This window comes from Pecten maximus, chromosome 18 (genome assembly GCF_902652985.1).
Source record: "Pecten maximus chromosome 18, xPecMax1.1, whole genome shotgun sequence".
NCBI lineage: Eukaryota > Metazoa > Mollusca > Bivalvia > Pectinida > Pectinidae > Pecten > Pecten maximus.
In genome coordinates this window covers 18,473,774-18,617,952 of record NC_047032.1, presented here as the reverse complement: position 1 = coordinate 18,617,952, position 144,179 = coordinate 18,473,774, and the positions used below count along the sequence as shown (strand labels likewise).

Sequence of the window (144,179 nt, the reverse complement as noted above, 5' to 3'; positions counted from 1 at the left end):
AAACCTAGAGGACAGATAAATGTATAGGACAAATAATCCTCTATGACAAATAATCATGTATTGCAGATAATCATATAGGGCAGGTAATCCTGTATGACAAATAATCCTGTATGACAGATAATCATATAGGGCAGATAATCCTGTAGGACAGATAATCCTGTATGACAGATAATCCTGTATGACAGATAATCCTATAGGGCAGATAATCCTGTATGACAGATAATCATATAGGGCAGATAATCCTGTAGGACAGATCATCCTGTAACAGATAATCCTGTATGACAGATAATCCTGTATGACAGATAATCATGTAGGACAGATCATCCTGTAACAGATAATTATATCGGACAGATAACTTTGTAGTACATATAATCCTGTCAGATAACTGGCTACATCGTATCTATATCCTCCACCATATAACAAATAAACCTCATGTTTTTCTTCGACGACACGTTTACGTGGAAGGCATTAAATACTAGATATGAGGCGAAATACAAGTTCAATAAATCACCGAAAAAATCAGCATACATAGAAACTGTCAGTAAACGTATGCATATATGTAACAAAGATGACACAGGAACACAACTTTAGGACTCGTGCCGTGATCGGGCCTCGAATCTACGGCACATATCACCTAGCCAGATATACCGATTGACCTATTTAATTTTGTTGAATAGTTCTAGAGTAACGGTTTATAGATGTGTTAAAATATCAATGGATAAGCTATTTTGATGAAGACGGCAGAGGAGAAAGAAGAAAGAACATGCTTCGTTTGGGAAATCTCATCTCATGTTCGATTCGCCACTTGATCAATATTTGATACAGGTGGTTGTCCATTGATCTTACATTGTTTAATCGTTATCAAGACATTAGTGCTACTGATATCAAAACTGGTACAAATAACAAAGTAATGATTTTGTCATGAAACCAGCTGTTGAGAGATTTATTGTCATAACGAGTTGTCCAGCTGTTTGATTTCTGAACTGATTATAGTAAGATTTGATTACATTTCTATACAGATATTGTCGAAGTTAGTTATTTGCAATCGACTCGACATTACAGCTAAATTCTTAAAATTTTTACTTATTTTATTTTGATAGTAGGTGTGTTTGTTCGTATCAGACTTTATAAAGTCAAGGTAAAATCAACAGATCCTATTCTCAAATCTAGCAAATAATTTTGCGGAAAGGGTCTGAGATAGTTAAAACATGTAGCCTAGCAACTTAGTAGCTTAGTAGAAAAATTTTAACTTTATTTATTTTACAACAATTGCTTAACAAGTAAAATAAACTTATATTAATCACTCTTGTTGGTCCTGATGGAGGCGAGTAAGGGGTCTTAATGTGGGTGGAAACAGGAGTACCCGGACAGAACTCACGTGGTCAGGCAAGGGACCAAATACATTTGTACATGTACCTTTGCGCGTCAGGTCGAGTAATCCCCGGCCACTTATAAGTGAGAGGCAAGTGTGTTACCACTGTGTCACCCGACGAACCTAGGAGATGTTCAATGTTTATTCACTTTAAGCCTTACGGCTCATAAGCATACAATCCTTAATATATACATGTAATACAAATTAACGAAAGATGGACAGCATTAATATAATTACTTTACATATACAGTAGATCTATAAAAATATATCATTTTGAAAATAAATATTATAGTAAGGTTACAGATGTTATGACATTTCTGAGCGGCAATATCGAATTGATAAGTGAGTGGAGTAAACAGTAATGTAGTCAGGGGACCGTTAAACGTTATAGAACGTTAAACAATATGGAGCCAAACTCTTCTCTGCGCATGCTTTTGTGTCTTGGTAAGGGTAATTCAGCGATTCGGTTTGGTTTGTTTTGGTATTGTTTGACGAATTTATAGTGCTACCTTACAGAAAAAAGACAGTCAAACCAGTCGTCCCTCTCGGTAAATAATAAGGTATATCGTAAAGCAGGAGTAGCAACTACACGTCGTGCGTTCCTTTATCGGGTCCGTACCAGTTGTACCGGTACGAACCTTCTGTACTCATAATGGAACGCGCTGTACCATTACAACCGACCGGTTCTCGTGGATCGATTTTCCCCCAAACGTTCCACTTATATCCAAAATGGCGGAACTGTGATTCTTTATTGATTTTACATCCGATACGTTGTAAAAAAAGAAAATAATCGGTTTTAATGTTTGAAGCAAGCTATAATAATATATAATACTTTGTTTCATTATCTGTGGACAATGACATTGCTAGCTGTTTCAAACTAGGACGCATATCCTTAGAAACCATTAACAAAGTAGCAACCCTTCACTTAAGGTAGATCTGAGAGTTTAGTAACAATTAATCAAGGTTCCTGTAGCTATTTATACTTACATATAAATTACACACACAAGTCGTTCTCCGCGTGCACCTGTGAGTAAGTGTCTTGCTGTAGCATATATTATGCAATTTGCGACTGACCTTTAAAATCTACGCGCGTAATCATATTACATCCATGGGCCGATATCTGTGTGCATAACAAACATTTTAACGGCATCTACGCAAAAACTAGTCTAAAACAGCAGGGAATACCGACATAGCAACGAAACTAGCATTTAATCAAAATCGACAAGACAAGGACAATATATATATATTATATTTGCATGGAGACACTCTAAATGTACAAGGAGAATAAGACCATGTGTTTCTGGAGAGTAAACGTTGATGACACATTAAAAATTTCAGTTTGCTAATCTGAGGTACTTTAATTGCATGTTCCAGTCGGTAACATAGCGATCAGACTTTACATCGATACATATGTATTCTGTTTTGGCTAACGCCTTATAAAATACCTGTCTTGCACTCGAATAACAACAAAGGGAAAGAAAGGCGGATTTAGAGGACTCCGGATTTTGTGTTAGTGCTCCTTAAAATAATACTTTAATGTATTGAAGCGAATCCTGATAATTTGATGTGCTTTCTTATAAAATCACCTAGTTGTTTTATGACTGTGATTTTTGTCGTTTTCTGATTGGTCGAGACCTCTCCGACATGTCTTGATAATATGCAATATTAACACGATTTAACGAATTCCTGAAAGAAATGTGATATCGCAAATTGTTAACCTCGGCTATAAATAATATCAGCGAATTTTCCGAGGCTTCAGAATTTTTTACCAATCAGATTAGAGATTGGCCGATCATCGGGTTATAATCTTTATGAACAAAACAGCAGACGAAAGTATTGCCGGGCTTGAAATGTTAATGATGCATTTCGATTAAACAATGCCATGGTCAACACTATACATAGTAAAACATCAAAACCGCCAAGAAGACACAGATAAATATAGTCCAGTACTATTTTGTGGGAAAAGGCCATGACGTTGACTTTGGAAATCAATCTGTCGTTGCCCTTTCAGTGAAGTTGAGGAAAGTGAACAACTTCCAAATGAAATTTATGGTTTGGTCATAAGAATACTAACGGTAAATGGATTTTTTCCCAAATAATCACAATAGATGGATAACTCTACAATAGTTGTTTTTTGTTTTTGTTTTTATTAGAAATTAACTGGTTTTATAGGTAAATTACTTCAAGGCCGTGATGATTTATGATTTATAATGTTTATAATTGGTATCATAGGAATCGGTTTATATAACAAAACAGTTATGGACTTAACCTTCGACAGATGATATTTCACTCGGCCACCGGCCTCGGTTTGATAAATATGTCGATACACAACTAGTTTATATTACCTTCCAGTCTTTTGATATTGATATTTTGAACTTTGACCCGAACTGCATTTTTCTTGCATAATTCGTGTCACGCGATATTGTGTTGACGTCAACAGGAATCGCATCGACGTCATACCATCTTGTCTAGGCTGTGATATGATGTTCAAACTGCTACTGAATCTAGATCTCTCGCGGTATCAGATCGTACCGTTTCCACATGCGGACCGTTGCAAAATATTCATGAACCACATAGCGATTTCTCCAACAAGGATTTTCTCGATTATTTTGTTATTGATGGCTTTATTGCATCAGAGATTACAAAAATATAATAAAATGTTGGTGAGATTCCAAAAGAATACAATTATGTTGCACGGAATGCATTTGCGTTCAATTAAGATGTCTTATCTACAGCGACACTTTTCCAATTAATATTACAAACTGTCCTGTCTCGCAGAAACGTACCAGAGACCGTCAAACTACCGTAAGTTATATTGTGAAAGTTATATTGTAAAAGTTACAAAGGCACTCACTAAAACTCGTGTATTTTGTTAATTCCAAAAGTCAACTCGAATGAAACAAATATAATACCCAGCAACCACTCGTTGTGTACCTGTAAGTAGAAGCTATGTACACATTTCCTGTGGAAATCTAATTTTATTGATGGACTTTTATCAGACAAACAGAAGCTATATTACAAACAGCGATGTCATTTCAAGACAATGAAAATGCTTGCTACAAGTAGGACTAGATTATTTGTATGTAAAGAAAACATTATCCGCGTGTTATGTTGAGTCATTTAGCATGCAGATAAAAGAATTAATGTTTAAGAAAACGAACGCGTCATCCTGCTTTGTATTCGCTACAGAAAAACGAGCCATCGTATACATATATGTATGCATCAGTGCATTGAATTAAGTTAAGGGATTCGTTTTAAACTTACGGAGGACCCGTTGGTCGTAAACATTTAATGAAGGAGAGCATCAAATATCAACCTTGCATATATGTACGATTTTAAATCTAGGTACCGTGTATACATCCTACAGTAATCAAGAAGCAAATCGTCTCGTAGGTCTCTGACTACTTGCTCTCTTTCATTGCATAAGACCCAGCATCTTTTTAGTACACAAACGGTGAAGCCGAAAGAACTATAGCTTTTCTTCTCGTACGTCCATCTGTCCGTCCGTCCGTCTATTTGTCAGTACGTCAACTCAGTTTTCCGCACTTTTCCCAGCCAAGTTTCAAGGTACATCGTGTATGTTGGTGAAAATTGGTATGTAACTTCACTATGAGTAGCTACATATCAGCTTTGAGGTTGATGGTTTTGGGTCAAGGTCACTGTAACTATTTGTAGCGGGGCCGGTAGGGGACATGTATTGCTTTAGGAAAACCATGCATGCTTGTTTATTTCGTTTATAATGTCAATATACAACTCATACAATATCTGGACAAATGATATATTTCATCAAGTTAAGATAACAATACATACAATACTGCCTTGTAAGGTTTGTTTAACTGCATTCCCCATTATTAGGTCCTGTACAGAAAATTACAGTATCAACTTCTTAGTTCCAAGTAAAGCTCTCGTTGTGGAGGTTTGCTGTGTGGGTGACTCATAGTCTAGTAAGACACATACATCATAAAGGGACAGTATATATAATTGTCAATATCACCGAAATGGATCAACAAATTTTGAGTCCTCTCTTCACCATGCCATTTACCATCCACGCAAATTTAAGCAATCGTGTTAAAGAGATAGAATTTCCGGTGCTAACCAGAGACCTAAAGAGGAGTAGTTGTTTGATGTTAGTCCCATTGTGGACCAAATATCATGATATCAAATGGTTACTTTTTGGCGTTAAAACTTTATTAATTATTAACAATTTCGAAACAAGTTATATTAAATTCTTGTTACCTCCAATAGAGGAAACCAGAGCGTGCAGACTGCACAATGCGAACATCACTTTTTAACTTACTGCACTTACATAGACACAAGTACATTAAATGTGCAATTTTATCTATTTATTTATTTTATTTATTTTTCTCAACTTACATGGTTAAGCATTGAACGCTTTCAGTTGCAAGTGATAGGCTGATCAATGCACACTGAAGAAAGGGAAATTTAATGAAGCGCGCTAGCCCATCATGCTGAATTTGCCTTTGCCCAGTTGGCATTCATCAGCCCATGACTTCCAACTGAAAGTAGTTCAATGCTTATATTTACATTTAACAACGATTTTTAAAGACTCTATCCGGGGATTTTGCTCCTTCGGTGAATGAATAAATTATTATCGTCAAAGACAGAACAGCCTTTTCATTAACCATCTTTTGTTATCGCCCATGTGACAATTACCGGTATGACGTCACAATAATAATGGCGGTAAAATAAAGGTTTAGAAGTTATGGATTCGTAGCCTTCAAGTGGGTTTGGTAAAGTTAAATGGTAGGGCTGCAGTGTAAATGTTTAATTCAACAATATGAACAAGTTCGGATTGTGACGGTCACAAAGTCCAGAAACCCAACCCTGCAGTCTAAAATTCCAAAATCTGGTCAAAATCGGACAAATGTCAGTTTCGACCAATCAGAGGCAAGAAAATGGTTGCCATTTTTTAGATTACGTCACAAGATATGCATCATGCACATCTTCAGACTTCGCTCATACTCATGTAATCTCTGATAATTATTATTCACAATATTCATAAGTATCTCACTTTAATGTCATGAAGAAAGACCCTAGGGGTAGCGTGATTTAGGGAATATACTCAGAGCGTTATTCTGATCTAACAGAGTTACTTCCCTTCTTTTCACTTTGCAGCTTTTACAGCCGATAGGAACTGAGAATACTAAAGCGTACGAATTATGGCTTTATGTACATTTACGGTTAATTTTCTAACAAGCAGAAGATTGGAGATATCACTCTTCAAAATAATTAGTTGAAGTGATACATCTTCAAAGTTGTAGTTAAGTGTAATTTATAAGCACATTTTGTAACAGGTGCGTGGTACACGACTTTCCCGTTTGAGTACCCTGTCACTGATTAAATACGCCTTGAATGGTATCATTTTACCAGATCATTAACTTTTCACAAATCAGAATGGACATTGTTCCTGGTGCATGTACCTTCGACATCGTATTTACTACAAAGTAAACGTACAACGTCATCACTTAAATTGACCGGAAATGTGTAGGAATAAGTGAGCAGTGTACTTGAAGCTATACCCACTCACAAATTGTTTACCTTCTCAATCACATCTGGTTTAATTATTGCAGTACATTATCTTGTTTTCAGTTTATCGTAAAGGCTGAAGTTTCATTTCTTTAAATAGCCGGAAGATGCGTCATTTGGAAATCTCAGCAATAGAAATTTTAAACACCAGTAAGATTGGTAGAACATTCACGTGTTTTTCTGATTGGGAATTCGTCTCTCATTTTCACAATTACTTCCTTAAAATAATGCAGTTCTGAGGTGAGTTTCTATGTCAATTGTCTATGTATCGTGCATTGTTCAACGTTGATCAGTTTCCAGATTAAATGCATTTTCTATGTAAATTTAATTAGTGTTACTGGTTAATGGAAAGATGTCAGTTGAGAAGTTATATCTAATTTTCGTTTGTTTAAAAATATTATCACATGTATTTTTCAAATTTTCCGAATATTTCTGGCTGATATATTAAATTGAAGATTTTAATGAAAATCATATTCACCTAAATGATTGATGTAAAACTGTAGAATGTGTTATCTGAGGCGCGTGTAAAGCGTTAACAAAACGTAGATCAATATGGCATCACGATTCAGTACGAAAAACTGCACCGCTTAAACGATACCGCAAAACAGAATTTAAATAAGTGTCTGTTTCACCTCTTTCAACAATCTTGATCACGAATATTATCCACTTGAAGACAAATCCTTTTCAGCTTGATTCAAAAGAAATTCCTGACGAGGTTGATAAATTAGGTAGCGATTACACAATCGAAGTAACTCTCGTATACGTTATGAGGACAGATTTAAAGACTTATTGTAACTGCGTAATTCAGAGCGATCTTCAGGTGGGGTATTTTGGCCATTTGATCAAAACAAATTTCCATAAAACAAGGCAATAATAATTGGTCGGTGTGTATTGCAGATTTAAAATACACGGAGGTTAGCGTGTCAAATATCTATTGGTATATACTGTATGTGAATTGTATGTCTCATTAGCGAGTTATTTAATGAACCATATCACAAGTAAAGAGGCCAGAGATATACTATGTAACGAAACTCTCCTCAATTACGGAGTCTTTTCAACATGTCTCAACAGACACCTGTAGATTTTTTTATCTTCTTTTGAACATTGAGTCGTGACAATTTAACTATGGAGTACGTTTTCTGATATGTTTTTCGTCATTCACCGGTGTCGATCAATTTCTTTGTGTTCATTTCCAATTAATATTTCATGTTTCTATATAACTGATTTTTAATATTGTTACATTTACATACATTTAAGTCGAAATTGGTAACGACAATATGTTTTCGCTTGTAATATTTTTATCTGAGGCCGCGAAGCTAAGTCGGTTAGAACGTCGGCCACGTAACCACAGACGAAGGTCCTTTGTGCGTGGTTCGACGGTCCCTACACATGTCGGTTTGTGTTTCTGGCTGAGAAACGACCCGGTTTGTGCTGCCATGGTTGAGTCCTTATCTTAATTGATCTTGATGGAATGTAACGGACTTCACGCATGCTGTTCAGTGAGGAAGTCACAAACTACAACAGAATCGGCTAATTGCTTTTCCCGACACTACAATTCATGTTTTTGATATAATGCCGGTCGGTTTTCCTGTCAAGGTCCCGATGTTATCATAGTCCTATTGTTGTCATGGTAACGAACGTAATAGTCCCTGTTGTTGCCATAGTAAAGCCGCCATTCTTTTATTTTGACGGGCACGTGTCGTCTGTGTTGCAAAGTATATATAAATTAGTTGCTTAGTTCAAAACTCTTTTCGGAAAACTAAAATTGATCTTCATAGTTTAAAGCTGGCCTCCTGTCTGTTGTTCAGAGAGATAGCCACCATCTCCAAAAATGATTCCGTTTCACTTGAAACGTCCCTTGTTGTTAACGGGGAGATACACACAGGGAACAAAAATCCCAACTCTAAAATCAGCCATATATAATCCATGATACTTATAATTTGTAAACGTCAATTTTTCTGATGAAAAATAAATCATGAATCATAGTTGATCAACACAGTCTATAAGGAAACTATAAAATTTCATTAAACGTAAGTCCCTAAATTGTTATTTCAATGGAAAGTTTGTTCAGCTCTTATTATGAAATAACACAGGCTAACTCGAATGTATGAAAACCTCTTTGTACAATTCAATGCTTGATCACACTAAATAAAACCAAAAGATACACTGCAATTACGGTGTATGTGTGACAAGCAACTACCTAGCGAAAGAGCTCAGTGCTGAAAATTTGGCAACTAGTCAGAGACCAAATTAGCTTCAACATCTGTTGGAATCTATTAAATTAACTTGCGCGTTGTCCAGATCTCATCATGATTCCCCAAAAATAAGCGATGATTGGTCAAGCGCTGGTGCGTTTATTAGCATCCCGATTTGTTCCTGGGACACAGCCAAACTTGGAATGTTACTTCGGGTCACGATTGAGGTCGACTTAACTGTGTCAAATGCCATTCAATTGTCATTCATAAAACATTTATGATAACTGTATTGGTTTCTTGGCTCTCGAGATTCTCCTTTGATCATAGAGTCATGAACCCCTCTACTTTCGTACAAGAGAGACCATGATAGCTCAGTTAGATCACCGGCCACGTAACCTCAGGTGAACATCCGAGGTGCGTGGCTCGACGCTTTCTACCGTGTCGGTTAGTGTTTCTCGGAAAGCTGAGAAATGGGCCGGTCTGTGCTGTCATGGTTGTGTCATTGGGCAAGATACTTTACCCTAATTGCTCTAAATGGCATGCGACGGGTCAACACTTATGTTTTTCAAAGAGACGGCCAAAAAAACAAAAACAAAAACAAAAATTGGAAAAAAGACATAAAAAAACTGACCGTTCACGGACGATAAACAAACAAACCTTCCGTGGTATATCTCATTACATTTATCTACCATTCTCACAGTACATTTATCTACCATTCTCACAGTACATTTATCTTTCATTCTCACATTACATTTATTTAATATACTCCCATTCATTCATCTGCTTATCAAACTAATATTCTCACATCATACAGTATTAAACATTCTCACATTAATCTATGACCCAAATATCATATTTGTCTATCGCTGTTGCATAGCATTAATAAACTTTTCGTTTTTTGTTACTTTATCTGAGAAACTTTGCTAAATTTGACAAATCTTTTTGGTTATCTGTTTTCAATAATTGAATAAATTTGAACATACTAGGCTTTAGAGAATAATATTTCTTTATAAGCTTATTTCTTATATCTTTATAAACATTCACAATTTATTATAAAGTGATACTCATTTTCAATATCCCTACTATTGCATGATGTACATATTCTATGGCATCGTTCAGTATTGTTGTATCGACCTACCTCAATATCAGCTTATGTGACGACATACGGACTTGTCATAGAAGGACAAAACAGCTGTATAGATCAGTTTTAATGTACACTATTCGGCTAATACTGTGTATCATACTTAATTAATATTTAAAAGTAGCCACGAACTACTACAGGGAGATCCTACCTTGAAATGACCATAGCTTTTCACGGGACAATAAACCCGACTTATTTATATAACTTGTCCATGTGAACTGCTTCTCTGACATATCAACATTTATTACCCAGTTTATTTCCCAGTGAAACATTAAACAATATTCATTCACAGCTCGTTCAAAAGATGATTAGGCTAATCACAGTTTAATAACAATTTCAAAATCGCGATAAAAATCATTTTTGGTCAAATTAACTTGACAATTGTTTACTGAACTGTAACACTCGTCAGTCTCTTCCTTTACATGTCTATTTAAGGAAAACACACTCATAGGTTTTGAAGTGAAGGAGATATGAGATCTTCACTAATCAACCGATTAAGCTAATCACCTTTTGAACAACTGGGCCCAGGTCTATAAAGTGAGCTGTATACGCGTCAGGATTTTCCCTCACTAGGTCTATTAAACACGCCATTTTGGATTGAGCGCTCGGCGCGTATTAATCTGGGTTGTTTTGACGGGACTTATATCAAATAATAATATATTGGAATATTACAACAACTTTTCTAAATGATATAAACTTCAATAGAATCTAGCTATTTAGAATAGCTTTAAACAATTTATTGCAATATTTTTTAACTAGTTTTTATATTTTTGCGGAATTGTTTGTAATTTGGAGTATATTTTGTCGCGTAGGATTGTCTAGACATGAAAGCGGTAAACGTATGTTAACCTTCGCAACAGGGCCTAATTAACATACAGGGAAGGTTTTTCGTTTTAACAAAATGTAATAAACAGAATGTGTAACAGTGTGATTAGTAATACCAACGATATTTTCAGTTGTGTGGATGATAATATCTAAATGTTATTCACACTCGGGAAATACATTTCGTATTACTGAACACACGGTTATATATCCTCTATATACTAATCACATTCTACATACACGTATATTGAAATCAATTCATCAAAGCTATAAAGTAAAAATTATTATGAGGAAAAAGTTTCGAGGTGTTAATTAAATACTCATGTATTCTTTATTTTAAGTACAGCGATAATCATAATATTTAATAAAGTTTCCTTTAAAAGCATCTATATAAAACACGATAATTATGTACATGTATATACAACATTTGAAATCATTACGTCAGTGGCATGTATATTTGCAAACGTATAACCCACTTCGTGTTCCCATAGTAACGTGTACGTAACTTAAAAAGGGAAAAGGATGGAAATGGCGATGGGCCGATACATTTATAGGCTCATCGCGATACCATGTGAAATGGTATTTTCAATGTTCGTTAATTCAATTTTCGCTAAAATTTTGAAAAACTGTTTTAACTCCGTTTCATGTTTAAATAATTAGACATATCTAACATTAACGGCGCATTACCATCACTGCGCTTCTTGCTTCTTTAAAAGTGAGTTTCTACGGAGGAATTATAATAACATTGGTCTATAGTAAACCACCTTGTGCAATTCATTTAGCATTTAATATTCACATTTGTCTGGCATTGTCACTATATAGTCTGTTTGACAGCTCTGCCATTGATGTACGTTTAAATACCATCCATCACGTGCTACACTTATCAGCGTATTAATACAACACAAACCGGAACTACAATATCCAGGATAATTAAGTTTAACGGTCCTTGGTAAATCACTTTGTGTACGATGAATTGATTTTTATTTAAAAGCTTGAAAAACTGCTGTCTTACCTTGGTTTCATGAATGATTTGACATTTCAAACATAACCCTGTTATCGTGTATATATTATGTACAAAAGTAATTAACAGTGCAATACCACCACGATACTTCCTGTTTCGTTAAAATAGAGTTTCTATTGAGGAATTTTAATCTATAATCCCTCGGCCTTTTAGTAAACCACCTAATATAATTCATTCGGCTTCTAATAGACCGCTTTTCATAATTTACTGAGCCTCTAGAAAAAAACACCCGATGTTATTCCATCGGCCCGTAGTAAAACACCTTTTGTAATGCACTCGGCCCTTATAATTAGTAAACCACGTTATCATAATTCGAACCCCCGACGGTCCCTTATAAACCACCTTATAAATGTTCCTCAGACCCTAATAAACCGTTTTGTATAATTCCCTCGGTCATGCACGAGTAATCCATCTTTTCTAATTCCCTCTGCTCCTAGTAAACAGTAGCGTACCAATCCGTCGGTCACGAATCCATCTTTTCTGATTCCCTCTGCTCCTACTAAACCGTTTTGTATAATGGCTTCGGCCAAAAACAAACCATCAAGTGTTATTTATTTGACCTATATAAATTTATCCGTGGTCCCGAATAAACCACCTTGTGTCATTCATTAGGCCTTTAGTAGACCCCTTGTATAATTCCCTCGGTCCCCCATAAACCCCCTCGTATGATTTTGTCTGATTCTTGTCAGCCGTATTGTACCAATCCCTCGGCCCCTATTAATGAAGATCGTGTAATTCCCTCGTTCCAACAAAACCTGTCTTATGCAATCGACCACTTGTTTGTGACTCCTCAGTATACAATTGTAAGAGTGCAGCGGCTGCAAGACTTTGACACGGCTGTATCAACAATCGTGCGTCAGGATAATCATCAAAAACAACTCAAAGATTTACTGATGTCAATGAGGACGTATTCAGCTATACACGAGCAGGCAATGTGGCTCTAGTAGTACCAGTGAAACAATCCAAATCCATTCATAGAGAGGTTCTACTAAAAAAAAAAACATGTTCTTCGTTGAAATAAGCACAAAATCATCAATATAATTTCAACATTTTAATCAAGATATTCTACCGTGAGGATATGAACCTTTTACAACAGAACTACAAAAATTGTTGCAAGTTTCATTGATCAATCAGGGTTTCTTTTAATCAGGTAAATACAACGTTTCGTGATGTCAAAAATACACTGAATATAATGACGTCAATCAAAATGACGTCATTTAGTAACGACGTCATGAACATTGCTCTAAATATCATAACGCCAATGGTAATTATGAGAAAATTATGATTTCATAACTTTCTATAGTGTTTGGTAAGGTTATAAAGTAATACTGCAGAGTAAATGGAAATATCTCTTGATAACCCCAAAAACCATTTCACTCCAAACATTATTTTTTTTTTTTATATATACATTTCCATATTGTTGTTTAACCATCTGTTGTTTTTGGTTCTTTTCTTTGTGGAATTTATCAGCTAGATAGAAAGAGTCGAGTTATCGATAACATCGTCGTAGTCTGATAAGTATTTCACTCACATCACAACGTCCTCCCATTGCACGTGAACTGTTATAACAGGTGTTTCCTACTGTGGGAATGCTATTGAAATGATCCACCGTAACGATCACACAGTGCGTCGACAACATTGTGTTAAGAAACGTTCAGGAAGAATTTTCACTTATTCAGAGATAAGATATTTTCCTTTTTATTTTGATAGTGGTGAATATGATGTAGATTTAACGATACAAAGCGATTTGGCAGTATCCTCATTTGATCTCCATCAGACATTTTCTTTCAAGTTTGTTTTATATATATGTAGGATGTACTTTAAAGGTTATTTAATCGTGGAAAACAAAACAAGATTGTCATGATATTACTAGTAGCTGATTGGTTGATTGTTAATTTTAATCATCAATCAGAACTTTTAGGTATTTTAGGACAATTCCTCACTAGATTAAAATGGGGCTTTAACAGGCCATCTGATCATGCATCTGCGATGGAGTCCATGTCGTAGGCGTATCTACATAAAAACTCTCTCGATTTTATTATCCTGCCAACGGAAAAGAGTGGTTGGATGGGTAAGTGGTAATACACTTGCCTTTCACCTAGGCGGCTTGAGTTCAATTCCCCGATCGGACGTGAAAAGGTATGGGGTCACCTGCCAGACCACTTGGGTTTTCTCCGAGTACTCCGGTTTCCTCCCACAGTATTTTTAGTCATTTATTCCTTTTCATTAGTCAGACCCTTGCGCGTTTTCCATCCAGACCAACATAACAGGCAGGATAAATGTTAATTGATATACATATAACTTGTTTCAGAATTGTTGTAAAGTAAATAAAGTTTACATAAGAGAATAGGCCACGTAAGATACTTTGGAGCCGGGAATATAGTGTATGTCGTAGATACGAATACATGGTATCATAATATGGTCATAGATTTTACTTAGCCAAGAACATTTGTAAGCATCGAGGCGGATATGAATAAGATGTTGATAATAAAGGGGAACCTCTGAGGTAAGAAAAAAAGTAAAAAAGACAGATATACAAACGAGATCTGTTGAAGGATTTTACTTTTAATAACACAGTCCATTATAGCCGCTCTGCAAATACACATTGCAGTATCCTTTGTGCGTTTGAATCGGACGTATGTAAGACACACACAAGTGGTAATTGTATTAACATTCAAAGCTTATCTGGCACGCTGACTTTGGTATGATGCTATGGTATAAATTGTATCGTTTGTATACCATTAAAAACATATTGATGATCATATCGGAGCCATGAACGGTAAGTTCTTATAAACAAAAGGAGGTACAAGCCGTGTTGTAGTGAACTCTGCTGGATTATATGTCGGAGATTCAGGGCCCGTATTCAAGAAACCATTCTCACGCTCAAACAACAAATTTGTGCTCAACCGAACTTTCTTTAAACTCGATTAAATCACGAAAAATCTTTCCAATCATTGAAAAAAAATTTAATTCAGATATCAGATATATCACCGATAGTATTTGAGCACGAGTATGAATCATGAATATGGGCCCGGGCCCAAGTACCATCAATGATAAAGTTTATTCAATTATTTCATAATTTAGGGAGAATTCCTTATTAATAAAGTTGTTTTCCCATGTATCTATCAATTTAATGTTTTACTTTGGAAAATTTAAAGCCAAGGAATTGCTTTTAGTTTTGGAACGAAAAGGAAACTGAGACTTCGAATATCTCAGGTAGGTATAGGTCGGAGATATGTCTGGTTCGAATGCCAGTTCAGCCATTCCATTGTTTATGATTAATCATTAATAAAAGCTTACAACTTGTTTTTCATTCCCTTTCATGCAATTCATCACTAAATACATTGTTGAACTAAAATATTGTTTCAACTAAATACATTATACACATATTCAGTGATTATTAATTTGAACTGACGGACTTAGGTTTGTCCGAATAAACCTTGCAGTCGTGCTGAAGGATGTATTAGCGTAAATAAAATAGCTAAGTACATATTATAACATTTTACTAATAGAAGGACAAAAAAAAAAGACAAAAAAAATACAATGCAATATTGTACTTGAGAGTGGACCATTGTTAATGAAGTGTAATATTGTATTTATAAAACAATATGATACACTGTACATGTATTTGGTGTGTAACAAACTTTTCAGACATTACATTTTATTGTTTTTGATGAGTAAAATATCAAAGCAAAATAATATTGCATACAATTATTTTCAAAACCTTTTTTGTGGAGTTTAATACCTACTTATGATAACATCAGTAGTAACACCTTACTTATAGTCTATAAAAATATTCGGTCCGGAAGTTCAAAAAGTCTGATAAACACAGAAAGTCTTTAAAAAACAACCATTCATGAAATTATCGCCGAATAAGTGTAAATTTTTTAATGCTGTCGACAAGGCTTTCTTTTCAGGATTATCTATACGTGAGCTGTCACTGTTATGTAATTCACTTTGCATTTAGCGGTACCAGGCAGCATGGTATAAGCTTGAACATACATGTTTTGAACGAATATGTCACATATGGAGGTTCTATGGCATGCATAGAATAGGTTTGACATAGATACAATTATAGGCCATGTACAAATAAATGATGATGTAAAAAATCGAAAAACTGTAGTGTGTTTGACTGTGTCCGGCCAGCTGTTTCGCTTCATTAATAACAATTTCCGGTGTACGGGTATGTACCGGTGCGGGTAAGATCGCAACGTGTTCAGGTACGTAATGTACTCGATTCACCGAAAGATGTATATGTATTTTGCGTTTCCCATAAAAAAAAGCCAAGGTGACAGGCTAGCAGAGGCGGAGCATGACAGAATTTCTACGGGAACCCAATTAATTATTTGTCCACTTTAAATTTGAAATATACAATTAAAAGCTAACACTTTTGGAGGGTGTTAATAGTAATAATTTACTTTAGGAATAGTATAAAAATATACATCAGACTGTTTTTGTTTTAAATCGACCATAGAATTACTCTATGTCGGCACTGTAGCATCTTTTAAGTTACAAACATGCGTCTGCAAATGTTTACGGTCCGATTAAAGAATTTGAAAATCCTGCAATTTCTTGTACATGTATTATAACCGACGCCGTCAGCTAACAAGGATTGCTCATAAAGGATCAACCTGTACCTGTTAGCTAAGTGGATGATAAGTGGATACGTATGTGTTTACAGCATTGAATACGGCCGTACAGTTGTGTAATATGTTTATCGAGTTTAACAACATGCCATGCTGCCTGCAATCCTGAATTTTAGGGCCGCGAGATAAATGGTTCGCACGAGGAAGTTATGGTTTTACGTCAATATTATCTTTTACATCGCACCAGGGCATAATCTGAAGTATCACACCAATAAAATTATCATCCTTCTGGGCATGACTGTTGGTTTTTGACAGTCTTATGTATTGTATTAGTTAAAGATACAGTAGTCTGCTAAAAGACAAAATCGGCCATTATTATCGTAACTTCAACGTGCGCGAACAATTATAAGTTTTGTAGACAATTATTAAAAAAGATTTCTTGTCAAACATTTCATAAAATGACCAGGTTCGCCTGGTATATTTCGCTGCTAATGATACATATGTAATTCCCTGTTTATTTGTAAGACATTTTGAGCTGCACTCATAAATCCAAGTGCCAGAAATATTAATAGAGCACGTGCTGAAGCATATGTCAAATTATCCAGTCGTTGCATAATTTCTCAAATGACTCGAGGAAGTGAAATAAGATTTAAAACAGACATAACTTGTTGAACGAACCTTCCAGAATCTTCCAGATTATACCAGAACTCGTCGCAGAATAACCTTAACAAGTATCTCTCTGTGTTCACGTCATACCTCAGTCACAGACAAGTGCACTACGCGCCATGTAGCGTCCACCCTCGTACAAAATATAGATAGCATTATCGGACAAACAGACGAGGAAGCACGTAATACCAGCGCCTCCTAAACTATATACACATGCTAACGCCTCTTTGCAGTAATAAACGTTCAGTTTCAATCGCAAACAAACCTCAAAGAAATCTCGGCATGTTCGGAATCGCCTGTCATGTTTATACATCACAGCATGGACAACAGGCAGCCCTGTTACTTATCATAACCGACAAACTTAAAGTCCTGTTTGACAAGTTTAGTCCATTTTACGATGTAACCTCTGGAGTATGTCTTATTTGTTTTGGTTGTATGCGTTGGCAGGTTTTATCTAATAACTTTGGTGTCTCCATTGGCCGAGATTTTACAGATTGTTTAAGGTTATCTGATATTGGCAAATGGTAATCTTAATCCATAATGATTCTCCATTTCCATAGGTTATTGTAAATTGACAGGGAAGCTTATCTGCTGACAGGTTATTGTAAATTGACAGGGAAGCTTATCTGCTGACAGGTTATTGTAAATTGACAGGGAAGCTTATCTGCTGACAGGTTATTGTAAATTGACAGGGAAGCTTATCTGCTGACAGGTTATTGTAAATTGACAGGGAAGCTTATCTGCTGACAGGTTATTGTAAACTGACAGGGAAGCTTATCTGCTGACAGGTTATTGTAAGTTGACAGGGAAGCTTATCTGCTGACAGGTTATTGTAAATTGACAGGGAAGCTTATCTGCTGACAGGTTATTGTAAATTGACAGGGAAGCTTATCTGCTGCCAGGGTTTAAGAGGGTCTATTCCTCATTGGCCAGGTTTTTTTCTCATTGACCATAGTTATTTACTATTGATAGGGTTATTCACTAATGACCAGAATGTTCATTATTGACAATGTTTTTATTGATTGTCCAGAGTTAATAACAAGTGACAAGGGTTATTCACTATTGACCAGTTATTCGTTATTGACAAGGGCCTTTTCTCGTTAACCAGGGTTATTTCTCGTTGACCAGGGTTATTTCTCGTTGACCAGGGTTATTTCTCATTAGCCAGGGTTATTTCTCGTTGACCAGGATTATTCACTGTTGACTGGGTTATTCAATATTGACTGGATTATTCACTGTTGACTGGATCATTCACTATTGACTGGATTATTCACTGTTGACTGGATTATTCACTATTGACTGGATTATTCAATATTCACTGGATTATTCACTGTTGACTGGATTATTCACTATTGACTGGATTATTCAATATTCACTGGATTATTCACTGTTGACTGGATTATTCACTATTGACTGGATTATTCAATATTGACTGGATTATTCACTGTTGACTGGATTATTCACTATTGACTGGATTATTCAATATTGACTGGATTATTCACTGTTGACTGGATTATTCACTGTTGACTTGATTATTCACTATTGACTGGATTATTCACTATTGACTGGATTATTCAGTATTGACTGGATTGTTCACTATTGACTGGATTATTCACTGTTGACTGGATTATTCAATATTGACTGGATTATTCACTGTTGACTGGATTATTCTCGATTGACCAGTTATTCTTTATTGACCAAGATTATTTCTTGATTGAGTAGGGTAATTCTTGATTGACAAGGATTACTCTTTATTGACCAGGATTATTCTTGATTGGGTAGGGTAATTCTTGATTGACAAGTATCATTTTTAATTGACCAGGATTATTCTTGATTGACCAGGATTATTCTTGATTGACCAGGATTATTCTTGATTGACAAGGATTACTCTTGATTAACCAGGATTATTCTTTATTGACCATGATTATTCTTTATTGACCAGGATTATTCTTGATTGACCAGGATTATTCTTGATTGACAAGGATTATTCTTGATTAACCAGGATTATTCTTTATTGACCATGATTATTCTTTATTGACCAGGATTATTCTTTATTGACCAGGATTATTCTTGATTGACCAGGATTATTCTTGATTGACCAGGATTATTCTTGATTAACCAGGATTATTCTTTATTAACCAGGATTATTCTTTATTGACCATGATTATTCTTTATTGACCAGGATTATTCTTTATTGACCAGGATTATTCTTGATTGACCAGGATTATTCTTGATTGACCAGGATTATTCTTGATTAACCAGGATTATTCTTTATTAACCAGGATTATTCTTTATTGACCAGGATTATTCTTTATTGACCAGGATTATTCTTGATTAACCAGGATTATTCTTTATTGACCATGATTATTCTTTATTGACCATGATTATTCTTGATTAACCAGGATTATTCTTTATTGACCATGATTATTCTTGATTGACCAGGATTATTCTTTATTGACCAGGATTATTCTTGATTGACCAGGATTATTCTTGATTGACCAGGATTATTCTTGATTGACCAGGATTATTCTTTATTAACCATGATTATTCTTTATTGACCATGATTATTCTTGATTAACCAGGATTATTCTTTATTGACCAGGATTATTCTTTATTGACCAGGATTATTCTTTATTGACCAGGATTATTCTTGATTAACCAGGATTATTCTTGATTGACCAAGATTATTCTTGATTGGGTAGGGTAATTCTTGATTAACCAGGATTATTCTTTATTGACCATGATTATTCTTTATTGACCATGATTATTCTTTATTAACCAGGATTATTCTTTATTGACCATGATTATTCTTGATTAACCAGGATTATTCTTTATTGACCATGATTATTCTTTATTGACCATGATTATTCTTTATTGACCAGGATTATTCTTGATTAACCAGGATTATTCTTTATTGACCAGGATTATTCTTTATTGACCATGATTATTCTTTATTGACCATGATTATTCTTGATTGACCAGGATTATTCTTTATTGACCAGGATTATTCTTGATTGACCAGGATTATTCTTGATTGACCATGATTATTCTTTATTGACCATGATTATTCTTGATTAACCAGGATTATTCTTTATTGACCAGGATTATTCTTGATTAACCAGGATTATTCTTTATTGACCAGGATTATTCTTGATTGACCAGGATTATTCTTGATTGACTAGGATTATTCTTGATTGACCAGGATTATTCTTTATTGACCATGATTATTCTTTATTGACAAGGATTACTCTTTATTGACCAGGATTATTCTTGATTGGGTAGGGTAATTCTTGATTGACAAGTATCATTTTTAATTGACCAGGATTATTCTTGATTGACCAGGATTATTCTTGATTGACCAGGATTATTCTTTATTGACCAGGATTATTCTTGATTGACAAGGATTATTCTTGATTGACAAGGATTACTCTTGATTAACCAGGATTATTCTTTATTGACCATGATTATTCTTTATTGACCAGGATTATTCTTGATTGACCAGGATTATTCTTGATTGACAAGGATTATTCTTGATTAACCAGGATTATTCTTTATTGACCATGATTATTCTTTATTGACCAGGATTATTCTTGATTGACCAGGATTATTCTTGATTGACCAGGATTATTCTTGATTAACCAGGATTATTCTTTATTAACCAGGATTATTCTTTATTGACCATGATTATTCTTGATTAACCAGGATTATTCTTTATTGACCATGATTATTCTTTATTGACCATGATTATTCTTGATTAACCAGGATTATTCTTTATTGACCATGATTATTCTTGATTGACCAGGATTATTCTTTATTGACCAGGATTATTCTTGATTGACCAGGATTATTCTTGATTGACCAGGATTATTCTTGATTGACCAGGATTATTCTTTATTAACCATGATTATTCTTTATTGACCATGATTATTCTTGATTAACCAGGATTATTCTTTATTGACCATGATTATTCTTTATTGACCAGGATTATTCTTTATTGACCAGGATTATTCTTGATTAACCATGATTATTCTTTATTGACCAGGATTATTCTTGATTAACCAGGATTATTCTTTATTGACCAGGATTATTCTTTATTGACCATGATTATTCTTTATTGACCATGATTATTCTTGATTGACCAGGATTATTCTTTATTGACCAGGATTATTCTTGATTGACCAGGATTATTCTTGATTGACCATGATTATTCTTTATTGACCATGATTATTCTTGATTAACCAGGATTATTCTTTATTGACCAGGATTATTCTTGATTAACCAGGATTATTCTTTATTGACCAGGATTATTCTTGATTGACCAGGATTATTCTTGATTGACTAGGATTATTCTTGATTGACCAGGATTATTCTTTATTGACCATGATTATTCTTTATTGACAAGGATTACTCTTTATTGACCAGGATTATTCTTGATTGGGTAGGGTAATTCTTGATTGACAAGTATCATTTTTAATTGACCAGGATTATTCTTGATTGACCAGGATTATTCTTGATTGACCAGGATTATTCTTTATTGACCAGGATTATTCTTGATTGACAAGGATTATTCTTGATTGACAAGGATTACTCTTGATTAACCAGGATTATTCTTTATTGACCATGATTATTCTTTATTGACCAGGATTATTCTTGATTGACCAGGATTATTCTTGATTGACAAGGATTATTCTTGATTAACCAGGATTATTCTTTATTGACCATGATTATTCTTTATTGACCAGGATTATTCTTGATTGACCAGGATTATTCTTGATTGACCAGGATTATTCTTGATTAACCAGGATTATTCTTTATTAACCAGGATTATTCTTTATTGACCATGATTATTCTTGATTAACCAGGATTATTCTTTATTGACCATGATTATTCTTTATTGACCATGATTATTCTTGATTAACCAGGATTATTCTTTATTGACCATGATTATTCTTGATTGACCAGGATTATTCTTTATTGACCAGGATTATTCTTGATTGACCAGGATTATTCTTGATTGACCAGGATTATTCTTGATTGACCAGGATTATTCTTTATTAACCATGATTATTCTTTATTGACCATGATTATTCTTGATTAACCAGGATTATTCTTTATTGACCATGATTATTCTTTATTGACCAGGATTATTCTTTATTGACCAGGATTATTCTTGATTAACCAGGATTATTCTTGATTGACCAAGATTATTCTTGATTGGGTAGGGTAATTCTTGATTAACCAGGATTATTCTTTATTGACCATGATTATTCTTTATTGACCATGATTATTCTTTATTAACCAGGATTATTCTTTATTGACCATGATTATTCTTGATTAACCAGGATTATTCTTTATTGACCATGATTATTCTTTATTGACCATGATTATTCTTTATTGACCAGGATTATTCTTGATTAACCAGGATTATTCTTTATTGACCATGATTATTCTTTATTGACCATGATTATTCTTGATTAACCAGGATTATTCTTTATTGACCATGATTATTCTTGATTAACCAGGATTATTCTTGATTGACCATGATTATTCTTTATTGACCATGATTATTCTTGATTAACCAGGATTATTCTTTATTGACCAGGATTATTCTTGATTAACCAGGATTATTCTTTATTGACCAGGATTATTCTTGATTGACCAGGATTATTCTTGATTGACTAGGATTATTCTTGATTGACCAGGATTATTCTTTATTGACCAGGATTATTCTTTATTGACCATGATTATTCTTTATTGACCAGGATTATTCTTGATTGACCATGATTATTCTTGATTGACAAGGATTACTCTTGATTAACCAGGATTATTCTTTATTGACCATGATTATTCTTTATTGACCATGATTATTCTTGATTAACCAGGATTATTCTTGATTAACCAGGATTATTCTTTATTGACCAGGATTATTCTTGATTAACCAGGATTATTCTTGATTGACCAGGATTATTCTTTATTGACCAGGATTATTCTTGATTGACCAGGATTATTCTTGATTGACTAGGATTATTCTTGATTGACCAGGATTATTCTTTATTGACAAGGATTACTCTTGATTAACCAGGATTATTCTTTATTGACCATGATTATTCTTTATTGACCATGATTATTCTTTATTGACCATGATTATTCTTTATTGACCATGATTATTCTTGATTAACCAGGATTATTCTTTATTGACCATGATTATTCTTGATTAACCAGGATTATTCTTGATTGACCATGCTTATTCTTTATTGACCAGGATTATTCTTGATTAACCAGGATTATTCTTGATTGACCAGGATTATTCTTTATTGACCAGGATTATTCTTGATTGACCAGGATTATTCTTGATTGACTAGGATTATTCTTGATTGACCAGGATTATTCTTTATTGACAAGGATTACTCTTGATTAACCAGGATTATTCTTTATTGACCATGATTATTCTTTATTGACCATGATTATTCTTTATTGACCATGATTATTCTTTATTGACCAGGATTATTCTTTATTGACCAGGATTATTCTTGATTAACCAGGATTATTCTTGATTAACCAGGATTATTCTTTATTGACCATGATTATTCTTTATTGACCAGGATTATTCTTGATTGACAAGGATTATTCTTGATTGACCAGGATTATTCTTGATTGACAAGGATTATTCTTGATTGACCAGGATTATTCTTGATTGACAAGGATTATTCTTTATTGACCAGGATTATTCTTGATTGACAAGGATTATTCTTGATTGACCAGGATTATTCTTGATTGACTAGGATTATTCTTTATTGACCAGGATTATTCTTGATTAACCAGGATTATTCTTGATTGAGTAGGGTAATTCTTGATTGGGTAGGGTAATTCTTGATTGACAAGGATTATTCTTTATTGACCAGGATTATTCTTGATTGACAAGGATTATTCTTGATTAACCAGGATTATTCTTTATTGACCAGGATTATTCTTTATTAACCAGGATTATTCTTGATTGACCAGGATTATTCTTGATTGACCAGGATTATTCTTGATTGACCAGGATTATTCTTGATTGACCAGGATTATTCTTTATTGACCAGGATTATTCTTGATTGACCAGGATTATTCGTGAATCACCAAGGTTATTTCCTTTCGATCATTTCACAAGCTATATAACTTACCGTACATCCAATTCTCGAGACGTGGATGTAGGATGCATGATTATGTGAGATAATTATTGATGATAAAAATTATATATCGATCAAATTTTCTTACACAATATTTGAACAAATTCTGAAATTTTCAGCTTATATATCAAATTATCAAAAGTAAAAAAGAAAAAAATCATCAGATATATAAAACCAATCACCAAGCACGCCAAATAAACCATTACAAAGGTGTTATCTGATAAAAGGCACACATGATTACTGTAATATGAAGTATATTGCATCCGTTGTTCTGGCCGCGACCCCGTGATGTTTTATGACGGGAATAAGTATCGCTGTTCGCACATGGATTAATAAAACTACAGGGTACTAAACAAAAAATGATTATTGTAATACCGAAATATCATTTTTACAATACCAATGTTATTAAAAACTCGATAGGACAATAGGCATCATGTGACAACCGTATACATGAAAACTCTGAGAGTTAAGGTTGACAGGACAACTTGTGGTCACCTCCTGAGCTCGTCATGGAGACCCCAATGGTACGATATTGAGAACGCCACTGGGGGCTTGTGTTAGTTCAAATTCATCAGCGAAGTCGTGTTTTTTTTCATATCAGACTGGGGATGTACGTAACGTGATAGGCATGTTGGCGTTTATATACAATCGTAATAGGTTTTCTGTGAACACAGTTAAAGTTCAATACTGTTAACAACCCACGGTATTGACAATACCTCTACGATAACCGGCGTCAGGTTTCATGTGCCAACATCAAAATGCTCAAATTATGTTCTTCTTATCACACTTAAAAAGTAGGATTTCATTGATTGTACAAAATGTGTTAATTAACTAATCGTGTAAAAAAACTGCCAATTCAGGATTTCCCATCTATGGTATGCAAGTCTTCATTGTATTGAAAAAAGTATAGGTGGCGGTATTTCTGTGTCTATAGAAAAAAAAAGAAAAAAAGAGAGATATAAAACTTGTATATTTTCATAGATATGATGGGAGATATCATGATGATACCACATGTGATGAAGAAAGAATTAACGACGGGTGATCACATGTGATGACGAAACACATTACGACGGGTGACCACATGTGGTGACGAAAGACATTATGACGGGTGACAACATGTGGTGACGAAAGACATTATGACGGGTGACAACATGTGGTGACGAAAGACATTATGACGGGTGACAACATGTGGTGACGAGAGACATTATGAATGGTGACCATATGTGGTGACGAAGACAAAACGACGGATAACAACATGTGGTGACGATAGATATCACGACGGGTGACAATGTGTGGTGACGAGACATTCTGACGGGTGACCATATGTGGTGACGAGACATTATGACGGGCGACAATATGTGGTGACAAGGCATATTTCGACGGGTGACCGTCACTAGTACCACATATGGTGACAGGAGCCATGGGTCCACATATGGTACAGAAAGGTTTATTCATACTAACATTCCTATGTCGATTTGTTTGCAGCTGAAATAATATGGCGATAATGATGATTGGTGATTTTGCCCGCTGCATCACTGAATAATCATAGATACACAGAATGGATGTACGATGCAATTTTGTGTTATACTATATTTTTGATTAATTGATTTTCGATTTAAAAAATAAAAGTTACCTTTAATTTTGAAAATTCTATAACACAATAGTTCAGCAGGTTTTTAAGTGGAAGAAATAATGCCCTCGATTTTAGTTTCCTTCACAAACGAACATTTAATATTAATTTGAGATTGAGATATTTTCTATAAGTACGCCGCAGAGTGCAGACGTTTCACATCATCGGTTACATCCGAGTTACAGTAATACACTTTATGCATCTTCGGTCCTGTCACAGACAACAAAAAGAATGCATAGATTGAAAATGGCCACCATATATGGCATATGGTGACATTTAATATCAATTCTAAACATATTACAAATTAACAATACAAAATTAACATAGCATAACACAATAATTAAAAAACGTCCAAAAATAAACATTTTATCTTAGTGTCATGAGAGCCTACCAGTTGTAAATGTTGCTTACAAGTACCACCATCGCCGCCAGCGCTTTGGCTTGTATGCAAGCAGGTAAGCCGAACTGAGAAGTTGTTTCTATTTGTATAACGTAGGCATACTTATGTTGGCGTTCTACAAATTTAGCACATGACCGAATTTAAACAGATAAACGTAATGGTAAATTGGCGCATCTACAGATTTAGCGCATGGCCGAATTTAAACAGATAAACGTAATGGTAAATTGGCGCATCTACAGATTTAGCGCATGGCCGAATTTCAGCAGATTAGCGCTTTAACTTTGAGCATCGACAAAACTTGCTGTAGAAAACAGTATACAAAGAACTGCAAGAATTGTAAGAATACTTACAGTGAAATTATGTCGGTACACGCTAAAATAAGACTCCACTAAAACATGTAAATTTACAGTATATAAGATGTTTGCTATAAGATTACCTTTCCTCCAATACAATCGATGAAACCTTAATATCAAAAGTTTAGCCTCGATGTTGTCATGCAGTATCATGTGACCAGGTTTGATGTCATTCTACCTTTTTCAAGAGTGAAATTTCAGTGTAACTACACTTTAAAAACACTCGTCAGTGATATAATCATTTATTGACATTTTATAAGGCATAGCTAGTAAGTGAATAAGGAAGTAAAATATCAATCAAACAACAAGAAAGAAAACACAAGTAACAATTAAATATGTGTATTCACTATTCAATGCTTATCTTTCACGAGGGATCGCGTGATAAACTTGACTGAACCGAAAACCTATATCTTCATTTTTTTAATTTTTTTTTATTTTTTTTTACTCTTTGGTTGTAATCATCAACTATCAATTATGGACCTTTGGCGAGGTCAATAAGATGTTATACCAACCTGGCAGAATTCAATATGGCTGCCCGAGGTCAATATTATGTTATACCGAAAGGCAGAATCAATATGGCTACCCGTGGTTAATATTTTAGATTCTTAAAAGTTGTTTTAACACCATATTGACCGAATCGAAGGTCATTTATTTTTTAATTAGATATGAAACTTGCCTCCCAAAAAAAGATGGAATTGTATTTTATTTATCTTGATAACAGAAAATTTACACTCAGGCATTCATTATGACGTCAAAATGACCATGACGTCATCATGAACGCAATATTATCTTAATGTTTCTGAAAATAGAAGCATCAAGTTAATGACACAAAAGGTTAGCCTCAACGTGACCATTTAATATCAATGATAATTCGGATCATATCTGATATACAATTGATTTTCCCTATTTATTCTCTTTTTTTTCGTAATATAAAGAAATCCATGTAATAACAACAGGCAAAACCACAAACTGACTTTCTGCAGGTGTCGTCATTTATCTATCGCTATTTTTTAGAACAGAATTAAACTGAATAATTATATAATGTAGATCCACTGAAGATAAATTGGATAAAGTTATGGCCTTTGTGAATTTCCCGTGAAAGATAAATTCTTGTCTGCTCATACTTTTGCTCAAACCGCGAAAATTTGGAATATCGAAATATCATATTTTCCTGTATATGTTTTCAATTGAATGTGTTCTAAGCTGGTAGTGCTATCATTAGAGATATAAGAAAGAGATAAGTAAACATTGAATCCTTGTCTACCATTTATCCTCCCATTGCCTGGGTCACTCACATCTCCTCGCTCCTATATCATATGAAGGGATATATTACATTAAGAAGATGGAGAAATCGCTTGCAAAATAAATCATCCTTCACGCCATTCCGTTACGTTCCATCGAACAAAGATGGCCGCAGCGAATCGGCCGAGGTGTTCCGAATGCATCATTTCACAATCATTTTAGAAACAGAAAACAGATTTTCTATTAGATATCACTATCCGTGTCTGATCTTACGCTGTAATCTGTAAACAGGTCAAAACCACTTGATCCATCAGTAGCCGACGCTGACCACACGTCTCGTTAATTATCGCTCGCGAGCTCTCGTGAGTCTCGCATGTGGCCAGTGAGGCATAAACATAGCCCCTGGCGTGTACTAAATAAGTGTTAGCTGTCCACACAAACTAAACATTTCAATATCTTCTCATTCCATGGTGTACTTCATTTTTATTAATCTTTCTTTTTCTTCATTTTTTAGGATAGATTACAAGAGCTGATATTTTTGAACGGGGATGAGTTAGCGATGTTAATGAAAAAAGTGCAATTTAAAGGGGTTTCGTTACATACAAATGTATATAAACCAAAAGGTTATTTCTACAAGACTAATTTCATGACATGATTTTGTTATACAGCTCATATTGTTTCTATAATGAAATATACATTTGCGATCAAAATATGACATTTGATAAATGGTTATGACGTCATTTGGAATTGACAAGCAGGGAACTATTTTTATTTTAATATTTCCTGCCTTGAAGACGTACAGATGTAGCTAAACAATATCTATAGTTACTGTATCGTAACACACGAAACAGGTTACACGTCAAGACGCTACGACTATAATTATCTGTAATGGAATTCTGAGATATGCACGTGCATAGTGTTGATGTCAACGCGCGTGTTGTTGATATGCACGTGCATGATCGTTAAGTCAAATAAGGTTGTATCGGTACCGAGTACAACTTCATCTAGTGAAAACCATAGCATATCGTAAAGTGTATTTATAAACTGCAGCTCTTTAAAGTCACTAAACCATAGATAAGTTACAACATCGTACATATATCTTAAAAGTAGATACTTTTTGTGGTAAATATGTATTGCTAAGATCAGGAAGCATTTAAAACTTCGTTATTGCAAACCATTAGTGTGCTCTTCTGGTTATTGAACTAGACGTTAGAAGAATTTAACAAAATATTGAAAGAAATTACATTAAAGAGACTATAACTGTATAAACCACTGTTGGAAAATGTTATCAAGCGTAATGTTTTTGAATGATATATCGTAAAAGTAAGACTTGATCTTAATTACGAAAATTAGAAATACCGCATTTCATGTCTGTAACAATGGCCTTAGCAGATCTAGAACTCTGCGCGGACTCGTCCCTCACTACCACGTGACTCCATTCGGAGTTCTCCATGCAGCATTGCTGACAAATATCAATCGAGGTAAGCAGTGCTACAAAGTTGGAGGACATATATCTATAGACTATTTCACGGTATAGACCGGTGTATAGCTACATGTACATGTATATCGTAAAATCATCGTTTGATGAGTATGAAATCTGCAGTATTAGTCGCTATGATGAGTATGAAGTTATAGTCCTTTTAATGAGTATGGAATCTGCAGTTTTATTTGCTTTAGTGAGTATGAAATCTGCAGTTATAGTCTTTCTAATGAGTATGGAATCTGCAGTTTTAATTGCTTTAATGAGTATGAAATCTGCAGTAATAGTCGCTATGTTGAGTATGAAGTTATAGTCCTTTTAATAAGTATGAAATCTGCAGTTATAGTCTTTCTAATGAGTATGGAATCTGCAGTTTTAATCGCTTTAATGAGTATGAAATCTGCAGTAATAGTCGCTATGTTGAGTATGAAGTTATAGTCCTTTTAATAAGTATGAAATCTGCAGTAATAGTCCTTTTAATGAGTATGGAATCTGCAGTTTTAATCGCTTTAATGAGTATGAAATCTGCAGTTATAGTCTTTCTAATGAGTATGGAATCTGCAGTTTTAATTGCTTTAATGAGTATGAAATCTGCAGTAATAGTCGCTATGTTGAGTATGAAGTTATAGTCCTTTTAATAAGTATGAAATCTGCAGTAATAGTCCTTTTAATGAGTATGGAATCTGAAGTTTTAATCGCTTTAATGAGTATGAAATCTGCAGTTAAAGTCGTCATATCGAGTATGAAATTTACAGTTATAGTCTCTTTAAGCTTGGTACATTTACATTTTCTATATTAAGCTTATAATGCAAACACATTGCAATCTGCACTCTCCATGATAATTTATCTACTTGGTACACTGCAATTAAGTGTTTAACCATCAGAATTGTCAGCGATAGGCAATGTTACAATTTGTTTTTGTAAAAATGTTACTGGCTGTCATATGAATCCATCATTGTCTGAATAGTTCGCACTCTCTTTCTCAATTACTAGCGTGCTCCTCCCAATACTGTTTTCATTTATCAATTCACTCTTGGAATCTTTCCTAGTCACGCGCGTGCTCACGCGGTCTGTTACGATAGAAAATGTTTACACACTGGTATGATAGTAGATGACCAATACTCTGGTCGTTATTATTGATTTATATACACGAGCGAAAGCTTTCCAGAATGGTCCACTATCAAAAGTTTAATGCGCTGCCGGAAGTTCCGGATGAGTTCAGAAAAGGAAGATGGTGCGCGATGCTGGCATACCAATGACCTGGCATAAGGATCTTTACACTTCAATGACTTTGTATGTGTTCCCCGCACGTCGTGTTTCTTATTGAAATGGAAATAACTTCAACTCATCCATGTCCTTTTGAAAGTATGGTTTAAGAACACATTGGAACTATTTTTACCCATTTTGATAAGTTCATGCTGAGAAGACTTTTAAAAGGACAGCGGCCACTTGGGTGATAATTCGCTAATGAGTAAGTATTTTAAAAGTAGTGTGTGTTTATAAAAACAACGTCATTCGCAAATCCTCGGATGAAAAAAACATGTGTGTGATAAACGTCAATTTGGTAACACCAGTCTGCGGTAATTGTTCAGATTAGTGACTCATTCTCACTCTGCCGTATCTGGCTTTCTTTATTTGACCCTGGCTGTTAATAGGACGTTAAACAAAAACAAACCAAACAAACCAATTCTTTTTTTAAATGTGCTAATATATTATGCGTCATTCGCGGAAACCGTCCAGACTGCAGGAGGTGGATTTTCGCTTATTTTTCAAAGTGTTTTCCAAACTGCTAATCAAAGTTCATTGCTTATGAAAATGGCTTAGACTACACATGTACTAAACGTTTTTCTGAAGATCTATCTAATTTTGAAAATTATAATACATTATGTGCCTGCTGCGCCTTCCCATCAAAATTTAGACATTTCTTTCTACCAATTTCAAAGTGATTCTTCGCCTTTTTTTTTATCAGCTCTTTATGCCCAAAGCATCACTGACGAGTCCTTGAAGGACGTAACAGCTGTATATGGTGCAGTTGGATTAATTTAGGCACTACCAGTATCTAAATAACAGCTTGTTTCGAAAAGTGTTCAGACATTTTTTCTCCACAACCCTTTAATAACTAATATAACTTAGCTTATTGTTGACACAATTTTCATAATTTCTTTAATGATTAATGGTAACATCTCCATGCCACTTTACACGATTATGCATTGGTTAATAAGTTTTTCCTATAATTAGTTCGCAATAATAAATTCACACCTCCTGGTAGTTGATATATACACATATTGTTCTTTCTATTATCATGTATGTGTTGTTTATCAATAAGCTGGTCCTGTAACATAGTAGATAAAAGGTGAATAAAATGCGACATATTCATGGTTTCTTTGTCAGAAAATAATACAGAACAATTAGCTGAAATCAACAATTTTTGTAAAGCACATTAAGACTTTTCTATCTGTGAAGAGTATTTGATTCTACCATATATGGGTCTTGAGAGAAGATTTTTGAAACAGTCAATTTGACACTATTCGGCCAAGTCCACATCAGCCCCTGGGGATCAGTCAAGGCTGATATGTACATACCATTAACCTGTTATCCCATACTGATAATTTTAACCAAGTTTTAATTATTCGCCGTGGTATTTCACAATAAATGCTCCAAAAATGATTTTCTAATATAAACTATGGCATATTGTATCCTCTCCTCGGGGGAAACACGAAACTCCAGGGTCATGAATTCACAATTTTGGTAAAGCACCTTCAGACTCTTTAATATATATAAAAGAAAACATTTGATTCTCTCATATCTGGATCCTGAGAACAACATTTAAAACCCTTTTTAGTCCCGTCCATCTGCCCCTTGGGGTCAGTCAGGGTCAATATGTGCATTGCTAATGATTATGTTTACGTTATTTCCAATGACAATTTGACAATTTTAGTAAAGCAGCCAAAGATCTCTCCATCAACGATGATTATATTTTATACTAGCAAATGTGAGTGCAATTTCGGCCAATCTGATCCCTTTGTCCTCTCCGATCTATAAGAGTGAGGACCGTATAACTCACAGGTTTGTCTCACCTTTGGCCAGGAAGGTTTCTACCAAAGCAATTGAAATTGATTTACGGAATTTTGAGAAGATGGAAATGAAAATTGATTAAAGACGATTGCAACAGGTCATACATAACTCCTTCTCAGGTGACCCATAATGTTTGTATGATACTCAGACGTTGCACCAGCAACAGTCATGTTGCTTTTACCAAGAAATCAAGCACATACTTCCTATTACATGTGTAGTTATACATTTTTGTGAGAGTTGCTCGGTCATAGCTACATACAAGCTGGCCTGCTGACCAGACGCCCCTTAAATCAAGAGGTTTTGTGTAGGATTATTGGAAGAGTTGCATGTTTCTTTGGAAAAATATCTTGAAATAGTTACTGTATCATGCATACATGTACATCTATACAAGATAATATCTATCTCAAAAAGTGTATACGTCACCCCACCCCGTCCCCCACCAAAAATCTCTAGAGTTGACCATTTAGTTAATAACTTGCTTTAATAAAACTATGAAGTGACCACCCATTGAAGTGAGATCGTTGCATTCGCCATTTGTAATAGGTTAAGGTAAACTGACCACGTGGCTGATACAGTATGTTTTTTTCCAGTAATTATTACATAAATATATATCGCTATGCCTTATATGTTTTCCAGAATAAACATAGAGCAGCATTTCAATTTGGCTCCTACTGGGGAAACATGATCTTTACCTGGGTTAAATCAACACCTGAATGATCTCAGCGTAGAATCATTTACGGAACGCCAACATTCCACAACTTGAAGTAAAAAAAAATTTAAACAGTAAGTAATGGATTTTCTTTCAAACTCTAAAATCCTTTCTGCCCTCTCAGGCTTCTTCAGACCCACTATATATATATATAGATATAGATATATGTCTGAAGAATTACCAGGATGTGACGAAAGTACTACAGACGTGTTGTCGAGTTTTTCTCTTTCTTTATATATATACCATGAGAAAATAATGTCCATCACTTGGAATGGGTAAATATAGGACACAAATAACAAAGTTGACCGACCAACTGATTTACAGCTTTCACGCGTTGCCGGTCGGTTCTTATATATTTAACAGGTTTTACGTCCGTTTTTGGAAAAAAGAGAAAAGTGAATATCACTGATATGGCATAAACGAACTTTTTGCTCGATATACATATATATTTACATAGAATAAAAAACAACTCTAACCGATTGAGCTGTCGTGGTCCCAAACGAGAGGACTACCCTTCAACATCACCCTTATGCTTTAATGACATTAAATCAAAGCCTAGTGCAGCCCTGTATCGCACTGAATACGTACATCTACACAGCGCTATACTATCTGGGGTCTTTTTTTTGTGTGTTATCATATTATTGTTTCAGAATGTCCAGTTCCGGAATGTTTCATTATCCTTGCCGTACTTTAGTCCGGCCGTCTAAACGATTACGTGACTTCTTTGTTTATATTCAGACGCGGAGACAAAACTTTTCAACTTTCCTTCCTCACCCCATCTTACCTCCTATGAGTTATGCTCAAAACCATGTTTAGGGCATTGGTTTACGTTTTTAAGTATTATATATACTTTAATGCGAATTTGTTTTGATATTGCTGTTGATTCATCTAATGGCATTTATAAAGGAACTTATTACTGAATCTAAAACTTACACTCGTAACACTTAGTCTTTGTTGCTTTTCCTCTAGTATCATGTCATAATTCTAATTGATGGCTAATCCTGTTATCCGGATTATTGATATTTGAAAAAAAAGCGGTTATTGTACATTTTAACTGTAACATTTACCCGCAACATGAATCCCCTTATGTTAGATGAGGAAAGCTTAAAAAAACTTTCCAAAACCATCGCACGGTTTAGACGGATGCTTCCGTCAGTTGACTATGTATCAAAAATAGATGTTTTTTTCAGATTTAAATGACGAAAGGATATCTATTTATAGACGGGTAAATCATGTTAGATTACGTATTTCTAACGGGTAACGAACAGATCTGAGTTAATAACGGTCTATAGGTTACTGAAGAGATTTGACCTATTTTTCGTCAGGATCGGAGGTCGTGTCGGTAAACTTACCGTTTTGAGGTCGGAGTTGATATCTTATCATGTAACTGTTACCTAGGAGACGACTCAAAAAGGACGAAAGAAATATCAAAATACAATGTACATATTTGAAAGTGAATTATCCCCATAATTCAATAAAGTTCCTATTTAAAAAATATGTTTATAGAAAACGTCTAGTATGTGGACCCAGGCAAAGGCAAACCCTGGGGTGTAAATTCTAACAACGGTGTCTACCACCTGCAATCTCAAAAAGTTGTACGAAAGACAATCAGGATATTAGCACATTTTTTTGTATATAGAAACGATTTCTCGTGTTTGATATATTACTGTGAAGGGGTGTCACAATTCTGGTAATGGAGTACGACAATAAAAGCTGTGAGTACAGGATCTAGCACTTAAAACAAAACAAATTTTACGTTTTAGGATTTGATTGTTTTTTTTCTTGGCTCTCTTTCAAGTAATGTAAAACAAAAAAATATTGTTAATTATGTGTAATACTTACTGTCATGGCCACTGAAGAATTTGGTTTGGGAGTGAATTGAGTTTGAATGCGTGTCTAATGTAAATAACAATATAAGTACCGATTGAATGTATTTCTAAATATGAATAAAAATTACGATATTATATTATATTATATCAATTAACATACACAATATACAATACATAACATTGACAACATAAAAAATGATAACTACATGCCAGAGACAATATACTCAGAGACCATAGCTAAATATTTACATTTTCACTTCGCTCCGCCTCAATGAACATAGTAAACTCAGATCACTTCATTTCCCGTTGAAGATTTTGGGTCGCGTGCTTCTGTTCTGAGAGACGAATCACTTTCTTGCTGGCGTGTGAATACATTCACTGAATTTACAATGGCGATCGAGTTCTGTACCGCCTCAGACTTGAATGCACTTTCACTTTGTGAATTGTGTAACATTCTTATAAACGTATATGAACACAAGTGGAATAGCCGCTTTATGTGCTAATAAAAATGCCAGTATAATGCAGACAGTTTAGAAAACAGGATCTGACAGAACACTGACACTCTCGATAGCACCGAGCCCATGACCTACGTATACGTAGCGCAGTAGGTCTAACGTTAGCTGTATCTCGAATGCCATGCTTAATACCATTTCAGTGGTCACAGAATTAAACACTATTTAACAATACAAAACAGACTGGTAGCAGAAGTATGCTATATCGAGAACAGAGAAACATTATTGTCGTAATTTGACTCAATCTAAACATATGGAGGACACACGTTTCCGGCCGTCGAATACCGCCAATTTTCAAATCAATGTTTCTTTACTTACTATTATCAGAATTTACATCCCAAAACGCCAGTGCGACAATGAAATCCAATATGCCAAGAACACTATGTACATCACCAGCTAACCTGTAAAATCCACATTGTTACACTTTTTCTCGAGCTCTGAATATCCCGGCAATTAGACTGCATCACATAATTTTTTTAACCGAGTCCCTGTGTCTCGAGTGACCAAATCACACACATACTATACTGCCAACACTGCACTTTAAATTCGTATTTATATGGGTATTGCTAAGTTTTTATTATACAATATCATAAATATTTGTTATAAATGAATATTTTACCTTGAAAATATCGTATCTATGTGTATCAACATCGTAATAATCAAAACGTGTATGGCACTATATTTTGTGTTGTCTTGGCGACGAGAATAGTTGACTGTCTGCTGTTCCACTACTGTGCACACATGTAACATAAGTATAACAATGTTACAAAGTGACGCACTTACGTCACACTGTTGCGACCGAATTTTGCAATCTGGTGGCGAAGTTTTAAATTTGGTTAACGTAAATATAAGGATTGATTGTCAATTTTGTTGCTTGCATGGACTGATGAAGGGAAGTGAACCTCGTGCAAATGGTATATGAACTGCTTCGCAGTTCACTTCATTTGCACGAGGTTCACTTCCCTTCATCAGTCAATTGTCAATTTTATTGCTTGCATGGACTGATGAAGGGAAGTGAACCTCGTGCAAATGAAGTGAACTGCTAAGCAGTTCATGTACCATTTGCACGAGGTTCACTTCCCTTCATCAGTCCATGCAAGCAACAAAATTGACAATCAATCCTTAAGTGAATGAAATGGCATTTGCCGCTTTGATTTATTTTGCTAATTTTTCTATTTTTTGTGTGTTTTGTCCGTTAAATAACATACTAGTTTTTTAAATGATAAATTCACACGCAAACACTTTATACATTTTGTATATATACACACACATACTTATGCCTGCACGATAGCTTTTATTGTATGAAACATGTGGGTACCAGTTAAATGTGAATTTATCAACTCGCGTGGAGGGTACATCACATTTCAGAACATACTGAACGCCAAGAAAAATATATATGTAGATATTTATCGATCGAATTTGTACGCGATCGCGTGTTTACTTAGCAGCAACGATACTGCCCCGTATATTTTTATTAATGAAATTGTTATATGTTTTATAAATATGAACATGACATTCAAGGATTACAGAATGACTGCGTATTTGTATAAGTGCGATTAAAACACTTGACGGCTTCTTATCAGACCTTCAAAAAGCGCAAATTTACCATATTACGTAGGTGAATCTCAATGATAACGGACTCCCGCAATGGACGATTTGCTTGTTTTATATGAAAGCTTTATTTTTTTCCAAACAGAATCTCAAGTTCGTATTAAACATGACCTATAAGAACCTATATTACAACCAATCTTATCACTGTAGCTCCATTTTTTCTGATGTCTTTCGGTTCCACAGACTTCTACATGAATTACACTTTGCTCCTGTAGTGCCTCTGCTCAGACTAATCTATAGCGTTTGTAGCTTGCTTGCAATGTGGATATACCTATTTAATACCAAGCATTAACGCTAATGTTGAAACCGGGAACTAGAACAAAAAATTCAAAATGTTAAGTAACTGTAAGTACATTGATAATACTTTTAATGACCTGTTAGGCTTAGTCTGCTGACATAGCCGCCATCTAGTTTGTGATTTCATACTGTGGGTATTTCTCAAATTCATAGATCAAACATCTGCTCATTAAGACTCCCCCATGTGTTTTGGCTAGGTAGCAAAGAAATGATTTATATATGGCGTAACCGGGGTTCGAGTACAGTAATAAAAGTCAAAGAAACCCCTAAAAGAAGAGAATGATAAACTGATTTTCATTGGTTAAAACGGTTTTGATATCGATGTCTTTGATTGGTTAAAATTGATTTTAAAACTTGTTTGAATGGTCAAAAATGTTATCAACGTAACAAAGCAGTTTGTCAAATTATGATTTGAAAAAAAATGAGGCAGAATATTTTGATATATATATTGTTTAGCTATTGTTTTTAAAAACAAATTTGTTATTAGTCAGTTTTTATTTTGAAAACATGAAGTAGATTGTCTTTGATCTGTCGGGAATTATTAACATAGAAACAGACTAATGCACGTTATCTCGAAGTCACGGTTAACTTCGAGATATCCCTAGTATTTGAGATAACCAATTATATTTTACTTCGTGTTCAGCAGGATCTGAGATATAGAACATTGTATACTCCATATATATATTGCATTGTAAACTATGAATACATATTTATCTGAACCATATTGCATATCACTGATCTTAAAAACATATGTATATGAATTATCATGATATCATTAAAAGAAATTGATAGATCTGAAGGAGCAATATCGAAAATCTTAAAACCCCTTAATTAATTCCTAGAGTACATATTTTATTGGACTCATTCAAGTAATACAAATACAACTATCGAACCATTACTATAAAGAGAGATGGTTTTAGAAGGATTTCCTTTGTTACAAAGTCCCCTGAACAAGTAACGATAAATGTCTGTTAAGGTAATAAGGTAATTAGGTACATGTAATTAGTGTTACAAGTAAGCAAAGCAGGAATGAGATCATCAGTTGTTTGAAAATATACAATGTATTAAGGTCCGGAAACACAGTGGCCAACTTTAGTTTTAGATTTGGTCTAGTGTTGTTTAACATCCTACCCACAGCTAAGGTCATTTTAGGGCGGTCTCCCCTATGTGCAGGATACATGGGTGTGCTTGTCTCCTTGTGGTAGCGCGGAACTGATGCCGACCTGTACCTTTCTGGATCATATTGCCGAAGACACCCAGCAAGACACCCCGCCCGGTAACATTATACTGACAACAGGCGAACCAGTCGCCCCACTCTTACAGTTCTGGGCGTTAAGCAGTTCAGCAGGAGTAGATACTACCATTTTTAGAGACGGGGATGTATTAGCCAGGGAACGCCCAACTAAAGGGCAAAAATTGAGGCAGTGTTGATGGAAAAATAGAAAGTTGTTTAGAAAGAGAGGAAAAGAAAATATCCTAAATTTAGTCGTCACTTATCATCATGCATCAGAATGCAGTTAGATTAACTGTTGTGGCTATATATTGATGTAGATATGTAAACTGTATTTATTTTGCAACAATTACGATACAAGTTATATACCAACTTATGCTATCATTTCTGTTGGCACGGATGGAAGCGTGGAGGGGTTTTATTGTGAGAAGTAGGTGAAAGGCACGTGTGTTACCACTATATCCTACCAAACAATCTATTGATCTTTGTGTTTATACATTGTAATTTGTTGCGGGGCAAAAGTCAAAACGTGTTAAATATTGCAAGACATGTTCAGAATGAGGGAACGTACATGTTTAAAGCCTTTTAATTCATTTTAGGCCTTACTGTATTTAACTTTTTATTTCTGTTGAAAGGCGACACACACCATCTCGTATTTCTTTTGTACAAACACAAGCACATAGAATAAACGGAAAAGTGTCTGTAATCCTTTCATTGCTGAAATTGAAATAAATCTTTTCATTCTCTTCATTCTTTATGACACGGAGTCGCGTCGCACACATATAACACACCTATATCACCCCCATAACACGTGTCGCCGTCGTTGTCAATCCAAAAGACATGTGACATTATCCATATACATTTCATCTTAATACACATAAGTCCGAGATACACAAATGCAAAATTAATGGTGTATGGTTGTTTATCGTATGAGATCGGAGTTACATGTAACTGTCAATGCCAGTTGTCTATAAGTGTTATTTTGGTAGAAAGATTCATTTCCTTGTGGTACATGATGTAGGGTGTAGTATATTACCGACAGTCCCGTGCACTGGAAACTTCCTTGTTCGTATCAACATACATTCATGATGTACTCGGTTTGAGTGAGTTATGATGGCTACATAAATATATCTGTATGCTTGATTACTCTTCCGCTTATAATACTTATCTAGACCCCCAAAACACGAGCAAAATATGCATATGAATACATATGCTTCATCTGAGAAAGCCGCAACGAGACATCACTTTGGGCAACGGTGCATGGAGAAAGTTATTGGCCAAATTGATTTAATGTATATGTAATTGGCCTATACGCTATGTACATGATTGAAACCCCAGATTGTTTGATCGGGATATTTACCCTCTAATTGCAATGGCTGCTTTTAGGATTACATGGCTTTATACATAGATGATTCTGCCTAAACTGATCGCCTCGTATGTTATATTTAAGTTGACAAGCGATCGGTAGAGTCATTATCGCAGTTAGAGCAATGTTATGATAGTGTCCCAATGTTCATATTAAGATATACCAACCAATTATATGACATGATCCACAGAAACTGGAAATTTAGACTTTCCCAATGTGTACGTGATAAGAAAGCACAAAATAAACGACCATGTCAATACCTACAATCTTCAAATATGAATTTGAAAATAGATGCAATAGTTTCTGTCTGATTAGACTTTGCATCACGTAGCTATTGTGTCTTTCTAGGAATCGTCATTGTTTCAAGCGACAATCCTATTGGTGTAACAATAGTCGTAGGAATACTAGCTAATAATTCGAATGATAAAAAAAATTCTTTTCGCGATAATCTTAATTTCTCGCGGAAAGTTTTACGTTGAATTGCGCAAAATACATCATTACCATAATAATAAAGTAAAGGACCTAATACAGAACCTTGAGGTACGCCAATATTTGAAGCTTTGACGGAAGCTTTGCTAAATCCTACGAAACCCTGCTGTTAATTTGAAGTAATTTGAAGAACAGTAGAATGTCCAGGTTTTTTTAAATGATGGCATAACTAATGCTAATTCCCAGTGTTTTGGAAATGTATCAATATCCAAAGGCTATCTAAATATTGAAGGCAATCGATATGCTATAGAGATTGGAGTTGACGAATTCCATCAGGGTCCATAGCTTTATTAATGATACAGATTTATGAATATCAGTAATGTCATTCAGTTGAAATTGCATGTCAGATATAGGGGCGACTAGATCTGTCCTTAGCTGTTTCTCTGGAGCGCTGATGTTTGTGTCAGTAGTAGATATGGGAACACAGTAATACGTTAATATATTTGCTTTATCATTATCGGTCATAACAAGGTTTTCGATTACAAGGGGAGGCATATTATTAGAAGTGACAGAAGATTTTAATAACTTGCGAACAATTTCCAAGAGTTTCGAATCAGGGAAACGATCTTAGATGTCATTTTATCCACATAGAAATTTCGTTGGAACTTTTTTAAAAATATTTACATGATAACACTGTTTCCGAAAAAAACTCAAGTTTCAAGTTGAACTATTTGATTTAAATATTTTTAACAGTCTGTCGCTTTTCCTGTCGCGGATCGTAACTGTTTAAGTTATATCCAAAATATCAAGTTACCTGTTGAAAAAAATTGACTTTAATGTTTTTAATAGTCAAGAATGTCGTTTTTCATGTTGATTACGTCAGAAAAGATGAACACGTGTACAAGATACTCGTGTCAGGGCGCAAACTTGGGTCAAGTAAGCTAGCGTTCGTGTGTGTCCTATGATTGGCGGTTTGTCAGTTTCTTCGTCATAACATGCATGTTTTCACAGTTAAGAAATCAACAATTATATCACCAACACTTGCAATATGTGAAATTTCCTGATAGAGAAAGACGCAACACCCATTCCAGGAGTATAATATTCGGAGGTCCATACAAAAAACAAAGAAGTTTTTCTTACTCATAAACTGGATCTCCGTCCAAGCAATCTCATCCGTACGAAAAGTCAGGTCTACGACGGGTTTACAAGAGACAGGATCTATAAATAGCTATCCTCACTCACGGGGTTTCTCTGCCCTTGCGGTATCAGCGTCTGCTCAATAAATATCAAGGTGAGTCTCGGCGACGCAATCAATGTCATAATCAGAAGCTAAATTTTCTAAATATGATAACTTATTTCTCAGACTACGAATATTCTATTCAAATTAAATATATGTCACCGGTACAAGTATGGGGCTAATTAAATATTTGTATATATGATTTACAAATATGTATGTGTCGTCGAGTTACTTGTATTGTGGAAAGTACCTTGTCTATTTATAGTAACGTCTGTATCTTGTCTGTAGTTCAGGTGGTCGTCTCGTGATTGTCCTTATTTAGTCTTGTTTGTGTCTTATATGTAAATTAGGGTGTGAAAGTGTGGAAAAGCGTGCAAGAGTGAGAGAACGTTAGATAAAACTCCATAACTCGCGCGAATCATCGCAGTTGCCATTTAACCGTTGGCTGAGACGTATCCTCCGGGGTCCAGCAACTACTACCTTACGATGTATTATACGACGTGACACTATTTCACCAGACTGCTGAAGTCTTGGAAGGTATATATACTATACAGAATTCGTATTTACCGTGTAATAGATATTTATTGAATATCAACATTAAGCACGTATTCGTATACACGTAGTATTAGCCGGTATATATTGATATATACCGTATATACATTGTACTTAGTCCGGCTGTTTTTATGTTTCAGGGGTTTTTATGTTTGTACGTCTGGAAATGTCTCCGGTTACTAAATAAATAAAGAACCAGCAGGAATTTGGGAGTTTGTTATTATGTCCCGCATTTTCTTCCTGTGACATATAGATAATCGTATTAAATGTGACAATGTCCTAAAGTTTGGTTGCGTAAATTCATCGTTACGCTAATCTGTTTAGGTTTGATTATGTGCTAAAACATGCACGTGTGCAGTATATTGTTATTTACATTTCAGAGATAATATTCACTTGTGTATTTTGTATTTTGCTTGATCATCTAATTAATTCATCAGTTGATAATTACATTAGTATGAATTTATCATTATTTTTTTCCGGTGAAATATAAAAACACTAGCATGGACTTATCAATTTGTTCTGATATAACGACTATATAACTGTGGCGATTATGTAGTACATATTAGACTCTCGAAAATAGATTATCCGCAGAACCTATATGTATTGATACTAATACAGTATGTACAGTTGTTATACAAAAGTCTATGTTTATGGAAACCAATTCGATATCACATATTTGCATATAGATATAATTGCTGTCTGATTATAAAATATGTAAACATTTAAACAATGTCTGAATCAATATGGTCTGCCTACCTGGTCAGACATTTACAATAAATTTATGCTTTTACATCAATTAACGATCCGTGGGTTGCTTTATCGGGTTCATACCAGTTGTATCGGTACGGATCTGTTCTACTCGTAATGGAACGCGATGTACCTGTAAAACCGAACCGGTTCTCATTGATCTTTTTTTTTTCAAACGTACCACTTGGATCAAAGATGGCGGAACAATGATTGTTCATTTGTCATGCAAATTTACATCTACCATTCATTTAAAACGAGACGTTGACTCTAATTTGCGATGATTTATAAAAATATGTATGTCAATGTTCGACGGAACTAATCAGATATTGATTTTACATCCGTTAGATTGTAAAATAAATATAGGTAGGCTACATGTATTATGTTTTATGCGAGTGACGGTCGCATTCTTGGGGACTCCCTTGGTATCCAGTTGCGTTCCATTATTGGTTACGGTACATATTTGGTACGACTGATACGACCTATAAAGGAACGCTCGTGTAATCAATGGCTTGATCAATAAATAAATCCATGTTTGCGATTCTGAGCAATAATAAGCTTTACAGTACAGTATGTGCTTCTGTTAATATTGATCAAAATATTAATTATTTATTTACAAATTGACACAGATTTTATGTCCTTTTATAGCCTTGTAATTACACCTATTCAGACCAGAAATTAACACCTGACGTCACCGCCGCTGTAGAGTTAACAGCTAATGACTTTTGTAAGCGGATCGAAAATAAATGGGGACGAAAGTTTTTAATTGGACACTAAAATCAATGTATATATCGTATCACACTATCAGTCGGCGATAAAATAAGTACAGTGCAGTGTAATAGGACCTATGGCATGTCCGCAGTTTTTAGTTTTCGTGACATTTTCGTAGATGTGCGCGATAGACGTTGATGAACAACCTGTTGGATATCATGATTGACTTAAATAAATTGTTATATTCTCGTTAGATAGTAACCACCCACAGCACACATTGTGTTATATATATATGTGAAATATATTGTTCTATGTGACCGTCCAATGTCTTACTTCCGGATAATGCCAGCCTGTTGTTGGTTCTGGTAAGTAGTTTGTCTTGTTGTTTTCCAGAATATAAAGTTTCGCGCCGGGAAGCAAGAATGATGGTGTCATGTTGTGATTTCTCTGTCTAATTACCAAACGCATCCGTCGAATGTAAAAAATGCTTTCTACTTTTAATATTTCAAGATTTTTTAACGGATTTATTAGTAGTTTCGTTTCTCCTTCGTGGTCTCCTAGAAAAAAAGAAGAAGAGAATAAATAGGAATCAATGAATTTTGACCTCATTTCTCTGTGAATGCCATTACGTATCCGAATTCTAGCGATACCGAATCTACAAATTCTGAGATTTAAAATCAATGGGATGACAGCCAGGTGTAACTTATGCTTTCAGGAGTAGGTTAATATGCCTGTACGCGATTTACATTGATAACGCGATAAGTTGGTAAAGCTTTGTGTTATTAGTTGATACCAACATGTCCGAAACAAAGGAACAGGTTCTTAAGGGCAATCCTAGACTTCTGCCTTGGCTTAAATAATAGGTTATTTTTTCGTTCGATATAAAGATGAAAGTGTTCGATATATGCGTTGTTACTACCCCGATTCTTAGTTTGAGAACGCTACATAATTTGAATTTAATGTATATTTTCATTGCATATTTCTTGTTGAGTAAAATCTAGACATAATCCACAAATAAGCGGCTATAATATCAAGAACAAACTCATTCTATATAGTGTAGTATTGGCCATCCGTATCTCTTTATAGTTATTAAAGCTTTAAAGCTGAAATCATGAGGATGTCTCATTTTAAGTAATCACAGCTCGATATCCTCTTCCGTTACCCGTTTGTTAAGGGATTTGATGAAATCGCAACTCTACGGGCCATTCCGTCAAGGTTCGGTCAGACATGGAGCAATATACGAGAAGTAGAGACTTAGTTAATTAATGATAACACTCGTCACATCTCGGCAGTTTCCGTACCTACATCATAAAGCGTACCGGAATCTGCCGAGGTTAGCCAAATGTAAATGTTCTCCGACAAAAATTGACTCAATTTTCCATTACAATGTATTCTGTTGAAAATTCGCTTTTTTGGAGTAGAAATGTTTTAAATGGTGTAAGTGTAGAAAACTTCAGGTTAATCTGCTAGGTCGGTCAGCAGTATTTTTTTTTAAACTTTAATGAGTACGTATCAAGAAAATATTTCTTTAATTTATTATTTGACGGATCACTTGTTTTGCGTGCATAATTTCTGTATATTGTATTTCTAACGCAATGCATTCTTGGCGAAAACCGCCGAAATAACCTTTAACGCTAAAACATACAGGTTTACAAACAAAAGCCAATATGAAGGGCTTTTATGCTGTTTACGATTTTAAGCGTCTGTCTGATTCCAATTATATGTGATAAACGACGTTCTCGGGCGATCCAGACAGGAATGGACGTGGGGAGCAGATTGTGTTTATGTCGTCGGTGAAACGAGATGCTTCACTGGGGGCACCAGACCCGTAACACACATCACTAAATCTGTCAGAGGCGACAGACATTACAATACCCAGTGTACATTTCAGTGAAATCAGATCGGAAATCATATATCGTAATATATTGTCAATTATCGGTTGTCGATCAGATGTGACCATCACTTTATGTACTAATTCGATTTTAGTTAACGATTTTTTCGTGTCCGGTATTTTGTTCGGAAGCTATTGAGACATTTTCCGCTTATTTTTCTATAGCTATCTATCCTCATGAGAGTTTTTTTGCCGTTAATCTCTCAGCGTTCTATTACAGGGCGAATGATTGGATTAGGTTTCCAGTTATCAACCTGGATCAGAGGGTGGACGAGTGAGAAGCCGATTATGTGTAGCTCTAGGTACTCAGTGTCAATGACGCAAGCGTACATTGATTCAGATGTCACATATCAGTATTGAAATGCGTGGTCTCCTTCGAAATAGTGAAAAAATAAAACAATAAAATATAAGATAATTTTACGGTGACGCCTTAACGTACGTGAATTCAAGCGATACTGAATCTAATCATTCTGGTATTTAAGATCAAAGGGATGAAGGCATGTGAAAATATGGATTTAGAAGTAGGTTTATACATCTGCACGCGACTTGTATTAATGATTCTATACGTTCCTAAACCGTTGAATAATGCATAAAATGATGTTTTATTGAATAAATACAAACACGTACAAAAACAAAAACAAAAAAACAAAACAAAGACCTTTTCCCTAACAGGAAAAGCTTCATGGGGTATGTTAATGAATTTAAAACAACGCTGGCTGTTTCCGATATTAGACACAAGTGGAAAGTATAATACAGTCGAATCTGTATTAAGCGACCACTCAAGGGAAGTTGAAAAACGGTCTCTTAATGGAGAGTGGTCTCTTAATAGAGATGGTATCTTAAATTTAATAAATTTTCATAAGCTTTTTATTCGCTTTATAAATTGGCACCTTAAGCAATGGTAGCGGTTGTCCACTCGGAGAGTGAAAGGTCGCGGGTTCGAGACTCGGCGCAGGACGGTACGATTTAGAGCCGAGTACCGGTCTGATCGTTACACTTTTTACTCCACCATATCTTTAACTAAAATTTTTAATGAAGGGTGTTATAGCGTTTTGTATTTGTCTTCGAGGTCGAAGACATTGTTGAAAATAGAAGGAATGTAGCGGTCTTGGATCGCCGAGGGCCACTGGGCCAGGTAGTTTAATGGTTAAAGCTGCTGGCTTAATTCGGATGACCCTGGTTCGAATCCGGATCTGGTCTGTGTATTTGTGGAAACTCATCCTGCACCTGCTAATTGAGTGATAAGGCTATTGATAAGCAACATCGGAATATGTATGTAAACATGGATAGATATTCATTAAATCTCTTAGAGAAATCAATATTTTGTACAAATATCTACACAGTGCAACTCTACAAAAACTAACATAGACGCTGTTTATCAAAGTTTATTTCTCATTGGCGTTGATAATAACCCATGTTTTTACCATATTACATAATTATACATTGATAACAGTTTATATACTGCAATAACATCCGCCTAATACAAGATAACATTTTACGCATTAGAAAACACAGCTGGTCATCGCGCAGTTCTTATACGTCTAAGTTTGATGATGTGTTGGAAGCTTGTTGATATGTCTGTTGGTTCCACAATCACAACCTTAGTTCTCAATCTGACAATGTGACTTGACCTGGAATTGACCTAGATTTGTATGGCGGGTGTCGCCGTGACCTGGAGTTGTATGGTGGGTGTTGCCGTGACCTAGGTTTGTATCGCGGGTGTCGCCGTGACCTAGATTTGTATGGCGGGTGTCGCCGTGACCTAGATTTGTATGGCGGGTGTCGTCGTGACCTATATTTGTATGGCGGGTGTCGCCGTGACCTAGATTTGTATAGCGGGTGTCGCTGATGTAACACCACATACGCTTACTCACATGGATCACCTGGTCTCATGCTCATTTTACTTTTTCAGAAGTCTTCATCCAATCTGTATTTTCGTATATATTTTGCAATCGTTTCATCGATTTTGAGATGGAATTATGGTTTGTTGTAATGTAGGTGTTCTTGTAGTCTGTAGTCGAAACGTTAAAGCATAAACACATGGATAGGGTCATTCTATTTTGAGGAAAGATCTCTTTGTAGTAGCTTTTGGCTATGTGTACCGCTCTGAACTATGTATGGGGGGGGGGGGGGGGGGGGGGGGGGCGTCAAATGCTATCTAGAGATGAAGTTCCCAATGTTCTTCAAAAACTACGTTGGTTTTGGTGAAGAATCATTTATTTCCCACGCAAAGTCAATGTGGCAAGATATACCATGAATATATCCGATCAGCTTTATTACTATAAAGATGGAGTACATTTTCTGTGTAAACATAATTGTCAGACAAATTTTTGATTACCAGGTATTTGCCATGACAGCAAATGCTGAACTATGGTCTTTGGACAGTAATCAATGTTCTAGAATTATATCGGTATTTCTGTTCCCCAATACTATATTTCTGTTCCCCCATACTATGCTCAGAAACGCTAATATGTTGTTTTTGTTTTGCTTTTTGTTTTGTTTGACAGAAGGGGTGCTATACAAATTATCTATTAAAAAGCTTCAGTTTACATTTTTTACATATGATATATGTTACCTTCTTCTAAATAATGTCTGATGTCATCCTCTCGAACTAAGTTTTTTGTCCGTGCAATGCTCTCAAAACATGCTATGCTGACCTTAACCTTCCATGTTACGAGTAAGCGTTAATTGTATATATACAATATATCGACGTTACGCTATCTTATATATATAGACATCCGTACTCTGTTTCTATTTATATCACTACATAAGTGTCTGTGTAGTCGTAGAACTGTCAAATCATACACCTTACTCTAGTCTTTAGGAATATCTTTATCGCCAAATAGCTTAGGCGGGGTCATGGCACCAAATTATACATCCCACTGATAAAAAATGAATAGTTTTTAGCCGATCATCAAAATTGTATATACAAATCGTTTGGATACTTAATAAGCTTAATTTGCTGATTTGGTTACAAACGTCCAACTCCATGTTGAAGCTACACATACAGTATCTCTTAGTATCACATAATCATGTAATATAGTTTAGCTTTCATTGGCTGCTTGAAATCTATTTTTGGTTTTAAAAATGATGTCGATTGCCTTACGTCATCAATAAAAACCATAAACTCGGAAGGGGGAGGGGGGGGGGGGGGGGGGGGGGGGGGCGATATTTTTTTCCTCTCCGTCCGTCTATCGTCCCAGTCCGTCCCGGTCCGGTCGGCTGGCTGGCCGTCTGGCCGTCTGGCTGTCCGTCTGGCTGGCTGGCTGGCTGTCTGTCTGTCTGCATGCCTGTGTGGCTGTCAGTCCGTACACTCATTTTTTTCAGTCATGCTTCAAGGTATGTTGTTGAAAGTGTTTATTTAATTTTAATATGTGAGAAGCTACAGATTAAGTTTGAATTTCAGGAGTTTTGTGGTCAAATTCAAGGTCACTCTTACTATTTTAGCGGGGCCGGTAGGGAACATGCATTGATGGGTTTTTTTTAAGAGTTGCATTCCACCAATTGGTGTTAACATTATACAACACATTCCAAACGTTTCTCTTCGTACTCAATAATCAGAGATAATCACAAACACGAGTTTCAGTGTTAGAAGTTCCTACATAATGCAGTTTCTCTCTTTCAAATGACAATAATGTTACAAAACACTCCCGTTAGATACATTTAATACCCTCAAACTAGATAATGGACAACAATTAGGACTATAAATGATTAAAAAAATCATTTCTAAATTCGCAAATTCACCCTTCTCTCCAACAGGGATTTCGCGTAATCGTTACGCCTTACTCCTGTACGATACCACCAGTAGTTCCTATCGGATAACGTGTCGACCTAACAGCTGTGAAAGAAATATTAATGGTCGTAACCACCACGTGGCCATGTTGACTCAGTGTGAAATATTTCTGGATTTTTTATGAATACGTTTGTCAGTGTCTCGTCAGTAAATGTGGGGAATATCTAAATGTATGATAAGGGTAGTTAATACAGGATTCGCGAGATACAGGTTGATAAAGATTAGCAGAAAGATTTATGGTCAAAATCATGATCTCATATCCTGTGCCATTTCAGGTTAAACATCCCCGATGCTCCTTTAAATTATCTACGTGAAATTACCTCCATTTTATCCATACTTACATGTCTGGTATCGTTGATAATGCATAAGACGCTTATCCTTCAGAAACGTATGGACTCACTATCCTTGTACATCACGTCTGGATATTTTCACGGTCATTTTTATAATTACGGATTGATTTACACGTTAGTATTGCAACTTTTGTTTTTGAAAGTGTTGCGAGAGAAAGTAATCACGCAACTTGTATGGAATAATTGTTTTTACCCAACCAACACGTACAGTACAGAAACCATACTGCCGTGTATTATACCCGTATGTTGGGAAGATAAAATAATGAGATGCCTAGAATACCCTCTCTCTGAGATTCTTATTTACTAACAAATGGTGGTCGGGTGACACAGTGGTAACACACCTGCCTTTCACAAAGGCTGGCGGGGTTCGATTCCCCGATCGGACGTGAAAAGGTATTGGGTCACTCCTGGTACTCCGGCTTCCTCCCACATCAAGACCCCTTACGCGGTCCAATAGGGGCCGTCAAGAGTGATTAAAATAAAGTGATGTAACGCAATTGTTGTATAACAAATAAAGTTAACATTTTACATTTACTGACAATTAAGCGTCCTTACACAGCTATCATTAAGTAATAATTACTAATGTGATTAGGCATGGCGTGTTGTCAGCAAATCCTGGCGACTTAATTCTTGTTACTGAAAGTCATGATAACTCTACTTATACAGGGTGTATAGGTGGTCACATTTTAGGGGACAACCAACCAAATTGAAAAATTAGACTTTTGAAACTTACTCCTGTGCATGCAAAGTTGAGCCAGGGATAAAATGTCTGGCAGCCACTGATTGGCCAGTACATTATGAAGTTACAAAATAGATAAGTAGCCGGATAGGTAACTTTCCATAGGAAATGTTGACATAAATTTCCGATTAATTTTTTTTTTCAAAAGTTAAGGTCATAATAACCAACAGGTAAACATTTCAGATTGCAAAATGGCTACCCTGGAAAAAGTTTGAGCTGAAAGACCCGATTTTTTTTTTTTTTTTTTTTTTGACTTCGTGTTAAATGAGATCCAAACGTTGTTATAAACTATAATTGCCATATTGAATTCAAGTATTTTAATAATATACTCCAAAACGTTAACACTAAAGTCTATGGAAAACAATTGGTTGGTTGGTCCCTATAACTTTATCGTGAATCGTGAAAAGTTTTATTATATTATAAATATAGTGCTTTCGATGTCTTAACGTCTTTCCTTGTACTGCGCATTCCTTTAAAGCACGACTCCTGATGAGAATTACACGTGCAGGCTATAGATATGGTTGAACATCTTTAAATCTGAAACCATTTCTTGTGTATTTTAAAACACAAATACACAAAGCTTAACTAGAGCAGGAAGAGTGTCTTCGATATTTCCGCCCACCTTGTATGAATTCTGTCCGTTGGTATCAGCGTATCAGGCCATTTGCATCACTGACGAGTCCTACAAGGACGAATCAGCTTTATGATGTCCCTAGCATCACTGGCGAGTCCTATAGGGACGGAACAACTGTATGATGTCCCTAGCATCACTGACGAGTCCTACAAGGACGAATCAGCTGTATGATGTCCCTATCATTACTGACGAGTCATACAAGGACGAATCAGCTGTATGATGTCCCTAGCATCACAAACGAGTCAGACAAGGATGAATCAGCTGTATGATGTATCTAGCATCACTGACGAGTCCTACACGGACGAATCAGCTGTATGATGTCCCTATCATCACTGGCGAGTCCTACAAGGACGAATCAGCTGTATGATGTCCCAAGCATCACTGACGAATCCTACACGGACGAATCAGCTGTATGATGTCCCTAGCATATCTGACGTGTCCTAGAGGGACGGAACAACTGTATGATGTCCCTAGCATCACTGACGAGTCCTACAAGGACGAATCAGCTGTATGATGTCCCTAGCATATCTGACGAGTCCTAGAGGGACGGAACAACTGTATGATGTCCCTAGCATCACTGACGAGTCATACAAGGACGAATCAGTTGTATGATGTCCCTAGCATATCTGACGAGTCCTACAAGGACGAATCAGCTGTATGATGTTCCTAGCATCACTGACGAGTCCTAGAGGGACGGAACAACTGTATGATGTCCCTAGCATCACTGACGAGTCATACGAGGACGAATCAGTTGTATGATGTCCCTAGCATCACTGACGAGTCATACGAGGACGAATCAGTTGTATGATGTCCCTAGCATCACTGACGAGTCCTACAAGGACGAATCAGCTGTATGATGTCCCTAGCATATCTGACGAGTCCTAGAGGGACGGAACAACTGTATGATGTCCCTAGCATCACTGACGAGTCATACTAGGACGAATCAGTTGTATGATGTCCCTAGCATATCTGACGAGTCCTACAAGGACGAATCAGCTGTATGATGTTCCTAGCATCACTGACGAGTCCTAGAGGGACGGAACAACTGTATGATGTCCCTAGCATCACTGACGAGTCATACGAGGACGAATCAGTTGTATGATGTCCCTAGCATCACTGACGAGTCATACGAGGACGAATCAGTTGTATGATGTCCCTAGCATCACTGACGAGTCCTACAAGGACGAATCAGCTGTATGATGTCCCTAGCATATCTGACGAGTCCTAGAGGGACGGAACAACTGTATGATGTCCTTAGCATCACTGACGAGTCATACTAGGACGAATCAGTTGTATGATGTCCCTAGCATCACTTGCGAGTCCTACAAGGACGAATCAGCTGTATGATGTCCCTAGCATCACTGGCGAGTCCTACAAGGACGAAGCAGCTGTATGATGTCCCTAGCATCACCGACGAGTCATACTAGGACGAATCAGTTGTATGATGTCCCTAGTATCACTGGCGAGTCTTACAAGGACGAATCAGCTGTATGATGTCCCTAGCATCACTGACGAGTCCTAGAGGGACGGAACAACTGTTTGATGTCCCTAGCATCACTGACGAGTCCTACGAGGACGAATCAGCTGTATGATACAGTGAAATGTACGCTTTGGCTCTCCTGTACCTTGCTCTCAATTCGTATCGCTGTAATAGGAAGGAGTAATGAAAAATAGCCTGTTCTGGGTCTCGAACCATCGACCTCTCGCTCTTAAAGCTAGCATACTATCACAAGGCTAAAGGGAAATCCCCGTTAGTCTGAGCTAGTAAGGTAACCTTGACGACCCACTTTTACTCTCCTCTCTCCTTCACAAAGTCTTCGCCCCTAAAGACACTACCCGGGTTATTTAGCTCCAAGGAAGTCTCTCAATCTCCGATAGTTTTCATTTGTAGTGGTCAACGGCACAAAGTCTGTACTAGGAAAGAGTAAGGGAAAATACTATGCCCGCCCTGGGACTTGAACTAGCGACCTCCACTCCAAAGGCAAACATTTATCACTAGGCTAAAGGGATATTTCCACTAGTGTGAGAAAGCAAGGTTACTTATGCTCTCCAGTATTACATTAAAAAGAGGTACAGCTCTCGATATATCTATGTACGAGTAATGAAGTCAAATCAAAGCGTATTTATATCACCTGGAGACACCAAAAATTATCTAGCCGTTTATTCAAGGCAATAGCTTATGTTGTGTCTGATGGTTTTAACCTGTTGTGAATGTCTATGACGACTTGCCGAAATGCTCTTCTGTAGTAATTGGTCGAAACATAAGTGTCTATCCTGGCATCACAAATATACAGTAACAGTTGCGATTTCTGTAGCCATACTACTATTTCGGCATACGGAAGCGGAAGGCATAAATTACAAACAGGCAGTGTGAGAATTTTTAGTGATGTATTAATTCCACCGTACACCGTGCGTCCCAGTCTTGGGAGTGGAATTTAAGGTACGGTTTTAATCTGATACGATTTTAGGCCTGAACACGACGTGCTATTGTATCTATCGTGTTTAACATTGTAACCTTCCTTGTCGTATAACAATGCCAAACAGAATTGTCAGACCGTTTCGTACATACAATGTAGTACATATACGAACAATAGAGAATCAAAGCAAGATATTTGGCCGAAGAATAATTGTGATTCAAAAACAAGTGTAATTTGGCAAAACCTAGAGTCTGTTTCCCGGAAAGAATTCGACAGTTCTACCATATAGTCTATTAATACACTGCCCTTCCCCGTGTGATATCATTAATGACGTGTCGGAGGTCATTTGTACTATATTTTATATAAAAAAAAAAAAACTCCAAATCCTTTAATAAAGTTATTTATACAGATATTTAACACGTCTATGCCAAAATTTGACTTAGTCATAACTACAAAAGAATAAGATCGCCCAGCCTACCACAATTCATAATAATTCATTATGCCAGCATGGATCATGGACTCATGCATTAATGACCTAAATCTTAAGCCCTGATATAGTTCGTTCCATGATGTAGATGTAGAAAATAAAAAAGGAAATGTGCTTTGATACTTTAATATTTAGGTTTGATTCAAGATAATTCAATAATAAATATGAAAAGGAGAAGTCATGCCACCAACTGTTATATGCTACATTTGCGTTCAATATCAAACATTCAAGCAGAAACCTAGACATGGTTTTAAATGAAGTCATCCTGTCTGATGAATCATATCAGGCTCAAACGTTGAAACAAATACTAGTTTGTAGTGTAGATGCGAGTTTCAGCATGTTTACAACAGCCAAGGTCGTCTTGCCAATTACCATGATCACATGCTAACATGAGTCAAGGAAACAACACCATCTCATCTGTTAATACATCTCAGTGTATATAAAACTTGTGACGACTACGCCTGGATGGTCGGCTGGTGCAGTAATAACACACTAGTTTTTCACAAAGGCGACCTGGGTTCGATTCTCCGATCGGACGTCAAAAGGTATAGGGCTACCTGCCCGATCAGGTGGGTCTTCACTGGATAATCCGGTTTCATCAGCGTTAATATCCGGTCTAGCAAGATCAATTCATACAACTTCATATAAATAGTAAAGCAGTTGATTTACATGACACAAAGAAAGTTCTTTATTGAGTGAATTATGTAATTAACAGTGATCGGTATAATATGTGTTGGTCGGTTTAATGTCTAAAGAAATAATGAATTTAGCGAGGAAGCTGACATGTTCGCCATTATCACCATTATCAGATTTGTAGCAATTGTTTCCCTACTCGCAACGTATTCCAACGCTGCCATTGAAGAAACCCAAAATTTCGTCATTTTTAATATTTATCTTAATCCGTACTTATAACTTTTTTTAATATTTGTTTTGCAATTGAATTCACTGACAAAAAACTGAAGGTGTCTAACTTAGCGTCTCATTTTTCTTCTGTAAAGGAAATGTACGACACCTCTTCTGGTATTGCATAATATTGCTAATTTTAAAACGACACAATGTAGTCCGTTCGAAATTCGCAGGGAAAATGAAAAAAATGAAGAAAAAAACAATCCCTATTATATCCCGACATGTCTATCTACATGTACATACTAGCTAAATAAATAGCGCGTGATATTATGCGCAGGTTGTATGTGCTTTCATTGCTTTTTTAACATCAAAAAAGTAATGAGTCTGCTTTGATACAACCTTGGATTTACCTGTGAATGAGACATGAATTTTGAATAGTTTACCCGGAAGTTATTATCACCCCTGCTGGGTTGCATTATATATTTACAACAATTCTGAACAAACAGACACCAGAGATTATATACGTAAACAGTGAGCTGTAACTTGTCATTCCATTATGTCGGTGTTTTAATAATATTTTTATTATACTGTGTACATAATGGTAATAAATAAATAAATTCGGTAGCTATATCCCAATAGCGAGAAAATATCATAAACTATTCATATGGAAAAGCGCAGAAACTTCTTTTCTATTGTAAATATATGCAAATCCGTGTAACCGATCTCATGATATTGAATTACATGGAGTTGTCTTATGAAAAGAACTGTCACCACTATTTAGATAAATTTCTGCGAGCTCAATAACTATTCTCATTTAAGTGCAAAAGCATAAAGGGCATCAATATCATGTAGAATTTTTTGATAGTCATCCTACAATGTATGTTGTTCTGACAGGACAATATTTACCGTGTCAGAAATAACACACGTGTACAACGGTCCTCTTACTGTCAAAGTGAACCATACATACATAACATAGCAAATTGTCACCAAGCAACGTATAACTGTCCATAAAACATTTAGAAAATAAATAAATAAAACATACTCTCGTGAATAAGGGTATATGTATGACAGTTGACTTGTTTCTGCCTGGACGAACAGGAAGAGACGGTGGCAAGCCAATGAGCGTTAATTGTTATTGTTGGCTTAGATATTACTTACATAATAAATCAATCTTACCAAATATCATAAAATTAGCATGTGTGCCAAATTATACATAGAATTTAAGATCATCGAGACAAGAGTGAAATAAGAACAAAGGAAAATAAAGGAAAATTTCCCATTGTCTTTATCTATTCTCTATTCTATATGGCTAACATTGATAATGTTATTGGAAAGAACCGTTGAATAAAGAATGAATAGTAGCAACCATTACCGAAAGTTGTAGAAGCGAGGGCGTTGCTATCAGGAAGTGATAGTTTTACACGTATAAAATTCAAATCACTACACGTATAATAAATACAATGGTTACTGTTTCTAATGACTTGACGCTTGATAACACAGATGTTTTATTTCGGCAGGGGTTCTAAAGCAAACATCTTGTCAAAAGATTCTGCTATGAAAATAATTTGATTATAAAATGTTGAAGCTAGTAAGTTAAATGAATACCTCGGTCAAAACAGCCTTTGTTTTTTTTTACTAAACACCACATAGTCCAATAGAAAAAGCTTTGAATACAGTCAGGGAAAGTATACAATGATATTGAAGTAATCTTTTGCAATTTTCTCCATTGCAGTTGTCAGTTTCATCAAAACAGTAATTTCTAAACTTTTCTTGTTGATTTGTTATATACTGTTATTGAATTTCTTCCAAAGTTTGTCATAGAACCGATACTTGACCAATACGCATTTTAACCATTCGTTTATGGCTACATCAGTAATGTAAGGTTCTATTCTGTCTGAGAGACATGTAAGTTTTTCAGAGCAAGTCCGTTGTGAGACCAATGGAATGAGTTTGACTCGCACCTCTCACGACACAAGTCTGTGTTAGCATATACACATACACACACCTTAGGATGACGTGTCCTCGATGTAAAAAGAGTTAAGTTTATGCAGATTTAAGTTTAAATATGAAACCTTCCTTAACGCATTTTTCAATCTCTTATTTCTACTTTAAAAGAAGACTTACTTAAATTTCAAACAAAATAAACACAGGATGCATATTGCAATTGGAATGTTTGTATAAAAACCCAAATTGAGGATAGTATAAAAATGTGTCACGTCAGATGCACATGTTGCCTATTTCATCGAGATCATCTGGTTTTCATGTCTGACACCTTGTAATAGTATATGATGTATTTTCGTTTGATGTGGTGTTTCCTTAGTTCCATTTGTATTTGATTCTGTTTTCGTGCCTCCTCATTTCATGTTGCATCTGATTCTATTATGATGTATCTCAGTTCCTGGTGCTCTATTTGATTTTGGTTGGGTGTCTCATCAGTTCCTAGTACTGTATTTGATTCTGTTTTTGTGTCTTCTGAGTTCCTTTTGTTGTATTTGATTATGTTTTGATGTCTCCTCAGTACATGTTGTTGTATTTGATTTTGTTTTGATGTCTCCTCAGTTCATGTTGTTGTATTTGATTTTGTTTTGATGTCTCCTCAGTTCATGTTGTTGTATTTGATTATGTTTTGATGCCTCCTCAGTACATGTTGTTGTATTTGATTTTGTTTTGATGTCTCCTCAGTACATGTTGTTGTATTTGATTTTGTTTTGATGTCTCCTCAGTACATGTTGTTGTATTTGATTATGTTTTGATGTCTCCTCAGTTCATGTTGTTGTATTTGATTATGTTTTGAAACCTCCTCAGTACATGTTGTTGTATTTGATTTTGTTTTGATGTCTCCTCAGTACATGTTGTTGTATTTGATTTTGTTTTGATGCCTCCTCAGTACATGTTGTTGTATTTGATTTTGTTTGATGCCTCCTCAGTTCATGTTGTTGTATTTGATTTTGTTTGAGTGTCCCCTAAGTTCATGTTGTTGTATTTGATTTTGTTTGAGTGTCCCCTAAGTTCCGTTTGTATGCACGTGTGTACGTACCATATGTACTTAACACCAAAGTTTGTCAGGGCTCTACACAATGATTAAGAACCATAATATCTCCGACGAGTTCGATTTTCAGGTAGTTTGGGTCAAGGTCACAGTTGCTATTTTTAGCGGGGGCCGGTAGGTGACATGTATCGCTTAAGCAATATCCAGTAAGCTTGTTATATTTCAATTTGTTGTAGTGTCTCCTGAGTTTCAGAGGCCGCGGTGGCCGAGTGGTTAAGGTGTCCCAACACTTTATCACTAGCCCTCCATCACTGGGTAGTGATTGCGAAACCCATTTAGGGCAGGGTGTTTCTCTGGGTACTCCGGCTGTCCTCCACCTCAAAAAACCAGGCACGTACTTAAAAAAAAAAAATATGTGTTGACTTTCTTTTTATTTTGGTATCTCATGTTTTTTTGTTTTATTTTTACTTTGATGTAGTGTCTCCTCAGTTTCGATTGCTGTTATTGTGCTCCACCTTCCTGTCGATATACCGCCCCCTTTTTTTCTACGCTGTTCCTGGTACGATATTTGGTATTGTCTGTGTGTCTACGCTGTTCCTGGTGCGGTATTTGGTATTGTCTGTGTGTCTACGCTGTTCCTGGTGCGGTATTTGGTATTGTCTGTGTGTCTACGCTGTTCCTGGTGCGGTGTTTGGTATTGTCTGTGTGTCTACGCTGTTCCTGGTGCGGTATTTGGTATTGTCTGTGTGTCTATGCTGTTCCTGGTGCGGTATTTGGTATTGTCTGTGTGTCTACGCTGTTCCTGGAGCGGTATTTGGTATTGTCTGTGTGTCTACGCTATTCCTGGTGCGGTATTTGGTTTTGTCTGTGTCTACGCTGTTCCTGGTGCGGTATTAGGTATTGTCTGTGTGTATACGCTGTTCCTGGTACGGTATTTGGTATTGTCTGTGTGTCTATGCTGTTCCTGGTGCGGTATTTGGTATTGTCTGTGTGTCTACGCTGTTCCTGGTTCGGTATTTGGTATTGTGTGTGTGTCTATGCTGTTCCTGGTGCGGTATTTGGTATTGTCTGTGTGTCTACCCTGTTCCTTGTGCGGTATTTGGTATTGTCTGTGTCTACGCTGTTCCTGGTGCGGTATTAGGTATTGTCTGTGTGTCTACGCTGTTCCTGGTACGGTATTTGGTATTGTCTGTGTGTCTATGCTGTTCCTGGTGCGGTATTTGGTATTGTCTGTGTGTCTACGCTGTTCCTGGTGCGGTATTTGGTATTGTATGTGTGTCTACGCTGTTCCTGGTGCGGTATTTGGTATTGTCTGTATGTCTACGCTGTTTCTGGTGCGGTATTTGGTATTGTTTCTGTTTCTACGCTGTCATGATGTCTTATTTCGTTGTTTTTTGTTTTTGTTTTTTGTTTTTTTTTTATTTTGCCTGTCTCCAATGCAACGTTTATTTCGGTTTATTATTTTTGTGCTTCTTCATTTCCCTGTGTGTGGTTTTGATTTTCCTATCCTCTTCACCCTTTGGGCTATATTAGGAAAATGTCACATTGTGGCCTTCATATTTTGACTAGTTTTGGACCCTTTACAAAAAAGCGCATACCTTAGCTTTATTCGATACTAGGTAAATACAGCAGTTTATTTAGATGATTTGGTTTTGGGTGTAACGCCTATGTGATCTTCAAATGACAGATACAAGCCTAGGATTGGTCATACTTTTGTATCTAGAGCCAATCAAGTTAGTTCTTACTTGCTGGCGGTGTTGAGATGTCCGAGTTAATTTGATATTCAAGGACTTGTTTTAATGACCTCGATTTATCCGAAGATACATCCTACTTACTGAAAAAACAACAACACAATATTTCGAGAGATGCAGGTTGATGTTTGTTGAATAGCTTAATGGTCGACATTCTAAAATCATTTGAAATGTTCTATTTCTTGAAGCGAAATAGCGACAGACGTGTTTGATCCTTGTTGATATGCCTGGTGGTTGCGTTGTCACCTCCTTATATATCATTCGAGATAATTACTTACTGGATTTGCCCTACATTTGTAGCAGATGACGCATAATCTACTGAAACATTTACTTAACAATTTTGAGCTTGAATTTTGTTTTCTGTATCGTGACGGTATTTTTTCCTCTTTTTTAGCTTTCCATTTTGTTATCACTTCTGTTTGTAATATATATGCTGTCTGTGTAATTACGATGTATTTTACAAAATATGAATGCAATCTTGATGATTGACGGACACAATTAATCCCGTCATGCAAACCGAAATGCATCGATATTGACTCTAAATTGATGTGACGACCTTTCAAGAGTTATATTTACATTATCAGAGTCTCATTTTGTGTTATATTCACATTTTAACAGTTCACTTTTGTGCTATATTTATTTCATTAGAATTTAGTTTTGTGTTATATTTACATTTTTAGAGTTAAATTATGTTTCTATCACATCATAAGGGATATTTCTTTTACGAATGCATATTTATTTACTAGAAGAATTAAAATTAAAATTAAACAAACACACATTATCATGTAAATGATTCATTCAAGTCTACAACGCGTGTAATCTGAGGCGACGTGTAAAGCGTTGACATAACGTAGATCAACATTGCGCCGAAATGATGTTATGTTATGGTCATGTGACCACAATGTATCCAATCATAGAGTATATATGAGACAGCGATTTCAAAGTTAAAGAGCAATCGACATACATTTACTACTTGTGCTTACTAAATCAAATGTCATCTGATATCTAGAAAGGAAAGTGCTACTTAACAGACAAATATCTTATCTTGAAATTCTTTGATAGAAATAATCGTGACATTGAGATGTTCAGCGGTAATACATTTCGTATAAATGACTTACTCAAGAAAATACTATTCACTAGATACTTAATGGACTAGTTTTCGCACAGATTCTAACGAGGTGAAAATATTTTTAAATCACCTCAAACAGATATCTTTATAAATGTGTCTAAATGTATGGACATTATACGTGAACATATCGGATCATCAGATTTTCGATATCATTATGTTAAGCATATGGCCGTGTCTATTGTTAATGTTTCAAAGTTGATTCTTAAATGTACTTTTCAGCTTGCCAATATAGCTTGTAAAAGTATATTGTGAGAAAATATTTTTTGAGTTTAGGCACACACCCCTTCTGTAGCATCTTTATAGACACTGTACATTTCTGGATTTCACTTCAGACTGGAGTTAAAATAAATTTGCCCCTAGCTTCATTGACAAGTCACATAAGTACGAAACAGCTGTACGGTTGGGTTTCTAATACTTCGGCATGTATTCTGAATCTGTTACTATTTCTTCTCTGCATTCCTTTTAGTATATGACGTAAGCCACTAAATAATAGCTGTAAATCTACATTCATACTCGTTGGATAAATATTCTACGCATTTAATTAGTTTGTAACTTTCTTTGTTAGATATTACATGAAAATATTTTGTGCAAAAATATATACTAAAGCATACAGCCATCTGACATCGGGTATTGAGATTAAAGCAAATTTCAATTTACACATAATGATAAGGATTTAGTATAGCTACGTATATCTCAAAAGACAAGTATATAATGTTTACCTATGCTGCATTAACGCTTTACAACTCACTGCATACAACACTAATCATGGGTTTTCCAAACATTTTTATGATTTTGACAACATTTTTGTGGTAAAGATCGTTTGTCATCTAAAAAAATGAAAAATGCAGTCAAATAGATGTATTGTACCTTTAAAACTTTAACAAAGGATATGATTTGTTTTTATTCATTTTGTAACAAGTAATGGTAAATGAGTGCATTAATAATAGATTAAGCACTTGATGTCTGTCTCAAATTTTTTTCACAGTTTTGCACAACAGTAATTTTTAATTGCTTAATTATACATGTAGACGACGCAAATAGTTTTGTCTGATGTTCTGCCGCGGTATGCTGATGTAACATTGCCGTATAGAACTTCGTTTTATTTAATGTTCATTTTAGTTCCTCAAATAAATACCAAATGCGGATCTATTTCAAAAAAACAGCACTCACCTGAATTGTGCATGCGATTGTGTAACGTGCTAGCAATACCCTTGACCGATTTCAAACAAAAATGTCATGTCATTGCAAGATAACATTATTGTACAAAAAAAGTTCTCAGGGTTTGTTCAATTTGAATAGAGTCTTCCAACCGAGTCCTAGATCCGCACAAACCCCAGCCTGATGATAGCAGACATACCCGTAATTATATGGGTGGCCGACACAGGTAGTATATCGACGGCTCAGTATCCGGCTGGGGCGCAGTTAAAAACACACTCTTCACAAGACTGGATGTGTATGAAGAGTGTAAACTTTAACAGGCTTGGGACAAGTTAAGAGTTTCCTATGTTATACACATGCGCACTTGTCAGGATAGGAGAATATATATTGACGGATACATTTCCTTAAGGAGGTACGTATTTTATATGTAATATATTTTATTGTATACTTTGATTCTGACCAAGGGCTGTTAAACACTACAACAGCTACACTGATGATCTGACCTACTCCGAGGAAAGTTTAGCCGATGCAAGGTATACGGTGATGTGTATATTAAGTAGGCCTCATACTATTTTAAACGTACTCGTAGATGTAGGTTGTTAGTCTGCCATTGTTAATGTTAACATGTGTCTTGTATACATACCCTCCGTTTTAGTGACTTCTTAAAGTACATAGTATACAGTAATCAGCTTGCGTTTAAGGCTAAACGATTGTGGAACAGTCAACTATAACAGATATCGACACGCCGTCACAATAAAACAGGTCTTATAATAACACATTGTCTCTGTCAAGAAGACATTTTAATGTGGACAAAATGGACTATTAAGATCGAAACTTGGTATATACTAAAGTAGCATTATATGTATATAGATTATAGATTCGGAAACTCTGTTGTTGATCAGGCACTTGTCTCTCTCCTGCGTAGTAAACGAGTTCTAATACACATTTAACAATGATTTGTAAAATATCATCAAGAAAAGAAAATACATAAGATTATCACTATATATTATTCACAAATACTTTTTCTATATATATACTATACTTTCCATTCTTGACTAATAACCGGATACTAATTATTTGAAATAAATGTAATATGTTATGGAGAGAACTTTAATATAGGTTTAGCCATTTGATTTCCAATAAAATATGTTGAAATAATAAAAAAAGAAAAAATTATATGAAAAGTAATATAATTATATGTAATGAGGGTACATTTTGAGTAATTTAGTAACATTTTACATAATTTAGTAACGTTTTGTTTAATTCAATAACATTTGTATAACTTTGTAAAATGTTTTATTTAGTAACATTTTGCGTTGGAAAATTAATAAAATACTAATAACGTAAAATTTTGTAATATGATAAGCATATTATTTATAAAGTTACATTTCATGTAAAATAGGAACAGCAAATGGAATGATAAAAGTATTGTAGTTTGATTTAGTGACGTAATGCAGTAACATTTTGTGTAAGACAGCAACACATCTGTTTCATAAATCATTTGGTGCAAAAAAAAATATATCAGATAGTAACATCGTGTGTATCAGAATCTAGTAGAGAACCCAGGCCAATGAACATTTACTGAGGTGAAGTAGATCTCTGTGAACATCTTCCAACACAAATTCTTAGGTGACGTATTTTTTGTATGTGTATGTTCGAGTATATCTTGAATGTTTAAACCATTACATCTATAGTTGTTGTCAGAACTAAATCATCGAACGGCTGTTCGTGGTTGTTTGTCCCAACAGTTTGAGATTATATATTTTCATTTCAACATTGGTTGTAATTTCCTTTGTTGACGCTATATTTTGTATATCGCCTTGAATGATCTATCACCTGCATTTTAATGCATATTTTGGTTCTAAGCGTGTAAACGCACTGCTAACTATGTAAATATATGTGAATTATGAATGTATGTAGGCCGCTTGCCCAGCTTTCTCAGGTAGTAACACATGATATAATTTTCCAAACACATGCATAATGTATGGTAACGCGATAAACTGATTTTACCTGTAAATAACCCAATACTATTACAAGTTAGACGTGGATCGTCTTACCAGGATAGGGAGGAAAGTACCAGATAGGGTGTAGCACAGTGGCAACACCTAGCAGTCCGGGGTTCGATTCTCCGATCGGACGTGATCAGGTATAGGAGTCATATGCCCGACCACGTGGGATTTCTCACCACGGTTTCCTCAAACAGTCAGATCCCCTCACACTTTCATCAGGGCCAACAAGAGTGATTGATATATGGTGATATTTCTTGCTTCCTTTATTGAAGCAGCGTTAAGATGTATGATGATAATTCGTTTCAAAACACAATTGTCTGTTAATTCATTTCTTTTAATGGTCATCAATGTTTGTCTAATCATTGTTATTCTAGTGTATTTGCTGGTTTATTTTAGAGGTTTAACGTCTTTGTAACAGTCAGTGTCACATGAGGACAGGATTGTTGTTGTACTTGTCATTAAGAAATACAGTAAACTTATCATAATAAGAAAGTATTTAGTAGGAGCATCAATATAACGTGGCAGTATTTTATCGTTAGAGTATAATTACCACTTGATAGTATAATAATGTACGAGTATAATTACCACTTGATAGTATAATAATGTACGAGTATAATTACCACTTGATAGTATAATAAGGTACGAGTATAGTTAGCACGTGATAGTATAATAATGTACGAGTATAATTATCACGTGATAGTATTATTGAGTATAAGTATAAACATCACGTGGCATTATTATATAGTACGAGTATCAACATCATGTGACATTATTATATATTACGAATATAAACATCACGTGACAGTATCATACAATACGAGTATAATTTTTAATCACATGACAGCATGTTTATAGTATGAGAAGCAGCTGTCACATACCGTTGGTATAATATCTCAACGAACATATCTTGAAAACACATGTTGTACCATTGTGTCCATTTCCTACTCGTATTAATATGACTCAAACTAGGTAGACCTTCTAAAATGCAAAGTGGTTATATCAAGTGGCGTTCCATAGTGCTGCATGATTTAACTTCTTTATATAAAACAGTAAATATAATCCATTTCACAGCTCACGATACCGTAGTCGTTAAATGATAACGTTACAATGAGGTCATCCTGATGGTAGCTGGTCGAGTGAGTTCTGAATTTTATAATGTACACATTGTGGTTTCGTGTCATAAATTAAGTTGAAACCAATTTGACATATGGTTCAGTTGCCGTGATATCTGAACAAATGAGAGCATTAAAATATCGGTATAATGGTAGGCGATTGTTAACTCGTGAACAATAGGCAGTTGCTCGTATTAATCCTTTTCTGCTTTAATTCAGTGTAGATGTATGGTATGTTTAGTAGTAGCCACGAATTGATTTAAACAGTAGAATAAATTAATGAAGATCTACGATTTTCGTAAATTGATACAAGTACATAAGGAAGTAGACCTTGATATATATTATTTAAAATGAATGAAATCAACACGCTTACGTTCTATTTATACCTATTATTGTGTAGAAATATACAATGTACACTGTATATTATAAAGTCGTTCAGAGTATTGCCATCTTGTACATTGTAAATGTGGTATAGAGAAATACGCTGTTCATTACTACAATACATATCCACATACAGTTTCCTTACGTTGATCGAAAACAATACATTTAACACCAAGCGTAGATCGCAGAACAATACACTTCAGAGTGGTGAAACACGTTGAAATTACAGAACAACATTCAGAAAGAGACGTGATGCGTGAATATATTAACAATGGCGGTTCGAGTAGTCATTTTGTGTGGGGAATAAAGAGAAGAAAAAAGTCAAGACGGGAAATGAAGATTTCAGTTGACAGTTTCTTTGGCGTTTCTAATACTTTTATCACATAAGTTTTAAAGAAACGTTCTGGAATATTTTATCGAAGTCTGAGAAGAAGTTAAATATTACAACATTTCCACCTCATGTCTCCTTAAGTTATAATGACAATACAACCGATCCCATAAATGGCAACTTTAGCCAATCAAAGTCCCACCAGCTGTTATTGTATGTGTATGTTAATCAGTTGGTACATATGTACAAAGGTATGCATAACAGAGTAATTGTTTGTTATATAATGTACAGAATTTAATTGATATCAGATCAATGAACCAAGGGGTTCAATATGGTTTTGTCATACTCAAAGCAAGGCCAACCGATAACTGAGCCAGATACAAAAACAGCTAAATGTTTCCTTTAACTCGTGCTTTAGAACTCCCAGCCATTTGAATCATTACTTGGTGTATTTTGCTTTCTTCAGATAACGTCGGGCAGCTTACGACTGGCTGGTTTATTTATATATTTTGATTATCGGACCTTTATCTAATCAATAGGTATGTAAATATTCCGTCAAAGTTACACCAAGATAATCCATACCTACAAAATCATTAGGTACCAGGAAGTCTACCTGTATCAGCCACAAATATTGATTTTCACAGCCATAGTCAATAGATTTGTTCGAAAGTCTTTAGCACAAGGCACATACATAAAATATATCTATTCATATATACAGACATGATTTATGAATGTAACTTCTAGGACTAATTACTTATGACAGCGAAAAAAATGTGGACATAATAGTTCCAATTTCCCATCATTTTCCAGATTGAAGTAATTACTTCCTGATTCCAGACGTGCTCTCTTTAGAATATCTGGCACTTGCTGCTAATGTTTTACTACATAATTTAAGTAGTGTCTGAAGAAACAGTGGTGTCATTGTAAGAATGTTACGCATGAAAAACTACAACACAGTAAAGATTCAGGTATTCCCCAGCCTAAATGATAAATGTTGGATTTGAAGATTTCCATTTTTCTTCCGGGATTAAGGTGTCTTAGTTCTGAGTGTTCCATACACGTGCTTGCACTATTGTGATTCAGGGATCAACATAATATTATGTAATTTTTGATGTTTGGAATTTCCAACGTATGTTGTCCCATCTGGCTTAAAATGTTGTATACGTCCTGTATTGCCTGATACGTCTAAATAGCATTTCTACACGTCTATCTTTGCCTGCAGTTTTAATGTATTACTGCCCCTCCAACATTTATAGACCGATCCCTTTGATACTTGTTATGCATTATAATCATGATATGTAGTTGTGTTTCTAACAAAGGAATTATGATTCAACTAATTTTGACGTACTCTATGCAAGTTTATAAAAGTTTTGTTTTAAAAGTCTTTTAATATGTCCTCCTGATTGATAAACTGTATATACCTTGAATATTGTATAATACATGTTCTCTGTACATCATATTTTTGGAAAGAGAATTCAATAAATAAAGTTAAATTTAAAGTAAGATAAGTGATACCCCCTTCTTTATTTCAGTATTTTATATTTGTTTTATTGGTTGATGCTGTGGTATTTTTTTCCGAGGATCACCTGCAATGTTTGTTTTAGCCGATCTGTTAGAAAATTCGGCAGGCTTTATAACCATGATATCAAGGTGTGTTTCCCTGAGAAACATGTCTATTCAACTATTTTGGCAAAAGCTATTCTCTTTGTTTGTTTCAGTGTTTGATTTTTTGTTGTGAGATACATGTACTGTATTCTACCAAAGTTTTCTTTATAGCTGATCAAGCTGTATAAACATTATATCAACTTGCGTTTATTGCGTTGGAGACTACTTCAGTGATCACTGGTATTCCTCAAGCTAATGGAAAATGAATCATTGACTTTGTAGAGAAAATTTGGGGTGGGTGATGCTTGCGTTATTTCAATGTTTGAGTGTATTTAACATTACATTATTCCACTCCGCAGTACTCTTGTTATATGCGATATCGGAAATACGTTAGCATATCGGTAAGTATATATATGTGTGTACTTCAGTTCAGTTTGCTGTTAAGTACTTTAAGTTTCCATATTTTACCGGTATATCTTTAATTAAACTATTTTCGCAATTCTCCTAGTTCATAATTTAGAACGCAATAATTATTAGAAACTGAAGAGCCTCTACTATCAAGCCTCTCCTATCCCGCCTCTACGTTCAAGCCTCGACTATGCAGTCTCTACTCTCAAGCCTCTACTATCTAGCCTATATACTCAAGCCTCTGCTCTTCAGCCTCAACTATCCAGTCTCTGCTATTCAGCCTTCACTCTTCAGCAGCCTCAATTATTCACACCTTACTATTCTGCCTCTACTCTCAAGACTCTTCTATCCAGCCTATACTGCCCAACCTTTAATATCCAACCGCTTTTCTCCAGCCAATAATCTTCAATCTCTACTATTCAACCCCTAAGCTCAAGCTTCCACTCTCCAGCCTCAACTCTCAACCCTTTACTCCCCATCCTCCACTTTCCAATATAAAACAGCAGTGGTATTGTATAAAGGACCATGATTTATTGATTTCCGTCCATGTTAAAGCTGTGTAAACTGAAAACTTTTTTAACATAATAGCATTATCATGTTGTACATACATGGGCTAGACATATAAAATATCACAATATCTACATAGGGGGTGATGTTAGGGGTTATACATAATTATTAAAAAAAATATAGAACACATGTTTAAATTACATAGCTGTAATGATTTTACGGGGCAGTTTCGGGCTGACTCCTATAGATATGGCGCAGTTATACAATTAACGACTCGCGTGTGTATTATTTAGCAGGGAGTTATATTACCGACAGTGTACTGTTGACACCGGCAGATTTATTTAAGGGTGTATGGGAGGGCACTTGCCGTGTAATGATAATATACAATCGTACCCGTTTGATACGGTAGATATAAAGTTGTATTAACATGAACAAAATACAGACCGAGGACGCAGGTCCCGATGCATCGACAGAAATCAGAAGACTTTAATAACTGTAATGGCGAGTATAACAGGTCATTTGAGACCTGGTCTCAGGTGACCGAAATTCGGATTGGCATTGCTCCGTCGTCCGTCTGTAAACAATTCATAATTTTGACTGCGTCTCAAAACTCCTGAATCAATTTCAATGTAATTTTGCAACAACTTCCTATGGAGGGAGTAAATTTTACAATAGTTTATGTAGGGAAATCACATTTTTGACTATCATTTGTTGAATTTCTATAGGAATTAATTCTGACGTGGTTAGAATTATCAGTACGGGAGGACAGTTTGATGGTTTGCACATTTTGGCCTTGACTGACCCCCAGGGGCTGATCGGTAAGGCCCTAAATTGCATAATTGACTGAAATAATTCAGAAGTCAGTTGACCGTTAAGATCATTGGACCTTTTGTAACAAAACAAATATGGAAGTATTCAATGATTGCAGGTAATATTCACTATATTATGCAAGAGATTACAACAAGAAACATTTGTTAATACCTTATATATATATATCAGTTTCAAACAGTAAAACTTACTACACATCAAACTACACCTCGCATTGAATGCATTAATTTATAAGAATAGTATCATTGATCTCGACATTTCAGAGACATTTCTGGTCTCTGTTGCAATTGTGTACAGCATATTGGACTATACCAGAAACAACTTGTCAATCATCGCTTTTGATCAATGTTGATTTATGGGGTGTCATATAACCTTGTTTCAAACAAAATTAGAATTATGACCAAGAGATCCGAAAGGGGAATTAACTGACATTGTTTAGTCCTATGAAAGACTCAATTTTTTTATTACTTTTATTCTGTCCCCTCTACCTCTAAATCATTTGATGACATGGTAAAATAGAACGGTCACAACTAGGGACCGAGGGAAATTTGAGAAATATTCTTTTCAGTTCTTTTTAAGAAATATCGATAACAAACTTCAACTGCCAGATTCCAAGATGGTTGTCTGTCGGTAATTGTGTTTTAACGATAAGACGCAAAATTGAATTGGAACATTAAGGGACCAAGGGGAACCTACATGTGAAGTTGAGAAATATCTCTCCAGTCCACGGACGGACCAGGGTTCACGGCCGTTGGGAAATATGAATAGCCCAATATCTTATCAGATCGTAGCCTAAAATATCATTTTGTAACAATAGCAATGATTGATAAGTGTACTTGTCACTGTTCTGAAAAGAAAATAATATTTTAAAACAGTATCTATATCTTTACTGTGGTCTTCCATCCAATTAGCTCATACTACATGACAGTGTGGGTGCCGTTGCCAGATCCTTAAGCTGTTTTAACATAATTAGTTTGAGATAACACGCATGTCCCACAAATATACATTTGGCTATCATTCAATACGCATGCCAGAAACTGTAAGATTTCGCACAATAAAGCGTGCACTTTCCCTAATAAACTTTAGTATTATTTTTACGTAGGACGTGCATTTGGTGAAAACAAGTATATACAGTTGGTACTACAATTCGTGGCTTGAAGTGTCCACGAAATTAAGTAATATGAAACTTTGTCAAATTTCAAGTGAGCATGCTTGAGTTTGCTGCTCCAGAGTATCCCCAGAAAATACTTTTACAGTACCGGTAATTCAAGTTTTGCGAAATGATTATTGGAAAAACAAATTAATCAATGAGTAACCGGTATATAACCATGTATGGAGATGTAACCATTAGGATTAAGTGTCGTCAATAAGCTAAAGCAGGCTTTCAACGACACTAAGACTGTGATTCTATGATTTATCGTCAGGCGTATTAATGTATGCAGTATTTGAATATCAATATATCGACATCAAACTACAGACGAAATATTCCAATTGATGTTAATAATCTTTGTTTGGTATATTGTATTAACACTTGGTGACCTTGAATTTTAACTTGTATTTTGTTATCATTTAGCTACCATTCCTTTTTTCCCCCGAATTATATCGCATATACATTTCACTTGCATTTCAATTGTTCCTATGTCTATTTTGGCTTTGATCATGGATTGCAAACAAGAAGGATTCACGTGACCATATTTCTTAGTCTTGCTGTTATGCATCATCTTCCTTCACGTGCATTTATCGTGATATTGTGTGTCTTAATTTTGTAGTCTTAATTCTATCTTCTACCTTTCAGATATGAATGAAACAATTTCTGGAGACAATTCAACGGCGAGCAATGATACCGAAAAACAATGCCATACTTGGCTCGCGGATGAACTCCCGTCATTCAGTAATGTGACGTTGGAAGACCTCAACAGTCAATTGGTGCGGAGGAATATCGGCGGTATCTGCCTCCTGTCTGTCTTTGTTGTAATTGGTCTCATCGGAAATATTCACGTTCTGTACATTTATTTACGACAATTCCGGACGTCCAACTATAAAGTATATGTCCTGTATCTAGCCATCATGGACGTTATTAATTGCACAGTGGTAGCGCCACTTGTGATAACATACCTGTTCTTTCCAATGACATACCCGTCGGTTGTGTTATGCAAGGCATTCCGCTTCTGTCTGTACCTGTTTTCCATCGCTTCCACGTCATCTATGGTTGTGATAGCCATCGACCGCCACAGAAAAATATGCAGCCCCCTTGGTCCACAATTTACTATAAGGAAGGCTAAACTTTTGTGTGTCGGAAGTTTTGTGTTTTCAATCATTCTTTCTTGGCCAGCTACCATATTATACGGACTTAGCTCAATAGAAACAGGGATTCCAGGGATGCAGACTGGCTATAGATGTTACACACACGATGATTACAAAGGTTCCATGTATCAAGTTGTGTTCCATTTAATCCTTACACTGTATTTTATCGCTGTTACTACGCTACTTATAATAGCTTACATTAAAATCGGCCGTCATATACACGCTCACAGAAAGTTTCAATCTAGTATCCGACGGATGTCTGCTAGATCGGAACAAGAAATTAAAATGGCCACCGGAAATGCTGCTCGTAAAACTACCTGGACATTGTGCGCTGTAACCATAGTTTACATACTGTGTGCGTTACCACATCACACGCTAGCGTTACTGATATTTATCAACAAAAACTTTGACTGTGAATTGTCCTTGTTAGGATCTCAAATATATTACACATTTATCTGGTCCTACTTTGCAAATAGTGTTGTGAATCCTTTCATATACGGTATCAGAGACCGGAAGTTTAGATTTGAATTTCGTAATATGTACAGACGATAAGTTGTAAAGAGGTTTTTTAACCTTTCGACAATCATATTTCATATATATTATTAGTTTTAACAATGAGTGCAATTTAAAGTTCTACTTAAGTGCTAACAGTAACTGAGTTTAATCGACAAACATAAGGACATAAAAACCACTGGCAAATTTTTATGTACAAAAATGTAATAATCAGACAGTTTTCATTCGCATATATCGGCGTAAGATATTCAAGTAGTATTTCTTTCGCAGTATGATCCCTAAAAAAATCAATTACGAACTTCTAAATTGATTACATTTTTGAAAGACCAAATAATTTTTTTTTTTTCAGGATCTGTTTGATATCACATAATATGTTTTATCGACCGTTAACTTACATTCGCTAGAACATCATACATATACGTGTGTGTTGTAAATGTAACGTGTGTTTGGCCAATTCCACGGTAACAAACATCTAAAGATATAACGCGTTAAAGTGTTTCGAATGAGGCAACAATTGACACATTTTATGTATTACCAACATACTAAAGACATTTTGCAAAACATAATCAAACCTCATTGTCTCGAAGTCAGTGGATGTCATGAAAAAAAAGCCCAGCAAAAACACAAAAAACTTCAAGATATACCCATAATATAGAAATGCTGTCTTCGAGGTATCAGAGTTCAAGATAACGATGTTTGTATCTTCATACGGCATTTTTATAATAAACCGGTTTGTCATTTGAAGGAAACGAAATGTGGACTAAGAAGTGGCCCTTAAAGTATATAAGGAATGTATGGTTTGTAAAGATATGGAAATATCCAGTAGTTTTAACAAATAGTCAAGAAAGCTCAAAGCCATCATCACATTCGTTTAACAGAAATCGCGTTTTTATGTTGCTTTTATTAAATACATTTTGCACTGATATCGGTTCATTCGCATCATTAGTTATCGACCCAAGTTGGGGGAGTACTGTTTATCAGTCTGTGCAGAGATATCACACCCAAAAAAGTGCTTTTATCACCATATAATCACTTATGAGAGATGCATTAGGACTATAATAATGGATTTGACGTCATACGCTTAAAGTGAAAACGTCATTGATATATTTTTATTATTACTTCATTTCGTCGTTGAGTCCAAAGACGACGAAAAAGTATTTATTTTGAGAGGTCTATCGCATATGTGTTATGAATTATTTATCAAACTGTTGTTCGTGGCTGTCAAACGTTTTACTCAAGTCTAAGATTTTTGTAATTTACATATATAATATTGAATACCACATGCCATATTTGTGTCATTTTGTTAATGATATCCATCTACATTTTCGTTTAGGATATTTTTGGTACTGTAAACCAATAAATATTCGTGAGCAAGTTCTTTTCGCGATGCTCAAATGTCGGAAAATCGCGAATATAAGTCGCCACAAACATACATGTAATAACAGAATATGTTGTAAGTGAAAATTGTGAACACTACGAACTCGCTGATGATATGTCCCTGAAATAGTAAATAGGTTAAATCGACAAAATGAATCACCGCTGAAATGAATTGGTTTACAGCATTATTATTCCCACCAGATGTTGTGTTATGTAGGTATTGTGCCTGTCTGACTGTGTCATTGGAATTTAATGGTGTCCAGTGCCTGGGGTTAATAGTTTGCAGGTTAAAGCTATAAACATATCCCGTAATGTTGTTGTATATTGTATAAATATATAACAAATTTTAATTGTGATTTTATAGCATGACGATATTAATGTTTACAAACAGACATTTTTTTAAAATTTTGTAACTACGTCATTGACTCGGATTGCTACCGTGTAAAGATGTATGGGAGAGAGTGATATGAGCACTATATTCAGTCTATTTCCATGCATTCAGATTGCTTTTCTTCGTCTGGGTCAAAGCTGTAATTATACACTCAATACCGGGAAACAGTAAAACCTTTCAACTTAAAAGTTTTAAAACATTTCATGACATTTTAACCATTAAAATATTGACAAATGTCAAATAAGTAAAAGTGATGTTTTTTGTAATGCAGTAATGAAATAGCAATGGGAAATCACACTTTTAGGATGAAACACCAATGAAAACGCAGAACACATATTATCGTATATACGATTGACCAATAGGAACGCTCGATATTAAAGCACAAAAATCAAATCAGTAGTGTTAGCCTTTTCAATGACGTTAGGTCAGACATAACCTTTTTTTAAAATGTTGGTAATAAAATTATATAGTATCTGTAGTAATAACAAATCTATTTCACCTGTTCCTCTCTCATGTTTCTATCATTCATGCTGCGCGCTCGTTACATATAACCAGTGTTACTGTTTAGTGGTTAATATTCGCAGGAATTTAAAATTCGCTAAATATCTATATCCGCGGTCATTACATATAACGCAAAAATATATAGACAGAAACTAGGAATCGGTGTTACATGAAATCTAATACCCGATAACTGCTTTCGACTGGGACAAACGCGAAATATAAGCCCCGTGAAATTTAATATTACAGTAACCTGATTGAGAAATACATGTGTTATTATTAAAGGAATTATTTGTTTGAAAATTATTTGAGTAAATGAGCTTTATTCATAATTAAAACACACTATTTTAATGACTATTATGTGAAATAAAATTTCAGATATTTCCAATTTATTCGTTTTGTTTTGTGATCAAAATCAAGGCGAAGATACAGAGGATATTACACGAGTGGCTACGCAAATTAATGAAAATTAAAATTATCAAGCGAGTTCAATAATACATATTTGGCATATCAAATTATTGATCGAGGTTAATGAATTCCATATTACGTAGTCACGAATGTATGATTCTGATTATAACATAAATCATATTTATGTTCCTCAAACTTAAAAATAACAAAATACATATAGACATTAAAATGGCCACCATAAGTGACATTTTAATAATAATTCTAGAACAGTTAAAACAATTACATAAAGCATAAATTCAAAGTAAAGTTTTTTCCCCACAAGTAAGTTACATTACATTTCGCCTTAGTAGGGATGTATAATAGATAAACACAACTTTATGAGCATATACATTGTACGTGAAACTTAAAATTAATCTCTTTAAGAATGTCGAATCTATGGCAGTAGGTCTATTTATTTCTGTACAGAGACAATCGTATGACGTCATATGTTATTTGTGACGTGCATCATCAATTATCTATGACGGTTAATTATTGTTTATATAAATATTGGCATTGCTGCATTACATAGTAGAACGGGTCAGTTATGTGATAAACATATATGCATGTGTATATGTATGCGATATTCAATGATTCGCCAGGAAAGGACTTTTGCCTGTTTAATCATTCGGTTGTTCAAGTTATTGTTCTGTTTTGGGCTCGAATTACATTTTATTGACACGTTGGTATTTTTTGTTTATTATCATTTTTACTCCTGTCAACCTGGAATTTGACTATTCTGAAGATGACAATGACTTAAGAATGCCCATTACCAAAAGTGATGTTTCAAGGGTGCTAGAGTTATCGCCCCTATTCTAAAATTACAAATAAAATGAAACAAGTTCGCTTTGGAAGTGGAAACTTTATTTTAAATATATGATTGAATCATACATAACAGTACCTTATCTATATTGGGCATATCCTCTTATTTTGTTATTGAACATACATAAAAACGAGGCGAGCGACGATGCAATATATACTAGACAAGGCATATACATGGACACAATAAAAAAGGAGAATGAACGTAAGCGCTCAGGGATATTACGTGTTTCTTACCAGGATATTACAGGAAATTAGTCAGTAATTCTGAGACGGAAATATAAGTTATTAAGGACGGAAGGCAGATTTGGGCGGTAACACTTGGCGGGAAATATAACGGAACGGCAGGATTCTCATTAACTCGGAGAAGGATATATTTTAATAAGACAGGACGAAATGTTGGATGATCGTCAATGTGTAATTGCAATCCAATGTAATATATGATGAAGCAGAACTTCTTAATGTATCAAAGCATGACCTAATACATCAATAATAAAATTATACCGCCGTACATTGACATGTGTACAACTGCACTGACACGTATTGACAAGTGTACAATTTTACTGACATGCAGTGACAAGTGTACAATTTTACTGGCATACATTGGCAAGTGTACAATTTTACTGATATGCATGGACAAGTGTACAATTTTACTGACATGCAGTGACAAGTGTACAATTTTACTGGCATACATTGGCAAGTGTACAATTTTACTGATATGCATGGACAAGTGTACAATTTTACTGACATGCAGTGACAAGTGTACAATTTACTGAAATACAGTGACAAGTGTACACTTTTACTGATATGCAGTGACAAGTGTACAATTTTACTGACATGCATGGACAAGTGTACAATTTTACTGATATGCAGTGACAAGTGTACAATTTTACTGATATGCAGTGACAAGTGTACAATTTTACTGACATGCAGTGACAAGTGTACAATTTTACTGACAAACATTGACAAGTGTACAATTTTACTGACAAACATTGACAAGTGTACAATTTTACTGGCATACATTGGCAAGTGTACAATTTTACTGATATGCAGTGACAAGTGTACAATTTTACTGAAATGCATTGACAAGTGTACAATTTTACTGATATGCAGTGACAAGGGTACAATTTTACTGACATGCATGGACAAGTGTACAATTTTACTGACAAACATTGACAAGTGTACAATTTACTGAAATACAGTGACAAGTGTACAATTTTACTGAAATGCATTGACAAGTGTACAATTTTACTGATATGCAGTGACAAGTGTACAATTTTACTGACATGCATGGACAAGTGTACAATTTTACTGATATGCAGTGACAAGTGTACAATTTTACTGATATGCAGTGACAAGTGTACAATTTTACTGATATGCAGTGACAAGTGTACAATTTTACTGAAATGCATTGACAAGTGTACAATTTTACTGACATGCATGGACAAGTGTACAATTTTACTGATATGCATGGACAAGTGTACAATTTTACTGACATGCATGGACAAGTGTACAATTTTACTGATATGCAGTGACAAGTGTACAATTTTACTTACATACAGCGACAACTTTTTCTCTGTATACCGCACTTAGTGTACCGTTTCCCTCCTATACAATACAGAGGATATAACTTATTTTACCTCGTAAATATCTCTGTTTCTGTATAACTACCCATGTGAGAGGCAGATAATGAAGATGACACACGATTAACTAATATCGGCAAGTTTCTAGGTACAAGGGTTATCGGGTTATACGGTACTGTAACTAGGGATGAGGATAAAGGTACCGAGTAAGTACTTGTCGAAGTTTTAGTTGGTCGTGGTGGTGTGATACTCGTTACCACTGGGATTTTTGTTGTGGTTGTAGTTTTTGGTGTGTTTAATTTCGTCGTAGAAAGAAATTGCGGCGTGGTTGTGGTAGGTGAAGGTGAATTGGTCGGTGTTGAAGTAGTTGAACGTGTAAATGTGGTAGTTGTAGGTGTAGTAGTTGTAGATCTAAAAGTTGGTATAATTGTAGTAGTTGATGGTATTGTTGTGGTAGTTTTCGGTGATGTAAGAGAAGGTGTAGACGGTGTGGGAGAAGTTGTCGGCGTTGTGGGTGTAGTAGTTGTTGCTATGGGGGTTGTAGTTGTTGGTGTTGTTGTTTTTGTTGTAGTTGTGGGTGAGGTGGTTGTAGTTCTAGGCGTTGTGGTTGTAGTTGTTGGTGTTGTGGTTGTAGTTGTTGGTGTTGTTGTTTTTGTTGTAGTTGTCGGTGAGGTGGTTGTAGTTGTAGGCGTTGTGGTTGTAGTTGTTGGTGTAGTGGTTGTAGTTGTTGGTGTGGTGGTTGTAGTTGTTGGTGTGGTGGTTGTAGTTGTTGGTGTGGTGGTTGTAGTTGTTGGTGTGGTGGTTGTAGTTGTTGGTGTAGTGGTTGTAGTTGTTAGTGTGGTGGTTGTAGTTGTTGGTGTGGTGGTTGTAGTTGTTGGTGTAGTGGTTGTAGTTGTTGGGGTGGTAGTTGTTGTAGTTGGTGTGGTGGTTGTAGTTGTTGGTGTAGTGGTTGTAGTTGTTAGTGTGGTGGTTGTAGGTGTAGTTGTTGTGGTTGTGGTTGTTGGTACTAAGACACATGTACCTTGTTCACACATCTGAAAGACGCAAACATTCCGTCGATATATTTAATTTTTAAGAGACGTGAACAAAGGAAATGGGACCAATTCGTATTCGCATCAACAACTGATTTGCTAGTTCAGGTGGTGTATCACAAAAACCATCACTTGTTTGATAACTTAGTCATACATAATATTCTATAAATAAATGACATGAAGGATATCAGATACATATGTAGGCTGTGCAGTGGGCGTGTCACTAGTACTGAATTGATTATTATTTCAAACATATTTTAATGCATTTTGGCGACGGAATTGGGCAAAATGAACAACTTGTTTGAAGTCATTTCCTTTCAATATAACATTTTTGGATCAACACAGAAATTGAGATAGTATTAATACATTATCTTGCACTCATGCGTTTGAAATACAACCTCTATACATACAGGACAAAACGTATTCACAAATACACTGTAATACTCTTTTTGGTTTACAATACAATGAAATGAAATATTTTGTGTATGTGGAAATATGTCCAAATTGATTATGTCTTATTGCCAGACAACGAAATACTATCTATATTGTTTGTAATATTATTTCTAATATCAGAAATAAAAATAAAAAATACTATATAACAGTGGATCCAATCATAAGAGATCATTTAACAGTTAATATTAAAATAACGATTTAGATTTCTTAGATTATCCTGTCCTTCAACAAATGCAAGTTGATAATCTTGATTTGAAGTACCGTGTGCAGCCTCACAATTTTTGAAGAGGTATTGATGGATATGGGGAGACGGCACCGAAGCGGTAATGTGACCAACAAGGCAAGTGAAATTACTTCTTTTTCTAAACGTATCTATTTTACTTAAAATGATGCACACAGGTTGAGGGAATGTTTCAATAATGATGAATACGATAGACCACGAGGAAGAGGTGTGTGACAGAAACATAGACTTATAACCATTTGCATCAAATAAGTGATGACTTGTTCTACCTGACATCTTAGAGCTTTTAGGGGATGTAAAACCATGGTCCCACATGAATATGGTTGTGCTCGTACTAAATGGACTTTTTCATTAACGTCACAATTGCTATCATCGTACGACAAAATAATCAAACAAACTATCTCACGCTTGGTTGAGACAGAAAAAAACTCACGCAAGTAAAGAACGGGGAAACTTCGTCAAGAGTGCAAGAAAAATAACAAGCCAACCAGTACATTGATAATACCTATTAATTAGGGGATAGTATGTTGTTTTGAGTGGCTATACTGGCGATTAGAACATGAAATTTGGTTTGAACTCGAGACCGATTTCATTTCGGATTTTACTTGACCTTAGATGCTTACACACGGACGAAATGAACGTTTCAATCAATAAATGACGGTAAGAATGAAGTTAACGATTTTTGTTAAATTTATTAAGTTAATTCATTCTATTCGATTTCTTCACTTTCGATTCCAATATCACGGGTCATCAATCATAAATGGTGCAGAGTGTTGAATTTCGCTACGAGTCGAACTTGACGCCATATTGTTTTGATTAGAAACGGGGCGTGGCTTAACACGATATGTCATGGTTCTATCGCAGATTAGAAGTCGGTCCGCAACCAATCAAAACACGCGTTGCAAACGAATCGTGTTAGAATGCATTATACTACGTAATTACCGTTAATGCACCAAAATCAGAATTCTAACACGATTCGTTTGCAACGCGTGTTTTGATAACTTTCACATAACGATTGAGCCTATAGAAACACATCAACTCTGACTTTGTCAAAACGCCCATGTCGTTATGCATACTGCATAAATCCAAATATGTCGTTAAATCTTCTGTAACAGGACTTTCACAACAATCCAAATACACCGCTTCGTCAACATACAGATCGAACTCTCGCCAGTATGGGCGTGGCCAATTGACCGACTTTGAAAGCTTCTCTCTGATTGGTCAATCTGCCACAGTATGACACGTAACTAGCGGAGGTCACAGAGTACTTAACAGCGTACTTGTAGCGATGTAAAACAATGTATCTAAATATATGCGATAGTAAACGTGTTAGAATGGGGATAGTACGTTGTTTTTCGTGGCTATACTGGCGATTAGAACATGAAATTTGGTTTAAACTCTCGACCTATCGGTCTCGAGTTCAAACCAAATTTCATGTTCTAATCGCCAGTATAGCCACTCAAAACAACATACTATCCCCTAATTATACATAACATATACCAGTAATTGTGAGATATATTAATATCCATGTTAGCCTACTTAACACATTTACAAATGTCGAAACTCCATTGTTCTCCTAAACTATAACGCCAGTACCCACACAGATTCTTCTGGATAAAAACAATAATTTATTGTTTACAAGTGATTTAAACATTAAACAATTACTTGAATTATATCACGCAACTCTTAGTTGTACAAACATGTGATACGGATATATTAGAAGAAAATACTGGCAAGCATAGGGAATTCAGTGTACTTCAAAGTGATGGAAGAAACATGTAAACACAACATTTTGCATTTAGCCATTTAAACGGCATCAGAGTTGAATTTCGTCAATGTGAAAAAAAGGCTTAGATAATTTCATTGCAAATATTTCTTATTTTAGAGTTAATAATATGTTTACATTTTGTTTTTATCCGTCCATATGGTAATATAGTCTTTTTGAAATACAAAATGCATATTATATTACTGGGTTAGAAGAACAGTAGATATTGATATACTAAAAGAGTAAACAAACTCACCTTTTTGGGTAAGGGTTGTGCCAGGGTATGACATTCTGTACCATCTAAGGACAGTGCAACATTTTCACAAGCACCTGTCCCTGGGGTTGTACAGCTTATACCACCATAACATATACTGGCGTCTTGTGTCTGAATATCACAAATATAATATATACTGACGTCTTGTGTCTGAATATCACAAAAATAATATATACTGACGTCATGTGTCTGAATATCACGAATATAATACATACTGACGTCATGTGTCTGAATATCACAAATATACCATATACTGACGTCATGTGTCTGAATATCACAAAAATAATATATACTGACGTCGGGTGTCTTAATATCACAAATATAATATATACTGACGTCATGTGTCTGAATATCACAAATATAATATATACTGACGTCTTTTGTCTGAATATCACAAATATATCATAAACTGACATCCGAGTATTACAAATATATGATTAAACAATTTGTATCCTCTCGTCAATGACATACATCAACTGGCGTCATGCTCTGCATTGTCACTTCTACCTAACCTTACCCAACAAAACAGAAAGCTATCATATCATAATTCTCAAATATGTACCATTGGTGTAGTTATATGAAGAACAGTGTTCGTGACGTCATCACAAAATGACGTCGTTTCGTTTGTCGTCACTATATCAGTGTATTTTCGACGTCACGAAAATTTATGCTACCGGAGTAATACAAACTGATTGATCAATGTAACCTACAACAATTAATAACGTTCTGTTATATAAAAGGTGAATATCCTCACGTTGGAATATATTGATTAAAACGTTTAAAATTGAATTGATAATTTTGTTTTTATTACCACGAACTATAGTTTTGCCGGAAACAGTCGCCTGTAGTCGTTACGTCACAAGAAGAAGTCCAATTGACAGAGCGCTATTAGATTTGTCTGCAACCCTCTGAGAATTATAGGATCATGACTTCTCAAAGAAGGCAGATTACTACCTAAATGCATGTATGACAAAACCAAATACACCAATACGTACCCCACAAAATGTTGATTCCCTGCCAAAAGTGTACTTGCATTGCATATCTGCTCCCAAGTCTCGTCCTAGATCTCGTTCAGAGTGGAAATCTATGTACGTGGCGTTTACAAAATGATTTTCCAGCAAGCAGTCGTTTTTGCCCAATCTTGTTTTAAAAACAGCAAATGACAAATAATTTTACTTTTAATGTAAAAGAGACATTACAACAATATGGCGCATACATAATCATCATGACAATAGCTTGTATCTATGGGAACACAATGGTGACGCTATATGTAAATGACGTCACGCTGTATAGAGGAAAAGTGATGCAAATGATATCATAATCTAGAGTTTTTAATAAATGAAGCCAAAATTTCTACTAGACCTGGAGTTATTGTGAGACCTATTTTTCGTCCGACATTAACTGACTTTTTATAAAAACATCAGCGGTTGACTGATCACTGTAAATTAAAACTGGATCGAGTCTTCCCTTTAATAAAATCTGTGGTTTCACTGTTTCTGGGGAAAACAGCCAGAAATAAATACATGGAGGCAATCCTAAACTTTACGGCATACACATATTTGTCTGTTTGCTTGCTGTGTTTTCGCCCTGTTAACAGCCAGGGCCATTTTCAGGCAAGGTGTCTTTTTTCGTAGTAGTTGGTGACTACCTCACTGAACAACATATAGTAGGCTTGTCACATGCCACCCAGAGGAATTGGGGTAAAGTGTCTCGCCGAAGGACATAACCACGACAGCACAGATCGGCCTGTTTCTTATCTTCCCGGGAAACACAAACCTCACACATGTACCTTAGTGATGAAAGTGTATCATCAGATTTATAAAAGTCGTATCCGCCTCGACTCTTGAATATATGGAGAAAACTGACCTGATAACAAAATTCTAACTTGTAATTGATAAAACGAGCGCAAAATATCAACAACAAAAAACAAAGAGAACTTTGAAAAAAGAACAGAGAATAAGACCAGGTGTTCCGAAAGGGTGAGCGTCTTCTGCTTCATCGACGACCTCCGCCATACAAATCTAGGCTACGACGACGTCCGCCATACAAATCTAGGTTACGACGACGTCCGCCATACAAATCTAGGTTACGACGACCTCCGCCATACAAATCTAGGCTACGACGACCTCCGCCATACAAATCTAGGCTACGACGACCTCCGCCATACAAATCTAGGTTACGACGACCTCTGCCATACAAATCTAGGTACGACGACACCCGCCATACAAATCTAGGTCACGATGACTTCCGCCATACAAATCTAGGCTACGACGACCTCAGCCATACAAATCTAGGTTACGACGACACCCGCCATACAAATCTAGGTCACGACGACACCCGCCATACAAATCTAGGCTACGACGACCTCCGCCATACAAATCTAGGTCACGACGACCTCCGCCATACAAATCTAGGTCACGACGACCTCCGTCTTACAAATCTAGGTCAAATCCAGTTTAAGTTATATTTTCAAAATGCAAACTAGGGTTGCTAAAATTGACCACCAGACATTTCAATTAGTATCAAACACGTCTGATTTCATATCGCACCAGGAAGTTTCCAAATGAGATCATGGTCATAAAATTATATTTATTCAAATAGTTTACATGAATATAATACCAAAACCACAGAGATTGAAAACAGTATAAAGGCGAACATATTACAGATATGCATGGATACCCATGATAGAGGAAATATACCGAGGTGTTATTTAAAAGTTTTAAGATATTAAATTATATATTATGTAATGTGTTATCAGTAAATAGTTATACATGTTACCTATCGCTAAAATCAGGAGCTCCTCTGGCGGCTATGTATAGGGGTTTAAAACGATTACTATTTTTATAAAAATCGAGATATTCCGCAAGTAACTCCAAATAAAATTTGCATACCATTATATACCGATAAAATACAAATGTATACATGAAACCAGTAGGATTGTTTTTTTACGTTAGCAAACAAACTCTTTAATCTAACTGTGGGACAGACTCAATGTGTCGGGTACAGGGAAACCTGATTTTACCGACACAGTATGGGACCGAGTCAATGTGTCGGGTACAGTGTAATAGATGTCGTGTACAGTGTAATATATGTCGTGTATAGTGTAATAGATGTCGTGTACAGTGTAATAGATGCCGTGTACAGTGTAATAGATGTCGTGTACAGTGTAATAGATGCCGTGTACAGTGTAATAGATGTCGTGTACAGTGTAATAGATGCCATGTACAGTGTAATAGATGTCGTGTACAGTGTAATAGATGCCGTGTACAGTGTAATAGATGTCGTGTACAGTGTAATAGATGCCGTGTACAGTTTAATAGATGTCGTGTATAGTGTAATAGATGTCGTGTACGGTGTAATATATGTCGTGTACAGTGTAATTGATGTCGTGTATAGTGTAATAGATGTCGTGTACAGTGTAATAGATGTCGTGTAGTGTAATAGATGTCGTGTACAGTGTAATAGATGTCGTGTACAGTGTAATAGATGTCGTGTACAGTGTAATAGATGTCGTGTACAGTGTAATAGATGTCGTGTACAGTGTAATATATGTCGTGTACAGTGTAATAGATGTCATGTACAGTGTAATAGATGTCGTGTACAGTGTAATAGATGTCGTGTACAGTGTAATAGATGTCGTGTACAGTGTAATAGATGTCGTGTACAGTGTAATATATGTCGTGTACAGTGTAATAGATGTCGTGTACAGTGTAATAGATGTCGTGTACAGTGTAATAGATGTCGTGTACAGTGTAATAGATGTCGTGTACAGTAGTAATAGATGTCGTGTACAGTGTAATAGATGTCGTGTACAGTAGTAATAGATGTCGTGTACAGTGTAATAGATGTCGTGATACAGTGTAATAGATGTCGTGTACAGTGTAATAGATGTCGTGTACAGTGTAATAGATGTCGTGTACAGTGTAATAGATGTACGTGTACAGTGTAATAGAATGTCGTGTAGCAGTGTAATAGAGTCGTGTATCAGTGTAATAGATGTCGTGTACAGTGTTATAGATGTTCGTGTACAGGTATAATAGCATGGCGTGTACAGTGTTAATAGAGTCCGTAGTACAGTGTAAGAGATGTCTGATACAGGTGTAATTAGATTCGTGTACAGTGTAATAGATTCGTGTACAGTGTATGATGTTGTACAGTGTAATAGATGTCGTGTAGCAGTGTAATTGAATGTCGTGTACTAATGTTAATAGATGTCAGTGTACAGTGGTAATAGAGCGTGTACAGTGTAATAGATGTCGTGTACAGTGTATAGATGTCGTGTACAGTGTAATAGATGTCCGTGTACAGTGTAATAGATGTCCTGACAGTGTAATAGATGTCGTGTACAGTGTAATAGATGTCGTGTACAGTGTAATAGATGTCGTGTACAGTGTAATAGATGTCGTGTACAGTGTAATAGATGTCGTGTACAGTGTAATAGATGTCGTGTACAGTGTAATAGATGTCGTGTACAGTGTAATAGATGTCGTATACAATGTAATAGATGTCGTGTACAGTGCACATGTAATATATGTCGTGTACAGTGTAATATATGTCGTGTACAGTGTAATAGATGTCGTGTACAGTGTAATAGATGTCGTGTAGTGTAATAGATGTCGTGTACAGTGTAATAGATGTCGTGTACAGTGTAATAGATGTCGTGTACAGTGTAATAGATGTCGTCTACAGTGTAATAGATGTCGTTTACAGTGTAATAGATGTCGTGTACAGTGTAATAGATGTCGTGTACAGTGTAATAGATGTCGTGTACAGTGTAATAGATGTCGTGTACAGTGTAATAGATGTCATGTGCAGTGTAATAGATATCGTGTACAGTGTAATAGATGTCGTGTACAGTGTAATAGATATCGTGTACAGTGTAATAGATGTCGTGTACAGTGTAATAGATGTCGTGTACAGTGTAATAGATGTCGTATACAGTGTAATAGATGTCGTGTACAATGTTATAGATGTCGTGTACAGTGTAATACATATCGTGTACAGTGTAATAGATGTCCTGTACAGTATAATAGATGTCGTGTACAGTGTAATATATGTCGTGTACAGTGTAATAGATGTCGTGTACAGTGTAATATATGTCGTGTACAGTGTAATAGATGTCGTATACAGTGTAATAGATGTCGTGTACAGTGTTATATATGTCGTGTACAGTGTAATAGATGTCGTGTACAGTGTAATATATGTCGTGTACAGTGTAATATAGGTCGTGTACAGTGTAATAGATGTCGTGTACAGTGTAATAGATGTCGTGTACAGTGTAATAGATGTCGTGTACAGTGTTATAGATGTCGTGTACAGTGTAATAGATGTCGTGTATAGTGTAATAGATGTCGTGTACAGTGTAATAGATGTCGTGTACAGTGTAATAGATGTCGTGTACAGTGTTATAGATGTCGTGTACAGTGTTATAGATGTCGTGTACAGTGTTATAGATGTCGTGTACAGTGTAATAGATGTCGTGTGTAAGTTGTTAGTGACGAAACGCCATCTCCGGCTGTATGCTCACCAGGAAGTTTGAGAAGACATGGGCGTGATACTGAAGGCCCAATAACCACGGATAATAGTTTGTTTACCACTTTGAGACGGCTATGTTGTTTTTATAAAGCAGAATACTCCAAATTGAATTACATGGCTGAGCAATTCCAGCGCATTTTTTCTACAAGTTCGAATGCATATTTCTTTTCATCGAACTGTATTAACATTAGTATGAACAATTTATTCATTTTCAATTTCTATCAATGTATACATGTATGTGTAAATATTCGGAGCAGGTACAAATGCTTACACGCTTCAATTCAAATTTACATTTAACATACATATACAAAAGGCCATACGAATTTAAATGTGGCCTGCATGTTTAATCATCGGAAAGCAATTCGTGGACAAAATAAGCCTAAAATCTGTACGTTGATATAATACCAAGGGGTGTCAAACCGTTTTTACCCTCTAATTGATTCAGTGATTCAGCATGATAGGTCGGCATCAAGTTCTGCGCCATAACAATCGTTATCACAAGATCACAAGAGGGCAAATGTACATACTCCCCAGACGTGTGCATTTCGCTCATATGGGATGCCGTCCTAAATGACCTTAGCTGTTGACGTTTAAAAATACAAAAACCAAACCAAATGTCTCGTTGATAAGACACAATAACGTTTAGGGAGCCAAAGAATGCATATATGCATCATGTAGGTTGTTTGAGTGATCCGTAGTGTAATTTCGAGAACAGCTTTTTTATATACTCACGTTTGAGCACTTGCGTAGATTCGAGTGATGGTACAGTTGGACCATCGGAAGGGATGTGACGCCTTATCAGAGGTTCCAGGTGACCAGTCAGTAGAACTAAGGAAATTATCCTCATTACAACCAGGATCAGACACGTCGGCGATCATTCCAATACTACAAAGGATTACCAGAACATATTGACTCATTTTATTCATGTATCTATTCATTACTTATTTATTCAACTATTTATTTATTTTGTCAATTAAGTAATAGATCTATACATTACAGTTTATGCCATGAATACAACTGCAATACATAGCTGTTTTGTCCTTGTAGGGCTCGTCAGTGAAGCTACGGACAAGCCTGACGAATGTTAGTCGGGAATATAAACAGAACTTAAGCAGATCTAATCAAGACTTAATTTGAAATTATATCCCTCTTCCTCTATTGTCTACCCTTTCTTCTGAGTTCTTGTCATATAACCGTAGCTGTTGCTATAATCCACGAATAAAACGATTGATATCACTCACAATCTTGATTATACTAATGAGGTGGTAGGTAAGTCGTGCTTGAGTAAAGGAATGTTCAAAAGTCAAACGAATTGAAGTTTTTTTTAATATGAATATGATATTTAAGATAACGCATATATACGATACAAACGTCTACCCTGTAACAAATGAATTGTTCTATCGTGCAAGACTTTGGAAATCAGGAAACTAATTTTAAAAGAATTGTATTAAATGTGTTTGACATGCATACCACTTCTCCAGTGATAAGACACGGCTAATGACTGGTGAACTACACAATTGATTTTGTAATCATAACTGTTTCTACTTACTGCCTTCCAAGAAAGTGCGCTACGTTGAAGCCCACTCCCCCCTCTGTTGCCTTGGTAACACTAGATACAAAGGTCAAGTTTTCGGCTACACACATCTGGTTATCCAAAAAATATACACCTAAAAAAAAATCAAATTTACAAGGGAAATATTAAGAATTAGTCTAAGAATACTGTAATACTATATATTTCAGGGTTAGAATGTTTGAGCTAAAATGTGATTGCGTTAATAAAAACGTGTGTATATTACTTCTATAGAAAATAATGTGGGCGTGCCAATTCATTTCTGTACAAATACGTTTGAAAATGGTGCTACAAAAATAGCGCAGGCTTTCTACATTTTTACAGCCTTGCTTTGATATCTATAGTAGTTATATATTGCGAATAATCGGCTTGGTGTTCACTGAAATCGCCAGTTCAATATATTTGTGTATATGTTATTTCAGTGGTATATACCCTGGAACGTATGGCTGCACCAGACTAAATAGATTGTAAAGTTTTGATATTGACAATGGCGTTACGTCATGAATTATATCATGTTACGTCATGGCGCAAAAAGGGGGCTACCTCAGTTTGATTTTACCGTCCCCATTTTGACTGTATAACCTGACAAAATGTCATTTTCTGAGTTCTGTGATATAAACATACAGAATATATTCGCCAAGGGTTGCAAAAAAAAGAAAAAGAAAAAAAAACAAACTTCTAAGACTCGTTTTATAAAAAAAAATCATTTCATGTCATGTTGTACAAAATTTGTAACCGTTGTGAACGTCAAAGGACAGCCATACAAAGCATACACATTATATTACCTGCAGTGTGAACAAACTGACCGCCCTCTCTTTTGGCTACAATTATGACGTCATAACCAGAATGCAAGGATGATCTTATCAGCCTCTTAAACTCGGCATTTTCTAGTTAGTTTGTATTGTGGTACCCCAATGTAAATATGATTGTTTTGTACTTTATTTTGAACGTCTTCACAATGCAAAAGCTATCAATTTTGTGTATCAAGGGAGATAACTCCGAGAGGCTATATATCATACATGCATTTCCTTCAATCATGACTCTAGTAAATACAAATGCTCAATTGTTATGTTGTAAGATATTGGTTACTGAATTGATCATATTATAAAATTGTTATTTATAACATTACTGCATATGAAGAATACATTCAACATATATCGTACTTACCACAGCTTGTATCTGAATGTCTGTCATCAAAAACGTCATATCTAGAAAATTAATATATTTATATTCAATGCTGATTCAAATTCGGATATTTTCAAATAATTCAAAATGTAAATAAATAAAACCATCTAAAATACATATTTCAAGTTCTCATCCAGTTGGCCTGGTGTGTAAATAATAGCACCATACAACACCAGAGTTCGACACAGCAGTCAAAATAAACTAAACCGCATCACACAGCTATTTTTGTCAGTGGTGAAAAGGATCTAAAGTTGTGATACTAAGGAGGTGACAAATGTAACTATGGCCTCAAAATCAATGTTAAAAATCTGGATGGGGAGGTCTTATACTTCTATGATCCAATAAATTTCAGTATTTTCAGTAATGTATTTAAAAATAAATGTCAAATACATAACTCTGTTCTTAATCGCGATACTTTTCAAATGAAGTAAAACGTGCCATGCAGATTACGGTAGACCTCGGGGACAAAAATACACAGGAGGAAACTATTTAACACTGACACCGACAATGAATTTCACCAGATATACACGTATATTACCTCTCCGCGCATTTGAATATGTGCTAAACACATCGTCTATGTAGATTTAATCTTCCAGACATTGAAATTTTCGTTTCGAAAGAAACAAAAAAACAAAACAAAAAAATACAAACAAACAAAACTAAACAAAAACAAAAACTAAACAAAAAAAAAAATAAAAAAAATAAACTAAATTAAAAAGTATCACTTATGATTTTTTGTAGAACAAAGATTATGTATCAATATATATGTTTTCTGGGGAAATTGGGATTCAAAACCGGGCTATATCTTCATATAGATTTGTTAATATTCTATAAATGACAGACTTGTAACAAGAACTCTGCCTGTGATCAAGCGGGTTCCTTGAAACAAAATTACAATGATTTAAAATTTCTATTACCTTGGAATAAATGAACTAATTCTATTTTCAATAAATTGTTTTGAAAATTACGACGTTAAATCTGATATCAAGTACACTGTATAATCATTTTGAGAGATTATTTGCCTGTCTCCGTATTCGATCAAGTTCCTCCACATTCCTCACTCTTTTTCCAAGTCTTTGCCCCCGAAAAACACAAGTTCCGGTATCCCTTTGCTAAACCTAATCTCTTCCTACGTGTATTCCCAATGATTTAAACAAGGCCCTGACAAGCTCGCAAATTTTGTAACAGGAGAAAGGGAAAATGTATCGGCCAGACCAGGGTTCGGACCCAGGACCCTCCGAATTCTAGACGGACACTCTACCAACTGAGATACCTCGCCTATGATCGGCCCAGTCCGTTGAAGGGACACTGATTTATATCAAAATATGATATTCCACATTGAAACGGAGGTTTTACATTCAAATCATCGTGCTCTGTTTAAATTACAAAGGCATACTGCATAATGTAGAAAAAAAATACCATTACAAAAATAGAGTTCATATCAGATCTCGAAAACAGTAACAACAGGAAAAATCTTAAACAAGAAGATCAGATATAAGATAACTCGTCTGCTCGATTTTTGATTTTTTTTTTTTTTTTTTTCATAAGCATACTGCTGTTTGGCTGCAAAACACTTGCTTACAGTAATGGCGAGGTACGTCAAAATTAGTGACGTCACCAGAATTTTGAAAGCTAGGTAAACTTTATTACGATAGTTTCTTAAAAAGAAATCGATACCTCAATCATCTCTGATACCAAACTATACAACAGCATATCCATTATACAGAACAACTTTAATTTAGAAAAGATAAGTTCAGATGAAAGTGAAAACATATGATATATCTAAAGGACTGTTAGAATTTCGACAGTGGGTTAAAGACTCACTAGTTGACAATATACAGGCAGGTGTACAGTATTACGTGAAACCTTTTATAGAAGTGTGTTAGCACAACATTACAAACACAATAATAGCAGGTGTTATACAATGTATATGTGTGGATAAATACCTTCTGCAATATAATTACAGGTACTTGTGTAATAGGAATGAAAAAATCCCTACCTGTGCCAGTCTTCAAACTAGCGATCTTTCGCTCTCAAGGAAAATATTCTACCTCTAGGCTTGATTAAGGGAACTTCTCGCTAGTCTGAGCTAGGAAGACGACCTTATACCCTCAAATTTTACACTACTCCCTCCTTTACAAAGTCTTTGCCCCCGAAGACAACCACAACCTAAGTTCATTAGCTCAGAGGAAGCCTCTCAATATTCTCTAGCTTCACTTGGAGTGGTCATCGGCACCATATCTGTAATAGTAGTAAAAATACCCTGCTAGCTCGTGCCAGGCTTGGAACTACATTTTGTAGCAACCTTTCACTCTTAAAGCAACCTAAGAGCATCCTACCACTAGGGGCCGCGGTGGCCGAGTGGTTAAGGTGTCCCGACACTTTAACACTATCCCTCCACCTCTGGGTTGCGAGTTCGAAACCTACGTGGGGCAGTTGCCAGGTACTGACTGTAGGTCGGTGGGTTTTCGCCGGGTACTCCGGCTTTCCCCCACCTCCAAAACCTGGCACGTCCTTAAATGACCCTGGCTGTTAATAGGACGTTAAACAAAAACAAACCGAACAAACCAAACCACTAGGCTTAAGGGAAATTACCGCTAGTCTGATCTAGTAATGTGACATTACACTCTTTACTTTTACATCTGTGGAGAAAACAACAAATATAACTCCATCAGAACTTACCCAGTTAATCCTACAGCGAAGTCGTAGTTTGTCTTTTTGTATAATATGAGTGTAGCTATGAAAGCAAGTAGTGCATTTGTTTGTAACACGCCGTTGATATTGTAATCTGGAGATTCCGACCATACACAAAAGGTAGAGGTCTGTAAAATTGAAACCGTAAATCTAACTCAAATTTAATAAAACAGATGAAATTTATCATCAAAACATCAGTTTTCATAGTAACCATTGATAAATATGAACTTTAAAGACCAGGAACTGAGGAAGAGTAAACGTTATCTGATATGTAAATAGATATCGACCTCAAGCATTGTTATGTTCTCACAATTAAAAACAAGGTAGTGACAATGGAACTATCTGTTCTATTAAACGACTTTATTTTTAGGGAGTTATACTGATACCAAATATTTCATTAATATATTCAATGAAACCAATGTTTAGTATTGATATTGGATCATTTCCGCGACACAATATCACATTATGACATATTGTCTTCGCCTTGATGGTACACATGATGACACTACAATTCTCCCGACGTAAATGCTGTTATGACCATGTACTGGATATAACAATTTACTTACTGCATATATTTGTAATACTCGCGGGTTTATAACTTCGCTGTACGAGTGAACATTAGATATAACGAGATAATTAGATACCCAGTTAATAGGTTATATTATATGCACAAAGGAAAAAAATGTAAAGAATGTTTATAAAGAGCTGATGAGAAAACTAGTTTCGATCTGGACAACCGCGAAATATTAGCCCTGTGAAATCTGATAACTATACAGCATCCCTATCACCATCAAATTATGTATGTATACAATATATAAATAGCAATATGATAAACGCAATAGGACTGTTTATGATATGATAGCACTGATGTTACCTTACAAACCACTAGCTCGGTCAACATGACGCTGAGGTCGAAGTCTGCTGCATTACTAATTCCCATTTCCATGGCCTGTGTTTGAAGGTTACGAGCTCTAGTGTCAACCTGCAACAAGATCCCCAGTATGTAAATAAAATGGCTATTAAATTCAAATACTTAATATTTGTCAGTATTCGTAAAATGGAGAATACGATGACAAAACATGATCGAAAAAGATCGAAACGCAGAATGAGGAGAATAAGCCCATGCAAAACTAACCTCATTCATAATGCCAATTGCAAATGTCACAATATTAAGATCTGCCTCTGTTTCGTTGTTTCCCGCTGTTTCCAGAAACCTGAAACAAAACGAAAGTGAAAATTAACTTCTTCAGAACGTAAATATTGTTTGGGATCAGCTCAATGAATATCAACAAACCCTTCGGGTTTATATTTTTCCAGACTCTCAATCACAGTAATACTTGACAACAACAATCTTTCGGGATGTCGGCTAGTTGGATCAAATCCCTCAAGGCATTGTTTTCAGAGGTAAAGGTCCTTAAATGATATTATCGCTAAAATATGGACATAAACAGTATACAATTTGTGAGACAGAGAAAAAAAAACCGAAACTACAAAGACTATCGACATTATAAGCAAATATTATTCAAACTCAACATAGATACAATTATGCAAAGTATATAGGAATGTATAGACTTTCATGGAGACTCCCGAAAATGTACAACGGGAATATGACCATGCGTTCCGGAAGGGTAAGCGTCTAACGTCTACTTCATTAACGACATCCGCCCTACAAGTGTCTACTTCATTAACGACACCCGTCATACAAATGTCTACTTCATTAACGACACCCGCCATACAAATGTCTACTTCATTAACGACCCCCACCAATTAAATCTAAGTCAAATACTGTAAGGTTACAATTTCTAATGAGTCATGTGGTGTCATTGGAATCATGCGACATATTGAAAAGTATCCAAGACTTCTGACTCCATATCGTATAAGGAAATAGACAATTTCTAAACGTGACCATTATCTCGACCATAAATCTTTCTAATGTTCTTCGTCAACTGGCATCGCTCGAAACATTTCCGTCAGTCATTGACATCTGTCTCGAAAATCGTGATGATGGGAACAAGTCCTTAAATATCAGTTTGACTGGGACACGTAAACAACGTATGTTGGGGTATGCAGTAATGTTACTGTCTAGAAAGGGAAAGTTAACATTTGGGAAACTGACATCACGCTTATCATACAGTCTAGATATAAGCTTCCCTTATTGGTTACGTTGTTAGTGAAGATCGAGGTAAGCTGTTGCAGACTGTTGAAGAGCTTGTTATCAAAAGACAATACATCGTCAATATAACTATAGGGGAAATTGAAGGACTGTGCAAGGTATATGTTACCTGTTACGGCAAGCCCTTCAATATAATCAGTTTGTATGAAAACAAGTCAGCCAACAGTTTGTTTCAATGTGCCAATTGTCTGTTAGAAGGTCTGGTCGCCAAACTTTACATAGATATTGTCGATCAGAATGTCCATCATTCTCGCGGTTTCATTTTCGCTGTATTTTATATTAGAACTAGTCGTATTTCATATAAAAAAAATGTTCCTGTATAGTTCACATCTATGTACTTTTATCGGCGGCCATATTTCCTGGAACAGAAAACTTTCAGTAAGAGAGAACAACGGTGTTCCTTCGACTCAAGAATACCCACCCCTGTCGGTGCATCACGATTTGATATATGAATCTTGTGTTAGTATAAAATAAAAATGTCCATTAAATGATAAAATGGCATCAACGTTTATCTGTAACATATGTTGATACTACCCAATACAAAACTGGAATCACGAATATACAATGTGTTGAACGCGAATTTATTTCGAGGATTTATTTTTTTTATAAAATATTTCATTTACATACAGACCGACCTTTGAACACACTGTATATCCGACTAGTCTGACAGCTACAATACCAATGTGTCTTGGTGTTTATTATTCAGATCAAACACGAAGACATTCATTTTTCTTTGAATGCATAAATATTAATACATGTATATTGTACCATAAGGGATGATGGAGTGGTTTGAATGCGAATTGATTTTACCAACTGTATATCTTTATTTTTTTCAAATATTGAAAAAATCTATATATAAAAAAAGTTAAAAACTAAACCAAACATGAATAATCATTATGATATCATCTGAAAAAAATTAAAGCTATAGATAAAATAATGATATTTACTTTGAATGAATTCCAACAGAAGCATTGTGAACTAATTGAAACATAAACCCATCAATGGAAACGATTAATATTGACGAAATGTTTACCTGATGTAGGTATGGTTACATTACCTGGTGTAAATAACGTAATCCAACCAAAGAAACATTTCGGCAACGTATTTGGTTAGGACGACAACATCGCCCACATCACGCTTCTGTCTGTTCTGTGTGGATTTGCTCTGTGCTGAAAGGTGATAAGTGTTTTTGGTCAATTTTGATTCTAGAGGTTCAATGATTGGGTACATATCGAAGGAAACAGCAATAGGAACAATTTTCTTATATATAGTATACATATTATTGAATGTTTATGAAATATGTTTCTTTTGTAGGTATTTTTAATCTCTCGATAGTAAGCCTTAACAGTTTATTTGTATTGTAATATGTATAACCGTAACCCTTATTCCTACCAACAATGCTATGTTTGAAGATTATACATACCTATTTCATTATTTTTTTTTTAATTTCCTCATATCCAAATTATTAAACTTATCAAACTGATTTCATTATAAAGTAATTAAGAAGTATATTTTGTCTGCTCCTGTTATTGTTATCATGAATATTATTGAAGCCAATTTCCTAACAATCTTTAAGCTTTCTAGAAATGGCAACACTTTCGAACTCTGACCTCCCTGAATAGCTCGAGAAAGACGTAGCAGATTAGATTTAAATGTTTTATTTTTATATGAATTATCGTTAAATATTGTTATCTTAAAAAAGGATATACACTTTCTACAGCATAAATACAATTCATAAATTCTGTTCCTGGTCCATGTAAACAAAATCATATCAAATTCAATATCGATAGTTATAGTTGATAAATATCCCACCAGGTTTCTGTAATCCTAGAAATGTCCTTTTTTCTATGTCAAGTCTGACAATTTCATGAAGGTTATCCTCTCCGTAACTCACTGCCTGTATTTGATAAACCTGGCCCCTGTGACTAATCGTGCCATACTGTTAACATACAAAAGAATGACGTCATCGAAACAAATACAATTCTGCCGACGTCATCGAAACAAATACAATTCTGCCCACAATAACATGTTGGGGGATAGGTACCAAATTTTAAAATGAAAAGAAACCATAGAAAACTTAATTAAAAAAGTAAGTATACATTGAAGTATAAATATAAATAATATATATGAATTAGGAAAACAACATCCAAAAATTGGAATGACGTCATCGATGCTATTCGGTAACTTCAGGAATCGTTTATTTCGGAGACCATTTCTTTGCTTTCTGATTCCCTATATTTTATCAGCATCGACGTTGTTTTCTCTCTTCGTGCTCCTTGGATGCGTGGAAGGTTTTTCTAGGAATATTCTGTCAATATTCGTGTGAAATCGGTTATAGCTCTAACAGTGCTGTTGATGGATTATGTTGCTTTATATGCAGTGTTGAGGATAGGAAGTCTTGCATTGACAGTAAATTTAGGCCAAAACGTGAGATCTTCTACACATCCTCTCAGCCAGAATCTCAGTGTCTTTCCACAAGTGTTTTTGCTTCTGAATGTCTGAACTTTTAAATACCATAGCTCTTTGCTCTATACCAATGGCCGAATTTCGTACATACAATTATTTATTCAGTTCCATTATCTACGATATCTCCAGACTCCAAAACATCCATCGCTTATTCGGTAAACAAAATCTTCACTTAATCGTAACAGTTACACGATAATCTTTCATTTGATGTAAAATCCATTTTGAAAAATCATGAAATTTATTGAATTATGGTCTCTTGTATATACCATCAAGATTTCGATATATATGGGAAAATATACATCAACCATAAATGGTAGGTACACTTTATTCACTCACAAATGGAGGCTTTTTCGTAATATTTTTGATCAATAGACAGAAAGAATTGATTCATACATTTTGTCATCACCTCTGTCATATTATTTTATACCATATGCTAACTTCTATGAAAGTTTTTTCCCCGTGTATTATTCACCTATTAGTTATAGCTAAGCTACATACTCTAAACTCAAGTTATATATATATATATATATATATATACAGTTTGTGTATGTACGTTATATATGTATACAGTCTGTGTATGTAAGTGTGTGTGAAAGTTGTCTTTGTTTCTTTCTGTATCATGTTATTACTTTATTTGGAAAATCTGAATAAAAATGTCAAAAGTAAATAACAATATTTCGATATTTCTTTTAACCTATCTCGAGTTCCTTCGTGCCCACGTAGGTATCAGAGCTTTAGCCCAGGTCTAAGCCGACGTATGGCCCAGTTTAGTTCATCACTTGGCTTTAATGTATATGATTCCCTAATAAAAGCATATGTTGACAACTCTGTAGTTCTCTTAGAATCAATAACATAATCATAATCGTCATATCAACGTCGACATCTTGAAACGCTGCATGGAGATGGCCAAACTTGAGGTATCTACCCGCAAATCATCTGTCTTCCTTGAATGAGTGGTTTTTGGTTGATTGTTTGTCGGTTTTATTTTTATATTTATCTTATTTTATTTTATTTTGTTTTACTTTGGTATGTTTTACTGTTAAAACTTAATTCATCAGTATATTTCCCAATATACATAGGTCGTTAAAGAGCCAAACATCTGACATGATTTTCTCCTATTGACAGAGTCATACTACATATACATGATATGTGAACTACATGATGTATATATGTATTCATTTTAAGCTACATGAACGATACATACAATTTATATTCAACATCCTTTTATCTATATGAAACAAACATAAAATCTACATTAAGTTTGGTTTGGTTTGTTTTTGTTTAACGTCCTATTAACAACCAGGGTCATTTAAGCACGTGCCATGTTTTGGAGGTGGAGGAAAGCCGGAGTACCCGCAGAAAAACCACCGGCCTACAGTCAGTACCTGGCAACTGCCCCACATAGGTTTCGAACTCGCCACCCAGAGGTGGAGGGCTAGTGATAAAGTGTACATGTCGGGACACCTTAACCACTCGACCACCTTGGCCCCTCTACATTAAGTATGTATATATATATATATATATATATATATCTGTAAGCAACATAAAATGTACATGTAATGTACACATACAACAAACACGTAAGCTACCCTTAAATTACGTCCTATAAAACTATATACATTTACATCTCACACAGGGCCTACCAGTTGGCATGGACTGTCGTGCTTGTAACGACACCTCATAGTCACAGCAGCTCCTTCGGCCGGATTCTGGTAAATCGCGTGGTTCTGCAACAAGACAACACTTCAATATTAATGAATCGCATCAAATCATAGGCATTCTAATAAAAATGTATATTGATGTATTATGAACACTTGCTATCAAAAGGAAGAACACAGATTCAAAAGACATAATGCAAAAATCAACCAAATAATTCAGCTACATAATTCTACAGCAGTCCAAAGATAAAACGAAGGTAGTGAATGGTTTGTTGTATATAGTTATCCTGAATACAAATTTCTGTAATTATTAATATTTGGTTTCAAATGTTGCAATATTAGATTTACTATCTAGATAAGAATTCATTAAGAGACACACTATCTGTGATTATATATAAAAACGGGTGTACAGGGAAACAACATCCCAGGTTATAATAAGACAGTTGTACAGAGAAACAACATCTTAGGTTATAATAAGACGGGTTTACAGAGAAACAACATCTTAGGTTAAATAAGACGGATGTACAGAGAAACAAAATCTCAGGTTATAATAAGACGGATGTACAGAGAAACAAAATCTCAGGTTATAATAAGACGGATGTACAGAGAAACTACATCTCAGGTTATAATAAGACAGTTGTACAGGGAAACAGCATCTCAGGTTATAATAAGACGGGTGTACAGAGAAACACCATCTCAGGTTATAATAAGACGGGTGTACAGAGAAACAACATCTCAGGTTATAATAAGACAGTTGTACAGGGAAACAACATCTCAGGTTATAATAAGACAGTTGTACAGGGAAACAGCATCTCAGGTTATAATAAGACAGTTGTACAGAGAAACAACATCTTAGGTTATAATAAGACAGTTGTACAGAGAAACAACATCTTAGGTTATAATAAGACGGGTGTACAGAGAAACAACATATCAGGTTATAATAAGACGGGTGTACAGAGAAACAACATATCAGGTTATAATAAGACGGGTGTACAGAGAAACAACATATCAGGTAATAATAAGACAGTTGTACAGGGAAACAGCATCTCAGGTTATAATAAGACAGTTGTACATTGTACAGAGAAACAACATATCAGGTTATAATAAGACGGGTGTACAAAAAAACAACATCTCAGGATATATAATAAGACGAGTGTATAGGGAAACAACATCTCAGGTTATAAAAAGACAGTTGTACAGAGAAACAACATCTCAGGTTATAATAAGACGGATGTACAGAGAAACAACATCTCAGGTTATAATAAGACGGATGTACAGAGAAACAACATATCAGGTTATAATAAGACGGATGTACAGAGAAACAACATCTCAGGTTATAATAAGACGGGTGTACAGAGAAACAACATATCAGGTTATAATAAGACGGATGTACAGAGAAACAACATCTCAGGTTATAATAAGACGGGTGTACAGAGAAACAACATATCAGGTTATAATAAGACGGATGTACAGAGAAACAACATCTTAGGTTACAATAAGACGGATGTACAGAGAAACAACATATCAGGTTATAATAAGACGGGTGTACAGAGAAACAACATCTCAGGTTATAATAAGACGGATGTACAGAGAAACAACATCTCAAGTTATAATAAGACGGATGTACAGAGAAACAACATATCAGGTTATAATAAGACGGGTGTACAGAGAAACAACATATCAGGTTATAATAAGACGGATGTACAGAGAAACAACATCTCAGGTTATAATAAGACGGATGTACAGAGAAACAACATATCAGGTTATAATAAGACGGGTGTACAGAGAAACAGCATCTCAGGTTATAATAAGACAGGTGTACAGTGAAACAACATATCAGGTTATAATAAGACGGGTGTACAGAGAAACAACATATCAGGTTATAATAAGACGGGTGTACAGAGAAACAACATATCAGGTTATAATAAGACGGGTGTACAGAGAAACAGCATCTCAGGTTATAATAAGACAGTTGTACAGTGAAACAACATATCAGGTTATAATAAGACGGGTGTACAGAGAAACAACATATCAGGTTATAATAAGACGGGTTTACAGAGAAACAACATCTTAGGTTAAATAAGACGGATGTACAGAGAAACAACATATCAGGTTATAATAAGACGGGTGTACAGAGAAACAACATATCAGGTTATAATAAGATGGGTGTACAGAGAAACAACATATCAGGTTATAATAAGACGGGTGTACAGAGAAACAACATATCAGGTTATAATAAGATGGGTGTACAGAGAAACAACATCTCAGGTTATAATACGACGGGTGTACAGAGAAACAACATATTAGGTTACAATAAGACGGATGTACAGAGAAACAACATATTAGGTTACAATAAGACGGATGTACAGAGAAACAACATCTCAGGTTATAATAAGACGGGTGTACAGAGAAACAACATATTAGGTTACAATAAGACGGATGTACAGAGAAACAACATCTCAGGTTATAATAAGATGGGTGTACAGAGAAACAACATCTCAGGTTATAATACGACGGGTGTACAGAGAAACAACATATTAGGTTACAATAAGACGGATGTACAGAGAAACAACATCTCAGGTTATAATAAGACGGGTGTACAGAGAAACAACATATTAGGTTATAATAAGACGGGTTTACAGAGAAACAGCATCTCAGGTTATAATAAGACGGGTGTACAGAGAAACAACATATCAGGTTATAATAAGACGGGTGTACAGAGAAACAACATCTCAGGTTATAATAAGACGGGTGTACAGAGAAACAACATCTCAGGTTATAATAAGACGGGTGTACAGAGAAACAACATATCAGGTAATAATAAGACAGTTGTACAGGGAAACAGCATCTCAGGTTATAATAAGACGGGTGTACAGTGAAACAACATCTCAGGTTATAATAAGACGGGTGTACAGAGAAACAGCATCTCAGGTTATAATAAGACGGGTGTACAGAGAAACAACATATCAGGTTATAATAAGACGGGTGTACAGAGAAACACCATCTCAGGTTATAATAAGACGGGTGTACAGAGAAACAACATATCAGGTTATAATAAGACGGGTGTACAGAGAAACAACATATCAGGTTATAATAAGACGGGTGTACAGAGAAACAACATATCAGGTAATAATAAGACAGTTGTACAGGGAAACAGCATCTCAGGTTATAATAAGACAGTTGTACATTGTACAGAGAAACAACATATCAGGTTATAATAAGACGGGTGTACAAAAAAACAACATCTCAGGATATATAATAAGACGAGTGTATAGGGAAACAACATCTCAGGTTATAAAAAGACAGTTGTACAGAGAAACAACATCTCAGGATATATAATAAGACGAGTGTATAGGGAAACAACATCTCAGGTTATAATAAGACGGGTGTACAGAGAAACTACATCTCAGGTTATAATACGACGGGTATACAGAGAAACAATATATCAGGTTATAATAAGACGGGTGTACAGAGAAACAACATATCAGGTTATAATAAGACGGGTGTACATTGTACAGAGAAACAACATATCAGGTTATAATAAGACGGGTGTACAGAGAAACAACATCTCAGGTTATAATAAGACAGTTGTACAGAGAAACAACATCTTAGGTTATAATAAGACGGGTGTACAGTGAAACAACATCTCAGGTTATAATAAGATGGGTGTACAGAGAAACAACATCTCAGGTTATAATAAGATGGGTGTACAGAGAAACAACATCTCAGGTTATAATAAGACGGGTGTACAGTGAAACAACATCTTAGGTTATAATAAGACGGGTGTACAGTGAAACAACATCTCAGGTTATAATAAGATGGGTGTACAGAGAAACAACATCTCAGGTTATAATAAGACAGTTGTACAGAGAAACAACATCTTAGGTTATAATAAGACGGGTGTACAGTGAAACAACATCTCAGGTTATAATAAGATGGGTGTACAGAGAAACAACATCTCAGGTTATAATAAGATGGGTGTACAGAGAAACAACATCTCAGGTTATAATAAGACGGGTGTACAGTGAAACAACATCTTAGGTTATAATAAGACGGGTGTACAGTGAAACAACATCTCAGGTTATAATAAGATGGGTGTACAGAGAAACAACATAACAGGTTATAATAAGACGGATGTACAGAGAAACAACATCTCAGGTTATAATAAGATGGGTGTACAGAGAAACAACATCTCAGGTTATAATAAGACGGGTGTACAGAGAAACAACATAACAGGTTATAATAAGACGGGTGTACAGAGAAACAACATAACAGGTTATAATAAGACGGATGTACAGAGAAACAACATAACAGGTTATAATAAGACGGATGTACAGAGAAACAACATCTCAGGTTATAATAAGACGGTTGTACAAAGAGACAACAACTCACTTGATATATAAAGACGGTTATGTAGATAAACAACAACTGCGACTTAATGAATGTATGTTCATGATATTATTATGCTGATTGATAGAAGAGTTAAGTTTCCCTACATCAGAAACACACATCACGTGCAGGCGTGGCGGTTGGTGAATTATCCCGTTTGGAATTTCAAATGAAACAATCACTTTTTTGAAGCAATAGTCTTCTTAAGGATGAGTATTTTGTAACCAATGTTTCGTTGGAGAATGGTAGTGTTTTGGTAATGCTTTATTTCACTTCTTTTAAATGTTTTTTTTGTGTGTGTGGGTGTGTGTGTGTGTGTGTGTGTGTGTGAGGGTGTGTGTTTGTGTTTGTGTGTGGTTTATTCATATACCCAAAATGAACCGAGATATGGTTTATATGACATACACAAGATTGCTCTAAACTCTACCTGCAATTCATCGTTGTTAGTATTTCCATTGATGGAGGGAACATATGGTAGATGTCTTTTATCCAGGATGACATTAACGTTGTCGTTCACATTCATAGTAAACTTCAGATGGATTGTTGAGGGAAACGTAAAATCAGTTGATCGCCTTTGCCGAATCGGCCTAAAATCTCCATGAAGAGTAACAGTTTCTATATAAGAGGAGAATAGGAAAAAAGGTGACATATTGAATGAAATAACTGAGGCAAATATATTTCAGTCATTTTAGCGTAGATTTTTTTTAAATAGAAAAAAAGAATGAAAATATCAGCATTTTTTAATCAACATCAGTTGTTTTAAAGCATACGCATTCATGGATTGATAAACGGAATTTAACATTTGTTTCCATTTTGTCCGAGATTTAGAAAAAAAAAACTCAGGAACTATCGTGTTAAGATCGAAATAAATCTTTCAAAAACAAAAACAAAGAGAAACTAGAAATGACAACTCGTAAGCTTAACTGAGTGTAATTCCACAGGATATGTATACCAAAGTCGGTGTGAGTGGAGCTAGCAGTCGACATAATTAACATACCTGTCGCGTGAGCATTTTCCACAGTCATCAATTTTTGTCCAGGTATCATGTTAATACAGGTAACGATTATCCATAAAATCTCCGTTAACATAGTTCCTTTTGCACCTGGCATCACAAACACCTGAGGGTTTGCTGTTATTCCCCTTGTCCCGAAAAGATCATCTCGTTATGAAGAATATCTGCAGATATGAATTGCACGCATGATTAGGTTATTTGTGAGAGTGGGTGGTTACTGTCATGTAGTAACCAACCCCAAAGGCATTTGTTTATTAATTCACTCAAGCGTAATTCTAGTATTTCGTGCGTAATTGTAGAGTTTTGATAGAGTATAGTCTAGTTATAAATTTTCATTAGAACGATTTTTTGTTTTATTTGAACAGGCCTAATATATTTAACGAATTCATTGCTGATAAAATATTGTTTAAATACGGATTTCATGGTTTTGAATAGTTTGGATCAGAATACCGACAAACAAACGAATTGGATTTAAGGATACCAATTTTAGCAAAGAAACTGTCCTTAAACTCTAAATTGTTTGACTACGAACTCAAAAAATATTAATCAGGAAAAGTCTTTAAGTTAATGAATATTAATTAAAATGGGTCAGTAACTACAAACACGTGCTGACGTGGATTTCTTTACCCAAACCTCTACAATAAAGAAACAACATGTGCTTCAGTATTTTTCAAATTGATTTATTCAGCTTTTGGTGTTGTTTAGGAGTCCAGGGTGACTCTACATTAACATTGCAACTTTCCTACCTATGTTGTTTACCCTATGTTGTTTACCCTATGTTGTGTACCCTATGTTGTGTACACTGTATGTTGTGTACCCTATGTTGTTTACCCTATGTTGTTTACCCTATGTTGTGTACCCTATGTTGTGTACCCTATGTTGTTTACCCTATGTTGTTTACCCTATGTTGTTTACCCTATGTTGTTTACCCTATGTTGTTTACCCTATGTTGTGTACGGTCTTGCATATTTCTGCCGTACGGAGAACTAATTAAGCAAACAGTCAACTACTAGGTAATTTTTCCTCAATGACATAATTCTTAAGAGCGCAGACGTTCCTTGGACGTGTGGACGGCATACTACGCACATTAAATGATGAATATAATTCGAACACCTTCCAGGCATGTAGGTAATGGATAGTGGTGAATATCCTGGGAAGGCAGTAATTGCGTCAATCTGCTTCTAGTCAATTGTCAGGCTGTTGACGCGATTGTCGTGCGGATTGTTTTTACAATTTCGTTAGCAATATACTTTAGTAATTTATTGATCATTATAGGAACTACATATTAAACACAACAAACATATATGTATCCCCTCACAATTACATCGTCTGTATTGATTGATATAACTCTATATTGTGCTTCGAAAAACGTATGAAACATTTTTTGCCTTTTATATTGCGCCAGAAATGCGATTTCTGTATGTTGAAAATCAGTAGGTATTTATTACAGGTACGATCAAAAATAGCTGGCGGAAAATAATCGTCAATATCTCCGTATGTACGATTATGACAATAATAACAAAAGAATGTATATTATGTTTTTCAATTAATCTATTCAACTTGAGAGTCGTTTTCCTGAAAACTGGATATATTTTTCACGTGCATGTTTAAATTGCCTTTGAAAAGCCAAGTCCAGAGTCTTATATATATATAACTATATAAAAATGTCAAATGATAAACGAAATAATACACAAAGAAGAAAGAAAGCGAAAAATAACTCTCCGAAAAAAGAGATGTTGTGAAGTTTTGTATACACTGTATTTGCCATATTTTCCATGATATACATTTTCCCATCCTTAACTAGTCTGAACGATCATGCATGGATGTATATATGTTATGGCAGTGTTAATCTTCAAAACTGATATTGTTGGCATTAAAAAAAAGGATGCGGAATTCTATAATGGAATATACAAGACCCATTTGATAAAAGGAAAACAACATTTGGAATGAGTTTTTCAGGCAACAAAAGATTTGCGCTAGCACACATTATTATGTTTGCCTGCAAAGCTCTGTCTTTTATATCAACTTCAACACCACAGTAAGGTGTTCAAAGCACAGACTATTGAAATAGCACATGCCCCTGTCAATATTAATTTCAATAGTCATTATATGATAAATGATATATAAACTGTATAACATGTTTATACATAAAAATAGAGTTGACAGTGTAGATTAAATTAACTGATTATGATGTCTATGCAAAAATAACAAATATGAAATGATTCATTGCAATAATAAGAACTATTTTTATCGAGAAAATAATGAAAGAAAGATAATGATTCTTTTTTTTTATTATAAAAGTGTTACCACATTAAAATATGTGTTACGTGATGAGATTTTGAATTTGAAATTATATTCAAAATGATTAATTCAGGTAGCATTGTCACTGTTCAGAAATAAATTCTAAATGCTTGACAAAGTGAAAGTTCGTGAATTACTCTAATTTTAACATGCATAGTTTGCCATGTTGATACGGTGAAGATCAGACGTACAGCCATGGGCGGAAATCCATATCGTTCAACATGCTGATATAAATTATATGAGATAATACATACATGCCGATCTTATAATGTAAACAACCTCAGGCTGGTTTATGTATCAGCACTCAGGTTAACAATCGATAAATGTTAACATATTAATTAATACAGTTATACTGTAGCGACCAATTATAAAGTGTATATACCTACTGATATATTTTCATATTATTTTTATTTAAGTTTTAATTCAGGGTATATATATATATTGATATAATTATAATATTTAATATAATGCATTGTACTGTTAATTTGATGTTGTGATTATTGAAAGAGTGTGTATAACTATTTATGACTGATAATTTATATGAATTTTGATTGTTTAAATCAATTCTATTGCAGATAAAAGCAAATGGATTGAACAAAAGTTGTACAACTTACTTACGTCCTTTCCGTAACAAGGGAATATATACAAAATGTGTCACGCAACAGATTATTTTAACGTATATTGTATTTTAACGAAGACGGGAATAAATATAGAAAGGGGCGGAACAGATAAGGAACACCAAAGAAAAAAGAATGTGGAGTTTTGTAAGATGAAGAACATGTATGTGCTTTATCTGGTTCTGTCGACGTAGGTAGACTGCTTTTCTAACACACAATTTTGATATAGTCTATTAGCTATTAAAATAATTATATAACGTTGATATCGTGTATATTTTCCAATAGATTATGAAAATATATCATTCTTCTCATTTAATGTATGTAACTATTTATGGAGTATATATACCTGTTAATAACTGATAATCTTAAATAATTTTAATATGGTGTATATAGCTATTAATATAGCGTATATAGCTATTGCAATAGCTTATATATTTATTGATTAAGTGTATGTAACATTTGATATAGTGTATATAACATTTGATATAGTTTATATAACATTTGATATAGTGTATATAACATTTGATACATGTATCGTGTATATAACATTTGATATATTGTATATAACATTTGATATAGTGTATATAACATTTGATATAGTGTATATAACATTTGATATAGTGTATATAACATTTGATATAGTGTATATAACATTTGATATAGTTTATATAACATTTGATATAGTGTATATAACATTTGATATAGTGTATATAACATTTGATATAGTTTATATAACATTATATATAGTGTATATAACATTTGGTTAAGTGTATATAACATTTGATATAGTGTATATAACATTTGATATAGTGTATATAACATTTGATACAGTGTGATAACATTTGATATAGTGTATATAACATTTGATACAGTGTGTATAACATTTGATATAGTGTATATAACATTTGATATAGTGTATATAACATTTGATACAGTGTGTATAACATTTGATATAGTGTATATAACATCTCATATAGCATATATAACATTTGATATAGTGTATATAACATTTAATATTGTGTATGTAACATTTGATATAGTGTATATAACATTTGATTTAGTGTATGTAACATTTGATATAGTGTATATAACATTTGATATAGTGTATATAACATTGGATATAGTGTATATAACATTTGATTTAGTGTATATAACATTTGATTTAGTGTATATAACATTTGATATAGTGTATATAACATTTGATATAGTGTATATAACATTGGATATAGTGTATATAACATTTGATATAGTGTATATTACTATTGATATAGTGTATATTGCTATTGATATAGTGTATATAACATTTGATATAGTGTTTATTGCTATTGATATAGTGTATATAACATTTGATATAGTGTATATAACATTGGATATAGTGTATATAACATTTAATATAGTGTATATTGCTATTGATATAGTGTATATAACACTTGATAAAGTGTATATAACTACTGATATAGTGTATATAGCTATTGATGTAACGTATATAGCTATTGATATACTATATAGAGCTATTGATACAGTGTAAATATAATTTTAAACAGTGTATATAGCTATTGATAAAGTGTGTATAACAAGTGATATAACGTATGTAGCTATTGATATAATGTATATAGCTATTTAAATAGTGTATATAACATTGGATATAGTGTATATAACATTGGATAAAGTGTGTATTACTATTGATATAACGTATATAGCTATTGATACAGTGTAAATATAATTTTAAACAGTGTATACAGCTGTATATAAAGTGTATATAGCTATTGGTAGGGGCCGCGGTTGCCGAGTGGTTAAGGTGGGACAGTTGCCAGGTACTGACCGTAGGCCGGTGGTTTTTCTCCGGGTACTCCGGCTTTCCTCCACCTCAAAAACCTGGTATGTCCTTAAATGACCCTGGCTGTTAATAGGACGTTAAACAAAACGAACAAAACCAAAAATAGCTATTGATATAGTGTATAGCTATTATAATAATGTATATACATGTATAAACAATCAGTACTTTAAACCTTTTTTTCTGAATATGCATACATATTGCTATTTTTTCATTCGTTTATTTGGCTTTTTATGGGTTTTTATTTAATTTTTTTTTTGGCTTGTTTGTTTGTTTTTATCTTTGAGAATGTTTGTAGATATTTAGTTCTCGTAATCATGCTTTAGAATGAAATACGGGTTCAAAATGTAACATTTATCTTAATTCATAAAGTTCACAATCGTTTTAACATATTCAGTGCAGTCCTCTTTCTGTATGTTTATCTTCCTGATTTCCTCCACGGTTCAGCTTGTAGTTTGTTCCGTTGATATTCTAATTAATGCCAACTTACATTTGAGAGGCTATATAATCACCTATATTAACCATTCCAAACAACATAAATACATATAACCAAATAGCTCTGACGAGATCACGACACGATCACGATTTTGGTGGTTACATGCGACGAAATGGAATCTCTACTATCATGAGTAAACATCAGAGAGTGTACATTTTGCCATTTCATAAACAACCTTGACCTTGTCATTGCATAGACATCCTTGACCTTTCAACGAGTAGAATCTGCTATCTGTCTGGACAGATAAACGCCTGTTATGTATTCATAATTCAACAACAAAACATGAGAGCGACTCTATCTCGACAGAGCCAGTACTACACGTTCCTGTGTCTCTTCCTATGCTGCCGTCTATCACAGGTAATTAAAAGATTCGAAATAACAGTTTTTTCTACAAAACATGATAATAAGATATGTAATTAATTCTATGTAGCAGGACAGCTCGGAATAACAGTAAATGTAAGTGTATATGTAATAGGAAACAATTAAACAACAGATAACACAACGACATAACAGTAATTCATCATAGAAAACACATCGAAATAACGACAATTCAACAACAAATGACACATCGAAATAACGGTAATTCAACATCAGATAACACATCAAACTAACGGTAATTCAACAACAAATAACACATCAAAATAACGGTAATTCAACATCAGATAACACATCGAAATAACGGTAATTCAACATCGATAACACATCGAAATAACGGTAATTCAACATCAGATGAACATCAAAATAACGGTAATTCAACATCAGATAACACATCAAAATAACGGTAATTCAACATCAGATAACACATCGAAATAACGGTAATTCAACATCAGATAACATCAAAATAACGACAATTCAACATCAGATAACACATCTAAATAACGGTAATTCAACATTAGATAACACATCGAAATAACGGTAATTCAACATCAGATAACACGTCGACATAACAGTAATTCAACATCAGATAACACTTCAAAATAACGGTCATTCAACATCAGATAACACATCGACATAACATTTATTCAACATCAGATAACACTTCAAAATAACGGTAATTCAACATCAGACAACACATCGAAATAACGGTAATTCAATACAGAAAACACATCAAAATAACAGTAATTCAACATCAGACAACACATCAAAATAACGGTAATTCAACATCAGATAACACATCAAAATAATAGTAATTCAACATCAGATAACACATCGAAATAACGGTAATTCAACATCAGATAACACGTCGACATAACAGTAATTCAACATCAGATAACACATCAAAATAACGGTAATTCAACATCAGATAACACATCAAAATAACGGTAATTCAACATCAGACAACACATCGAAATAACGGTAATTCAATATAGAAAACACATCAAAATAACGGTAATTCAACATCAGATAACACATCGAAATAACGGTAATTCCACATCAGATGACACATCGAAATAACGGTAATTCAACATCAGATAACACGTCGACATAACAGTAATTCAACATCAGATAACACATCAAAATAACGGTAATTCAACATTAGATAACACATCAAAATAACGGTAATTCATTATCAGACAACACATCGAAATAACGGTAATTCAATATAGAAAACACATCAAAATAACAGTAATTCAACATCAGATAACACATCAAAATAACGGTAATTCAACATCAGACAACACATCGAAATAACGATAATTCAATATAGATAACACATCAAAATAACGGTAATTCAACATCAGATAACACATCGAAATAACGGTAATTCCACATCAGATGATACATCGAAATAACGGTAATTCAACATCAGATAACACATCGAAATAACAGTAATTCAACATCAGATAACACATCGAAATAACGGTAATTCAACATCAGATAACACATCGAAATAACGGTAATTCAATATAGACAACACATCAAAATAACGGTAATTCAAGTAGGTTTTTTTTGTTATCACCCTTGTTCTTATCATGAGAACGTTGCATTACTTGATGGAATGAGGATTTATATAGCAGTGTCGTCGTTGAGGAAGAAGGTACTGTATGGTTGGTAATATTCGTGGGGGAATTAATTTCGCTGTCAATAAATATAGCACGCAAATAAATAACAAGCGAACATTTATATATACATTTTGTATACGGAAAAGTATTGTGTATAATGTTTACTGCATACATTTTATAATGCACGAGTATGCGAAATCTTATACCCGCAAACTAAGTCCGACCGGTACAACCGCGAAATAGTTCCCCCGCATAATTTAACCAGCTTCACAGTACTTGATCTTCCGGAACACCTGGTCGCTTTGTAATTTTTCAATTTGTCCGTGGAAACTATCTTTCATCCACAATTTGGCCTTGTTTTAATAATTTTGAATAAGAATTAGAGTTGTTTACAGAGATCATATATATTCTGCTCTATGAGGGTTGTATACTTGGAAACACATAATTGACGTCCGAGATGTCTTTGTAAAGTGCAATGTTTAAATTGATATGACTTTCCTTAAATATGAAACAAAATTGACGTTGCCATGCTGAACCTCACTGATGGGAATAGTACATAGTTTATATGGAGATCAAATGGACACCATTACAGTATTAATGACCCGGGGGTCATGTTAATTGGATGATTTAGTTTATTATTATCAGAAATGAAATCAACTTGATCTGATGTATTACGTATTATATACAGACCACACAACGTTAACCGTCATTGGTAGATGATTGAATGGGAAACATTTATTAAATGTGTTAGTGTAGATATATCTCGGGGTGAATCAGGCTATAATGAAAAAAGGTCTGGTGTCATTAGCCAATGAACAATGTACGATTTTCTTTTCTTCAATACTTGTCCGATTATTATAGAACTATGTTGATCCAGGATTATTTTTTTTAATTTTACAAGATATCGTATAATTAAGGATTAAACTGTCTTTTTTTGGTGTCTATGGTCGATATAGATGCCAGAGCTTTGCTAGCGCACAATATGACACGTTTGTTTGCAAAGCTCTGGCATCTATATCGACCATAGACACCAAAAAAAGACAGTTTAATGTTTATATTTACATTCTCGACATATTCGTTTTGTTATTTTGGAAAATTGAAATTGAGTTAGCATAAAAATGCCAATATTCAGCGATTTCGTCAATGGGGTTCGACAAATAGAACAGCCTATTTTTTCAAAATTTATCATTGTCACGGGCAGATTAGCAAACAAAAAGGTGCATTGAAATAATACGAAAAAAACACAGTCTGTTCAATTCTTTTTATTATTTGTGTATCAATATTGTATAAAATTTCTTTCTGATACTTTTTAATTAACATAAAAAACGACGTAGTCCTAGGTTGTTTTTTTTTTTCATAGAGCCATGATTGTTTACGTTATTTACAAGTAGTTCCGGTGGGTGGATATATTCATGCGCGGCATGGATTGCTGTCACGTTTTGAGTGTCAATTATGGTCACATAGACTGCAAATCTTTTTACTTAGTTTATATTGTGACTTTGCCACCAAAATGTAAATATACTTTATTAAATCTTATATAATATATAAGATATATCATATACTTTAAAAAATATCTTATATAATAGATGAGATATCTTATATAATTTTTATATATATTTTCATAAAATATATTAGATATCTTATATAATATATACGTACATATACGCACGTGCATAAGATATTTCATAAAAGATATAAGATATCTTATATAGAAAATTAAATGAGATATATCATATATTATATTAGATATGTTATATATTATATCATATATCTAATAAAGAAAATTATATAAGATATATTATATAATTCGTTTCAAAGATATCTTATAAAGAATTTGAGATAAGGAATCAACCTCCACTCGATGACGGAACCGATAAATGTCATCGGAACACATGACAGAAGCAGAAACTGCATACGATGGCTTTATACAGATTTTAAAATGTCATATTCATAAAAATACCCCCATCTCATATATTATATAAGATATATCATAAACATATAATAAGATATCTCATAAACATATAAGACATCTCATAAACATATAAGACATCTCATATATTATATCAGATATCTTCTATAATTTGGTAAAAATAAATGACAATTTGGCTTGCCATATAGGACACGTACTAAGGGAGATCATTCTATTTCCCCAATTTGTCTCACTCTACAACTAATTTATATAAACCAATGAAACTTATCAGCAGCAGTACAATAATCTAATTCAATTAATTTAATTAACTTTAAGCTTTACAGCTCATCAGTACACACAGCATATATACAATACAATAAATTACAATGGCAACGTAGCTCTTAAAGCCTTAAGCCGATAGTAGTAAATTAAGTGTCCGAGAGACAACATACAGAATGTACAGGTACATGTAATGGCTGACCTGTCACTCAGCGTGGGGTTTTTGTTTTCTGTATTGTTAGATTCCTTGATATCGATGTTATAATTGTTAATCGAGTCATTGCCTATTAGTTACGTATTTCGGGAATTTATACCTTATTCAAAATTATTTCCATGCTGTTTACTTTCAGACTTACAAGGACGAATATTTCAGCCTGCATGAAACATGCATGATAAACATTTAGTGCTAAATAATGTTAACATGTTTCAGCTTCATTTAGATATTATTATCTACTGAATTGTTTTTTGCCTTTTGTACTGCGCAGTTTATTCGTGTGAAGGTTTTGAAAGATGCATCTTAAAATATTCTACTACATGTATATATACATTTGATATTTGTCGGCATATCCTGATAAAATATTTTCAATTAGTAGATTTTAGGAATGCAAATATATGACTGAAACGTGTCGTTATATGACATCTTTCAAAAGCATGCGCATTTGAATATTTTCGGATATTATAGGTGGTTTTTAGTCATGACTACGTATAATTTTCAAATACCTTCTTAGTATTTTTATTAGACTTTTGGGCTCAGATCTAGTATTTTTAAAAGGTATTATGAAACTAACACCCGTTAAGAAAACATAGCATGGGAATACTTTTTACATATTCGAAATTCAAGGGTTCTGCATACCTTGCGGATGACGCTTGATGACTAGATGTAGGCATTGAATCAAACATTCTGGTGATCGTTATGACATAGATAAAAGTAATAACCTTAGCAGACTTTAGTTTGTATATAAAGCCTGTGTGGCCGACAACTCTCAATTATGTCTGTCTGTTTCCTATCAAAAGGCAAACGATAAACCTTGTATGTTGTCATAATACTTTCTAGTGTGTCAGGAAAATAAGTTTATCGCAGAACATTAACATTTTGAAGACATGCCTCTTATAAAGCTTAACACATTTTGAGTGATCACTTGTGATTTTGAGCTAGAAGTATGATTTGGTGTACGGACAGTTATTGTTGTTTGTATTGTCTTGGATTTTGCTACATTTAGATCGAAATTTTATATCCCAGTGTTTTTAGTATGTACCCAGTGGTTCCGTCACCACCCTAAATCTCATTTGAGATTGTTACTTAACACGGATTTGACCTAGATTTGTATGATGGGTGCCGTCGTGACCTAGATTTGTATGGCGGGTGGCGTCGTGACCTAGATTTGTATAGGTGGGTATCGTCGGTGACCTTGATTTGTATGGTGGGTATCGTCGGTGACCTACATTTGTATAGCATGTATCGTCGTGACCTTGATTTGTATGGTGGGTGTCGTGGTGACCTAGATTTGTATGGCGGGTATCGTCGTGACCTACATTTGTATAGCATGTATCGTCGTGACCTTGATTTGTATGGTGGGTGTCGTGGTGACCTAGATTTGTATGGCGGGTATCGTCGTGACCTAGATTTGTATGGTGGGTGTCGTGGTGACCGAGATTTATATGGTGGGTGTCGTGGTGACCTAGATTTGTATGGCGGGTTTCGTGGTGACCTAGATTTTTATGGTAGGTGTTGTGGTGACCTAGATTTGTATGATGGGTGTCGTGCTGACCTAGATTTGTATGGCGAGTATCGTTGATAAAGCAGAAGACGGTTTCTCTTCCTAAGCACCTGGTCTTATTCTCCTTGTAGTTTTTCCTGAAACTCTATTAAAATATTTATTACCATTTTGAGATTGAATTATCATGTCGTTATTATGTCGGTATTCTTTATTGTTTTTTCATTATGTTACATTTTGTGACCAAATAAATGTAAAAAGGGACTGAAAAATATTCTAAACAGGATTGAAAAATCAAGGACAAAGATCACGGTAGTATTAATAACACTGACATTAAATCACTTCAATATGGCATATTTAACAGAGAAATTGAAACAAAATATTAAAACCCACAGAGTGTAATTGAGTATAATTGGTTATTGATGTCATCTTTACTTACAGGTGGTGGGGTGTGGTCATGACTACGAATGTCCGTACGGCCAATGTTGTGCCTTTAGACTGTACTTAGTAGGTAAGACGATATTTTGTATCAGATCATTAGTGGATACTCTGAATGTCGTTCCGACAAACCAAGAAACTCTAACAAACGGCAGGACAGAGTCTCTTGGGTTTCTGAAGACGGTATAAGAACCACGGTAGAGAAACGACATAAGATATCTTATATATTTCTCTACCTCGGCTCTCATTTTGAGAATGTTAAAGTGCTTTAGATTTATATGGCGGGCAACATGGATGAAGCAGAAGACGTTTAATATTTAGGAACGCATGGATCTTACTTATATTCTGCCCTCGTTTTATAGATTTTGAAATAAGAATTATTGTTGATTTCCTCACATGTCGTGTTCAAACATATCATTTGTGAAATATATAATATATAATATATTATTATTATTCAATATTATATAATTGAATATTAATTGCCATTCTTCGACGAATACCTATACCTATTCCGTAGTAATTATCATCTTTTTGTATGGGCCATAACGCAAATCTACTTATAAAAATTTGCCCTCGATAAGATTATCTCCTCATGAGTAAGATTAAGAGTAAATATCTGTACCAGTCCCGTTTAATATAGATTCAGTATATCAAAGTTTAGTTCATTATTTTGAGAAAGTTTATTTGTTACTTTACTTTACTGTTTTGTTTGAGTGCCAACATCATCGCAGTTTTGTATTCATATTGCCAATGAAGTGTTACCTCTTCTATAGAGATAGGATCACAAAATCAATTGGAATCTGTCGAACAAATAAAAAGTCCAGGTAATTTCTAGCTATACTGAAGAGTTGTTTAATTTTACGAGGCTAATATTTCGCGGTTGTCCCAGTCGGACATAAATCGCGTGTATAAAATTTCGCGAAACAATGTCTAGTAATCGCTGTGTACATGTATGTATTATTGTGGTATATTTAACTACCGTAATTACAGCGAACTTTAATCACCCGCGAATATTACCAACTATATAGTATGTGCATCTTTAAACACAGGTCACTGCACAGATCTCTCGACGGTGGACCAAACATGTGGAACATCTGTTGTGGGGATCTGTGGCTGCGCCAGCGGTCTGACTTGCGCTCCAAAAGAAGGATTCCTGAGCACATTCACCCTGGGTGAAGGTCACTGTAAGCCGCGGAACAATAGTTCCTTATCTGCATCTACAACGAAGCAACCCTCAGGAATTTTCAGTCTCTTTGGTTGACGCGTATATTTCCTTTCCTAAACATGAGTTTTCATTGTGAAACATTTTGACCAATAAAATTGATAGAGAAATGCATTTTCTTTTTAAACATTAATTCTACAATATATTTCAATGACGCCATTTTAAATCTCGAGTTGTGAGACCAGTCTTTCTGAATGTACAGGACGTGGGTTGTTGCAAAAGAACAAATAAGTACGTTACCGGATTAGCACACTTTCCTTCATATTTGCTATTGTTCTATTTTCTATTGTTCTGTGTGGTTTCCTTATTAGTGGAACGTGTTTCATTCATTCATTCAATTTTATTCCAATGCCAGTACAGCCCATAGATAAACATGGATACAAATCTTACAACCAAAATACATATTTTGGAAAGTTATATCCCGTAATCACACTGGCGTCTGCTTCTGGTTAGTATTAATAGAAAAAAATATTCTACTCTAATCCTACCATAGTAAGAGTAGGGGCTAATACTGTTTTTCCATTAATACTAACCAGAAGCGGACGCCTGTGCCGAAAAGCATGATAACCTACAATATTATCACTTCCGCCTTCGCGTCAGCTCTAGCAGTTTCGTGCACGCGCACCAACACATATCATTCACGTTCGTTCACCCATGTATAAAATATCAATCCCTAATATACGTGTAGTCGTAATAACAATTACGCATACCAAGAATGTACATTTTAGATAATTTGTGTTTGTAACCAAGAGATGCAAAGCTGAGAACCTAAAAGAGGAAATCTCGGAATCTAACTAGCTATCGAGGTCAGACGTGCTTGATACTTGCGATATGTCGATTGGTTCCGTGCCGTCGATAAAGCGCGAGACGTTTTCCCGAAACTCCAGGTATTTTATTTTCCATTTTCTTTTTTGCTAGATAATGTATAGCTACTACTTCGAAGGGTAATTTTTTCAATGATTCGTACAATTTTTGCAGTTTTAATTAAAGTTGAAAGAAACAAATGAGTTTCACGGTCCCAAACTTTCGGTTTGAAACTTTGCCCTTGAAAATTATAAACAGAAGAACTTCTTGAAAAACGTGTATTTCTTCGTGTAACGCAATTTTAGACCATAGCCGAATTGAAACAAATTAGCACACAGTACTTGCCGCAGAAATACAGAAAATGCTCTCATATTTTGACGGGTTGCTTTCAGTGTTAGAGGCATAAAATATTGTTACCGCTAAAATAAGTTAACCGCTAAAATATCTACGTTTACAGCATATGTAAAGTATGACTAACAACGTTTTTTGATGTGTAAATGTATCAACATAACCTCACAACTGACTGTTATTACTGCCCACAAACATGATGTAGCAGTCACACATACTTCACCTGAGTGACGTTTCTACCTGTGCCACATACACTTAACGCCGCCATGATGTAGTACATTGACTTGTGGCTTGACGAGAGACATTGTGTTTCTTGGTTCAACAAGATCTACCTGCGGTGAATTTAATAAGGACACCTGCACTATGGACAATAGGTAAGTCTCTATAGGTATACAATATTAGTTTGTATTCGTTATATTTGTCTGTATGCATTTAAAACACTTACTTGTATACTTCTACATTCAATTTGCTGACAGACTTATTATACATATGATTTACTGTTGCGACCATAGCTATACCATAATTAACACACCGGAAGTTGTAATATGAAATGATAAGTACAAAGGTATTGTTTTTGTTAGCGCCTATTAACAATTGTACATAATAATATCGCATAAATGTTCATACTTTATTAAGCTGATATTTGCTGCCCGAGTTTTAGTTCTGTACAGCTAGGAATATAATTAAAGCTAAAAACAGTTATATCATTCAGGCAGTCCGTCTATGTCCCTTCTCCTCTGAATTTTCATTCTGTTGTGATGCAGATACATACTAATTAAACAATATGTACTGTACTTAAAATTTGCTACTAATATGTGTCTTTATAAAGTCCTAAGAGATTTCTTAGTGGTAAGATATAACCAGGAGGCTTTTAATGCTCATGATTTTGAGAGTGGGACGAATGGTTCACATGTTCTCGGTAGAATGCTACCGGGTGAGGTGTCCTGCTGGTTGTCTTCGGCAGTATGTTTCAGTGAGATAGCACTATAAAGTCGACATCAATTCCGCGCTATGACAAGGAGACACGAACATACCCCAGCCTCCAAAACACCCACACACACATACGCTAGACGCCTGCATCTCGCACACGGGATGTCGTCCTTAAATGATTTAAGATGTCGATAGGACGTTAAACAATACAAAACAAGCAAAGAAATAATATTGTCCCAGAAGTTAGCCTAGCTACATGTTTAATCATAAATACAAACATCGACGGAGAATAGACACACATTATTAATAAATATTCTTTCTGAATTATCCAAAATCTGATATTATGAAATTCATTGAATTCCTACGCATTTGGCTCCTGGCATCACTGATGACTTCTTTACGAACAAAAGAGTAAGGAATTTAAACAGTTTGCCATTCTGAACTAACACCTTTCCAACATCTGTTATACACAATCACACGTGACTTCAGTGGTGCGACTTCCGTTCATTTCTATTTTTAGAATGCTTGTTAATATAAGGTGTAGGGGACTGACTGTAAATGCCCCACAAGGAACACAGTATAAAGAGCGCATATTGTCAGAAATAATCATATTGTGTGGTATTCATTGTCTGTCTGTCTGTCTGTCTGTCTGTCTGTCTGTCATTGGTGACGATACAACGGTATATGTTGACTATACAACGTATGTTGTGACTGTATAATGATATATAGTGACGATATAATGCTATATTGTGACTGTATAATGATATATTGTGACGATATAACGATATATGTTGACTATACAATGGAATATTGTGACTGTATAATGATATATTGTGACGATATAATGGTATATGTTGACTATACAATGGTATACATGTATTGTGACTGTATAATGATATATAGTGACGATATAATGGTATATGTTGACTATACAATGGAATATTGTATAGTTCACCGAGGACGAAGGCCGAGGTAAATATTGTCCAGGTTAAGTTCATAAACCCATTGATTCCTTTCAACTAAGTCTGCATTTTCTACATAATATGATTTCTTATGATTTGTCCTTAAAAAGACAAAAACAAAAAACAAAACAAAACAAAAATAAATAAATGAATAAATAGATACATAAATTGCTGGTTGTTATTAAAAGTTATGTTAGAAAAAATGAAAATAACGACAAGCCAGGCATTTTAAATAAAACGAAATAATTTGATCGGTCGAACATATTTCAGCACGTTGACACTATTTCTATTTTTAGCAGAAGACATTATCAGGCGAAACGTTATATCTACATATCTCAGTGATGATATGAGGTATTGATGTCATGTGATCTCACAGATGTATATGGTGAAGAGTGACTCTATACCTGTATGATATGATAAATTCTGACATTATAGCGAGGGCTACAGATAATTATTCATCGTTACTGTATATGTTATATTACATAGTACTATTTTATATAGCAAATATATGCTGGGCGATGATTTATTTATTTGATCCTATGAGGGAGCACATTATTGAGATATAAACAATTTACAGAAATATCCTGCTTTGTTTAAATTTTGTAATTTGTTTTTATTTTATTGTCCTTGCAAGTTTCATTTTGTAATGTATTATAGATATAAGTATATATAAGTATAAACATAAGCATAACAATAAGAAATACAAGTGAAAAATCATCAGCTTTACGAAAACGTTAGTATGCAAAAAAAAAAAGCAATAAAAATGAAATAAACAAAATAGTAATAAACAAACGAACAAACAAACTTGACACTACAATAAAAAGGGGACATGTCAGAATTTGTTTTCGTGACAATGTAAATTAAAGTCAGCATTATTCACACAGCAAGATCGAGCAGCGCTATCTCCGCCGATGTCCCCACCACCGGTAACTATATTAGAAGGGGAACATTACCTTACCTGTATGATTGCTTGCTATGCATAGTAATGTCTTGTTTGTCAACACAGACATAACACACGGAATTGATGATTGATCACGATGGTATATAATGTGCGATGAGGTCTCGTATTTGAAGGACAGCGAGGCTTTGACCGGAGCATTTGTATAGATATTGAATAACAGCGTGTTTAGTCATTAATACCAAGCTATGTTATTCATCGACTGGAGGATAAATCAGACCATAGTATATGCTCTGATATCGTAAAATACAGGTAGAGTAGTAAATGTGTGTACACCTGTACATGTGGTATTGATAATGACGTCAGTGCACCGTGACGCAAGACACATCGACACTCGACACATACTGGAACTCCTTACAAAGCCAATGAAATGGCGAATTCGACATCGGTCTCCGAATTTCGAAGACAGCTTGTACACGTTTTACACATCTGTGTACACATGCTGCCCTGTCTGATGAAGGTGACATGAACATACAGTACTAGTTATCGAATCGTCGAATATTTGGTTTGGTTTATTTTGTTTAACGTCCTATTAACAGTAAGGGGCATTTGAGGACGTGCCTGGTTTTCGAGGTGGAGGAAAGCCTGAGTACCCGGAGGGAAAAAACCCCGACCTACGGGTACTATAGCTATAGGTCATTATACCAGGCGACTGCCCCACGTGGGTTTCGAACTCGCAACCCAGAGGTGGAGGGCTAGTGATAAAGTGTCGGGACACCTTAACCACTTGGCCACCGCGGTCCCAATATAAACATTAATAGGCTGTTTAACGAAAATTCTTACATAAACCATACTTTCTAACCTGAAGGTAAATACTTCAGTATAGGAATATATAGTGTCAGCGAGCTTCTCAAAACAAAAAGTTCTATACAAATTTACTAACAAAAAGTACGATGGCCGACAAGAGCCTGGCAAAATGAAATGAAAAAACTGTAACACTTTTTTTCATGGTACATTTTTTTCACATCTTTTTGTGCTATTGTATGGTACAGAAAGATGTGAAATCGGAGTTGAAATGAGTCAGTCGCTTTTGTATCTTTTTGTACCAAAAAGCGGCCGAAAACAGCCATGGTTCAGAAACATATGAAACGGCCAGACATAAGGGTTACTGAGTTTGACAAATGACTCCCAGATAAAGCTGTCATCACATAGCCTGCCAATTAGTATCCGGAATGTCTGGCTACTGGATGATCCAATCGTCATGAATATTGATGTTGGGCCTGCAAAATGATCAGTTGTCTATTTTAACTTCTAAATTACTTTTCATTTTAAAAATAACGTCTTTAATAATTTTTCCAGTGACGAATTATTTGTACTTACATTGTCAATGTATCCAATCTTCCTCAACTTCTCGAGTAAAAGAAACTAAAGATACCGATGGGGTCCGTTTTGGGGAAATGGGACCATCAATTTATTACGTAATAAAAACTTCTCGAGTAAAAGAAACTATAGACACCGATGGGTTTCGTTATTACGCTTTTAGCAGTGAAATATCGAAAAGTAATCATTCTATAAAAGTGATATTTAATCAAAACCCTTCATACAAACTACAATGGAAAAAGTTAAAAGATGATCCGGTATATTTTGCTATGAAAATATAATAAACAGCATATCTAACAGCATCTTCAATAATACCAAATGTATTTCACTCATGTGACTAATATTTTGATATTTTTCACGAATGCGCAAATATCGAAATATTAGCCCCACTCGTAAAATATAGTTGGTTTTACTGAAGACATCGAGGAATATATATATTTTGTAAGACTATTAGAGAAATGCTGTAATGTTTTTTCAATCGTTCAATTGTTTATCTCTAAAATAGAAATGACGACATTATACAAGTTTAATTTAATAATTTTTAGCCCCTAAGGTACACCCCAATACTTACACTAAAGCTTCGACTCGATTTGTGTCCTCAGAAATGATTAATAAACTTTGCGGCTTGTTGTGACGGTGTTATCAAACCTTTGCTATTCGGGGTCAGCCCTGGTCATGGTGTTAGATAACGACATTCCGATGTTCTGATGGTACAGTTTTTTCACATCTTTTTGTACCACGGATGGTACAAAAAGATATGAAAAAACTGTAACGTTTTTTTCTTGGTACACTTTTTTCATATCTTTTTGTACCAAAAATGGTACAAAAAGAAATGAAAAATGTGTAACGCGGTACAAAACCTTTCACATCATTTTGCCGGCGGATACCGGCTATTGGTACATAAACATGTGAATGTAAGCTGTGTTTTTTCCTAAGTAGTTTATAATCTTTCTGTAACACATATAGTACAACATGATTTGAATCTTCACATCTTTTTGTACCATGGTACACTTTTCTATGGTACAAAAAGATATGAAAAAACTGTACCATTGAAAAAAGTGGTACAGTTTTTTCATTTCATTTTGCCAGGCTCTTTTCGGCCATCGCAAAAAAGAGACAATAAAAGAAACAAAGGAAAATACAATAAAAGATAAACCCACAAAATCAACAATAGAAAGAAAGAAAGAGACTTTACGTAGAAATCAAAAGATCGATAAGCCAAAGCGGGGAAAATGTGACCTTGTTCGATTGGTACCTATCCCAGGTTACTCTCCATCTAGGAAAATGCATATGATGACATCAGATAATCGTCACCGTTACGAAATAATACTTAGAACTACTACTTCAAATGATAAATAGGTATTTTACATCAAAACGTGAAGCTTTTAATGTATATTATACGTTTTTGATTTAGGAAATAGTGAATACATTTTGATACAAGATTGCCTAATACTTAAATGCAAATTTATAAATACCAATACATTTTATGTTTCACTGCAATGAATATATATTTAAAGTAATATAAAAAGATTACAGATTATACATTTATTATTACATTTCTTCAGAGACGAAGAGCAAAACACTACAGGAACAGGAAGTACTACAGAGACAGGAAATGCAACTAAATCAGAAACGAAACTCGGAAACGAAGTTCCGGAACCAGAATCCGATATGGTTAATGAAGAAAAGAGAAGGTTTCGATGCGCCAGAAATATGGTGACTTTTACACTATCATACGGGTGTTCGTCCTTGGTAACCAGCGCCTTATCACTGTATATGTCATCACAGATTACTACGCTTGAGCGGCAATTTGGTCTCAGTAGCGGAGAGAGCGGGATCATCCTCAGTTGTAATGATTTTGGATTTTTACTGACTGTTCTTCTGTTTGGTCACTTTGGACCAAGGTATGTATATTCCAGAGTTTAAAACATACATTCAAAAAAAGTTCACCATCAGCATTATTTTGTCAAACGTCATATTTCATCTCAATACTCATCATAATTGACAGTCATCATCATCATCATCGTCGTCGTCGTCGTCGTCGTCGTCGTTATCATCATCATCATCATCATCATCATCATCATCATCATCATCATCACCACCACCACTACCACCACCACCATCATCATCATTCGGGTGGGGTGGGGGGTGGGGGGGGGGGGGGGTATATAAATACTATATATATACATGTATATCATATGAAAACAGGTAATTCTATTGAAAAAAATTCCCAATTACATCAGAGTTTCATATAAAGAAAATATGTCAATTTCATTTTCATTTCATTTTCTTTAACAGATTCCATATTCCACACCTTCTGTCTATGGCAGTGCTACTTTACGGGGTATCTGGACTAATGTGTAGTCTGCCTCAGTTTGTCTCTGGCTTCAGTTTAACACCTAAAAGTAACAACAACGCGAATTCGTCTGAGGACAGTTCTGTCATCGCTTTGTGCCGAGTAGAAGGAAATGTGCCAACCGAACCATGCAGCTCGGAGGAAACAAAAAATGCTGAGAGTATAAAGTGGGTGGTCGTGTACTTGGGAATCTGTCTTGGGATACAGGGAGTTGGGAAATCCCCTCGGTCTCCTCTAGGGACACTTTATATCGATAACAACACAGAGAAGGGGAAAACAGGACTGTATTTAGGTAAGTGTAACACAGGCTGCTGAAATGTTGTCGGATCCAGGTTAAGTTACATAAAACGAGAGTTAGGATAGTGACAACGGAACCACAAGGGATATCTACAAACTTCGAACACGTCTGAGTTCATATCGTACAAGGACATAGAATGTTTCTAAATTATCTCAACCAAAACTGAAATAGTGATAATGGGAATAAGTTCATGAAAATCAAATCGATTGGGACATGTAAACACCGTGGGTAAGGTAAGCAGGGATGTTACTGTCTAGAAATGGAAAATTAACCATTGGAAAATGGAAATCATCACGCGTATCATAATTTAGATGTAGGCCGCCTCTCTTACGTTGTAAGTAAAGATGTTGGAAATTCTGGAGTGTCCTTGAGTTCTACAGGGTAAATCCGATCGACATGGTCTATGAATTTGTTATTTAAAGATAACATATCGTACAGGAATTTGAAGGACTTTTTCTCTGTTACCTGTTCTGATACCCTCTTCTATATAATCAACCTTGTATGAAAACAAAAACAAGTCGCCTAACAGAGGGGCGCAGTTCTAATGGCTATCCACATAGCTAAGGAAGATCTGGGCCCGGTTGTTCAAAGGGTGATTAGGCTAATCACAGTTTAACAACAATTTTATAATCCTGATTTCAACATTTCTGGTAAAGTGAACTTAACAAAATGTCATGAAACGGTAATACTTGTCATTCTCTTCCTACCTGCCTATTTGAAGACATGCACACACTCAGGTTTTGAAGTAAAGGAGAAATTAGATATTCACTAATCAAGTGATTAAGCTAATCATCTTTTGAACAACTGGGCACTGGTCACCAAACTCAAGAAGGATGTCGATCAGAAATGCAACAGTTCTGACGATGTTATCTTCGGTGTATATTCTTTTGACCTTAGTCGTTTGTTTAAATATGCTCCTGTATAGTTGACAACATTTTTCTAAATTTGGAATGGGGAATGGTTGAGTAAAGAGGGGTTTGATAAGAAGGTTTTTATAATATACCAACAATATTCCAACAGTATCTTAATGGTATCTCAATCCAAATAGGACACCCTACCTTTTCACGTCCGATCGGGGAATCGAACCCCGGCCGCCTAGGTGAAAGGCGAGTGTTACCACAGTGTCACTATAAGTGATAAGCTTATAAACTTCAAAACTTTAGAACCGCCACAGTTCGACAGATTGATTGCATTACCAAGTACACTATACGACATAGATGTAAATAATTTGTTCAGAAACAACACAGGTCGTACGTATATACACAGCTCTCCATTAGGCCCACTTTACAGGAACATATTTTGTAAATCGTTTAATCTGATTTGATAGTTGAATACAGTATTTTTTTCTGAAAACTCCTTATATTACCTCAATTTACCTGTATGGTATATCAATAGCCGATACGGTTATAGACAACATAAATCCTCAAAATGCTTCATAGAATGGAGGGGTGCCAATCTGGGCACATTGACATACACCTTTGAATGTTTGAAAGAATTTTTTTTACCTCTGACCTTTAGGGCAATGGGAAATTACCTAGTTACATTGCACTGCACAATGATATAGGTATACTACTCGTTTAGTTTCGTGACTTTATTTTAAAGAGTTTGAAATCTATCGCCCAGAGAAGTATTATTGTGTGTATAAAGACACGAAATATAAAATATATTTGATATAATTGGCATTTATAAATTGGGTCACTGTGACCTACGTTTTGACTATGGGTTATTTTTTCAGTTGGTTTTATTTTCAACATACCAATGCATCAAAATCACTTTACCCATCATTACTTGACTTGTCATATCATTACTACCTAACCTCAAGGTTTTTGTATATAGAAAATAAAACTTATCGGTGATAGCCACCAGCGGACCCTTATTGGCACCCCTCATGTCGTTAAATTGGGGAACGTAGGCTCCCTTGACGCTAACTGGAACTTTAAAGAGATGAGTAATTTCAATGGCATTGTGCCATTCTTTATGGATGGTCGAATGTATATGAGTAAACTGTATTGAAATGTGTATCAATAAACAGCTTAAATACCAAATTGATACTGTAAAATGATAACACACGTATCGACACAGACCCACGTGAAGCTACAGACCCACTTGAAGCTAAATATGTTTCAGGTTTCCTTATCACGAACGAAATCAAAGACGTATCATAACACATCTATTTTTAACCACAGGCAATCTAATAAACATCTAGATGGTCGTTCTCACTACGTCACATGAACATCTAACAACATCACATACAGTAAGGGGCCACGTCAGGATGAACTTTTGTATTAACCAATCACATTACTACTTACAGAATCTTGAAAGTGAATTTCGTATGTCCGAAATAGCATGGCTAGAGTGCATGGTTTGCATAATCTGTTAATCTGTTCCAAGGCATTTCGTCCAACGAAGCTACAGCTAAACATGCTGTACCGAAATGGTTAGCTTCAGATGCATGATGTGACGAATCGGTGAGATCGATGGCATCGAGAAATTGTCAATTCGACCTGAAAGTGTAATATTGTTGTAACAAAGGTCATCCTGACGTGACCCCTTATGCGATGTCGTTAGATGTTCATGTAACGTAATGAGAATGAACATCTATATTTTAATTTGATTAAGCCGAAGGCGTCAGCTACTGGCTAATATTTATAGCAAAAAATAGGAACTCCTATATGGGGCACCGTTTTACTATTTATTCCCATTTGGTGATATCACCTATTCAAATGAGTGATATCACCTATTCAAATGAGTGGTATCACCTATTCAAATAGGTGATATCACTTAATGAAACGAATAGGTGATATCACCTTTTCGAATAGGTGATATCACTTTAAAAAAATCTTAAGTGATATCACCTATTCGAATAAGTGATATCACTTAATGAAACGAATAGGTGATCATGATATCACCTATTTGTTTCATTGAGTGATATCACCTTTTCAAATAAGTGATATCACCTATTCGAACAGGTGATATCACTTATTTGAAAAATGAATTGGTGATATCACCTATTCGAATGGGTGATATCACTGATTGAATAGGTGATATCACCAAATGGGAATAAATAGTAAAACGGCGCCCTATACTCCTATGCCTAGGCTGCTATATTTACAAGGTGTGGTGTAAGTAACTCTTAAAGATGAAATGATAAATCGAATATGGAACGGAAGTAGGTTATACTACTGATTGGTCGACAATTATAGTTGGTATTGTTTACAGAGCAGTCCACCAATCAGATTGTCCCTTGCATACCGCTCTAAAATATATAACGACTACACTTGTACGTCTGTCCCACAGTCGATGCATCGTCGGCTATCATGACCTCTTTTGATCTACTTTCTAATCTTTAAGTCATTGTTACACGATAAAAGAATAACATGCATTGGTATTTCAGGATTCTAAACCAAGATACGTTACTGAAGTTTTTGTGCATCTGATATTTTAGTCGGGTTGAAGTTAATTTCAAAATGAATCGAAGCTCACACCTCACGTCCGACTTTTCGGGTGTTACGAGGGCTGATTGATAAGTTGTGAGCCTCATATTGAAGGATTTGAATTTTGCCGGACATATTGTATTATTTTTCAACAACACCACTATATTGTGGGGAAATCCGGAAAATTACCAAATATTACTGCTCAAGCTGTATAACTCTCTGTGTCCTGCCACACAAACAAACATGGAAATGGTGTCAAAACAAAATTCTATCGCTAGAATAAATATTGCTCTATAAATCTATGCTAAAATTATGCACATATCTGTTACAGCTAAGTCAGGAAAAATATTAAGCAACACTTTTGAAATTTTCATATGTGCTACATTTGTAGTACAACGACCCAGAAGTATAATTGTGGTCTGAGGCCAATTCGTTGAACAACTTAAGGGAGGTTACTTGCATACTATCCAAAACCATCGGTAATAAACATACATAGGGACACAATCTGAGCCCTCACGGCTGAAGATTGAACAAACTAGATGAGAATACAAGCGCATTTTTGTGTTTTATCATGTTTAAATATAAGGCAATGCTATTATCACTTTAGCTTACTTCATTAAGCGTATATCACAGTTGTATTTTCACTAATAACTTTTTAGGAGTTACAACGGCCATGGGATTAATGGGGCCTTTCATTGCACTGATGCTTGGAGGAAGTGTTTGGAAAACTGCCCGTGGACTTGAAAGGTAAGGTTTTGTGTCATTTGTTTTCGTTTCAGACTAACAAAAAATAAATTACATAAATTACTTGCAAAGAATATATGTAAGCCATATGCAACCTTTTTGGAAGGCGTGGGAATTTGTGAGAAAATTCCACTAAAATCAGCAATATTTACGATTGAGAATTGAACTCGGTACATATTGAATATTTATGTTTATTTTGGACATTTATAGACCGATAATCCCGGCTAAATCAAATTTCTTTGGGAGAGGAATCAATATAAGCGTTCAGCTTGTTTTCCAAACAACAATATAGTTTGTTTATTTGATCAAATGTTGTAAAACATTATGGCAATAGAATACTATTTATGCTAAACCTTGCACAGCCTTAAACTGTATATTCAGTCTTTTTTATGTAAGTATTCTCACATTAACATAAAGACACAACAATGACACCAGAGGACTCCCGATGGATAGGAGCATGGTGGCTTGGTTTCCTTCTTTTCGGAACCTTATCACTTCTAGCAGCCATACCACTAGCAACTTTTCCGCGAAGATTATCTTCAGCTCCAAGTGGTAATGACAGCAGACAGGATAGCAATGGAAACACAAACAAGGAGTCATTTTGTGACATGATAAAGTGTGGGTATATTTGTATTTTTCTAAGTAGATTAACCTTAATGCACTAATCTAAAATGTCAAATCAAATATTTATTTTTGGTACTGGCTGTTTAAACCTGTCACATTGATGTCCAATCAAACGAAAAACAAAACATTAAAATAGTTTATATACAAACATGGTTATTTTTAAATCTGATTATTTGAAGACTCGGGATATCTCGATTTTTTACATGGTCCTTTGATTGAGATAACGAGGTTCGACTACCTTTTAAATGAATATTCATAACAGACCATCAAAATAGTCAAACATCTCATAGTTGATTATATTCTTATATGGGGAAAAACTGTCTATTTATGGTCTTTGTAATAAGTTATAAGCGTAGCGCAAACAACATATTTGCCAGAACCGATCTTTGACGGAATTTACCGAGATGGTGCGGTCGTACTTGCTCTCGATTCATTGTATTACCTCATAAAAGACCTAACAACTCCAACCCAGGGCATGATTTCAAAGGACATAAGTCTTATCTTTTCTTACAGCCATACCGAGAGGAATTTACAATGTTTTACGATGTGCCGTGTTTGACATATGTCTGGCAGCCATATTGTGTCTGATGTTCGGTGCGATGGGGAATACCATTTTTGGCCCGAAATACTTGGAAAATCAGTTCAACATCCCAACTTGGAAGGCTAATATGATATTAGGTAAGTGCATCACAGAGGCGAAATCGTATGTAGCTTAGGTAAAGGAGACGTCACAAGGACAATCTGGTTGCGTCACGCCAACTATTTGTGTGGAATTGGTGTAACTTTAATTATGGATAATCTTGTTTGTAACAAGCATCTTCATTGGCCTAGAAATTATGTTATCAGTCCATAGCGTGAAAAATGACGTCTATAACGTCGCTTTTGATTGGCAGATGGAGCAGAATAATGATGTGTAAGACAAAAGAGTCCATCTAAAAAGTGAATTTTTGCAGGATATAGATTAATTCCAAAAAACCAAGTGTACTCTCGTCATAAGCCACTTCGCGTTTGATTTAGAGTATACTCCATTTTTGTGTTATAACTCCAGAACATAAAAAGATATATATTCAAGTTTATCCTTGAAGAATATGGTAAGAGAAATTTCAATTTCAACAAATTTTATTGCAACAAGGCAAAAGGATTAGGCGTCAGGCAAAGCCTATATAAGCCTTCTCCATACAACTTCGGTATGTTACAAGCATATAGTACACAATATTAACAAGCATATAAGTCATATGTACAGTGTATCTCCGACCCCACTAACAATAGTTCGACACTTTAATATAATATGTATTCAAATCGATGAGTATCTGTAATATATTCTGATATAAACTTTAATAAAAATATGTTGGTTTCTTCTTCGCAGATATGACATCCATGGAGTAGTGTTCTAATGTTAAAATGGTTATGAGTAAAAACTGGGTTATTGAGATTATTTCTAAGTTTTAGTCTGTGATTGTTGAATTCAGAGCATTTTAAGAAGTAATGTTCCGCTGTTTCTTCGCCGCGGTCACAAGAACAAAGTGGGGAATCTCTCAAATGATCAAGAAATAAGTCAGCGTTCAAGTTACTGGCCTTATTTCTTAGCTGACACATAATTATATTAATAGTTCGACTGCCATCGTTCAGAAAGGTTTTTGTAGTTTCGGAGTTTTTATCTGTATTATTAAAAAGGAGAGATTTGAATTGTGCAAGAGAGTTCACGTTAGATAAGTCGAAATTGAGAACGAACGAGTTGAAATCTCTAAATGTACAAGGAAAATAACTACTATAATAGCTTACTGATCTACAAATAGGGGTATTGAAATATCTAGTCGTCCTTAACGGATATCGTTCGTCTTCCTGGTGATATAAAAATGGTTCAATAGTTTCTTTAAGATGTTGTGGGGCCATATCATGTATTATTTTAAACATCAATATTAATTTATGTTTTTGGCGTCTGTCAGAGAGAGATTCCCAACTAAGTTCTTTATATAGCTTGTGATGAGAGGTACCTCTGCGCAATCCTGTTATAATTCTCGCAGCTTCTAAATGAACAGATTCTAGTAATGTTTTTGATTGTTCAGTGCAGTTGTCCCATAACACATCTGCATACTCCAAAATAGGCATTATATACGTTTTATATATATTTAAAAGAGTTTTCTTAGCAACCCGGTGTTTCAATGATTTTAAAATATTAACTCGTTTAAACGCTTTTTCATACATATAATTGATATGATGTAGCCATTTCCCGTCTTCAGAAAGAATTACACCTAAGTGTTTATGAGTAGAGAGACGCTGAACTGGGTTATTATTAAAATAAATATCAGGATGAATGACATCTCTTTTCCTAGTAAATATCATAGATACTGTTTTTGTAGGGTTGAATTTTATGTCCCATTTCGTTCCCCATGTACTTATATTCGTTAATTTTTTAGAAAGTTTTCTGGCTATTTCAACTTGGTTATTTTCAATAATTTCACATAATGAAGTATCATCAGCAAACAGTTTAATATCGCTAGAAACGGTAGAAGTTATATCATTAATGTATAAAAGAAATAAAAATGGACCCGAAACTGATCCCTGTGGGACTCCAGCGTTTACGGATTTAAAAGTTGAAAATATACCCTCAGTAAAAACGCGTTGTTTTCTATCAGACAAATAATTCTTAAACCACTCTAATAATTTACCTGTATTACCATAGGAACCTAGTTTATATATTAACCCTTTATGCCACACTCTATCAAAGGCTTTACTTATGTCACAGAAAACCGTGCGAACTTCCTTTCCTTTATCTAGGGAATCCATAATTGTATGATATATCGATAAAAGTTGATTCACCGTTGAATCGCCCGGTATAAAACCTGACTGATGTTTAGAAATAATTTCATGTTCACTTAAGTAGCTATATAGGTATTTAAAAATTACTTTTTCGATTATTTTACTAAAACAAGAAGTTACGGAAATAGGACGATAATTTGAAGTTTCATTTGCATCACCTTTGCCTTTGTATATGGCATTGATGTTTGCAGATTTCCAAGATAATGGGATAGAGCCAGTTTCCATGGTTTTATTACAAAGAAGAGTAAGAGGAAGTATGAGAGAAGGAGCTAATAGTTTTATCAATTTTGGGACTACTCCATCAGGGCCAGCGGGCTTTTTCTCTTTTAATGTATAGAGTTGATCTTTGATGTCCTGTTGGGTGAATACAATGTTGTCAATTCGGAAAGGGGATTCAGGAGGGGGAGGAAGAGGATCAAGATCATTTGACGATGTAGAGATAGTAGAAAAGTAAGTATTCAAACATTCTGCTTTATCGAATGGGTGTTGAAGTAGAGTGCCTCTATCATTTAGAGGAGGAATGCAGGTTTGTTTATTATCAGTTTTTAACAAAGATCTAGCTATTTTCCACCATTTATCTGGAGGTAGTGTATCGTTATTCAGAGAGGATTCAAGTTTAGCAAGATATTGTTTTTTAGTTTCTCTAATGAGATCGATTGTTTCATTGCGAATTAACCTATACCTTTCCCAATGAGCAGGAGAGTTAGAATTTACAGCTTTTTTATGGGTACGATTTCTTTGTCTTATTTTCAGTCTAATGGTATTAGAAAACCAAGGTTTATCATTTGGTCGAATTATTACTGTCCTATGCGGTACATGATCTTCAATTTGTTTATTTATTGATTCAACAAGACTATTACTGACGTCGTTAACATCATTGTTCTGAGAAGTAGAAATCCAGTCAATATCACTAATATTAGTATTAATCAAATCGATGTCGGCGCCATCATGATCAAAAATTGTTTTCTTATATGCAGTTCGTTTGTATACTGAGTATGATATGCCAAAGTTGATAAGACAATGATTACTGCAAACCGGACTAAGAACAGATGTATTATTTACCAAGTTGTTGTTATTAGGGAGAATAACGTCTATAGAAGTAGCAGAAGTGGGAGTAATTCTAGTCGGTTCGTTGATTAAACTGGTTAGGTTATATTTTGTAAGTAAGAGAGCCAGATGAGAGTGTTGCTGAAGGGATAGCATGTCTACATTTATATCGCCAGTTATAATAACATCCGTAACATCATCATCAAAAACTTTATCAAATATATCGTCTAACTTTCGCCAGTATTCGATAGTGGATTCTGGTCTATAAATGCAACCTAGGAGTAGTTTATGGTTATCAACCGTTACTTCTAGCCAAATGAGTTCGATATCATTATGTTCTAAATCTCGCCTACGCTTACTAACAACTGTATTTTTTGTATATACATTGTATAATAATTCCACCACCATTTCCTATTTGCCTATCTCTTCGAAAAAAATCGTGAGTAAAACTGTCCAAAGCAAGGTCACAATCTGGTATAGATGGGTTAAGATGTGTTTCTGTAAGACATAGTATATCATTTTCAGAGAGTTCATGGTCTATAATGTCTAATTTGTTTCTTATGGATCTAACATTAAGATGAGAAAGTTTAAGATTGCGCAGAGGTCCGGGATTTAGTTCAATATCATTACACATCAGTAGAAGAATGATTAGTATTAAGTTAAAAATATATTGTTCACAATAGTAGTTAGAATTACATAGAGTATATCAGGATACAATTTGGATGTAATGTATATGTTACTCTCATGCATGACATGTATCCACAGTTTTATTACATATTGTAGACAAGTCATCAGCCTGTGTCCAAATGATGGAACACTATGGGATACATGACATACATGAAAGACATTTTATAATCAAATAAACTTGTACTGAGGTGGAGAGACACTATACACAATATCATACACATGTATAAATATATACGTAATACAGAAGTAATGTTGCAACGACAAAAGCAAAAAAGAAGCAAAAAACGGCTTGATCAATAATAAACTAAGGGAAACTAAACATAGCACAGCATATACTTAAATCTTAATACTGTTATTTAACACTCACCTACAAAAAACGAAAAAAGAAACAAGAAAAAAAATAAATTTACACTGTAAACCATATGTAGACCTCTTTCATCAGCTAGTGGATAATCAGAAATATACAGTGAAACATTTAGTGATACCCAGTTTTTATACGATATCATATTATGATATAAAAGCATGCAGTTACTTCACACCCAGATCAGAACGTCAAATTGCATGTCACAATATGCTATCTATCATTTATCCGATATTCAGGTATTATGAATTTTGATCATGTAATACTAGTAGGTGGGTATAGTGAAAATAATTGATGTTGTCCGTAGGGCTGGCTTTATACAGCAGCAGCACACATTTATCAGTTCTAAGCATACATACTATATTCAAATTTTGATAATTGTATTTCTTCATGATTAAAAGCTGGAGGGGGTATCAACCCATAGATAAAGGACATATAACATGGACATGCTGATTGTTAGCTCTGGTTTGGATTTTATTAACGACTGTAATATATTTCATACACATTTAATGGGTAGTATGTTTAATCATTTGATTAGAAATCGCGACATGATTAATAGCATAATATATATATATATATCCTTTGAACAAGTTTAAAAAAAAAATTTAAAAAAAAAGAGAAAGTAAGAGAAATGATCTATTAGTCCAGGAATCTCGTGGGTTTTTTTTTACATCAGAAACATTTCGCGTTCAGATCTTAGAATATACTGATCTCACGGTGGTAAACGTCAGTCGCGTAGCTAGACCTGTTTTGATGTGTACGCAGATGTGGTGCCGAAGGTGAGGGGGGTTGGGGTGGGGGTATGGGAGTGTTGGTTGATTGGTTGATGGGGTTAATGGAGGGGGATATGCCCCCTTACCGCTAGGGGGTCTGGAGGTCTCCTCCAGAAGAAAATTTGATTTTTATAGGCCTTTCGAGGCACTTTAATGTGTTCTAGTGCCAATTTTCTGGTATAATAAAATAAAGAACAATTACTAATTGTAATGGGAAACATTTACTGCAGTTCCCCAAATGACCCCGCAGTCGTACCACTGTTTTCGCCATCCCTCAAAACCACTAAACACCAATTTTCAACAAAATCGAATAATATTTGAATTTCGACAAATCCGGGCCTAGTGAATGACGACCATTTTGTTAAAATGTGAGAGTGTTTTAAAACATTTTCTATCTTTTGGCCATTACTTGCCGCTTTCTTCATTTTCATATTAAGCCTACGTGTTTTCTTTCCAATTACTCGGTATTCTAAAACAAAAAATACAACAACAAAAACAAAAACAATGACATTCTAAGCTTTAGGAATTTTGTTGTTGTTGTTGTTGTTAAAATTATGTGTTTTCGCACTTGCGTACCCGCGTATAGAAAGCTACGCCCCTGAAAGTGTTTATGCACCTGTCTAGGATCAGTGATTAGCCATGTTGTCTTTGTTTTAAATTGATAGACGTAGTCTTTTCTTACATAGTCTTGACATAACTCTTGATGCAGCATATCATCTGTTTGTCGTAAAAGGTTTTGATAAACTCACCTCAGTAAAACCAAGAGTCGACCTCTCCAGGATAAAATGATGCCTTATCATAGGTTAAGTTTAAGTTGCATTTTTGTTGTAAGATTAACATTGTTATGCCCTCGCCATTTCAAGAAGGAGGATAAAGTGTTTCCCATATCCTTCCGTCTCGTCCTGTTCCGAATCAAAGACATATCTTGAGAATCCCTCAACAATTTTGGGTATTTATTTCCTATATGATAGCATAGCACCGATGCTCTTCACTTGAATATACACAGGCAAAATGGGTTCAGATGAAATTTAGTTTAATTTCAGGTCAAATTGACTTGGAAAGAGCAGAATAGTCAATTCATTTCAATAAATTGACCTGAATGTGACCTGATATTAACCTGAATGTGACCTGATATTGACCTGAATTTGACCTAAAATTGACCTAATATTGACCTGATAATTTCTTCATGTGAAATTGACTTCATGTTCAAGTCCATTTCAGGTCAATATTTTTTCAGGTCTAATTTATCTCAAACATTTTGTCATTATTCTGATAGTTAAAAGGTCACATTTGCCCTTTCATCAGTGGCCGCAATGTTGCATATAGGAGTCATTTATGTTTTGCATTCATATTTCTAATCTTTATTACACATGTCAAAATTACAACATGCTTTTTGTTTCCAGGAGTTGAAAAGTTAGGGACGGGAATAATCGGAGTATGTTTAGGCGGATATTTGACATCACGCATGCGCATGAATAGACGGAAGTGCCTGAAGATGGTTGTCATCCTCAGTTTCATAACAACATCTCTATCTAGCCTCGAGTTCATTTTTGGATGTGAAAATCCACCTATCGGGGGAGTAAACAAGAATCTAGTGTAAGTATGACAATTGTATTCAAATTGTAAAAGATAAACAAACAAATAAATAAATAAATACATGTATATTTTCTGGGTGAAAGGTTTGTCATGAAATATTTTTTTCAATGTACATTCAAACATTGAATGGCTTGATAAAAATGAATTGTGAAATGGAACTGTATCTCGTGATCTGAAATGTATCGCGTAATCGGAATTATATCGCGTGAGGGTGTCAAATGCAGTTTTTGTGGCTATTATATATATATACACAAAAGTTCCCTAATATATATTGTTTCGATATCATGTTCTTGTTCAAAATAATTCGACGCTGATTTAACTAGGTTGTCGCTTCCTTTGAAAACCCAACTGATCCCTAATTAAGGTTAGGGTTCTATAAGAAAAATCATATATCTTGAAAATAACATTTCTTTTGGAAGAGCATGGTTCTTGTTTTTTAACTTGATTTCCCAAAAGTTTGTACAAAATGTCTTGTATGATATATTTAAACTCTAGTGGAACGATTCAATATTGGACAATTCACAATCAGCTTGGCATAGTCTGATGGGATGTACAGGTTTACATAAATCCACAACAATAAGCATTTACATACATGTACGTGAGTGAATTTAGATGTGTGGCAACAAATGTGCATGTGCAAATCCCGGCACATGGCTTAATTATGCGGTTGTTACATGTATTTCGCACCTTTACGTACCTGTATGATAAGCATGAACATCCTGTTTTAGTCCGTCGGCCGTAGAGAGCTGTCACTGTGATAACGTACCATACCAGGCAGTGTGCGGGTCGGACGGACAATCTTTCACCACACCTTGTCACGCTGGCTGCCAAAATGTCACCGAAAATGTAAGCTATAAACTTAAAGTCTCTGTCGTAAGTCCTTATCTTGTATACATCTGTGGTGTTGCTGGATGCAAACAACTCCATCATAAGTTTGTTTCTTCCTTCACCAGTCGTTTCGGCGCTTCCTCGACGGCCTCCAAAGGTGCGCCAGCTGAGATGATCAGGCCCACCCGGAACTGGTTGTTAGCTTCGTCATAGCCTCTTTACTGATATCCGGGTTTCAACTGTTTGGTCGGTTTTAATTAATTATTCATTCAGAATTCATCTTGCTATTTCCAACGTCCCTCCCTCTCTCTATCTCTCTACCTCTCGCACATACTTTCTCACTACCTCTCCCTCTCATAACCTCTCTATCTCACACATACTCCCTCACTACATCCCCGTCTCTCACTACCTTTCCTTCTCTCACTACCTCTCCCACTAGCATTACCTTGTCATATGCCTCTCCGTTTCTCACTACCTCTCCCTCTATCGTCCTCTTTCTCTCTCTCTCCCACATACTCGCTCACTTCCTCTTACTTTCTCACTTCCTCACCCTCTCTCATTAACTCACCCTCTACCTCTCCTTTCGTTCTTTCACATCCTCTCCCACTCACCTCTCTCACAGCCTCTCCTTCCTCTGTCACCCCTTTCCTTAATCATCTCTCTCCTCCCTCCCATCTCTTAGGACATCTCTAATGAATTAAAAGCATAACTTCTATCAGCAAAGATTATCATAACAGCGGGTACAATCCTATCAAAACAGGGACCTACGATCAGAGGGTGCAATCCTACCAAAGAAAGAACCTATATGATGGAATGCAATTGCTACAGCAGTAGTGCTCATTCAAAGGAGTTTTTGCAAATGTTGATGCAAGTGCAGTGCTAGTACACTGTATCAACCTACATTCGCACCAGGACAAGCATACCAGGAAGATCAATCGGGGCTTAGGGGACATTTGTTAACACGATTGTAAAATACTGGTGTGTATTAGGTTTTAATTTGTTCCCAGGTAAGTATGTAGGAGGTAACACTTGATTTGTCTCCTCAGGTAGACACAGTACAGCCCATCCCTTCCCAGTACAGTTACTAATCCCTGTCCAGTACCTCTATACACTGATTCCAGCAACCATAACCGCCAGACACTCCTACCGCCCTAGTAGTCGGTGACGGACTGCCGTCAGCACCCGATGTAGTATTGATTAGTCATATCCTCTTTTACACTTTATTAACGTCAGGGTGCCTTTGGCACCTGCCGTTATAGGCGTGGTGGGAAAATGTTGTTACTGACAGATCTGTTCCGGCTAACTATTCCTCTTTTCTGTCATACAAATGATATACATCCGCAGCCTAATATAGATCCTATTTTGATAACAATTATTGACACAATTTAAGTGATGTAAACCGTGTTTACTGCAATTATTTAAAATGAAATGTGAATGTTAGGTGTTCTAGACTATTTTAGAGTATAAATATTAACCTTTCCCTCGTCAGTATATGCAATTTTGTTGGCGTAGGATTACGTAGTTCTGTCTCGATACTGGTTTGAAAACGAAAGTAGAACAATCAGTTTGATCGTCGTGGAAATTTACATGCATTCACAGAGAAACTATCCACATCTGTTCATCCTGAGTTCATATGCAGGAACATTTGATAGCTTAAAACCAATCCTATTTACATAGTAAAATGCACCCGAGCATTCCACGAGATAACTTCAGCTGTCACGTGACTCATCACTAGTCAGCCAAATGGCGGTTATGTCTACTGTAACTAAACCAACGACCGTTCGCAGTTTCATATTCATTTGTATGTCGCTAGAATACGCAAGAAATATGACCAGGAATTGAGGGCAAGTTGTAACAAACTACATTGCCGTTTTTCGTGAGGATTTTATTAAATAAGGTTATTATTTGTTGTTGTTTGAAAAAAATCTAATGATTATGATCCGTGACTGATCATGATGTACTGGCGTTTGTGTCAAAACTAGATATGTCTCGTCGGACAACGCGACCGCAGTTTTCTATCGGAGTGAAAATGTGTTACTACGGGTCATAAAATAGATGTTTGATAGGCCTTATTAATAACTTATAGTATAAATAAAATTAAAAAAAACTTCGGCTGTGTACATCTTGGATTTTATCTTTAGTTGTAGTTACTTGAACAACATGTTCTGTTAATAGACCGATTTGTCGTTCAGTTGATTCTTGTTTTCAAAGTTTACAAGCAGCTTTACTGATTCAGGAGTATATCAATAATTTTCCACAAGCATTAAAGAAATGAGGAAAGAACTATACTCAGCTATTGTAAAGTTGTCAGCTGATATATATGTTATACATGTTTTCTTGAATATATATAGAACAGGAATACCAGGACCAGATGAAGACATTTCATCTGATACAAATGTAACTGTGTGACTATAAAATCCAATTTTAAATTTCTTATAATATGACCTCAGACCTTGACGTTTCTCAGGGCCTTTGGCCCTTTGATTTCATATTAAACAGAAAATTTCAGGTTAATCACACCTAGTCAAAAAGTACAAGACGGGGCAACACCCTTACCATAGCCAACATCATAGTGAATATACAGACGTAGTACCGGCGTTCCCTTTGTGATACCATTGTTCTAAAATTGGCCTACCTATCCTATCCTATAAAACTAGTAGTTTTTGAGCACGTTCAAAAATCTGTACCTTCTCCAACCCTGGAACTATATTAAGGCTTTTTGGAATCCAGTTCCTCTCCAGGTGGTAAAAGAGGTATCGGCAGTTATTTTAGTACAACAGTTTTCAGGACACGCAGGTGAGGGAGATCGGTCTGCTTTACTGACCACTCTGGATATATTTTCAGACAACCAATCCTTTTGTAGGGTGCCCGTGCGTGATGAAAACTGGAATGTTTTGTCTGCACATGTCTTTAGGATTGTGTTTGGCGTTATATCCAGGTTTCTTAGCAATTTGGTTACTCCTAAAATGTTGATCTGAATGTCCTGCAGTCTTGCTGTTTAAGAGCTGGAGGTAGCCGCAATCTTCGGATGCTGGTTTAGTAACCTTCGTTAGCCAAGGCTTCGGATTTCATTTCATTCCACGCACGTAATCAGAAGTCTTGGCTAGCGAAGATTTGCTGCGGTTAGATATCGCTCGTTAAGGAGTATTTCTCCTGAGACTAATCTGCTACCGCGATTTGATGTGGATCCAAGCCCTTCTTGAAAATAGCACGGCTTGTGATATCCCACTCAGCTTTCGGAAGGGCTCCTTCAACTCATGTTGGTGTTGACGATGGTTGTGTTGTTGTCTTTTGCCTTGCCGCATACAAGGTTTGTCAATATCAAATAGCATTTGCCCCAATCTTTAGTTATTATTTCGTCATATTGTGTTTATTTTCCGTTAGCTGTACAGTGACTGTAAGTTTGTGTCGGGCGACCGAAAGGCAAGACCCGGGATCTGTGACACCGGATGTGCCTTCCTTATTCCATATGTCGCCGTTTCCATGGTTTCCACACTAGCTGCCACGATGTCCATTATGCCAATATATCTGGTATTTTTAAGGTAAGTAGCACTAAACTGACTAATTTTGGCCATATCGCATTGTCGTGTTGCCTGAGCGGCTACATTACAAACAAAAACAGCTTGTCGCGTTGTCGCAGTGGTGGCCCGAGACCAGCCAGTACAGTCTGAATAGTTGACCTGACAACAATACCACAGAAATTCGTGCTGTCTTCATTAATACTCAGCAGAACGAGAATAGTCCATATTGGTGGGTTTATTACTTTATCAATAGAAGTTATTGTTTTGTTGTTCATGTTTTTAGATCGGCGTATAACACTATAATATTAAACCATATAGAACTTGTAAGTTCAAGAAACCACTTTTTTTTCATTTTATCAAATTTTATGGCCAAAGTTGTTATCAGTCAATTGAATAGTCTGAGAATAACAGGCAATGGTTTTCCATGAAATGACCAAAGTGACTTTTCTTGCGAAAACTCAAACGTATCTGTAGATTGTGTTATGTTTAATTTAATTTTTCAAACGAATGTAAATGAATTGGCCAGAGAAAAACAAATTGATCTTTCAAGAACGACGAATTAGCGTGTATGCATATAAAGCCGTAACATAATATAGTAATGTATTAAGCTGTTTATGCATTGTTTTAGGTCGGTGCCGGAAGAAAGTCGAGCCCTGGCGTTAGGTATTTTATCGGCAGCAGTTGCCTTACTAGGTAAGGATTAGTCTCATAACTATAATGTATCTATTTGCCAAATCCATTTTTTTTATTTCGTGGTCTGTCATGAGTGTTTCTTATATACCATTATCATAATTAAGAAGTTAGACCGATATATAAGCTTTGTCGTATTTCTAATTCGATAAAATAACACCAAAATATGAATTGAAAACTTGATTACCTCTTTTTGTGCATGTGGGGCAGCAAACAATACTTATTTGCTGTGTGGCGTGATTCTGTTAAATATCCACCTAAGGATGTAAATTGTCATAGAATTTGTATTTTGGTCTTATATTGATGTGGAATATAATTTGTCATCATATGATGAGCTTTTCAAAATATTTCTGTTGATAACAATTATAAGATAAGATAAGATGAAGAAAAGAAAACAGCCAATCAGCGACTTTCAAGTGCTGTATGTTCTGGGGACCTCGACAGGATACAAAGACCCCATAAAGGGACATAACCCAAACAGAATAAAATCACAAACGAAAATGTGCTACAGCATAAAATCAGCTATTTGCATAGCTTGCATTTATCATCGTGCATCACTCATTACACGTGTTTTATTTCATTAATTAGCTTCTGCTCTCTTGTTGGTTTGTTCGATGTCACTTCAAACCCGAATTTCGGAGCTGAATAACGACATCCAAAACCATTATTTAGAAAATAATTAAAAAACAAGTGCACATCCTTATTGTGTAGTACACGTGTTAACTCTTATTTTCGAATTAGGCGTCATTACTTCATTTGAGTTATTTTTTGTTTTCTGTTTCAGTATTTATTCCTACTCCCATCGCTTTTGGAAAAATTTACGACAGTGTTTGCCTTATTTGGAAGTCCACGTGCGGAGTGCGAGGCGCGTGTGGCCTATATGACATTGTAAACATGCGCTATCGGTTAGTTGCCATTGACGTCGGCTGTCGCGCTTGCGCATTTCTTCTCCATATGGTGGCGTTATTTATTGCAACTCGACAAGACAAGGACGATGATTCTGACGAAATTAACAAAGATACAGACATGAACTTGAAAAGCATCTAAATCTAAATATTTTCAATATTCATACCAAAGAATTGATATAGGCTATCATCTATTTTATCATAATACTAAACAGTGATAGTTATGCCGATCTTATTTTCGCTTCCGTGGTACCTGTATCCGGTGGCGTTAATTCACGGTGGTTTTTATACGTTTGCTCATTTCTAGTCTTTTTAAAGACATTCTAAATGCTACTCTACAGTTTTTTTTTATATTGTTCTTTTAACGTGTATATTCTCGTCAACATCAAGAATGTCTCATGAGGGAGATTACTCATAATACATTGAAATGTATCTAAGTATATACATGTATGTTTTTCGCTAAATTGTTTGTTAAATCTATGACTAATAAAGATATTTGATTATATATCGATTAAGGGTCTAAAGTGTCCATGTGAGAGTGTTTTCCATTCTATACTGAATACCAAAGGAGTAAAGCTACGAAGGGGGTTAAATGGCCCTGTTGTGGAGTCCAATTTGAAATATATATATGCTTCAAATATACCACCATAAAACATTGATTGGAATTTTTATCATTAATGAATATCATTTTGTTAATAGAAATTGTAGATAAAATCAGCCACAAAAGACAATTCGATTAATTGGAGTATGTGCGCATATCGTGGCAGGTTTTTTGTTTTCGTACCTTGGACGTATGGAGTCACAGATTGGAGATGTGTCGAGGATGATAGTCAGATTCTGAAAGTTGTTGACGAGAGTGACAATGATGGAAGCGTTATTTTTAATCGACATGTTGTCAAGATCGGTTGCGAAGTTAAGTCTAATTCATTTTAAACTGAATTACTCAATTATTCTAGAGTTCTGTTGAAAAATGAATTATAATTTATACTGAAAATCAATCGAAATGTTAACCACACTTCTTAAGGCGAACACTGTCAAACTCTCACTAGAAAAGTTCTGTCTCACTAGTAGCATTATCCGGTGTCAGCCTACCTGGACACTGCTATCCATGATGTTTCTTTGCCTCTCACCATTCTTCGTGATAATTATGTTATATAAATGTTTATTGCATTTTTGCCAGTGAAATGTAAACATTTATTAAACTGATAAAACTTACATTTTCACTGCAGCGATGAGTAGTGAAAATATAAGATTTTGCAGTGAAAATGTAAGTTTTATCAGTTTAATAAATATCTACATTTTTGTTTGGACCAATCAGAGCGAACTATTTTATTCTCTCACCCAGTGTGCTGCTATTCAGCCTTGTTCCAAGTGTTAATATTTTTAATATTCTTTCACGTGTGAATCTGTCAGTGTCCAAAAACATAAGGTGTCAAAACGAGGCTCCTTGCCTCCAATAAACTCCCGAGATATTCCGGACATCACCTGGACGATCCTCGGAACACAAAACACAAGAGTAAATCTATTTACATAATACAACATCCCTCCCCGTCCTATTTAGTCCAGGTGACAGGTGGGACAGCAGTGCACTTTCAAGTATCTGGATTCCTCCGCTGAGAAACCATTTATAGCAGTAGTCGTACTGTATCATAAGGGTTCCGATATCCGGTCCATTACATATGCAGTACAAAGTCT

The 144,179-nt window shown here is 35.1% G+C and overlaps 4 protein-coding genes across 6 annotated transcripts; 3 read left to right on the top strand and 1 right to left on the bottom strand.

The window, feature by feature from the left end:
• Positions 1-62,313: 62,313 nt before the first annotated feature.
• On the top strand, positions 62,314-75,502 carry LOC117316540 (neuropeptide FF receptor 2-like). 3 transcript variants are annotated; one of them, XM_033871177.1, is made up of 2 exons: positions 62,314-62,523; positions 71,085-75,502. In XM_033871177.1, exon 2 carries the CDS (start codon positions 71,087-71,089, stop codon positions 72,143-72,145), a length of 1,059 nt encoding a protein of 352 aa, XP_033727068.1. In that variant the 5' UTR covers positions 62,314-62,523; positions 71,085-71,086; the 3' UTR covers positions 72,146-75,502. The 3 variants fall into 3 exon arrangements, with proteins under 3 accessions (XP_033727068.1, XP_033727067.1, XP_033727069.1); XM_033871176.1 differs by lacking the exon at positions 62,314-62,523 and adding an exon at positions 62,621-62,644; XM_033871178.1 differs by lacking the exon at positions 62,314-62,523 and adding an exon at positions 67,777-67,840.
• A 1,769-nt stretch (positions 75,503-77,271) lies between these two features.
• On the bottom strand, positions 77,272-103,698 carry LOC117316284 (cell wall protein DAN4-like). Its single transcript, XM_033870821.1, has 8 exons — positions 103,650-103,698; positions 98,249-98,332; positions 95,197-95,308; positions 93,102-93,180; positions 92,841-92,948; positions 91,955-92,094; positions 87,250-87,402; positions 77,272-77,812 (listed from the first exon to the last, which is right to left on the bottom strand). Exons 1-8 carry the CDS (start codon positions 103,696-103,698, stop codon positions 77,272-77,274), a joined length of 1,266 nt encoding a protein of 421 aa, XP_033726712.1.
• Positions 103,699-109,139: 5,441 nt separating this feature from the next.
• Positions 109,140-116,592, top strand: LOC117316837. The gene is made up of 3 exons (XM_033871619.1): positions 109,140-109,269; positions 115,260-115,329; positions 116,306-116,592. The coding sequence occupies exons 1-3, from the start codon at positions 109,195-109,197 to the stop codon at positions 116,515-116,517; spliced, it is 357 nt and encodes a 118-aa protein (XP_033727510.1). The 5' UTR covers positions 109,140-109,194; the 3' UTR covers positions 116,518-116,592.
• A 1,238-nt stretch (positions 116,593-117,830) lies between these two features.
• LOC117316750 (solute carrier organic anion transporter family member 2B1-like) lies at positions 117,831-143,141 on the top strand. The gene is given in 12 exon segments (XM_033871512.1): positions 117,831-118,004; positions 123,366-123,704; positions 124,099-124,448; positions 128,548-128,606; positions 128,608-128,635; positions 129,050-129,250; positions 129,770-129,934; positions 136,348-136,540; positions 137,269-137,386; positions 140,753-140,910; positions 141,518-141,582; positions 142,364-143,141. Coding segments are annotated over 12 exon segments (1,950 nt in total). The 5' UTR covers positions 117,831-117,993; the 3' UTR covers positions 142,627-143,141.
• The last annotated feature ends 1,038 nt before the right edge of the window (positions 143,142-144,179 follow it).

Excerpts from the sequence above, each read along its gene's own strand:
- LOC117316837 (XM_033871619.1), top strand. The coding sequence starts at position 109,195 with ATGAGAGCGACTCTATCTCGACAGAGCCAGTACTACACGTTCCTGTGT. Across the intron at positions 109,270-115,259 it reads TATGCTGCCGTCTATCACAG|GTGGTGGGGTGTGGTCATGA; the intron begins GTAATTAAAAGA and ends CTTTACTTACAG. Across the intron at positions 115,330-116,305 it reads CTTTAGACTGTACTTAGTAG|GTCACTGCACAGATCTCTCG; the intron begins GTAAGACGATAT and ends CTTTAAACACAG.
- LOC117316284 (XM_033870821.1), bottom strand. The coding sequence starts at position 103,698 with ATGATACCTGGACAAAAATTGATGACTGTGGAAAATGCTCACGCGACA. Across the intron at positions 98,333-103,649 it reads GGAAAATGCTCACGCGACAG|AACCACGCGATTTACCAGAA; the intron begins GTATGTTAATTA and ends GTCTTGTTGCAG. Across the intron at positions 77,813-87,249 it reads ATCTACGCAAGTGCTCAAAC|AACTACAACCACCTCACCCA; the intron begins GTGAGTATATAA and ends CACAACGCCTAG.